General features: G+C 41.0%; 1 protein-coding gene across 2 annotated transcripts; it reads right to left on the reverse strand.

Moving 5' to 3' along the window:
* Positions 1-727: 727 nt before the first annotated feature.
* Positions 728-116,926, reverse strand: Prkcq (protein kinase C theta). Of its 2 annotated transcripts, none has more exons than XM_076872817.1 (18): positions 116,881-116,926; positions 72,181-72,307; positions 68,417-68,616; positions 64,903-64,963; positions 59,768-59,930; positions 58,633-58,664; positions 58,451-58,536; positions 55,215-55,344; positions 51,451-51,560; positions 50,426-50,543; positions 49,041-49,201; positions 45,589-45,762; positions 28,017-28,108; positions 26,268-26,330; positions 18,841-18,979; positions 12,122-12,310; positions 4,339-4,467; positions 728-1,937 (listed from the first exon to the last, which is right to left on the reverse strand). In XM_076872817.1, the coding sequence occupies exons 2-18, from the start codon at positions 72,296-72,298 to the stop codon at positions 1,782-1,784; spliced, it is 2,121 nt and encodes a 706-aa protein (XP_076728932.1). In that variant the 5' UTR covers positions 72,299-72,307; positions 116,881-116,926; the 3' UTR covers positions 728-1,781. The 2 variants fall into 2 exon arrangements, with proteins under 2 accessions (XP_076728932.1, XP_076728931.1); XM_076872816.1 differs by lacking the exon at positions 116,881-116,926 and adding an exon at positions 72,495-72,672.
* Between the last annotated feature and the right edge of the window lie 27,253 nt (positions 116,927-144,179).

Here is a 144,179-nt window from a genome sequence, read left to right on the forward strand (position 1 = left end):
AAACTTAGGAGGTGAGAGGGGGAGAAGGGATGGCTGGTAATGATTCGGTTCTGAGCCCAGTCGCTGGGGCCCTGGTGGCGTCATCAACAGATACAGGAACTAAAAGAGAGAACAAGGTCACAAGAATGTGGGATGGGCTCACTGCGCTCGTGGAGTCAGCTTGGAGCCCGGCAGAGAGGTCAGAGCTGGAGATGGGGATCTGAGATGGTCTGCCTGGCATGGAGTGGTCACTGAAGACCGGAAGTGGGAGAAAAACACCGAGGGGGAAACACAGGAAAGAGGAGAAGAAGCTATAGAGGGGCAAGCAAATATGGAAGAGGGGCCACAGGAAAATGCTGTGTCAGGGAGCCCGCGCAGGCCAGGTCAGAGACAGCATCCTTCCTGTAGAAAAACCAGCAGGAATAAGAACCACAGGCCTGGAAAGAGGACAGCTTTGGAGGAAGGGAGGCAGTCGAGGTGTGAGGCCAGAGCCTCGGGTGGGTGGTGGTGATGGAGAGGTGATATGGCAGAATGCTGCTTCAGGGAATCTCACGGGAAGCGGAAGAGAGAGACGGTGATGGTAATTTTTGACTTATCTGGATCTCTTAGCACTGCGTGTGTTTTGATTTCTGAATTTTTAAACATCGAGTCAATGCTAGCTACATTTTGAAGATCAACATGACAGAAACAAGTTCTTGGGGGGGGTGGCAAATAGGGAATTAAACTATTAAAGAAGCATCTTTCTTTATTTATTCCATTTTTACACATCTACCTCTTTGTCATCAAGTCACAACAGTTTATCAAAATATACAAACAGCACAAATACTTTAAAATGTATAGTTAGGATTCTAATAAAATGATATCGACTACTGCAAATCGCATGCATGGGTTGTTTATCTTGAATGAGGCCTAAAGAGAGGCTTGTCCTCAAATCACCAGTGATGGCATAGGAGGGACTGGTGACCTTTTCTTTTAGAAAAATCATGCACTTCATTTCTTTTCTTGTCGTGGTGTGAGGATGGTGATGAATGACAGCACTGGTCCTGCAATCACCCGAGAATGACAGACAGGAGTAAAATGATACTATCTTTGTTGGACTCTGAACTTAATTTCTACGTTGACAAGACAACCAGCGTAGGTGTTCTAATTAGTGAGCCTTCCCTATCCGGTCACACAAGCTCTTTCCATTTTCCTCTTTCCTGTGAATTTTATGGCTAATCAGAATGAATGGATTTGTGAATCTCAAGTTCAAGCTACGTTTATTGTGAAGAATCCCATGAGAACCTATGCAGGGTTCCCCCACCAAACCATTTACCGTTCCGCAGGTACGCGTAGCATGAAATGGGTTAGTGGTTACTAGTCTGCGGCTAAGTGAGATCCACAACTAGGCTAGGTGATGGCTGTTTTGGTCTTTGTACTACTTTGCTCCTTAATTCGTGGAACATTTCATTGATCAGCAGTTGACGCCCAAGGGAAGAACCGTAATTTAGAGAAGTATTAGGTTTCAAATCTTTCACAGTGTAGAGAGCCATTTTTCAAGTAAATAGCTAGGGTTAGTAATGACCTAACTTCCAGGGCAGCTGTGAAAGATGCCAGGAGATAGAACAGGACTTTGTCATTAGTGAAGTAGAGTTGGTTTCTGCTACAGATAAAATGTCACGTGAGGTGCTAAAAGGGCTCACTCAGCCTTTATTGTCGAGTGTTTCTTTCCTTTTCCTTCTTGAAGAAGGGGCCCAAGAGGTGTTGCTGGAACCGGGGACAGGAAGAAGATGAATTCCCTCGAGGCTCTGCAGAGGCGGGGTTCATGAGATGAGCCCCTCCATCCCTGGGTTAACGAAGGAAAAGTTCCTAAACATATTCTGGTCCATGCTGTTGATCAGGGCTCTATCAGCAAACGACAGGTGGGGTTTCTCATTCAAGAATTCTTTGTCGAAATTGCTACAGTCGTAGGGTGATTTCTGGGTCAGCGTTGGAGGGGGAGAAAAAGGGAAAAGGAAAATCAGTGGCTACATTCATGATCTCATCTTTGGTCGTCAAGGCTATCACCTGTGTCTGACAAAGCTGGCATCTGCGGAAATGCTAAACCCAAAGGAAACTTGCGGGTTATCATGCAGGGCTGGCAATGAACGGCACTGTGATGCTGAGTCATCAGTTTTTTAGTAATATCATGAAATCCACATAGCGTGGCTCCACGGTGTTCATTCAATAGGATCTAATGCTCCTCCTTCAGAATCTCTGTGAAGGAAGACCGGCCACCTTTGAAAAAGTGGTGAGCCCACATTTGATCTCTGTCCTTTATCTGGGACAGAGGTGAGGTGGTGGCCGGGGAGGGGGCAAGGGAAGGAGGAAGGAAGGAACCTGGTAGGTTATATATTCCTGTTCTTTTATCCGAATCCTTTGCTATTGTTGGTTCCTCTGCCTGTGTTAATTTTATTGTCTTCTAGAGACTTCTACAGACTGGGATAAGCGCCTTTGGGATCATTATTGGTTCTCATGACTGGAAAAAGAGGTGGGGCCAGTACTGCCTATTGATGAATACTGATCGACCTGCAGTACATTTCAGCTTTCAAAGATGAGATTAGCCATTCTCAAAAGAAGGTCACATGAGCAAAATCAAGGTCAGGCCTCCCACCCTCAAGGGGCTGTGGGATGGTGAGGTCCAGAGCTTGCTGCCCTTGTCTACAAATAGCTGCTCAGACCCTAGGCCAGGGAAGTGCCTTCCTACCAGCAGAACTGAGAATTGTCCTATGGATCAAGCCCAGATCAAACATCTGATTTTTATATGGCAAATATCAAGTTAATGCTAATCTGCAGTAGAAGGTCAGGCAGGAAGTCAGCTGTTCCCGTGGCCAAAATCAGGCAAAAACTCACCTTATCATAAGTAAATGGTCAACTGTGTATTGGATGTGATATACTAGTCAGAGGGTGAGAGGTCCGGCTGGTGGGCATCCCCAGTGCCTGAGACATATGCTAAGAACAACTCTTCTGACCCTGGGGATGAGGCACATGGCTTCCTCCAGCCATTCACTGTCATGGTAACAGCTATGACTGTTTCCTGGGTGAAACCCACAAGCCTGTGCTATTTCAGCAGCCATGGCAGAGATAGTCCATGCCCAGTCAAGTAATTATGATCCTGTTCCCAGCAATCACCAGCAATAGTTAAAGCTTTAAAGCTGGCAAACTCACCACTTACTACTTACTTTAAAAAATTACTTAAAAATTACTAAAACTGTGATAAAATATATATAAGATGAAATTTGCCTTTTAACCTTTTTTTTTGTGTGTGTGTGTGCAGTGCTGGGTATTGAACTCAGGGCCTCCCACATGATAGAAAAGCGCTCTACACTTAGCTGTAGCCCCGGCCTTTTATCTTTATTTTTTTTAATTTTGAGACAGGGTCTTGCTAAATTGTTGAGGGGCTCGCTAAGTTGCAGAGGCTGGCCTCAAACTTGTGATCCTTCTGCCTCAGCCTCCTGAGTAGCTGGAATTAAAGGTATACTCCACCACTTCTGGTCCATTACTTCAGAGTACAGTTGAGTGGCAGTAAGCACATTCGCATCATTGTGTAACCATTACCCTCCATCTCCAGAACTTTTTCACCTTGACTGTGGTTCATTTTTATTTCTACTTTATGGTGCTCATCTTATTGTAAGCCAGGTTGCTCTGCCTTTTCTGAGGTAGGTAAGTGACTTTCACTAGTGCAAAAGCACACGGGAAGTCAGAGATCTATTTTTTTCTAAACACTGATTTACTTTTTCTTTCTTCAGCTGAAGAACATCTAATGATTGCCACTAGATACTGTAGCTCTGTGAGCACATTACAGATGGTAGCTAAACTTGAATGGAAAAATGGCTCCAACATTCCTCACGTAGAATGCAGATTTAGGGACAAGTTTGGACCACTCAGCCTGTGACCACTAAGTATGTACACAGCACCTGCCAGAAGCCCCTCTCATCTGACAGCCACCCCTCAAAATACATATCCCATCCAGACACACTCTGAAGTTCATTCTTCATGCAGGGACATTTTGACTATAGAGGTTAAATTTTGCAAGCCAGATCAGTGCCATGGTGCACATCTATAATCCCAGCTACCTGGAGGCTGGGACAGGAGGGTTGCAAGTTGGAGGCCAGCCTAGAAATTTTGTGAAACTCTGTCTCAAACATAAACATAAAAAGGGCCGGGGTATAGCTCAGTGACAAATACCCCTGGATTCAGCTCCCAGGGAGTTAGCCTGTCTGGAAGCAGAAAATTCTTCCCCAGAGGGTGGGCTGGGGAGGTGTAAGGACTGGGCAGAACTTGAAGCAGCCTGTGAGGATGGGAGAGTGGTGGACAATCGTCCCACAGCTGAGTCCTCACCACTTTGGGCCTGAAAGGTGGGTCAATCTTCTTTCTCTCAAGTTCCTCCCAGTTGATCTCCCGAAACATAGGATGCTGGCGGATGTCGCCCTTGACTCCCAGCCTCTTTTCCGGTTCTCTCACAAAGAGCTGAAAAGGAGCAGAGAACAGGCAGCTTACTTACTGCTCAAGAGATGAACCACTTCGCACCAGGTGGAGCTGGACCTGTTAGTGGACAGCCTCCTGCCTGTCTAGCCTTCTTTACCCTATGACTCAGGTCCAACTGGCCCTGACACTCTCCCTGGATGAGACTTCCTGAACACTCTGGAGTTCCGACACTCAAAGCCTTTACTCTGTGACCCCCGTTCTAGTCTCAGGTCAGCTTCACCAGGTGTTATTGATGGGATCTTCGGCAAATCACAGAATTCAATAAATTGAGCCAAGTGCTCAACTCACAGGGCTATTCTGAGGATTAAATAAAATAACCATTTGCATATACACAGAGGCACGCACACATACATACAAACACATGTGAACACACACATGAACACATATGCACAACCATACATACATGCACACACACACATGCACATGCATGCTCACACATACATTTGTGCGCTCAAACTCCTGACCTGTAAGACCCAACAGCAAAGAGTAAGTGATTATTTGTTGTTTGATTGGCTCTCAGTGGAGTATGATTTCTTACAAAGCTGCCTTCTTAGGGTCCCCGCACTGTGGGCCTTGGGGGTCATATGAACTAGTCCCACATGGTCAGCCTGAAACTCTGCAAGGCACCTGAGTGTAGAGAACCACCCTGACTCCTCCAGCCTGCTGGGGCAGTGACATCTCATTCAACGTTCTCCTATAGTCACCTAAGAGATGCTTATGTGTCTTCTTGCACTGTCCTTTCTCCATTGCTGGGCGTTTGGAGTAGTCCCTTTTCCAAGTTTTATTTTCCACTGTGCTGGGTATTATACCCAGGGCTCTGCACATGCCAGTCAAGTGCTGTGCTACTGAGCCACACCCCCAGCCCTCCTGTACTCTTGGATCAGCTTTTGTTTCTCAGGTGACCCCTGGTCATAGACATCCCAAGGAAACTTTGGATCTTTCAACCAGGCCCATGGTGGAACACAGTGACTTTCCTGGGTGTTTGACAAAGACTTGCCTCCCTCTTTTGCTTTTGTGGCTTACAAGAACAGCATTTGTATGTTCTAAAATGCTGTTTCACCTTTGTTATCTACTGCTCGAAAGTCTTCAGAGGATCTGTTCTACCAAAACCATAAAGATCAAACAACATCCTGTAGCAAGTGAGGTTTTTTTTTCTTTTTTTCTTTTTTTTTTTTAAAAGCAGGAGAATCTCTTGTAAATTTCCCAGCATGGTGTGCATGCAGCCATCTAGCACATCCACCTGGTAAAGTCCTCCTTGGCCCCTCTGCCTCTTGCCTCTTGCCTCTTTGTTGTGGGGGGACCACTGAGGATTCTGTGGAAACCTGGATTTCTACAGCAGCTAAGGAGAAAACATCTGTGCCATGCAAAGAACACTGGGCTGTTTACCCAAGAGATTTACTACCCACGTGGCACTGGGTGCATGTTTTGAGTCTCAGTGTCCTTGTGTGAGTCAGCTTTTTATTTCTGTAACAAAATAGTTGAGAGAACCAACTTAAAAAGAGAAAAGGTTTGCTTTGGTGCATGGTGCATTGAAACCTTCAGAGGTTTCACTGTGTGCATGATCGGCCCTGATGCTTTTGGGCCTGTTTTCAGGCAGCATGTCCTGGTGGGAAACCATGGTGGGGCAGAGCTGGTCACTTTGTGGCACCCAGGAAACAGAGAGGAAGAGGAAGGGCTGGAGTCCCATAGTCCCCTTCAAGGACATATGCTGATGACCTAAGCCCTCTCACTAGGCTCTACCTTTTTAAGGTTTTCACCATCTCTCAACAGCTGTAAGCCAGGGACTAAGCCATTGGTACATGGGCCTTTTGCAAGACATTTAAGATACAAACCTTAGTGGTCCTCATCTGTAAACAAGGACTAATCAAGGTCATTTCTAGAGTTCGAACATCCACGAGGCCCAGGCAACATTTGGGGCTTATGATGGATAATGTCACTCATCCCCATGGCTGTCCTTGAGAGTCAGGCTCTGTGCTAGATGCCTCAGCTACATCATCCTGACTTGATTTATTTGTTTTAATTGTACGTAATTATGGGGTACAATGTGATATGTTGATATACATCATGGAATGACTGAACCAAACTAACAAACATATCCATCACCTCACAGACTTAAACCTTCGTGTGTGATAAGAACATTAAACTCCGTGCTCTTCAAATTTCCATTACACTGAACACTACTGTTAACTCCAGTCACAGTGCTGTCCAATAGATCTTCAGTATTTATTTCTCCTGTTTAAATGGAATTTCATGCCCTTGTCCTGATTTTAAAAACAAGTTCAACAAGCAGATACTGCATTGTTATCCCAGTTGTCATTTGAGGAAACTGAGGCTCAGAGTAGCTAAGTCACTGGCTCAAGATGACACATCTAGTCAGTGGCAGGCTCTCAATGATCGGCAGCCTCTTTCCTATATTTAGTGTTAGGTGGTCTCTCTGCTGAATGCCCCAGACCATCTCCCACTACAGAAATTCTCACCTGCATCTCCCCCCAACGTTCCAAGACTGTTTTCTATTGGTCTGTAACATCTGGAAAGCAGACTATTCTATTTCTTTCAAAGTCTAGCTGAGTGCCATGCACAAAGTAGATGTTCAGCAAATGTTGGCTGCCTAAATGAATATCCTGTCTTTCCATGTAGTCTAGCTGCTGTTCTTCTGTTAACCCCCTGCTTTCTCTTTTTAGCCTCCTTTACAGAAAAGGCACCAAGTTCACAGTGGCGTATATTTTCCTGTGGACTCCAAAGCTAAACTCAACAGATGGTGATATTTTCAGAAACAGAGGGAATAAGTGACATGCCCTGTTTCTCCTTCCTGGAAATGATCCTAGTAAATGACCTCCACCACTTAAGGATATTTTGATGAAACAGGAGTAGATAGAAGGTTTAAGTGCGTCAAGAATGGGCCCCCAACTAGCTGATGTTATAATAAAATGCTTTCAAAATCAAGTTAGAAGTAGCTCCCCTGGGCCAGGTGTGTACCACACTAGGTTTTCCATTCGATTTCCTTTTTTTGGCAAACATGTGGCATTTGTACTAAGAAAACTGTGACAAAGAGATTTCTGAGCTTGGTTTATGTACCTGTGAACTGTCCAAAGTGTACTTCAAAAAGTAAAATGGATAATGAGAAGATCATGTGATCTACAGCTTCAAAGTCCAATATTTTTTCTAGTTTTGCACAGAATAGTGAATTATCATTTTTTTTTCTGCCTGAAGCAAATTGACCTGCCTACAGTCTTGAGGATGACCATTCCTGAGGAGGTCAAGGTTACTGGCTCCAGGGAAATAAAGTTCGTGAAGAAAGATTTGTCATTGCCCTTAAAAGCTGTCAGAAGGGTGGTTTACATTGATAGGAAACAGCACACTCTAGCATGAATGGTCAGGATGTAGCTGGAGCTTGTTTAAATCTGTTTGACAGCCTGGGCAAGGAAGCAAGCAGTTCCTAGCTGCTGAGGAGGGCCACCATCGGCTGGGACAGGTCGTACCTGGAATCCACCCTCTGTTCAGTCCCTCCTTAGATACGTCTATTGAAAGGGAAACATTTCTGTTCAAGATCATTAGTTTTTCATCATTTTCAAACAAATGGACAGGACATCCTGCATGAATAAATGGGGAGGAAAAGATTTTTCTTTGGCAGTAATCAGCTGGACCGCAGTGTCCCCCACCCCCGGGAATTCTTGATGGATCACAGCTGCTCTTGACATGAAATTTGTTCAGTGCTCTACATGCCCCCATGTGTTCAGAGGGGTAAGGGATACAGCCTGACGCCGATGCTTATAACGGAAGTCACAGAAGGCTGATTTGTTCAGCTTTTCCAGAGGACCCATGACTTCTAGGTTTTACAACATCACGCAGAAGTTCTTGGAGGAAATTTCTGAGAAATGGTGTTACCTTTGACTTTTGCAGACAAAGGGCCTGAGAATGTGGGGGTTGTTAGGTCAAAGCAGCTGAGAGGTAGAGACAGAACGGGAAGCCAGTCACTGGCAGCAAATTGCATGACGGAAACTAAGTTTTAATCAGCCCAACTTCTGGAATATGGGCATGAGAAAGGACATGGGATTTTTACTAACTCATGTGGGAAATAGTAAGCTTAGACTCTTTCATATGGCTTTAAACCTCTTGTGCCTACTAGTCTATCTTCTTTATTCTCACTTGTCTTGGCTTCTGTTCAATTCATCAAATTTATTTCTTACTCTCATTGCAAATCTTTTTTTTGCCACTGACACTACTCTGTACATGTTGAATTTGTGTGTGTGTGTGTGTGTGTGTGTGTGTGTGTGTTTGCATGGCATTTACCCTTATGTTTACTTTTGCTTTTAAGCTTTTAATTTTGAAATAATTACAGATTCATGGCACATTGGAAAGCTTGTACAGAGATGTCTCGTGTGTCTTTGGCCAGTCTTCTGCAATGGCTATGTTTCACATAATGGTAACATAATAACAAAGCCAGGAGCTGGCGTTGGAATGATGTGTGTGTCTAGGACATTTTGTCACATGTGTGGATCTGGGCCACCACCTTGACATAATGTCAATGATGTTATGTAATTGGACTCATAGAATACATGACTTTTGAGATTGACTTCTTGCCCTTGAGATCCATTTAGGTCATTTGAGGTATCGATATTTTCTCCTTGTATTGCTCAGTGGGTTTCTGGGCACATGAATATTCCCCTTTTCTCCCCAACAGGAAGCAATCTTTTCCTTCTTCCTAGTCTTTCTCACTTGGGAAATTGCCACTCCTAGCTTCCTCCCGCAGTTACCTCTGGTTGTCTCCACCTGGCAGGGGTCCCACCTCCACTCTCCATCTTTGCCTGAAGCTATCTCAGATCCTGAGGTCCCTGGGTTTGGGAGGCATAGTGGGAAAGCTGGCTTTCTGGGGGCATCGGCAGGTGTTAGGGGGTTGCAACAGGCTCCAGGCATCCATTCCTTGACTTGCCTGAAGACAGCCTCTGTGTCTGAAGGTGCCCTTGGCCCTCAGAACAGGCCTGGTCTTCATCCAGGGACTTTATTGGTCCAGGCTTCTCAGTGCAGCTTCATGCCAGCAACTGAGTTATGTCCCCTCAAAATTCACACATTGATGCCCTAACTCCCAATAGGTTGTAGATGGGGACTTTAGGTTAGTGATTAGGGTTAAATGAGGTCATGAGGGTGAAGCCCTGATCAAAGAGGATTAATGTCCTTATGAGAAAAAGACAGCAGAGTGCTCATACTTGCTGTCTCTTCCTCACCATGTGAAGACCCAGCAAGAAGAGAGCCATCACCAGGAAGAACCCACCAGGTGGGACCTTCATCTTGGACCTGGACTTCAGTCCCCAGAATTGTGAGAAATAAAGGTGTGTGGTTTAAGCCACTTAGTTTGTCTTGTTATAGCAGCTGGGGCTGACACATACACTTTACACTGCGTTTTTCACAGAACCAAGTGTAAAGAAAAAGCAGAAATTACAGCTGGCTTTAAATGTGCCTTTAAGCAAAACTGAGTCCTTTAAAGTATTGAAGTCCTTCATAAGAACAAGAATAAACTCACTGTAGGAATTGTAATAATATTTAAACTAGCTTTACATAAAGTGAAACTGTTTATGTTCAAATCCCACTAGCTTATTTTTACCTTTGTCATCTTTTTTTTTTATTGGATAATTTTGAAATTAGCTTTCATTTACACGTGTTTTGTTTAGTTATTAAAAGTGAATTTAATTGGCTGTTCAGGGAGTTTCCTTTATTTATTGCTTGCTTGGCTCACAGAAAGTGAAAGTGGAATGGAACAGCCCTTGGTTTTTAAATACCTCGTTCCATTAACCTGGGGCTGAGGATCCTGTGAGAGCTTTGTCTCTCAGAGTCAAGATCTCCATTCCCAGGTAGAGCCCTGGAGTACCCTCAAAGTTTCTACTACCTTAGGCAAGTTGTCTCTTGTGTTAAGAGGTGGAAGTGTAATCCCTTGACATTTAATTCCAATTCTTCAAGAGAAGAAAGGAGACTAGTGAAAAAAGATGGGAATATTCTTCAAAATTGTGATTTAATACCCAGTGATAGCTTCCAATGTTGAAGGATCTTGTTCCTTTCCCCATTTTTACTATAACCAGAACAAGGTTAAAAATTATTTGTCTAAATGATCTTTTTTAACCAGCTGACACAGGAGAGTCTAGAAAGCAAACAATGTTTTTTTTTTTCCAAATACCTATATTCTGGGTCCACTTCTTTTAGATTTGCTGGCCTCTTGGCCACATGGATGGGTCTCTGATCCAAACATTTGCAGGAAGAGCACAGTAAATGTAGGCTTATCGTATTCATGTGTGTTGGCATGTTGTATTGCCGTATTCATTTTCATATTTTACCACTTGTTAAAACTCACATGTTATGGATGGTGTTTTATATCCTCAAAAAAGGAAAACTGGCATTATATCCAGTATTCTACCTATATGACCCTTAATGATGGCTCCCAGGTGTTCTTAGTTCCTTCGTTGGTTTGCCTTGGGGCTCCTCAGTCATGGCTGTGGTTCTCAGAGTGCAGTGTCCATCTATACTACTTTACACAGATTTCTAATGTATCTTGGGTTATCATGGATGGGGTTCTGATTTCTGCTTGGATGGTAGCTTCTGGATTTGCTGCTAGGATGGCGGTAGCCTGGCCTCCCAGAGCTTGTTAGAGTGAGGGATACATGGATGTTTCCAGTGCACAACGGGTAGGGCATGTGAGGGGTGAGCTGGTCTGCATGCATTTTAGACACTTCTTGAGACCACTGCTGGGTGGATGACAGATAGAGAGGAAGCATATTGCCTAATAGTTTTGATGTAATACCTAGTCCAGGGTCTGGAACTGAACAGCCTGTATTTCAAAGGTTTTAGCCAAAAATGTCCCCAAGCATTAGTATTTCCATAGAATCTACTAGAAGGCCTCACAAAGTCTCAGCTTGAACCATCGGTGGGTTTGGAGTGTGAAGCTGGCGGCCATGTGAGAACTGTCTCTTCTCCTTGCCCTTCCGTCCTCACTTGGTTTCTACCTGGTGTGGTCTGAAGCACACTCAGTGGGAGAGGAAGAGAACAAGGACACAGTCAACCACACACAACTATCAGCCATCTCCAAAGGTGAGCAGCGCCGGCCGTGAACTCCAACCAGTGGAAAGGGAGCAGAAGTCTGAGCTTTCGTGTTAAGATGGACATGATCACTAAGGTCTTGATCAGGATAGTTTCAGTTTCTCATCTGAAACAGTGTTTCATGACCTATGAGTGACAATAGGTTCATCTTTTACCTGAGCGCGAGCAGAAGTGTCATGTCAAGGTTTAAACCAGGGTCAGGGAAGATAAATTGGACTCAAGACTTTGCATATGAGAAACAAAAGATTAAGTTTTAAGCTGCAAAGGGTGATCATTAAATGAACCAACTATATCCAAGTAATAGCATTCAAGAGTCATGGAACAGTTTTGGAGGCATTTTTTTTTTCATAAATGATGCACAAGAGGGTTTGTCTCAAACTCCTTTTTGGAGCCTCAGCTGAAACAGATAATGGTGGGTATACCATTTAAATCTAGTTCAATACAGTTGGTATTTGCTCTGTCACATGAAGATCGGAATCTAGAAAGGAGTGGGAATATTGAGCAGAGAATCTACCACTAATCTTATGAAAACCTTCTTGACCACATTTCTTACCTTCACTAAAAGGTCCTTGGCCTCCTTCTCGAGCCATCGTGGGTAAAAGGGATTGTCCATGCGGATGGAGTGGAACAGCTCTTCCTCATCTTGCCCATGGAAAGGGGACTGGCCAATCAACATTTCATATAGGAGAACCCCAAAGGACCACCAGTCCACCGAATGGTTGTACCTCTGACCCAGCAAGATCTGTGTGGCCAAAAGGCAGAGACATAATTAATAGATGACGCTGGTGACTGATGATACTTCCAACTCCTCCAGGGCACTCAGTAAATGGTGGTTGGTGAAGATAATATGTGGTCTCAACACAGCCCACTCTGAACACTATCTCTAGATAGCTGATGATGGAGAGAAATGAATGCACAATGCCAAGATTTTTGAGTAAACACTGTAGAGTTTCAACTTCTGTTTTCCCTCTGGCTTTAAGAGAAAATGCTGAACCATGTTCTTAGCTTTCATAGTCCCATGTGTGACATGAAGACCTGGGTGGCAGACAGTGGACCCTATAAAGCTAGCACGCATCTAAGTGCTCCAGTGCCTCCGGCATGAATATTGGAACCAAGTCCATGTGCTTCACTGGCCTGCATCCCTGCACAAAGTCTTTGTGGTAATTAAGCATCCAGAGACATGAGCTGACCAACTCTTTGTCCCCAAAGCCTAGCTAATCATGACTGGTCAACTCAGGAGTCATGGTATAGTCATTATGAGGCAGAATTGAATTGTGTGGCTGTCATGGGAGAATAACCAAGGATGACAACTGTTCATATGGAGAAATCAGACATTCGGATTTCTCAGATCTACATATGGCTTGATGGCAGGCTCGGTCTATCTGCTAGGGAAGAAGTTTCAAGTCTGGAATCCCAACTAAATTTTGTCTTTTAAAATTCTATTTTATCACTGATTCATTTTCCAGGAAAAAAAGACGTTGAGTGTTGACCTTTAAACAACTTCCTTGTTTACTGTCGGAAGGTATGGAGTATGCAAGCCACACACTGAACATGCATCCTCAGTTCAAATTTGCCCTAAATCAGAGACCAAGTTCACATGCAATTTCCAAGACTCACCACAAGAGGGAGCCAAATCAATCAGAAACTGCTCGGAGCAACGCATTGTAAACAACTTCATTTTGGCCATTCTAATGAAAAGAAATTTGGAGGACAGGAGATGGCTGTGGTGGAAAGCAAACCTACTAGACTTGGATGTTTGCAAAAAAAAAAAAAAAAAAAAAAATAATAATAATAATAAGTCTTATGTTAGGAGGAAGAAGCAAAATGCAAAGCCACATAGGGAATGGAATGTCAGCTGAAGGAACACACGGCAGATGTTTCATACATTGTGTCCCTGGAAGGACGAGATGTCATCCCCAGAGGAAACAGCTTGGGGAAGTGTTGTTTCTTGTTTGAGATCGCTCAGTTAGTTGAAAGCTCTCTTCTGAGTTCTGGTCTTGGGGAATTCACTGCCTGATTCTCTTTTCATATTTGATGTGGTCTCTGGTGTCTGCTCTGCCCAGCCTGGTAGTGCTCACGCTTCTCCACTGGTGAAGAGACTGTGGTCAAGCAGCACCTGCTAGAGAGGCTTATTTCCTAGCTCTGTCTTACTGTAGTCTCTTCTTTTGTCCTTCTCCTTTCCCTTCCTTCTCTTTACTCCAAGAATTCAGCCTTAAAGGCATAACTCTAAGCCTGAGAAACCAGAACAATACCATAATGCCTTCCATGTCATGACAGGGTCTCTCTTTCTCCCCTCTGGTGAGCCATTCCTACAGTTCCTTCAGCCACGGAGCTGGTGACCAAGGTCTGCATAGATGTGCCTATTGGGGCAAGTGCTATTCTGATGCTAAGTGACCTCCCAGGGACCATGTTGTTTAGTTTCCAAGCCATCTCTCCTTTCTCCTAGGAGCTGCTTCTGTGTGCTAAAAATCCCACATGGCTGACAAGCTAGTGTGTAGTAGAAAATAGGATGTTTCCCTGCTTTACTGCATCCCTATTTTTGTCAAAATGAGCTGGGGGTCTCCAATTATAAACATTAGACCCTCCTGCAGTGGGATGTCAGGAGGAACAGTGGAGATTTGGAGAGGAGCACTGGGTCTCAAGAGACACAGGCTGCAGGAAGCACCGTTTACTTTTTAGATATTGTTCTTGACACTGCTCTGAAATGCACGTATTTCTGTGATCCAAATTCTCCTGAAAGGAGAGATCAGTGTCTGCTAGATGGCTCCATGGCCTTTGTCTCACCTCTCGTCTGGTTGGCTTTCTGAGAACTATAGAGCCATCTCTACTTCAATCGGGGAGGAAATCCGAGACTCAAAGACCCAGCACAAGGCAGCATGTACTTAGAACTGCAATAGGTGGTGGGTGAGATGAGGAAGAACCACCTGCCTTGATTTGTTTAGCTTTGGAAGGGAAGAGGGCAATGGGTGAATGAGCGAGACAGAGAAAAACTTCACAAAGTAGATGGCATGCCAGTGGGGTCCCCCCAAATGGGAGGACTTTGCTGGGTACAGGAAAGGAGACTGTAAAGGTGGGAATCCAATGCAATTTAGACCTGGGCATTTGGTGTGACCTTGGTGTGGCCACTTATTCAGAAAACAGCTGATGGGTGCCTGCTTGAGATGCAGGGAGGTGACTTGGGACACAGTGGGTACATCATGGTCCCTGATGGGGAAATACTCAGTGCAATATTGGTCAACTGAAGACTTCTATGCCCTGGCAACACCAAGAAGGAGACAACAGACTATTCCAGAAGGCAGCGCTGTGTTTAGGGAGAACACAGCCAGAGGTGGGGGATGACCATGACCAAGGAGAAGGATATAATAACAGAGGTGGAGTAGGTGGCCAAGTCAGGGAAGGTGCACATATCCATGGGACTGAACATTTCATCAGGATTTGGGGTTGTACTCAGCTGATAGTGGGGATTTCTTGAAGATTGTAAAGCACTGGGGTAGCAGGTTTGCACATGACATGGGCAACTCTGGACTTGGTCGAGCAGTGGCTTCAAAGTGGTACATGCCTTCAGAGTGACCAGGTCATATCATGAGACATGGGAAGAAAGTTAGAACTTGTATTTATTTTAGAATAATTTTTAAAATCTAAAATGAGAAAGGAGTTAGGCTTTAAGAAGATTTACTTTGCAGAGTGACCTAGCACCCTCACTTCATTGGAACAGTGATCTGGTATCCTGAGGGGAGGGTGGGAGACCTCATCTCAGCAGCAGCCTGGCAGTCGCTTGGCTCATTCATTGACTTTCCATGAATCCTAGAGTGTTACCATTTTGGCTTCTGTTGTTAACTTAACTAATTTTCACAACATGACACGTCTTTAAAAAGTTATCTGCAAAGAGGCTTGGATTGAAGGTAATACAGTAATAATAAGGCAAACATAACATTTGAGTTTAAAAAAATACTGAAATAAATAATGCAATCATTAGCAGAAAGTAAGAAAATGGCAGCACTGATGTCTCTCTTACTCCCTGTATGAGATCTTTGTCAGCTACACGTGAGGAAGCTAGAAACAAGGAGGACCTCATTAGTTATGTTTTAGCCTACAAGAGGTGGGCTTAAAAAATTGTGAATGTATCAAAAGCATTGCTTTGAATTATGGACTTGTATCCACTATTGTCAGCAATGATCCTTGCCTTAAGTACATATTATAAAGTCTGTTTCATATTGTACCTCTGTGAAGTATCTTTTCAGTTATTGTAGACATGAAAACCAAGAACTGGAATAAATGAATCAGAACTTTCAATCCTAGAGTTCTGAGGTGTCAAACCAAGATTTAAAAAGTTATTTAATCTAATATTAATGAAGCATACACGATTTTGTGCTAGTAATAAGTAGAATAAAAGCTAGTTGTTTAATACTATTTTTAGCTCATCTTCAATGTGATTATAGGCCTTTTGAGGCACGTGTTACAACATACAATCTGTATTAGTGGGAATGTGACTCATATAGATACATACACAGATTTTGGGGGTGCTCTTTTAACTGCTGAGAGAATATCATCAAAAAATTTAAAGATATTTAAGGAGGATATATGGGTATTGGTGGGAATGAGTGGATGGAGGGATGGATGGGATGGGTGTGGATGGAGGAAAGTCACATGAGAGGGCTTTGCTGGGATCCAGGGCAAGAGATGCTGATGTCCTAGACTGGGGGAGCCCCAGTAAAAATGGGGGGGTAGACTAAAGGACTTTGGGGACTAAATTAAAGGACTTCCTTTTGAAGATAGAGAAGAAATCAAGGGAGAATGTTAATTCAGTCAGAATGTTGAGGTAGTGGACAGCCAGGGGAGGTTCAATTTTAGGAGGTCTTGAAGTTTGCTTGGACCTGGAGGTTAAGGAAGAAGGAGAAAACTTGGGGAATTCTAGTTCTCTATCTAGGCAACCAGATGGATGACATGTGGTTCACCAAGAATGGAGAAAAAAGGGAAAGGGAACAGGTGGAGGAGGGGAGGAAGAAGCAGAAGAGACAAGTGAGTTTGGGAACTGTATATCTGAAGGTAGTCGGAGAACTCAGGCAGGAACGTGGACATGTGGGTCTGAGCAAGAAGTTGGGGCTGGACATATTGATTCTGGAGCCAAAAGCATAGTCATGGAGAATTTATAGTAGGTAGAGCTGAGAACTGAGCATGGGGCCATGGGGAGGGGAGCATGCTTGAAAATTAGAGAGGGGCTGCGGATGTAGTTCAGTCATTATTATCCAAAGTACATGTATGAAGACACAAATTGGTGTGAATATACTGTGTATACAACCAGAGATATGAAAAATTGTGCTCTATAAATGTAATAAGAATTGTGATGCATTCCACTGTCATATGTAAATAAAAAAATAATTAAAAAAAAAAAGAAAATTAGAGAGAGTGAAGTTGGGGGGAGAGAGAGAGAAAGAAAGAGGAAGAGAAAGAGAGGGAGAGAGAGGGAGGAAGGGGAGGGGGTGGGGGAGGGAGGGAGGAAGAGAGAGAGAAGCGGCTAAATTCTAAAAGAGGCAGGCAGAAACAGAATCAGGAAGGAAGGGTTGCCAAGGAAAGGAAATAGCGCGGGGCATTTGTGGACAGGAATGAGTAAGAGCAAGGTAAACGTAATGTGACATCCTAAGTGGAGAGGAAGGAAACAGAGTCAGCTCACATGAGGTTGAGAGGGTGACAATGACGTGGTCTGAGCCCAGCGAATGTTGTACGATTCTTGCTAAGGGAATTCTGTAGTGGAACCGAACCTCCGCTCTGAGGTCTGCTTCCCTTGTGCCTTAATTAGCTTTGGCTTCACTTCAAGCTAGAAATGGTTTACTGCATCGATACCTGCATTTGTGCTAACCTGAAAGCAGCCCAGGTTTCTAATATCAGAAAGTTATTAAATCAATGAGCCGAGCTCTGTGAGCTCGACAATTCCTTGACAGTTGAAAGCCGTAATTTCTTGTGGAACAGAGGCCAACATTGCCTTTAAACAAGGTTAAGTTAAAATTAAATACCACATAAGCACAGTGCAAAACCACCCAGTTCTCAGACACTAGCTGCTACAGTTACTTTGGTAAAGATCAGGATTTGTCACTGAATTTGTTTCATCTGAGAAATCAAAGTGCTGACTGTCACTGACTTATTAGACGACCCTCCTGAATACCTGTCAATTAGGCCACTTACTTGTCTTCTTAAGGCTAGTGATTAGCAAGCCCTGCACGGGATCCTTGGGTATATAAAAGGGGAGATTGCCCAATCTGCCCAGGTGAGAAAATGGCACAGAACCACCTGTGCCTTCTACCAATGTCAACCTCCTGGTTTTGATGTTGTACCCTAACTGTGTGAAATGCACCCTTTGGGGGAAGCTGGGTGAAGGGTACCACTTTTGCAACCTCCTGTATACATTTAATTACTTTAAAATAATAAAAAAATAAATTTTAGAAAGTGAATAAGAAATAGCATCAGGTTTTCAAGCAAACATTCAGTGAGATGGAGAGAGAGTCAAAGATCTATAAAAGAGAGCAAAGAGGACAAGAACTGTGCTCTGGGAAGGATGGAATGGCAAGGCAGGTTCTAACCACCCTGGAGTGAAGAGCTGGGGTGATTCCATACAAAGAGGGAGAGAGATGGGGTTCAGTCGGATGGTAAGATGCCTTTTGAGCAAATACTGTTCCCGAGGGTGCTCAGATTATGATAGCAACTGTTGTTATTGCTTACTATAATTATTTTGGGGAGTGGGTGGGAGGAGGTTTAACTTTATCTCATTTAATGTCTACAATAGCATTGTGTCAGTGTTATACCCATTTTACATAAGAGAAAGTGGGATCTTGAGAATTCTAGCAATCTCTCTATTCTTACACAGTACCAGCATGGAAAATGCTATTTGGGTCTAGCAATTAAGCCCGTTTCCACCTGATTCTTGCCAGTGGCTCCTCTGACCAGTCTGAACAGAATGAACTTATTTTAAGGCTGGTGTGGGGTCAGAGCCATGACTGAAAGGGAGTGCTGGAGTCTTCAAGCCCTGGAGATGTCCTCATGAATGTAAGTTGCAGCCTTGGTAAGATCATAGGAGCAAACTATGTATGGCTACGTTTTAGCCAATAGTTTAAAAAAAAAAAAAAAATATATATATATATATATATATATATATATAAATAAAATCTTGAACCCAAATATGGGAAACCTTCTGATTTGAAGGGAGGAGGAAGCACTTGTCCTAGGTGTGCTGAGCTGGGGATAGGCAGGCGCAGGGCCTTCCAGGAGGCATGACCCTACCTCCGGGGCGATGTAGTCAGGGGTCCCGCAGAAAGTGTTGGTCTTTGCATCTCCCAGCATGTTCTCCTTGCACATCCCAAAATCTGCTATTTTGATATGCCCATCTTTGTCTAGCAGGATATTATCTAGCTTCAAGTCCCTGGAAAACAAAAGCAAAGCGAAACCACACTTGAATAGATAACAATTTTCTTAAAATAAAATGGTTGGTCCTGGGGGTTAGGTAGCTCATCTTGGCACAGCCAGAGAGGGGGCCAAAGAGGGGGTACAGGGGGAGCTTGGCTGATCCTCCCTCCCCTGGCTCACTGCTGGCTGCTCCTTGGTCCTCGGTTTTCTACTTGTGGCTTATGCTCAGGGCTTTCCCCACAGCCCCTGCTGTCCTGTCCAGCTGGCTTGGTACTGACCCTCCCTCTGACTTTTGTGTCCCCCATGCCCTGCTCAGCTCTGGTTCATCTCCAGAGCTCAATCCATGTTTCTTGTCTGCGGACTCCACAGGTGGTCGGTAAGTGTCCTGGCTTATCTCCCCAGTGCAGCACCCTTGACTTTTAAGAGGGCTTTCTAAATCAATGGACATGAAGAGACAGCTAAGAATGAAATGCCCTGGTGGGTGGTGGCTGAGGTGCTTGGAGTAGGGTGCTCTGCGACACGGTACACCATAAACTCGCCTTCACTTGTACACACTTGTATACACAGCGGGGCAGACAGGCCAGTTCCTCAAGGGAACAGTCATTGCTGCTGCTGTTTTTCCTTCTGGTTTACCAAGGAGTAGTGCTTCATGAAAGGGGACAGAACCCCCACCAGAGACTTTTGACGCCAGTGCCTTTTCGGTGGTGGTGGTGGTGGGGACAAAGCGGGAAAAGCCTTACAAAATGCTGTTTTTATGCCATTTTATACTATGGTTCTGTCTTTTTTTTTTTTTTTCTAATTATGTTATACTGCACCTAATTCCAAGTCCAGTTGAGGAAGGTTATTTCTTTTTTTTTTTTTTTTTTTTAAAGAGAGAGTGAGAGAGGGAGAGAGAGAGAATTTTAATATTTATTTTTTAGTTATCAGCGGACACAACATCTTTGCTTTGTACGTGGTGCTGAGGACCGAACCCGGGCCGCACGCATGCCAGGCGAGCGCGCTACCACTTGAGCCACATCCCCAGCCCCAAGGAAGGTTATTTCTAATGAAAAATTTTCTAGAACGAGAATCCCTCCAAACTAGAGTGTCATGTCCATAAATTTCTCTCTCGATAGAGTACTGGTATTCTCTAAAAATAGCCAATTCTGTTCTTCAATAAATGCAACAGATAATTTTTTTTTAAAATTAATGAACCAATGTACACCTCTTTGTGAATTTTACTCATTGGCGTCTCTAGCATTATCACACAGGTACCCAAGTATTTGAGAAGTGACATCAAGTTCTCTCTTGTCTTTCCTTCAACAAGTTCAGGGACCTTGTTCCTCACATGATGAGATTTTCAGACCCTTCCACCTCCAGATGTCTTGAATTTGTTTTATTCTTGAGAGGTGATGCTTGGACTGGAAACACCGTCCTGGTGGCTGATGTCACTGGTGCAGATTCTAAGGCACCACTGCCTCATGTCAGGACCCTCATGCTTTTTGCCTCAGTGGCCTAAGACGTTGTTCTGGTTGTTTCTGCAGCTTCCTCACACTAACAATTAATGTTTAGTTTATTATAAACTAAAACCTCCAGTACTTTTTTTCATGACATTATCCCAGTTACTTCCCATCCTCTACCTGCAAAATTGACCCTTTAAAGATGGTTCAGGTGTTACATTGACTTGCCATCAGTTGCTTTCAAGTTTTATCTTTTTTTTTTATCTTATCTAAGATTTTAGTTAATAGAATTTCATAAATTCTCGTTTGTCATATAACATCTAACTTCATTTCCGGTTTTGTTATTGTCTGGGAATTTCTGTACTTTCCGAGATCCACTGTCGTTAAGGTGAGGGGACGTGGCTGCGGGAGACTACAGCTGCTCTCAGTGGTTAGCTGACGTGACTTGGGAGAGAGCAGGAGTAGGTGCTCTTCTCATCTCTTAGGGGACCTCCTCTTGGAGGACTTGCCCAGCCTCCCTTATCAGAGATTTTGCTCCCAATTAAGTAACCCTGTCCCCTCTACCTCAGTGGATCAACTCGACTATTCATTTCCTGTTTCTGGATGTTGGAATTGCACTGATCTGTCTTGGTGAAGTGCCAGAAGAGAGAAAGAAGATACCCAGGGTTGCTTGTGGCACTTGCCCTTGCATGCCCTTGCCCTTGGAAAATGAGACTACTTTGTAAAAGAAGAGGAAAATGAAGTAGGTAGGCCAAGAGCAGTGATAGAAGCCACACAAATCCAAAGAGAAACCGAGAGAAGGGAGAATCTGCCTGGTGTCTGCTGAGTTTGCCTCCTCTGTTATGGTTTCCTAATGAGGCCTAGCTTTTGCTTAAGCAGAAGTCCCAGTGTTATTGCTTGTCCTAAATATTTATGTTTTCTGAAAGTTCCCTTCAATGTTTGTTTTGTCTGTTACCCTTGTAAAATGGGAAGCTTCTTTAGGATGGAAACATATTGCTTCTTTTGTAATTGAACCGGGCTCTGCTAACAGTACCGCATGCACCGGGCCCTCAATAATATTTGTGGAAAGAATTAATCCCCAAACAGTGATTATCAGTTGCAGTGAATGGCTCACTAAATGCTCCCCTTAATTGTTTCCCCCACCTTCTGTAAGAGCGAGTTAGCTAGAGAAACAGAGTGGATTGTGTCTGTTTTGGTAGAGTGGAGACTAGCAGGTATCCCCAGGGTTGATGTCTTCTACTGGGCCAGTTGGGTCATCTCCATTACCAGGGCATCTCCCACATTTTCTGTCTGACCGTGAGGCCTGAAGTCCATCTCACAGTAATGTCATTTCTGGTGTTCTGTCTCCTGAGCTCAAATGCTGTAACATTCTCATAATCAGGACTGAAGATGACTCAGTAAGTCCAGATCTTCTCATTAGAGAGTATTGGTGTTCTACCTCCTCAACTTACATTAGATTGAAATACACAATTTCACTGTGATTTGTGGATTATATTCCACTAATCCCAATTATGGGTTAGGCTTATTTTATGCTAAGAATTTCAGGTTTGTTATTTAATCCACATGCTCTGCCATATTGATACCATTTTGAGTTTCTGCTATATGAAACATGCACACCATTTGTAGCCAAGCACACATGTTCCCAGAAATTGGGCTGAAGGATGATTTGGGGTCATCTCTAGATATCCAGTTCTGGTGCTATCCATAGATCATAAGAATAATGATCTAAAATATTAGATATATCTAAAATTTGCATTGGATTTTCTTGTTTGCACATGCATCTTATCAGTTGATTTTCACAACACTCCATTTCTAATTATCATGATTTTTTTTTCACATTTTCCCTGATGAAAAAAACAAAGGTTCTTAGAGGTGGCGTGATGTATCCCAGACGGCATGGCCCTTCAGTGGGCTAGGACACAAATGCCTTCCCCGTCTTTTCTCACATCCAATTATCCCAAACTCACCTGGTTTTTCTCATCAAACTGGTTTAGCTAAAATATACAAGGATGTATTTTTAACTGGTCCTAAAAATAAATGTTCTCTGGGCCTCAGGCAAGGAAGAATAAGCTTCATGTCCAATTTTTAATGCATTCTCTAAAGTGGGACAGATGTTTTGGGGATTGTGTGAGAGAAGTTCATAGAAGCTTTGAGAGATTGCAAGTCAGAATGGAAAGGTCTAGAAAGGCTCCCTTGGAAAGCCGGGCCTCCATGGGGATGAGGAATGAGAGAGGAGAAGGCCAGCCAGACCCCCTGGGACCACTGGAGATGCCACAGAACTCAAAGGCCTAGAATGTTCTGAGGCATGTCAGGCTGCTGGCTCCTCACATTCACCCCACAGGACATCAGGACCTGGGATAGAACTGCAGAGCCCAAGGCCCTGGTTTGTCCCTGTGAGCATTTTTCTGCTCATGGAGCTGCCCCTCAGTGCATCAAGTGTAATAGAAACAAGTAAAAGCCTTTCATTCGGTTGTGCAGTGAGTACAAGCAGAGCTCTTCCACTCAGAGAGGTGGAGGGGGTCAACAGCGGCTTCCCAGTTTCAGCTTTATATGGCTAGTTCAGTCACTCTACTTTTGCTCCCTGAGTCTCTGATTTATCACATATAAAAAGGGGCTAACGATGCTCACTTGCTTGTCTCCTGTGACATCCGATGAGATAATCCATGAGAAAGCATTTGGAAGCGTCTTCAGGTGTATGGTTTGGATCCAGTTTTGTCAACAACAAAACATAACCTTAGATTTCCTCTCTGTTCTAACAACATTCTAAGGGTTGAGGCTCTGGAGTCTTCTCTTTCCATGTCTATGAATTTTTCAGGTCCTTGTTTTTACATTAACCCACTTCAGGGCCTGTGACTGACGGTTTGTAAGAGGCTTTCAGTTCCCAGCAGGTGGTGAAAGATGGCATCGCCACCTGGTTCTCTGCAGCTCATGCTCTCAATTCTTGCTTCTGCCCAATGTCGTTGCCTTTTGTTAAAGTTGGACAAATTTGTTTATTTTTCTTCTATTTGACCTTCTTATTTCTATTTCTGTGCCTTTTCTGCAGTCACTTTTTCCATGTGCAAAGCTTGTTCTCCTTTACAAAATCCTTTTTTCTCAGGTAGGGATTTTGGTTGGCAGACTCCACTGAGATCTAGAGAGGGCTTTCCTTCCCTTGGCACTTGCACTTTTAATTGGAATCAGATTCCCTTGCACTTTTAAAGAATGCACTTCTTGTTTTTTTTTTTTTTTTCATGCAATTCTACTTTTAGAAAATTGCAGGAAGTGGCTTCATTAGGTGTTTGGGGTTGGGACTTCTATACATTTTGTGTCACTACAATGCTTGACAAAGGGATTCGGTGGACCCTCAGTGACACCAGTTGTAGAGGTTGAATTCTGGGTCACACATACATGTCCTCACTTCCAAAACCCTGTGAATGTGACCTTGCTTAGGAAAAAAAAAAAAGGTCTTTGCAGTTATACTTAACGATCTTAAGATGATTTCATCCTGGATTGTCATGGGGTGGGGACTAATTCTGTCAAGTGTGGTTCTAAGAGACACACAGCGGAGAGATATACACAGAGAGAAGGCCATATGGAGAGGAAGGCAGAGATTGGAATGATGAGGCAATAAGCCAAGGAGTGCCTGCAGCCACCAGAGGCTGGAGGAGCAAGGAAGGGTCCTCCTCTAGACCTTTGGTAGGAACATGGTTCTGCCAACACCTTGATTTTGGACTTCTGGACTCTAGAACCTGAAAATAAGTCTCCATTTTCTTAAGCTACCAAATTTGTGGTAGTTTCTTAAGACAGTCTTTCAAGACCAATAGATCGGTTTTGTGAACAAGCTCATAAAAATCTTCACTGTTTGGTCAAATAAAGGAAGTTAATAGAATCCCCTCTTTTAATTCAGTTGCCAAATTAAAAGTTTAGATCAGCAAAATCACATACAAGCTGAAAGATTCCTTGAAGCAGGTTGATCTCAGTGTTAGTAGCATCAAAACTTCACTATGAACCATCTCTACATCCAGCTTGCTGCCTTCAACAATGGGGGTGGAACATGCAACCGATGGGCTAGCCTCATTAAATAGTCTTAACTATTTCATGATGCCTTTTCCAGGGACCTCCTACAACTTCATGTGCATACTAAATGAACACAATATTCTTATTCATGCCTGAGAAGACTCTCATGTGTGGACACAGCAAGGGCTCTGCATGTCAATTGTGACATTAGAGCTTAACTTAGACCCTGACTGGTCTTTTTGTTCATTAATTTACAAGATGGTGTGACCAGAAAAATACTATGATGAAGAGGAATAGATGCATAGGGGCACATGGGTTTTGAGTTTCATGAGGTGTTTTCTGGCTCTAAGATCTTTGGCTCTCTCTCCCTTCTAATTTTTCTAAATTTTCATCTATCCATCCATCCATCCATCCATCCATGATCTACTCAATACCTAGGTACAAGTATTACATTTTAGGTATATGGCAGGCATTATAAACACAAATTCAAAACACCCATTGGCAGGGCACAGTGGTGCATGCCTCCAATTCCAGAAGCTTGAGAGGCTGAGATAGGAGGATTGCAAGTTCAAGGCCAGACTCAGCAACTTAGTGAGACCCTGTCTCAAAATAAAAAATTAAAAAGGGCTAGGGATGTGCTCAGTGGTTAAGCATCCCTGGGTTCAATCCCCAGTATCAATCAATAAATAATAAACAAGCCAGCCTGTCAGCCATGGATCATAATCAAGGTTGTCAAATAATGTTCTTCTATTTCTCAATTTATTGAGCATTAAAAATGAAAGGATATAAATCAGCTTCTTAATTTGATCATTTTGAAGACAGATTAAAAAAATAGGTTCAAAGAGCGTGTTTAAGAAGTCTGACTTCCCAAACCTCCTCTAGGTCTTTAATTCTGTGATACTAAATACAGCAGCCCTCATGTGGGCATCCCCTGGAAAAGTGTGTGTGTGTGTGTGTGTGTGTGTGTGTGTGTGTGTGTATTTGTGGTGTTCCTCCTTCCTAACTACATTTTCCAGACAATGACAGCATGCTCAGTGAGCACCAAAGCCTCAATATCAACCATCTCTCTGTGAAGCCTGCTGTTCTCCACAATCCCAGTGGAGCACAATGGAGCATTTATTGGTGATTTCAGGTCATTATTGTGAGTCTGTCACAGAAGAGGTCCCTGTGCTGGTTTCCAGTAGCTCAGTCAGATCCTCATCAGTTTCTTCCCCCCGCCCCCTGCCCAATCTAGAGCGAGTTGGAAATTGGACAACTGTGCTTTTGAAGATATGTATGTTAAGTAAGTGTCAGCTATGTTTTGAGAAAAGAAGTGAGAAGATTGAAGTACAATAGCTTTCATCTAAGGACTTTGGCAGCAGCGGAGTATGAAATGGTTTTGCACAATGGAGGAATTTTGGATTCAGGAAAGAGGACAGGGAAGTGTTCTGCACAATTCTCCGGGGTGTAGGATGGCAGGTTCTGTGTGAGAGTTCTGGAAAGAATGTCCTTCCCTGATCTCATAAGCATTGGTAGGTGACACAAAAGCAAATGTGAACCAGAACAGGTGGTGACAAGAAAACCAGTGAGGGAGAAGATAAGATACTGGAGAGAAATCAGAGTAGTAGAAGGAAATCAGAGAGGGGGGTGAAAGGGAGGAGAAGAGTAAGGGCCACAATAAAGGACAGAATAAGGCTAGGACCTTCTTGTGTGGAGCCTGGAATTTCTCATTAGCTGGTTGTTGGCAGATCATCCATGTGTTCTGGGTGGAGAATTTCTAATACAAAGGCACACTCCCCAGCCACGGCATAGCACCCAAGGGCAAAGATTAAATGAACGGGGCCAGGAAATTGGATAGCTTAGTATTTGTTTCCATAAAGCACAATTTACCTATAGACGATTCCTTTGGAATGAAGGAACTGCAGACCAAGGATGATTTCAGCAGCATAAAACCTGAGGGAAAGAGAGCATAGGTTAAATGTCAATGTACTGACAGAACACAGCCAGCCCCCAACCTAGTCTGGTACCTATGTGCAGACAGTCCTTGACTAAATGGTAGACGCCCATAATATTGCTTAATCCTAACAAGGAAGATGTCATCCATTCTACACTTTGGAAATCCAGGACTCATGATCTGTTAGCAGCATCAGCCTGAGGAGTATGAACCAGAGCTGGTGTCTTAAATTTGCCTGGCTTCCATCTGCAACTTGTTCTTTTATTTTAAACTGCAATGATCATGCCGCCATTTTTTTGCTAATAGAACATATACAAACACTCAGTGTCATAGTGTATGATAATACAAAAATAATTTTCTCCTTAATTTTAAAACTGGGCTTGGAGCCCAATGGCTGGCTGTCTACAGGGCCTTTCCCAACAGACCTGGCTGGTTTGCTTTCATATTGACAATGTTGAGCCTGGGCAAGAAACATAGCCTGAGAGGTGGAAAGAGGATATTAGAAGATGCAAGTTGATAAGTTACTCTGTATCTAACTGGTGGCAGACTTAAAGGAAATGAGTTTACACTTCTCTAGTGAGATTAAGCACAGATATGAGGAAGAGCTTCAGGAAGTGAGACTTTCTGGGTCTTGTGGAGCAAAAGTGTCCCTCCTGGAAGACATTTAGGGCAAAACAGATCAGCAGTATGTGCCCCGGCCAGTTTCGTGCATTACAGAGCTGGAGAGGACGGTGGACTGAGTGGATTGATTCTAACACACAAAAAATGCCCAGTGATGTTACTGCTGCAGAGATCTGATAAAACTATCTGTGGGGACTCTGCGGAGGGTTCCTGGAGGCAACAAGAGTGGCAAAGTGCTTCCTGCTAGATTTGACAAAACAGCCATCACTCCTGCCAGGAGTTTTGCAGGAACTGGTGCATCAAGCCTCTCTTTCAGCCCAGTTCACCCTAAACCACTCTGAGTGTTCAGGTGGAGGTGGGTGATAGATAATTGGGTATCAAGCAAAGAACGTCAGCAAAGAAAGCTGACACATATCTATTATTTAGAAATGAGCCCAACGGCACAGTTTACTTTTGCTTGAATGTCATAGTGTGTTTACCATGCAGGAAGTAGGACCCATGGGGGCTTGGTGCAGGCAGGTGCTGTGGAACTTAGTCCCACCAGGTAAACACACCTGCTCCATCTTACTTGCATCTAGAGCTGTTTAACGCCAAAGAAGGGGAGAGTTTATTCTCAGGTAGAGTTAAATGCTTCTTCTAGTTTCTTCCTTCTCATGCCCTGGGAACCAACTGCCTTACCCCTTTCCACTAAGCCTCAGCTCAAAGTTTCATCCCTGGGGCCACCTTGCAGACTTGTGTTCCATTTGATCACCTTCTTCCTAAAGGACAAATATTTGCTTCTGCGATCCAGTATTTAGAAGCCTGATGAACTGGGGTGGCTACTTAAGAAACCAAGCAGTTCTTTTTATAACAGGGAGATATGTAATAAATTATCATGAATCTCAAGTTTGCAAACTGGGAAAATTGTTACCTGGTTTGATAATACTCCCAAAGGTTTACCTGGCTCCTGGATTCAGGTGTGCCAAGTGAGGAAGCAGGAAAGATACCATGGGAAAAGCGTTCTGTGGGCACTTAGTACACATGAACAAGGACTCCCCCCTCCAAACCCTTTATGGGGCTCTTACGTGGCTCTGGAAAGATCAAATTTGTGGCAACTTTGGATGTGGTACATTAAGTCTCCTCCGTTGAGATACTCCATCACAAAAAAGAGGTTTTCCTAGGTGAAAAAAACACAATCCCAACTTAGTTTCCGAAAAAAATCAAGAAAATCAAGATGACTTTTTAAAATGGATTAGATAATTTCAGAGGAATTAATTGCATCTTGAAATCACTTATGAAAAGACTGTCAAGATGACTCAGCTGATCCATAGTTTCCAACCCTAGGGAGCCTGGGGAATCTGGTGGGATGTTGGGTAACATTTTCCGGAGGCTTATGTGCTCTGATCTCGCGGATGGAATGTGGTCAGCTGGACAACGAAACAGTGCTGAGCACTTAGTGGGTACTGACCACATACCTGCTAAAATGGACAACGCATGGTATGGTCAAATCTCTGCCTCCAGGTGCAGGGCAGGAAAACATCCATTCATGTTAGGGTAGTCACTGGGTGTGTTCTATGGGGGAGTAAGCATGGAAGGCTCATTCCTGCCTCATCCATCAAACATGAACGAGACCTCCAGGAGCTCCAAATTGAGTTCCACCTATTCCTCTCCAGTCCAGACTTTGCTTGTTGCAGAGCAAGCTGGTTCCTGGGCCTGTTACTCCTGGCAGAGGACCCCATGCATGATATTAGGACTTCCATTCTAGAGGGACAGCAAGTCGGAGCTATCAGAGGTCACCAGGATTCCAACCAGTCTCTGCTCCTTCGACTACATAACACATTATTTCTTCAACAAAAATAGTCCTAGCTCTTTGAACATGCTGAACTTTCAAGTGTTCTTAAGAAACCCAGGACTAGCAACCAATGAAGTGTGGAGGCGTTTGGTATATTCGTGCATGAATTTGCATCTAAAAACCTTACATGGGTGATCTTTAAACACAATTAACCTTTACAACTGGATGAGAGACTCATGGAGGCCATGGGGTCTATGTGAGGTCACAATGCAAATGGTATCCTGGTTGTAGAGTGATATGAGCTGTTTGTCACTTGTTCTGAGGCTAGGTTTCCCCTCAATGGGAAAAATTAAATATCGTGGCAATTATCTCAGGCAAGGCTAAGTGTCTGCATGCTTTTTCCAAAGCTGACCTTGGATCTACTTTCCTGGTTCCAGTAGGCTTTAACTGTAACCCACTCTTGTCTTTTGTGGGGAGGCCAAAATCATGAGAAGATATAAATCATAACATCGATATTTCAGACATGATGAGTATAATCATTTGCCTCATCTACATGAAGCTGGTGTCCTTTTCCCGTAGCTCTTGACCCTCTAAGTACTTTGTAAATGGCTTCTAATCTATATCTTTTTAAAGCAAAAACATACCCTGCCCTTGGACAAGCCACAGGTGGCATCTTTATTTACATGCTCAGGAGAACAAGGGGTTAAAACATTCAGGGAGAACATTTGTAACAGCGCTCAGGTGAATGGTTTCTTCTCAGTGTTAGGATGCTTACAAATCCCAACAGAAGTTGAATTGCCACAATTTATTCACTGTTGATCAGGACCTGGAGAAAGTGGGGGGCAGGGTAGTAAAGGGAAAAGCTCCACCCCATCCCACACACTCTGCACAGCATCCTGACCTGGTCTCATGTCTACATTAGACTCTGCACCCAGAGGTGAGTCCTGGGGAGTTGAAGCTGCTATTAAAGAGAGTCGAAGATACCCTAGGGCTTGGCCAATCTTTACTACCATGGGCTTGCGAGGAAGACTACACCGATGTAGTGATTATTAATTGAACAGTAATGTAGGTTGTTGGCATGTTGGATGCCACATTTAATTTTACCAAGAGATTTGATGGTTCCCCAACAAACCTTTCAAAGAAGACTGGTTCAGTTCTCATCTTGATATTAAGCCAAGGACAGTGCAAACTTCCATTGCTTATCTTCTCTCATTTGTGATATCATTTGGTGTCAGTTTGACCCTTTTGACTGGGTGAGTGACTGTCAAGTAAAACTTGGGTTTCTTAAAGTGGAGCAGGACTCCAGTTCCCACCTGGAGTCTAGCTTGGGGGCAGGATGGGGAGACCCTGCAATTGTGTTTGGAAAGCTTGAGGATCTGCTCATCCAAGAACTCTTGGGCCTACTCTGAGCCCAGTACAATGTGCTCTATGATGAAATTAGCAAAAAATGCAGACACATAAGACCAGATGGTCCTGTGGTCTGGATTTTGAGAAATCACACTTTGAGGAATGCATAACTGTTTTAAAAGTCAAATCGAAAATCCCAGTCCTGAAAAGTAAATATAAATGTAATAGGATCAAAATTCTGTTAATGGCTGGGGAAGAAGTACACAGAGATGAAGGTAACTTGTAGCTAACCTGAACCCTGCAGAACTCCTGGGAAAAGATCTGCCTGCTGGAAAACCTCTGGACTGACCTAGGAAGAACCAAACCAAGGAGAGTGAGACTCAGAGTGATTGGTGGGAACGTGGGCTTTGTCCTTAACTCAGAGCTGAGTTCAAATCCCATCTACTTGTGACTTTGGACAAATCACTTTTCCTGAGCCTCATCTCATTTGTGAAATGGGGAAAATAATATTTCAACCTTCAAAGGGTTGTGTGAGTATTAAATAAAATAATATATAATAGAAAATGGGTTTATAGCATTCACTGGATAACTGGTAGCTGTTGTAATTAGAGGAAAATAAATGAAAAGCAGGTAACACAAACAAATAAAAACCCAGCAGCTATTTCCTGGAGGAAGGACATAAACAGTCCTTTGGCTCTTGAAATAAAGATGAAAACAGAGAATTCTATTTCTTTTTCCTTTGCTGTCTTTTGGGTTCTATTCACCAGATGAGGGAAAATGCAAAGGAGGCTGGTGAAAGGGAACTGGACTTGGTTCTGGGCAATTTTACGTGGCTACTCATTGGGTGGCGTGTTAGCTGATGCAAAGGATTCTTCCAGGTGGGTCAAACTGAAGTTGGGATGGAGGGGTGGGGGATGGGACCTACATACCTGCCCCAGACTTTACTTTGCCAATAATTCCTGGTGCAGAGTGGAAATCCAAGTCTTGGAACTAGGATGTCACTAACTGGCTGTGTGATCAGCTAAACCAGCCCACCCCAGGGCCTCAGTTCCATCCTCTGGAAAATGACACATATCGGTGGGACCCTTGACTAAATTCTTCGTTAGTAACTGAAAGGCTAAAGAATATTTTATGGTTCTCTCATTTTCTTCTGGAAAAGATGGAATTAATAAACTGTGACTGTTAAGCACATCACGCCAAGGTAATAAAGAAGATATTGGTGAGAGAATTCTATGTTTGCAAAGTTCTAGGAGAGATGATTCAGAAAAAAAATCCCACATATTTGAAATATAATTAATCTGTTAAATCTCATTGTTCCAGGTGTGAGATACCTCTAAAAATTTAAATTGCACAATAAATATATCACTTTTGAAATACATATTATGTTTTTAGAATTCTATTGTTTTGAGAAAAGTAATAAATGAATGATTAGAGCATCTGAAAAAAGCAATGTATTTTTTCTCTCTACATACACACACACACACACACACAAATATGTATAGAGAGGTTATGTAAGTCATAGATTATTATTTACCACCTATTTTAATGCAACCATGTTGATTTTGTTGAAACATTGCAGAATTGAACACTTAATGGGTTAAGGACTACATATGAACCTTTTCTGAACCTTCCTCAAAGGAGGTAAGAATTACGGCTGGTTTCATTATACCCACCTTCACCATCCCATGGAAGGTCATAAAACAAAGGTCAGAAGCCTTCCTCAGTTTGAACAGTCCCCTGTGCACGCTCATAGAGCTTGGATGTTGGTTGGGTGAAAAATATCTCTGTGTCTACACAGGTATTTATGGTCCCAAGGATCCTGGACTGCTTGACATTTTAATCTGTGAGTAAAGGGTGCAGGAGCAGAGTGGATCAGGAGGGAAGGTGGCTTCAAGCTGGTGGCCACGGGGGTGGCAGGAGAACTTTTTGATTGGCGAACTTAGAGAATGTGTCTCATTCTCTAAGAAAGAACTCAAGCAAGCCTGAAGGGTATTTGAAAGAATAGGCACAAAGGAGTAGAACTTGATGAGCTCTAAGATCTTTGCCTCAGTCTAAGCATTCTGAGTCTTGGTTTATTTCAGTGGTAAAACATAGCATTTTGTTGAGTGGTTCCTGGGACAAAGGAATTTTGCATTATGGAGATTTCCTTGCTCAACCAGGACCCTATGGGACCAAACACACTTGGGTTCTTGTCAAGTCAAACACATCAATTTGTAAAGTGAGTGTTCCTGCCAGGTGTGGTGGTGCACTCCTGTAATCCCAGTGACTCTGGAGGTTAAGGCAGGAGAATTGCAAGTTCAAGGCTTGCCTCAGCAACTTAGCAGGACCCTGTCACAAAATAAAAAAATAAAACGAGCTGGGAGTGTAGCTCAGTGGTACATCACCCCTAGGCTCAATCTCCAGTAACAACCAAGTCATGGAAAGTAAGCCTACGAGACTTAATATCATTCATGGTCTTTGGAGCAGATTCTCCAAATGTCCTTCCTTCATCTGCTGCTTTTATTAATCAAACAGTAAAGCTGAGCTAGTGCCCTGTAGGTAAAGTTAAATCGGAGCTGGGATGTGACAGTATAGTTACACGAGGCCTCATGGAAGCAGGGATTCATTGAAGATGCTGATGTGCTGTGGTTGGCAGGAGAGCTTCCGATGCACTATTCAATAGCATGAACCCACATATCAACTTTCCATCGTACATTTTTTGCAAATGTACCTGGGGCATATGTGCTGCTCCATCAGGGAGGCCACAAAACTGAGAGAGTCACAGGTACCCCTTGCTGTGCTGTCATCTTCTGACAACTGACTGAAGGCAATTATCAATGTGGATATTTTGTTGATAGATGGGTACTCAGACCTTTATGTTTTTTTTTTTAATTTCTTGTTGCTTTAAAAAAGTATTTATTATATCCATGCAAAATCATTTAAATAAAACATTCTGTACCGTCAAAAATTCAAAACAACTTACTGTTTTTGCATAGAATTAAGTGTAAAGAGTACTGTATTTCCCAGACCTTCAACAAATATTGTTCAGGCCCTGGCTGATGGAGCTCTGTGTTCCTCATGTATTTATAAAAATATAAGATATCACTTTGCAGGGATGTGCAATTCTAAAATTCAATTTCTTTTGTATTCATTTTCTTTGTTAGATATTTATATAAAATTTAGCAGCACCTCAGAAAACTTGGAATGGAATCATCATTTGACCCAGCTATCCCACTCCTTGGTTTATTCCCAAAGGACTTAAAAATCAGCATTCCACAGTGATGCAGCCACATCAATGTTTATAGCAGCTCAATTCACAATAGCTAAACTATGGGACCAAACTAGATGCCCTTCAACTGATGAATGGATAAAGAAAATGTGTTATATATACAAGATGGAGTATTACTCAGCCTTAAAGAAGAATGAAATTAGACATTGGTAAATGGATGGAACTGGAGAACATTATGCTAAGTGAAACAAGCCAATCCCAAAAGAACAAAGTCCAAATGTTTTCTCTGATATTCAGATGCTAATTCACAATAAGGGGATGGAAAGAATAGATGTACTTTAGACTAGGCACAGGGGAGTGAAGGAAGGGAAAGGAGTATGTGGGTAGAAAGATAGTAGAATGAATTGGACATTATCACCCTGTAAGTATATATGATTACATGATGGTATAATTCTAAATCATGTACAACCAGACAAATGAGCCATTATACTCCATTTATGTATAAAATGTTAAAATGCATTCTACTGTCATGTATAATTAATTAGAATAACAACAAAAAAACTGTGATAAATCAACTTTTAAAAAATTACCAGTAAAAGTGATTTATTCAGCTAAAAAATGAAGAAAGGAGGTAAAAATTGTATATAAGAATTTAAAAACATTAAAATGGTTAGGGAATTCAGGAATTGGGAAAAAAATTCCAAACTATTTTCAAATAACATATTAGGTAGTCATGTCAGTTGTTTTCAGTACCAACTCCTTTAAAGCACTTTGAGCTAATTTTAACCCATGCTCTTGGTGACTGTCTTTGTGATTCCATCCTTCCTATGACCCTGTGAGGATACGGAGGGTAGGCTGTTTTTGGTAGCTGAGGTGGGGATTCCCTGGGGTGCAGAGCCATGGTGAAGGGTAACATTAGGTTCCTACCTCTACTTACTAAAGAGAAAGGTGCATGCATAATCTCATAGGCATGTCCCCCAAAGAAAGGTTTTAGTTGAGGATTACAAACTGTTGGGGCTGCTTTTCTGACATTTGCACCTTTGTGGTTGTAAGAAAAGGAAGGGTTTTGTTGGGGCTGCCCAATCCCAGGTTAGACGGGAACGTGCTCTGGCAGGGGCAGAGCTTGCAGTGCCGGGGTAAGGCATGCACCGTAAGGCATGCACTGTGGTCTGTGGGGCACACTGCAGGGAGTCCAGGGCAGCTCACCTCAATGAGCCGCTGATGCTTTCATGCCCTGTGTTACCGTGGCCACACCAACACTTAATTTTGGTATCCTGGAAATTTAGGAGGCTGGAGCAATCTTGAATCTGGAGTGCTGTATTCTTTTCTTTCAATCTTTATTTATTGAGCTATGAATTAAAACATCCTAGGAGAACAGGTTTATTTCCTTTTCATAAGGATATATTATTTTAAAAATCCCTGATAATAATTTGTGTACTTTTTCTATCTAAATGTAGAATATGTGTGTGTGTGCGCCCGTACTTGAGGGAAAGGGAGAGAGAGGGCTCTCTTCAAGCCAGAAAACACATTCATTAGAACCTGTTTATATTTCTACTGTAAACTCTAATTAGTAAAATTTACTACCTTGTATAGATTCATTAGTGTGTGTCAGAAGTGACGTGCCTGAATTTCTAGAAGTCTGTGCCTTGCCATAGGGACTTGGGCTCAGATGATATTTACTGGCTTAATTGTCCCATAGGATCTTCTTGCATTAACTAACAAATTAATTTCCTTTGCAAAGAAAGTACAGAAGAATTCTATTTCATGAATTTTAAAATTGCTTTCCTTGATGTGGTCAAGTTAGTGGGGAGGCAGTATAGCAACACCCTGACTCCCCAAATTTGTAGCTCTTGGACCTTCAGCTGTTCATTTATTCCCTTGAGCCTACCCCTTGTTTCTTTTCTATAAATGGACACAATAACAATGTCGACTTTATAGGTTGCCATTAAGATTGAATGAATTAAAATATGCAACGTACCCAGAACATGGTGTAGCACAATGGTAATTGCTCTATAAACCTCAGATATTAATTGCGTTTCTTATTATGGTTATTACATATAATATTCACACAGATACATAGTGAGAAATGTGGAAAGTTCCAGGAACAGACTGAGTTTTAATGAAAAAGACGAGTTTTCAGGAATATGGGTTTGTGAAAATGAACTTCTCTGTTTAATGTTTGAAACTTATTAAAATATCACTGCTTATGAATTGTCAATAAAAAAAGATGAAAGGAGATACTCAAAATCCTACCTCTGGGTGCCTTTGAATACTATCAGATTTTAGAATACTTTCTGTACTTTTCAATATTTCAGTATGTTTTGATGCTGTTTTAGAATTAGGGAAAATTTCAATGAATTGAAAATTTTCTAAAAATCTTAATGAATTTTAATAAATTCAATTTTAATGGAATATTTTTTTACTTTGACTTTTAAAAAATTATAAGCGAATACTTACCCCCCCTCCACCATGAGGTCTATGTTTAAATTATTCTATGTCTAAATGGCATAGATTATCAACATTTGCAAACAGGGACTGGGATTCTTGTTCAGATTAAGGTTACTGATCAGCAAATTCACAAAAATAGGACAAGCTAGCTCTTTATATCTGTCAATGTCAATGTCAAAGAAAGTTCAGAGGAGACTTTGGTTCATGGATAGGTAGACATCGGTGTTGCCATAGGTGGGAAAACTTAGATCCGGGATTTTAAGTCAAGGAGGATGCTATCCTTTTTAGCTCACCTAGGTTGAAACATCACACTTAGACACTGTGCGGAAAACATGACCACGTATAGAGTAGCAAAGTCACTTAATCAGATGTGAAACCAGAGTTTAACATGTTTGGATTTAAAAATAATTTAAAAATTTCTATTAATCAAATGAATTTTGCAAAAAAGATAAGCCTTCCAAATATAATCAAAATAACAGAAAGATCTTTAAAGGGAAGATTAATTAAAATAAAAATCTATGTTCACAGTCTGAAGAACAGATGATGAAAGACAAGACAGAAATGATAGATTTAACAAATTTAGTCCTATCATTCTCATGGGGACAGTACTGCATACACAAGTATCAGTTAGAGAAGGTAAAGGTCCTGGAGCTGTCAAAACACATCAATATTTAAAAGTAAGACTGTGTTTTAGAGGAGACATAGCACATGTTGTGAATATTCTAGAATTAATAAAAGTGGAATTTAAAAGATGGACTTAAAAGTTAATTTAGCTTTACAGTGTTGCCCTTATAATAATTACGTTTTTCAAATAAGAGAATGAGTGAAAGACCAGGAAAATATAGCTAGTCACACGTCAAATAACTAAGAGAGCAGTTTCCAAATGTACCCAGGATAAATGAGAACTTTATAGCATTAAAGGAATTAGCTAGTGATTTCATCAAACCAGCAACAATTAATTTTGAAAACACATGGAGGAGTTGGAAACTATGATACAAATGAGGTCAGGAAATATGATACAAATGAGGTCACCTACCTCTCCAGAAACATAAGTTGGGTAAAGAATAATTGCAGTCATTTCTTTTTAGGTATCTTTTTTCTTCAAAGTTAGTGAACTAATATATAAATAAATAAATAAATAAATAAATAAATAATTTTTTTCACAAAAGAAGATTTTCAACCTCTGAAGAATAATATTCTTTATATTCATTACAAAGCATCTAAGTAGAGTGTCATCTGTCAAATGTATGTAACATAGGCGGCAATGCCTAGGATTACAGAATGACTGTATGGAAGCTGGAGAAGAGATTTCAACTCTAGTTTGGGATGTGTTCTATGATTGTCAGTGGAAAGAGCTGGGAATTCCACCCGAAGAACAAAAGGGAGCTGTTGTGCATATATAAAATTAAGTAAAGTAATCCATATCAAATATTTAGCTCTGTGACTGGCATGTAGCAAGAATTCCTTTCCTGTTACCCTTTCTTACATGCATTGTTATTATCTTATCACAGAAGGAAGAAAAGCATTAAGTGCATCATAGTTGAAATAGGAACAGTCCCATCATTTTCAAGGTCAGGACAGAGTTCCAAGGGACCCTGCACTACAGATCCAAGTGACACAAATCAAGCTAGCCAACTATTCAATTGTGTATGTTCCATGTTCCTATGTTTGTGCTCTTTCTTTCTCCCCTCTCCTTTTCCCCCCATCTCTCTCTGTTGAGAAATGTTCATTCCTAATAATAAAGGAAGTCATCGACAGATTTAGGATTTCTCTAAGTTCAGAACCAGTTGAATGGCCACCTGGGGAGAACTCCCTCCTGCTCATCTCCAGGACAGAACCTAGGAAAACTTCCACATAGGCCTGGGGCCATTTGGATGTGGAGTTCCAGGGTCCTGGAGTGTGGTTTAGGAATGGAGATAGGGTTAAGGGGGGATGACCCCTTGGCTACATAGGGAGGCATGTGGCTGGAGAAAGGCCAAAGAGGATTCTACAGCGAGGGCCTTGGCAGTCTCCTCTTGCTGGGATCTGAGATATAAGACACCCAAAGGAGAATTATTCAAATTAAACCAGTTTTGAGTTGGGTTTGGTGTCTAAGTCTCTTGAAATCTCAACTTTACTAATAATTTTGGATTGACTGTAGAAAAAAGCACAGGCCTATGAGCAGCCAGGCTTCTCGTCTTTTGGATCACAGTTTCCTTAGCTGTGAAATGAGGGAATCTGACCTACTAACCTCTACAACCCCTTTCTCCCCTAAAATTCTTTATCCATGAAGTCTGTCATAAAGAGAGCAAATGAGTACGCCAAATTCAATTAGTTGTTATAAGAAAGATGTTATAAGCAACAATAAGATGCACCTCAATAGGTGAATGAGTAAACAAACTGGCACATACACACCATGGAAGGTATGGAACCGTGAGAAGACAGGAGATACCTTCCCTGTGTTCCTAAGTGAAAGACGCCAATCTGGAAAGCCAACATGGCCATGTTTTGGTCTGGTTCCTTCCTATCTGTGTTAAGCATTTCCCATGATTCATCGCTTCAACCTGTGGTCATCATCATCTGGAAGACAATCTGTATAACCACTGACTCTGCCTGCCCACCTCTCACTCCTTAACACTTTACCATCTGACACCCTCTGCTCCTCCCAAATTGCATGTTCAACGCTTTGGATGGTCAACTTCTTCAATCGATATATAGTGTTCTCTCTTTTGAAATTCTTTCCTCTCCTGGTTTCAATCATCCTTACTCTTGGGGTGTACCTCTTAGCTCCCTAAGCGATCCTCACTGACACTATCCCCCCTGTTCTTCCTGTTTCCCAAGGGTGGGATTTTTTTCTTTGGTTTATACTTGAACATTTTCAGCAGGTTTCTTCTCTCATATATTCCCAGTTTCAACTGAAGAAATGTACTTGTTACTTCTTTGGGATGTGTACTGTAATCACCTCAAATAAAATGTGATCTTAGATTTAATAAGGAACTGCATCTCTTACTGCCTATTTTATCTTATTATGATTAGTTTGTGTGTGGTACTAGAAATTGGACCCAGGGCCTCATGCATGCTAGGCAAACACTCTACCATTAAGCTATATCCTTGGCCTTAAGTGCCCTATTTTAAGAATAAATTATTGATGGGAGCAGCACATGTTAAACTGCTCTATGTTATTTATCATATGATAATTCCCCTGTCATGTATGATTTTGCTTTCTTTGGGTTTCAGTTACCCTTGGTCAATTGTGTTCCAAAAATATTAAATGAAAAATTCCAGAAATAAACATTTAGTAAGTTTTAGATTGTGCATTGCTCTGAGAAGCCTGAAAAAATCTTGTGCTTTCCTATTCCATCCCACTTGGAATATGAATCATCCCTTTGTCCAGAGTGTGCAAGTAGTATATACTTATCCATTAGTTGCTTAGTAGCTTAGTTTTTTTTTTTTCTTTTTCATTTGTGTTGTGCTGGGGATCAAACACAGGCATTTGAGGAAAGCACTCTACCAACTGAGCTATATCTCTATCCCCACTTAGTAGCTTAGAAAGCAATTATGGAGGAGACAGTTTTTGAGTAAGCTTTCAAAAGAGGATATAGGGTTAAGGGGGGAATGACCCCTTGGTTACGTAGAGAGACATGTGGCTCAAAGAGGGTTCTACAGTGAGGGCCTTGGCAGAGGGAGAGTAGATTCAGATGAGAGGCACTTTCCTGCAAGACTCTCTGGAAGGATGTTACAAAATGTGCATGTCTTGTAGGAAACTGGTGAAAATACTTATGGGGCTTTGGGAGGAAAACAGTTGACAAAGAAGTAGATTGATAATAGGGGCCCATAAGTCATGAAGAAGCATTACAGAGTCACAGAAAGGTGAGAAGGTATCTATGAGTCTGAAAACCAGGTGTGTAGGAAACATGTGGCATGTCAGATGCACTGTTTTTTTTCTTATTAGCTAAAGAATTCTTAAATATTTGTTAATGCCCCATCATCTCCTATAACTTTGGACACAATACCTTAAGCAAACTTTGTAGGTTCAACATCAATTTACCATAAATTTTCTCTAATAATTTTAATGAATTTACTGTCAATTTCTCTGCTGAACCAGTTTCATTGTGCAGGAAGGGCATCTGACCCCCATTTAAGTGATTCACCATTTGTGAAATAACAATTTGTGGGGGCACCTTAAGGAAAAGAAGCGTATTAGTTGCTGCAAACAGGGACAGCCAAAGAGTTCACTCATCTTAGCACAAGGGACAAGTCTTCTCAAGAATGTGGTTTGTATAGTTTTTTCTTTTCCTTCCTAAAGTTGTGATAATTGCCAGGGCTTCTAACTCAATTGGAAGATTTATGGATGGAAGCATCTTTATAATCTTCAGAAGAGGCAGTCTTCTGAATCAATGCTTGAAATTAAACACCTGCTGGGAATCTTAGATGGATTTCGCTTTCAAATCATGGAAATACCAGAATGACATACTTTAAAAAACAAAAAACAAACAAAACCCCCTATCAAATCGAGGGAGTTTTTCTTTATTTTAAATAATAGTATCTTAACAGCTAGTGTGGCACTTTCTCCTCAAAAGATTCAAACAGCTCTGCAAGTACTATTTTTTTTTTATTCTTGCAACCTACCTTTATTTTAGTATTTTTCCAAATTATATAATTTGTGTAAATTCAGTCAAAAATCATTACATACCACATACATTTTTTTTTAACACTGTCCTTTAGGAGGCAATAAATAAATAAACAAATTAATAATTAAATAAGAGAGGGGGGAGGGAGGGAGAGAGAGGGGTGGGAGATGCTAACTAGCAGCCTTGTTCAAAGGGCCTTAACCTGAAGCCATAAACGGAAGTGAGGCCTTGTGAGTCCTATAAATAGAAAGTGAAACTCAAGTTTTCATTCTCATAAAAAAGAAGTTTCAAAGTACTATTGATGATGTTCAGCTGGCTCAGGTCAGCTGTGTGGGAGCCAGGGCAGTGGTGTCATTCAGTGGACATGAGAGTTCTGCCACCCATAATGGACATCTGCAAAACCCACAGTGGCTGTCACTCAAATTCATCCCAGGGAGGGACCCAGAGCTGTTCTCCTAGGACTGAAATCTCTTTTAGGTGTGAAATTCTAACACCTCTTAAATTACAGTTCAGATTTGAAAACAGGCCTTTTGAAATTCAAAGGAGACACAAGAGAAGGCAGATCTCAGTTTACTTTTAACATGTAAGAAGAAATTATTTCCTTCAGATAAACAAACAACAAACAAACAAAAAACCCAAAACAACAACAACAACAACAAACAACTCCTCACAGTGTTAGGGGCCTTCTTTTCTTTCCAAACTAGTTTTTGGAACGAAGCCTTCTTATTTGAAATGTTTTATCAGGGACAGATCAGAGATCTTTGGTTACGTGAATTATTGATCTTTCTTTTACTCTAGAATAATTAAAAAGAGGGAGGAAATTATCTTTCTTTGTATTTCCTCTTCCTTGTAGGTGAACATTTAGTTACTACAAAGGTGACGTGTCACTGAGATACTCACAGTGTGTGAATATCTGGACCAATATTTGGACACGGACAAATGATAAGATTGAGCGCTCTTCCCAGTGACTGCCAAGTGATCTTAGGCAAGTTTATTATTCTAAAGAGCTTCAGTTTTCTCATGGGTAAGATGGGGATACTAATATCTACTTTGTGGTGTGGGATTATCAGAATTAAATGAGATGATATATTCAAAGTTCCTAGGAAACTATCTGGCACAAAATAGGGCCTCCATGAAAGGAGTCTTTGTAAATTGTATTTTCTTTGTTTTAAAATATATGTTGGGCCAGGTGCGGTGGTGCATGTCTGTAATCCCATCGATTTGGAAAGCTGAGGCAGGAGTATCATAAGTTCAGGGCCAGCCTCAACCACTTAGTGAGGCCCTAAGCAACTGAGCCAGACCCTGTCTCAAAGTAAAAAGTTATAAGGGGTGGGGATGTCAGTGGCAAAGCATTCCTGGTCTCAATCTCTGGTACTGCAAAAAAATAATAAACAAACAAATAAAAATGTATGTTGGCACAGAGATAGCTGGTTGTCTACCTTTCTTAGAAAAAATATTCTAAATGGTAATGTGTTCAGCTAAAAAATTTCGTTTTCAACTTTCCTTGTAGCTGCAGAGGAGTCAAAGAGATGAAGCAGAAGTTTTTTGTAGGCTTTTTATAAGACAGAGAGAGAAAGAAAGAGACACTTCCATCTTATTTAAGACATTGTTACTAAAAGACAAATAAAATTTCTAATGGACACATATATTATTTCACATTTAGATGATTCTGAAATTAAGAAATGGCTTATTTACAGTTTAAAAATAATTTTGTTTACCGAGAAAACTAATAATGCATCTAATTATTAATGATATCTTAAAATCAAGAAAACAGAATATTATTTTTCCAAGTTAGGTAGATTTTTCCCCCTGCTTAGTAATTAGAATTAGGTAGGAAAAGTAAATAGCTTTATAATTTGACTTCCATATTGGTTTAGAGTTTTACATTTTGGGGTGAAAATTACAGTAAGTCCCCATAAAGAATTTGTTAAGTTAATTTAATGGTGACTTTTGAAAGAAATTTGTGAAATGGAGTTTCAAACTTTCATGTTCAATTTTTTTCTAGGTGGTTTTAGTTCATCCATGATTGAATTCATTTGAAAGATTTATGACGATTGCTCTTTTAGATAATTTTATTGTGAATTTTTTTCTGTTTAAAATATAAATAAATATAAATAATAAGAACAAGTACTGAACATACAGGCCCAAGGTCCTGTAGTGTACAGATTGGGGGCATACATACTGAAGACGATACTAAGAAGGGATCATGCAATTTTAAACCTTATGAACTTTCATGTGAGTCATAGAAAATAAAAATGTTAAGAAATAATACAGAATTGTTAGTAAAAAGTGAAGAATAAAAAGTTGTTCTTTCCTCTTGCTAAGGCAATAATAACCCCTCCTTACGCTGATCTCATTAGACCGTGTTGCCAATAGTTTCTGTCAGAGTTTGAATAATGTACAAGGTCATTTTGATTTATCACTGAGGCAATTGATTTGCAAGATTCTTTTGAGCACCAGTCAGGTTCAGGGTCGAATTTCTGGACTGTTTCTGTGTCACCAATGCTGTGCTTTTCCACAGGGTGGCTGGTCTACACCCACCGGCCCCCTGCATTTTGATTCCTCTTATGTATCCTGAGCAGGAAAGAGGAGGGGCCCAGAGCTGGGAATGAGCAGAGCTGGGAATGAGCTTTGGCTTCCAAGTCCACAGCTCTTTCAATCTTTATAGCATCCTAAACTCCTTCCCCATATTTTCCTCCTTCCATGGGTCATAATCCCTCATCTATGAACTTTAAAAATGAATGATTTAATCCATGTGCCCTGATAAATAATAAATAACTTCCCTCAGATCATCCTGAATACTCTGATATTCAACAGGTGGGCTCTTTGGAGGCAGAAAGTGGGCAAGATGTTTTCTCTGAAAGGTGACAAGTCCCTAGAGAAGTAAAGGGTTATCTTATCTACTGTCTTTTGCTAGAGTGCAAAAGCGACTGTCCTCTTAAGAATATTGCTGCTTTTTACATTCACTCGGAGTATTTCATCAGTTATTCTGTCTGACATGCAATGCCTGAATAATGAATCAGGACACCTCCAAAGCAATGACTCAGGGTCCTTGGCAAAGTGTAATACAGGCTTTTTTTTTTCCCCCTTTGCTTTCATCTCTTTCTAAAGGATTCAATTCCTAGAAATCTAAGTGCTGAGACAGTCACAGTTACATTTGATATACACATTCTCAACCACTTTTTTTTTTCATGGCATGTACTCTGGTGATGTATTTACTTCTCTGGTCTTGTTAAAGATTCACAGCTTTATGGAATTGTAGGAACATCCCCCTTAAGAGGGTAATAAACACACCCAGGCTCTGGTAGATAAGCAGGAGAAGGGAATATAACTCTTTTTACAAAGTGGGGTTCCTAACAGCTTTCTCCACAAGATAGGAAAACAACCATACATTCAAAACACACATACACACATGCCCACACCCACACACACACACACACCCCCACACACCTCTATCATGGATCTATCATCTATCTATCTATAGATATAAATACAGGGAAAAGATGTCAATTTAAACTCGATTAGAAGCCTGGTCTGAAAGTTTATTTAGCCATTTGCTACAAGCCTCACAAAATTCCAAGAGGAAAAATGAGATCATAAGTGACTCCCTGGGTGCACAGTGAACCTCGGATACAGCCCAGGAAAGGTGGCAGGTTTATCAATCTGACTTCAGGTAGCATACCTCCACCACTTAGACCAACAGGTATCTATATCACCAGGAGGGAGTTTCTACTAGGAACTCTCTAACCCTCATTACCAGAAGTTCTGCCTCCTCCTAGCTGTAAGAAAGGAGGCTACTTTCTCTTACACAGCTTCTCACTACCCCTTTATTACTTCATGCTTTCCCTCCTGACCTCCCCTCACCTCCAATCCACTGCCCAACATCCTTTTTGCCTATTCAAGTTCTGATTTCTTGTTTCTCTTGGCGCCGGTACTTGCAGTCTGCGCTCTGATTTAATATTACTCACACTCTCAGAAGTATTGGTCCTGCCTCTTATTGGAGTACGACATTCTCGTGGTCAGGAACTATACTCTGTATTTCAGTATCTTTCACAGAGCTCAGGAAGCACTTGGTCATGGTCTGGTTTCTCCTTATTCTATGATGTATGCATCATACATTGATTTGTTAATTAGTCATGTGTTGAAAATTTCCTGGGAGTGGGGAAGTGGTGATGGAATCTAGATCCATCTACTTCTCAGGACTGAATTCCCACTAATTCTTTTTTCTGTGGCTGAAGACACTTCAGAGGCTCCAGTTTCATGACTTGAAATAGAAAAAGGGAAACAATTCCCACCCTTTGTGCTCTCAGACCTTAGCTACCGGGTCCCACATGGGTCTGCTTATTATTCCAGGGTCTGTAGAACAGGGATAAGGCAAGGAAGAGTAGAAAACTTAGGAGATATAAAATCATGCCTGTGTATGAAGGCACATCCTTGAGGATGTTCCTTTCAGTGTTATTTATATCAGTGTAAAAACAGAACAAAAAGTTAAGAAGTGTTCTAATTAGATCAACTGTGTTGCAGAAGATATTCACAGATGTGAGGAAATGAATATAATGAAAGTGTTGAAAACTCAAGTTATTAAATGATAGGTATTTATGGTGGGTTGCCATTTTTATTTGAAGAAATCCATGGGAAAGAGGGAGAAACGTAGAAAGATAAACTTTGAAGTATTAAGGGTGATTATATCCAAGTGGTGATTTTTATCAATAATTTTCTTTGAGTTTATAAACATTTTCCAAATTCTCTACAATGATCTTGAAGTCAAGAAAAAAAAAATCTTTTAAAGTTATTTCGTAAGGAAGAAGGAGACCAGGAGGAGAGTCCCATGGCCACTTTCTCTGCCAGGCTTTAAGAGAAAATTCTCAAGAACATATGCACTTCGATCTCTTTTTCAACTTTTGTCTCTTTAAATATACACACGGTAGATAAACCAAGTGTCACATGACCCCCTTCAGGTTACTGACTGTTTAGATGCCTGGTTGTTATGTTAGAGCAAATTCTAGAAAAATGAGTGAACCAACAAACAGATCCAGAAGGAAAGGCCTTTCCCAACAGACTACGTTAAAAAATCAGGAGTAATATTTCCCCAGTGTTTAGAAGAGATGAGACTTTTCTGGATGGATGCGTGAGAGGCTGACTGAAAGATAAATACGAACCAACTCCCCCATGTCTCCAAGTGACAGGGCCACCAAGGCATCACCCTTGGGACAGGCTGGAGGAGGAAGAAGGTGTCTGAGCAGAAACCATACCTTGGTCTGGAATGTACAGAACATGTGAGTTAGAAACGGATGCTCCCAGGCCAAGGATAGGACTCTCTTTTCTACCATGGTACACTCAACATCGTCGTCCATCAAAACCACATCCTTCTTTAAGGCTTTTATTGCAAAAAATTGATTGGTTTTCTTGAACTCCGCTAGGAAGACCTAGAAGGAAGGGGAAGAAGGAACTTTACTTTAGAATTTGGATTTCCACTCATTGAAGAAGAGACAAAGTGCTAAGAGAGGCCTGTCTAGACAGTAAAGGACAATTTCCATCCATCCCAATAGGGTGTTACTGAGACACAATGGACTACCTCACTAGTTTAGGGATACTGCATCATGGTTTTATTTTTGTCTTCGTGTCTTTCCAAAGGTTTTACAAAATTATTAGACAATTAAATGGGCAATTCCCAGTGCCTGAAAAATTCTATTTAAAAAAGAATGCCTGACTATCCAGGAACCCAAATGTGGGTACTGAGAGACCAAATACACATTGAAGGAAGAAAAGTGGAATACTGGAGAGAATGGCTGAACTTGAAGCATCACTGAGAATCCACACAAATAAACTATTCCCCTCAGCCACCTCTGAAAGGCAAAAACAAAACAAAACAAAACAAAACAAAACAAAAACAAAAAACTTGTGGGATACAGTCTATATGTACATCAGAAGCAAATACCCTGTCATCTGGTCACACAGAAACCTCAGGACCTACTATGTGTAAGACAGTCTGCTCTATGTTTTACGTGTGCTATCTAATTTTCTTATCCAATTTAATTTTTAGCTTTTAACATTGCAAGACAGGTATTGATAATTGAAAAACACTGAGTTCAAAGAATCGCTTAAACTTGCTCAAATTCGTGGAACTACTCAGAGAAAGATATAACTCCAGAGTCTGCTTTTTCCACCTGATTTCACATGTTTTATGTCAATGGACACCAGATGGCATGCAATGGAGAGTTGCGACAACTTTAGATTTACACACGAATAAGCAAAGAATTATTGGCAGTCGTAAGAACACGGCATTTGGGTTAAAAAACCTCCGGCTCTGGTTTTGTTTCACAGACATTTGCTGGTTGTGGAAATATGGGCAAAGCAATTCACCTCTCTGGGGCTTCAGTATTCTAACCTGTGAAAGACATAACAAATGTGGCATTCCCCATTGTACAGGACTACCGTGGAATACAAATAAGATACCACACAGGAAAGTAATTTGTGAACTACAAAAACACTCTCTCTAAATGAGAGTTATTAATAGCACTTGTCATTTGTCTCTTTTGCTGACTTTTATGGAATGCTGAAGTCAATGATGCTAAGCCAGAACTGATAAAACGAGTGTCTGGAATATTAAAATAACATGGTGCAGACCCATGACTTTGTGGTAGCAGGCTTGATAGAGGGGGTGGGCTTAGCTGAGAATTCAGGAAAATGAATGATGTTTACAGCCCCAGAACACCAGCTGTTTGTTCTCCAGGGCTTAAAGAAAATAAGAACATGAATATGGAGGTCAGAGATTGACTTTTTGGTGAGGAACCATACTTTCCATACAGAAACAAAATCAGAGGAAACACAAGTTTCGGAGTAGTCTCAGGGTTGCAAGAAAGGGAAAGATGGCTGTCTTATTTTGCATAAGTGTTTCCTCTTTCTGTCCTCTTAGGGTGCAGAGCCCCAGGGTCCCACTGGAAAATCAGGCACCCAGCTTTGGAGGTAGAGAAAGGATACCCAGATTTGCAGGGTATCCCTTGGGATACTTTCTAAGACGTGCATTTTAACTTAATGTCTTTCTTATTAACCTTGTTCAAATGTACCAATCCACAAGGGAACAAAGAAAGATAAACATTTCATTAACAATTTCAAGTACTCTTTTGGTAATTGCTTCTTTTAGTAAAACATCCTAAAACCAACCATAAACTAGGAAGCTGAAAAGGTAATTTTCATCTATACAATGTGCTTTCAATTTTTGGTAACAGGATATAATTGCACATTAATTGCTGCTAAATTATAATAAAGACTGGCTGTAAAATTGCCTATTATACCCAGATTAACACCAAATGAGTCTGTTGTGGTTCATATGACTTCAGAAATGAACTAAAAGAACTCATGGATACCAGCTACAGTTTGCAGAACAGAGTAGATTTTGTTGAAAGACAATGCATTTTATGTTTAAACCCAAACCTAGCAGAGTACAATATTATTCAGCTATGGTGAATGCTCCCATGCATTTTAGTTTGTTTATTTTTAAATAAACTGGGTACATTTTCCTGCCAAAGTCTGGTGAGCAGGTGCTGACTTTGGCTACACAAATTCACGAAACACTAGTCCTTGGTTAAAATTTTCCTAGGAGTTGCATCCAAGAATATTAAGCAACCAGGAGTCTTATTAATACATGACATATCCTGAATATCTAAAATTACCCAAAATTCTGTGTCCTGTGACCATCCCTCCTTACAATTGCTAGCTTGAAAATTCTTAATTGTTACTGATAGTCAAATTAAAAGTTTCAAATTACGTCTTGTTCCTCCTCCTCCTCTTCCATTTTTCCTCCTTCTCTTTTCCTCCTCCTCCTCTACTTATGCTCTGTGAGAGATAATCCATAACCCTAGGAAGGACATGAAGAGGGACTTCAGCCTAGTTATGGGCTCAATGGTTCCTTTCTCTTCTTCCCATTCCTGTTACAAATTCTTGACCCCTACTAGATATCAGAATTTAATCTTATTTTGAGATAGGACAGTTAAGGAGGAAATTAAGGTTAAATGAGGTCATTAGGTAAACTGTACTCCGATATAACTGACTTTCATTTGAGAAGAGGAAACGTGGACACCAAAGGCACAGAGGGAAAATGATGTGAAGACTCAGGGAAAAAAAACAGTCACTACAAGTCAAAGGGAGGTCTTGGAAGAAACAACCCTGCCAATACCTTGATCTTAGATTATCAGCCTCCAGAACTCTGAGAGAATACGTTTCTATTGTTTAAGTTGCCTGGTCTGTGCTATTTTATTACATCAACTTGAGTAAAATAATACAAGCCCTGAAGACATTTGGGAGAGAGAAAAAAATCACATACTAAGCAAAGCAACACTCCAGGCTGGAAGAAGCAGCAACAGAGAAAAAAACAAAACAAATAAAAAAGCCACATAACACAAGAAGTGGTCAAAGAGCCTTTGTATTTCTTTGGTGCTCAAAGACCTCAAACTCACAAGCATCTGGGGTGTGCAACCTCAAAGCAAAGTGGTCTTTGGGACACAGACCCCTGGGAAGCAGTTGTCATTGCCCTAGTGCTCCCAGGTCCCCACTGACTCACAGATTTCCTCTCACAACATACTGGAACGTTCTCTCCACACATCCACACACTGCTGGGTCCTAAGAGTTTAGTTCCACCCACCAGGAACACTGTCCCTTGGTCCCTGGAATCTGTTGTATGGAATTCCACAGTAGGGTAGCATACCTTGCCAAAACTTCCTTTCCCCAACATTTTGTGCAAGATAAAATCCTCAATTTTTAGTTTTATATGCAGAGATGGTCTTTCTGTGTTCAGTTCAGGTTCTGGATGATGGCATATTTTCTCCGTCCCATCCAATGGAGACTCCCAGGAGATTCCCTGAGGCTCTGAAAATGGCAAGCCAGTGGATAGGGTGAACACGGAGTCATGGGGGGTCCCTGCAGTTTATTTAGGGCACCTGCTTTCTCTTCCACTCCCCATTCTGAGGCTCCGTCCACAATTACTGGGTGGGGAGCAGAAGGGGGGCTTCTACAATTCAGGCAGTTTTAGTAACTCTCTGTGTGACAGTGAGGCTGGCAATTGGGACTTGGACTGTCTCTTTACCCAGACAATGGACCGGAAAATGGTTCGACTTAAATATTCCAGCAGAATACCACATATGCAAAATTAGCAAGCTGTTAATAGTGTCAAATCATGGACAAATAGGGATTTTAATGGAATTTGAGGAACAATGATTCTTAATTGTTTAGGTGGCGCCCAGGCACAGTGGCATCAAGTTCTGTATATCAAAGTGAAGGAAGAGAGAATGGAATTTAGCAGATTAGTGAAGACCTGATCTGCACCATTTCTCGCAGTCTTCAAGTCAAGATGGTGCTTACATTGATCATCCCTGGGATATGGTCTAGTTGACTGCTTGTAGATCCTTCCTAAATCAAATTCAAACTTTTCTTTAATTTTTTTTGATATCTATTTAGTCCCTACTCCATAACAGAAGAAGTGTAGAAGAACTCCTTTGGAAACTTTCCCCCATAACATTACTTTAAAGTATTCTTTCATATTATCCCTCAAGTCCAAGGAAAATCTTTTATAATGTATGCTGAAACTATTTAGGTCATGTGGTGGTATCCTCCCATGAGCTACCTTTGAAGGCAGGTTGCATAAACTTTCAAAATAACATAAATGTTAAGGGCTTTGGGCCTGGACTTCTTTTCTTTTCTACCCTTACACATCACAGAAGAATCTTCTGGACACAAAATAAAAACATCTGTGATATTTTCACCATTATGCTTCACTGTCTATTTTATTTCTGTACAACCACTTGACACTGACTGAAAGGAACATTCTAGAATCCTAAGGAAATATTTATAGTTGTTTCTTCTAGATCTATCCCATTTTTTCCCCCTAACTCTCACCTCCTCACAAAGGTATCCTGGTGAGGTGAATTTTGGTTTCATTTCTAAGAAGCAGGAACATTCGTGGATAGGTCTGTAATCTTTACAAAGAAAGGGATCCCCTATCAGACCTGGTAAACTGAAAACTTCAATCCGAGAGTGCAGGTTAAGGTTAAGATAAGTTATCAATGTGGGATAGAAGATCACCAGAACAACTACCTCTTTTTCCTGGTGTTGGTAAATATGGAGGCTTTGCTTCATTTTTGATGGAAGATGGGAGACCAATTTCAACTGGACCTTCTCTGAAGATGTGTTCTGAATCTCTTAAGCAGCGAGCCTAGATTACAAACAGAGTCAGGCCACCCACTCACCCACAGTTGATGGGACGCTGTCTATGAAGACCAAAGTCTCGTGAGATTTCTTAATGCACAGGACAGCCAAAAGTCTTCCTCCCTTCAGTGGTCTTTTAGGATTGCTTATTGTGTGAGAGCTTATTTAACACACCAGCAGAATGTACATAGCTTCTTCACTCTGGGATCTAACTGGAATCACCCATGCTCTCTACATCACTCCATGACACATAAGAAGAGGTCAATGGAAAAAGAGCATACAGAGTCAATGCTTTGCTTTGCAGAGTTTGTTCTAAGACAAGGAAATTCAGTGAAGCCAAGGAGTAGGTGACAAGGCAGAAATTGTCCTGGACTCGGTGCTCTGAGAGAATTCTACAGATGATTCTAGGAAATAAGTATTTTCTTTCAGGCTATTACATAATCCTAATATGTAGGTATAAAGCTGATGATCAATGCTCAATAATTTTAATGAATTTGTTTCTGTTCCTGCTTTTTTGTAGAAAAAAAATTAAGATCTTATAAAGATCCACACAATATAAATGCATGAAGTATCTAAAGGGGGCGATATGGTCATGGAGATGGAAGTTAGGGGTAAAGCAATTTTCAGAAATACATTTCACAAAAGACAGTAGAATGAATTGGACATAACTTTCTTATGTTCATGTATGAATACATGACTAATGGAACTCCACAACAGGTACAACCATGAGAATGGGAAATTAGACTCCATGTATGTAGATAATGTCAAAATACATTATATGGTCATGAATATCTAAAAAGAACAAATAATAATAATAATAATAAAGAAATACATTCCACAAAGTCCTGCAGAGTGGCTATAGGTCAGAAAGCAGAGGATGGGAGCTGATGTGGGGGAGATTATCAACTCCACACCTGTTGGGTGCTCTCAATCATTGCCAGTGCTTCAGCCATTAGCTTCTGATTGATACCACAGAGGTTGGCGACCTTTGTCTGGCATCGGTGATGGACATTCATGCCACATGCTGAAAGGAAGAAAGTGGACAGTGAGCAGGAGGGAAAGAACTGACCGGGGAATGTGTCAGTCACTGGGGAACAAGGTGAGTGGTCAGGAACACAGCTCCAGGTGCAAACTGACATTGGTTCTCCCTGACATTCATTTGAAATGCTGAAGGAGAACTGTCTGCCCTGCACCAGGTCCAGTCTGAGCTGGTGCAACCCTTTTCCTAGTGGACTGTGTGGAGTTTCTCTGGCCTCTAGGCAGCCTCAGCCTGTACAATGGAAACTGAGAGAAGGGGTGTGTGTGGATTAACGGTGGGAGTGGGAAGAGGAAAAATGCCGGAGACCATGTGCTCCCATCAGGGAGAGGTGTGGTTAATGAACTATGAAACTTGGTGACAAGGAGCTGATGGGTCAGGGACACAGCTCTGAGTCCTGGCTGGTGGGGCACAGCCAGGATGACTGCATCTCCTGTAAACAGAACTGAGGGCATGGTTGGGCAGGGGCCCAATGGACTTCAGGTCCCTCACAGGAAAACATGGGCATTTTATTTCTCTCTAAAATTCACTTGAGGCTACTAAAGTGAAGTCCTTTCCTTGAAACAAAGAATAACCAAAAAGGTTGGAACATTTAAGTCTTAAGGTCCTTTTACTTGTCATCTTATTCCCTGGGGATACTAGAAAGCAGTTTTCTATAGAAACACAGGGACTCCAGGAAGCCACACTGTTTGACATCCCTAGAGCCTGGCAAAAGGACTTAAGTCAAAGTGCCTCTTCCCATCTCCTGTTCATGTCCCCTGTCCACCTCTGCCAGGCCCTGCACAGTATTCTCCTTATGATCCTGTCCTCAGGATGTCATTTTTCTAGGGTCCAGGAGCTTCTAAACTTTGATCAAAAGCCCTTCTGAAAGCTCAGAAAATTCCACCCTATGGCCAGAGCCAAGGTGAAGAAAGGCTGAGTTTTAAGGATGTCCAAAGCTAACCCGACCTGGTTAGAAGAAATCAACCCACAGACGAGGTCTCCAGTGCTATGGGGATATCAACTGTAATATCTAGGTGTTAGAGGCCATTACCTGGTTTTCAGGTTCCTATGTACATGAATCCCCAAGTCTTGTGCCATGACAGGAAGGGCATAGGACCCCAATAATTATTGAGTCCCACTTAAGTGGATTTCAAGGTCAATGTTGTATTTCTTACACACATGAGTTAATGGCTTATATTTAAGTCTATGATAGTTACCGGAGGTAGCTCAGAGAAGAGGGACCAGTGTTTTGCTTCATCTTTGTAAGTCCCATAGAAAAGGAAAGAAGTGGGAAATATATGATTTCTGGTGGGGAGGACAGCATGTGTTGGTTGCAGCTGCAGGAGTGGACACTGTGTGACCTGACTCTACACAAATCACCTGCTCTGCAAAGGCTTCTAGTAGGTACAAGGCACAGACCTAAGGTTCTATATAGATGTCCAGCTCTGAGACCTCACGAGTATTCTGAATCATGAGTCCTAAAAGCAGTACCATAAAGGACCAACTTCCACTTTCTGACCATGCGATCCTTCTTGGAGTGTGTGTGTGTATGTGTGTGTGTGAGTGTGTGCCTGCATGCCTGTGTGTGCCTGCACAGGAGCACTTTTGAGTATGTGTAAAGATAAATATTGCATGATGTTATTGGTTTTAGAAAACTCAGATTTTGCTTTTGAAAAAATCACATATATATGTATATTTATTTATTTACAAACTCCAGCTGATAGAACTCTAGTCTCACATACTATTTGGTTTTGCAAAAGTGTCTAAGTAGGAGGTTTTTACAACAGAATTAGGCAATGGGACCTATAAAATCATGCAAATGTTAATCATATCTGCTTTTTGGAACATTCTCACGCCAAAAGCTTAGCACAGTGATTGCTATCGAGTGGGTGTTCAACAAATACAACTTCTCTTTCATCTTTACTATTATTCCATTCCATGGATATCTACTCTAAAAATGTAGGTAACATTGTGACCTTCCTCACCTTGAGTTTTAACTAGCTCACACTTCCTCTGATAGTGTACCATAAAACAAATAAAACATTTAAAAAAAACTACAAACTATTATTAGTCCCAGGGCATATGCATAGATATAGCCACAGAAATCCATCTGAAGCAAAATCTTTTATAAAAATATTAAAATCTTTAATTTGATTAAGATAGCTTTTATGGTGGTGCTCCAAATTCTGCATTGTGAGCGTGTCTGCATTGGACCTCTTTTGGAGGTGTCAGGGTTTGACTTGGGTGGCCCCAGCCACCATCTTCTTACTCATCAATGCAATGCAAGGTGAGATGGTAAAACTGAGATTGGTACTTGGCTCCTTAAAATTGTAGCTTAGGTCCGTGCTTGTCCCAGATGGGCACGGCCATGAAGAAAGGCCATTGCTCCCTCTGTAACGTCATAAATCTTTGTTACTAACCTAGCAGGTGGTTACTGGATCTCTGTGGACGCAAATAGTTCCTTTTGATGACTATTTTCATGGGAGTTAATGTGGAGGGGGAGAAGACAGGATAAAGGCTAAAGGGAGTCCTGCTTAAGAAGATGTACTCTAAAGAAGCAAGAGAAGGATGAGGTAAAGGAGGAGGAACAAAGAACTGGAGAAGGAACAGGGTAAAGGGATGAAGATGAGGGCCTGTGGAGGTGAACAGAGAGGAAGAAACAGTTCAGGGGCCACTAAAAGCAAGAATGGAAAAGAAATGGGGAAGGAAAGGGGAGGGGAGGAAAGGGGAGAGGAGAGGGGGTATAAGAAATGAGGGAGGGGAGCTACTTGAAATGAAGGTGGGAGGAGAGAGTGGGGAAGGAATAGAATGGAAAGGAAAGAATGTAAGAGAAAAAGAACAGAACAGAGCAGAGGGTGTCAGTGTGAAATAATGCCAAGGAATCTCTGGGGAGGTTCTAAACTCTGTGGTCAGCGTGCCAGACCAGCTGTGCCCCAGCAAGTGGGCGCTCAAGTTCCCTCGAGATGAAACCTGACCTTGAGATGGGCCAGTAAGCATGAGATAATTCAGGTTTCTGTTTAAACAGTTGGGATAATGGGACATTGCTTTTCACCTATGGACTCTTCCATGATTTACTATATAATATTTTGCATATCCATGTAGTCTTGAAAATCTGTATAGAGAAAAGCACCTAAGTTGCATTTTGGAGCTATGAAGGGGTTTGACTACCTGTGACTACCTCTGGCTGGGCATTTGGAGTTCACAGAAGTGGCTTAGGGGTAACTCAAGAGGAGTTCCTCTGTGCAGGACCATGCATTAGCCAAATGGATGCCTGGGTTTGTGCCTTGGTGGCATGACAGATGGACTCTCACTAGACCTGCTGGAATTAGCCTGGCTCAGTCCCGGACCCACAAGGAGACAGCAGGGGATCAGTTGGGGTGAAGTAGAGTTTTTGGTAGAAGGATCAGTCAGAGGAGAAATGCCATCTTCATTTTCCCCCAGGGCTGTGGTATAAAATAAATCCATAGGGCCAGAAGCCTTGACCTTGAACCTGAGCTGTTGTGTGTGTTTCTTGGAATGTAAAGATGAGAGTGTGGCAAGGTGGAATGAAAAGAGCAGCAGGGGCCTGTTGTTCCAGGAAGATGGCGCTCAGATCACAGCCCTGGCAGGCCCTGTGCGGAAGTCAGTCATTGGCCTCAGCTCCCTCCTGCTGGGACTCACCATCACACTTGAGGCCTTGCCTTGCAAGTCCCCAGAGCAGAGTCCCACAGTGCTCACAGAAGGTAGGGCTCTTGTAGTTGTAGACTTTAAATCTGTGTGGCATGTCAATCTTGAATCTCTCCTTGTGAAACTGAAAGAAAGGCAGAAGGTGAGACCACACATGTGTCCTTGGGCCCTTTAGCATAACTAACAGTGACTGTAAAGATACCACAGGCCCCATGTGCCTTTTAGCCACCAAGTCAAACCTTCCAGTCCTGTTGGAAGAAGGCAGAGAGCGGTGGCTTTTTCAGGCCAGGGGCAAGCTTGCATCTGCTCTTGTGGGTACCCACAGATGACATCTGAAGCATCAGCACAGACGGGATCATTTCAGTAAGAGGGGAGGGAGGTTATTTATCTGAATGGAAGTAAGGAAATGATGCTTCCATTTAAACAAAGGAACCTGCCCTTCCTGTTTTAATATAAATATTGACTTTGCTTTTTCAGTCCAGAACTAGTGCTTCCCTTGGAGGGTTGTTACAAACGCTCCTCTGGCGGTAGTAGGGGCTGACAGCGTGAGGGCCTGCTGGGCACAGCGTTTTCACACCTGTTCTTCATATGCTGAATAGTTTATGTTGCCCCAGGGATTCGTGAGTCATTGGGGTTAACAGTGATGCTCATGATTTGAGACTTTCTAGAGAAACCGAAGACATGAAGTAAAGGGAATTGGGGTGTTGGGGGGGGCGGGGGAGAGGGGGCGGGTAGTAGCAAACTGATTGGATCACACAAAAACACATTCTGGGAGATTGAGATGTAAATTTTAGTCCCTGCTCTGCCACTTACAGATGAACATGGACCAATGAATCTTTTGAGCCTTAGCAGAATTATTTGCTCATATGGGATCATTCCTTTCTAGCTCTAAATTTTAGAGGAAATTCTTTCTGGAAAAATTCAATTTGTCTTCTCTGTGCTTGCTGCTCTGCTGGAGAAAATGAGACATCAGGGAAGGTTGACCCTGTCAAACTCGTCGACTCTCAGCTCTGCTCTCCAACCCTGCTTTGGTCTAATCGTCTTGCTTTCTCGCCTCTGGGATGATTAGTTTCTTTAAATCCACATGTTGCCTCCTCCTCTTCCTCCCTCCACCCTCAGACTCCACTGAGGACACAAGGGGCTTATGGGGGGCTCCCTGTCTATCCACCAACTACTCTGCAAATCTACCCTCATTGGCAGAAACCTTGTCCAACTCCCTTTCTGTTCAAATTGGTGACGTTTCCCTCTGTCCATCAGAGACCCGTCTCCACATGGGCTGGGACCCCTTTTCTTCTCTCAAGCAGACTTGTCCATCTCTCTCCAGCTTCATCCATCTCTCCCTAGCCATGGAGTTATCTTCCGTCTCACTTCCTCTCAGCTACTGGATGGTTAGCAATCTTGATAATGATAATATTCTAGCGTGATTGTTTCCACGTCATCATCTTCCAGTCACCCCCAACACAGACAGTTGGGTGAATACCTCCACAACACCTCGACATTTCTCTGATCCACGTGACCAGATGTGGATTACCACATGACCCTTAATTTTTTCAACATCTTAACTGCATACAACACAGCTGCCCCCTTTTCTTTTGGGCTCTGTAATTTCATACACTCGGAAGGTAAGAGAAATTCTCTCTGAACCTGGGTTCGTTCTCTCTCTCTCTCTCTCTCTCTCTCTCTCTCTCTCTGTCTATCTAAATATCTCTATCAATACCTAAATTCCTTTGCAGAGCCCTCTTCTCTCTATTCCCTCACTAGGTGATCTCTTAGGCAGCTTTACATCCTGCTGATGTGATAGTCACTCACAGACTTAGGGAGTTGGACTCATGTGAATCCCAAGATAATAAAAAAAGCCCATCTGATATTTCCACCTAGATGTCCACAGGAACCTCTGATGCACTGTGTCCAAAATGGAAATATTCATTACTCTTCTCTATTGCTCCTTTGGTTCTTATCCACACGGCCATGGTTCTATTGCTCCACCTCAAGGCAGAAGCCAGACCTCGGGCACCATGCTTGTATCCTTCACCCACTCCTTGGGCAAATACAGCATTTCTATTATCTCCATATAATCACCTAATACTCTTCTCACTTTTCCTCTATCTTTGTGGTCACCATGCTGGTGCAACTTCCCACCTCCACACAGTGTGACTCATCCAATCTCCTCTGGTCTGACCTTCATATCCCAACACATATCTCTCCTGTGCTTCACAACATGGACTCCTAGGGCATGTCACATGACAGTCAATCACTTGTCCAGAGTCCAAAGAAGCCCCACATGCTAGGTCCTTCCAAGTCCCCCAACTTTGTATTCCATTCTCTCTGCAACTCTAGCCGTACTGACTGATTTCATTTCAGTTTCTAGAATATGCTGGACCCTTCCTCTGCAGGATCAACCAGTCTGTCTGGAGCTTTCCTCCTGCTGTTCATACAGTGGGCTCCTATCAGCTCTCAGTTTAGATATTCCCTCTCTGGGGGAGTTTACTGAGCACTCAGTCCAAGCGGGCCTCCTAGTTGCTTTCCATCCATGTATCTTGTTTGCTATCTCCATAGCACTTAACATAAATGGAAACTAGGATAGCTCATTTATTATTTGTTTCTCCAATTTTGCAGGAAGTCCCTAAGGGCAGCACCATGGCTATGCTGTACATCATACATAGCGTAATACCTTCCACATATGAGATATTCAATAAGCAATGAATGAAGAAGAATGGAGTAGATGAAGAAAGTCAGCATATTTCATAAAAATAGGCTATTTAACTTTCTAACTCAGGTTTCCTTCTCCATGATATAAATATCTAACTTGTCTTCAGACCATACCTCAAAGTTTATTCTGAAAGAAATATTTATTTCTCATCATAACTGTCCTTCTCTTACTATCTCTTGCTAAGCATATGTCTATATTTTATAATCATTTGTCTTTATTTAAACTGTCACTTCTAGCTATAGATGCCAGAAGGGTTGTTTTTTCATAATTAAAACTATGCTTTGGGGCACACATTTTATTAATTTTTTTTCTGGAAATTAAAATTCTTATTATGTTTTTCCTGTTCTTTCCTAGTTTTGGTAACTCCGTAAAAAATCTCATTATTGAAGAGGAAAATGTTTTAGAGAGATTGATGTTCATTGCTAGGCTTAAGGATTCAAGTTTAGGAATTATCAAAAAGAATTAGCAGGCTGTAAAATTTAGTGTCAGGATAAAATCATGATGTGTCAGACGTACATACCATGGTTTCTCGGCTATTGATAGCTGATCCTGTGCACTTAGCTATTACTTTATCGATGCACTTCTTGTGAATTGCTGCATTACATTCTGAAAATAAATAATCACAGCATAATATTTTCAAATGTTAAAGAGCAATTCAATAAAATGAACAGCGACAATACAAGAGAAATCTTTCTTACTTACGTCGACACTGGTAGCCCTGTTTGTTCAGACCCCTGTAATAAAGCACACGACTGACTTATTTGGATGTTCTCATCAATATCAGCATCAGAAACATTTCAGAGGCCAATGAGAGTACATGGTTTCCCAAGGTCATAGAGCATTTTCTCTGATTTGTAGCCCTGGTGAACCATTTGCCAAGAGTGATTTTTTTTTTTTTTTTAATTTTAAGTTGCTTTGTTAAAAGTTTGATAATTCAATGAAAAAAAAGGAACAGGTAATTTCCTTCATTTTTGTATCTTACAAGCAAATGTGGAGATTACTATGCTTGATCAAAATGCATCACAGGATCCTAGTAGCCAATTTCTATGTCTTATACTTAAAGTCATTATCTCACCTTACTTATTGCTTCACTCATCTGCTGTTTTTGTTTGTATGTAGATGAACAAAGACAGCTGTAACACATTTTATTTCCTCTTTCTGAGTGTCTGAGAATATAGGCAGCTAACAAAACTTGACATTAAGGCTGGTTCCTGAGTAGCACTCATTATCAGCAAGGAAGGAAGTTCAAGTGATTAGAGGAAAACAGGCTCCTGAAAATCTGCCCCAATCTGTTTGACCTTTGGGTGCCCCAGTTAAGCAGGACTTGTGCATTAACAGATTCTGCAGTAGCCCGAAGGGAAGAGCATCCCTTAATAGGCACAGATGCTGAGAACACAGATAGGAGTCAAGTTTCCACTCTACCGTAGCCTTTCCCATGTGGTTACTGGGGCTTAAACTGTTCTCTGAGGCTGTTAAGACACCCAAGAGCCACATAAGCAGTCACGGCATTCGTTGCCATGGGAAAGAACTGCCTGTTGCAGACAGCACCAGTGGCTCTGGGCTGTTGAAGTAGCAGAGGTTTGTCAAGCTGGAAAACTGCTCACAACAAAGATACCACCCTCTTCGGTTCCTTCTTTCTTTCCCCCAGAAGCCTCCCATTCAGTCAGAAACTAGGGACTTTTGCCCGAGTGGCCCTTGCTCGGCAGGATCCCCAGCGGCTCTCATTCAGGACTTGCTCCCACTCATGCCCCTATAGCAAAGCAGGCACAACAAGCCTGGTGGATTCAGAGGATGCAACAGAATGTAAAGCTTGGAATTAAATGTGGGGTTACGCTACCAGACAAATTCGTGGCAGACAGAGCAAAACGTGGGTTGTGGGAAAAAGGTGGCAATGAATTCGTGGCACTTGACATGGTGGACTTTGGCCTGTTTGATGGCTCCTCGGCGGTGATGCAGAGCAAAGAAGCCTTCGGCCTCAAATTCACTCATGTCTTTTGTGTCTGTAGAGAGAGAAGAGGGGACAAAGTGAAATTTTTGCTCTATGAAGGGCATAGGTAGGTGGGGAGGGCGGGAACTGGGTGAGGAACAGAAGTGGACAAACATGGACACCTTTACTAATAAAACCCCAGGTACTTATTAAGGCAGGTTAGATACTAGGCTTTCTTCCCGCTTTCTATAATACAGAAACATCACCCCGTGAGTTATTGGAGGATCACAGTGAAGTTGGAAAGCAGGCTCTGTCCTTCACTGCTCTTTGATTGTGTTGAGCTATCTTTCATTTTTTAAAACAAGAAACTGGAACTTTCAAGTCTGTCTATAATTCTGAAGAACTATGGGGTTACTGACAGAACTTGGGGGCAGCATTTCTGAAAGGCCAGGATACATCACACCTGTTTATAGACAAGGTGTTATGCTTTGGATATTAATTGTCCCCTGAAAAGCTCATGTATTAGTGAGGGAATGTTCAGAGGTGAAAGGATTAGATTATAAAAATTGGAACCTAATCGGTGGATTAATCCATTTGAATGGACTAGGCAGGCGCAGAGTGGCTGGAGGAGGTATGTCACTGAGGTATGTCCTCAAACTATATCTTGTCCTTGGCTCTTCATTCTCTCTCTCTCTCTCTCTCTCTCTCTCTCTCTCTCTCTCTCCTGTCCCCACTTGCTGGCTGCCACTAGTTGAACAGCTTTCCTCTACCACACCCTTCCGCCATGATGTTTTGCCTTCCTTTGGGCCCAAAGCTAGGGAGCTGTTCAGCCATGAACTGAGCCCCTGAAATTGAGAGCCCAAATACACTTTTCTTTCCCTAAGTTGTTCTTGCCACATATTCTGGTCACAGAGATTGACAAATATCGGACAAATACCAAGGTTACAATAGACCAAAGGGAGCTGTTCAGCCTTTTGTGTGAGGACAAAATAACTTTTGGAGGGTGTTTATGTTCTAGTTCCTAATGGCCACTCTGATCTGATAAGCTAGTTATGTCTACAGTGGTCAATGTGGCAAAGGCCAGAAAATTAATGAATGTGATTTTTTAAAAATGTTTTGGTGATCCTGTGTATTAGCTGGTTATCTACAGCAAGCCATCAAATTCTTATATATTCAGTTCATCCTGAGCTCATGGATATTGGTGAAGTTGCTTTGTGTAGTCACTGTCTACAGTGTCCCTTGCCAGGTGACATCTTCCCAAAGGCTGAAGTGCTCTAAAATGGTAGGATTCTGAGAATACAGTATGTCCCTGCTGAAAGCTCAGGAGACCAAAGAACACCAAATGGCAGTGGTGGTTAAAGAGCACAGGGAACACTCCAGCAGGTGAGAGAGAATGACAGGGTTAGCAGTAAAGAAATAGCAAAAACATACCATCACTAAAATAAGCATCACAAAATGAATGATTATAATGCCTAGAATCATAATTTTATAATAGCTTGAGGATTTGGGATCATTTACTTTATTTATTCTATTTGTATATGTGCACAAATTGAAAATTAGTGAGAATAAGGGGTTCATAATATTTCAAAAGTATACAGAGTTAACAATGTGGAAACTAAAGTACTTCCATTCTGGCTCAGCAGTGACAGAGACCTGACAATGCACTTCAATATCCCTGCCAAGTCCCATTCTAACAGTGTTTGGGCCAGAAAACTCTTGGTAGACGGAGGGCTATGTAGGTGGAGGCCTTCTCCAGGAATCCAGCCAAGTCTCAAAACACATTTTAGGACTCACATCTTCCCTACAGTGGTTCACAGGTCTGTTTTATGGCAACCCTCAATTCCTAGACACAGAGAATTCCAGATGCTCCTCTAAATAGTTCTGCAGATGGGTCATAATATTTTGCCTAATACTTTAAGGCTAGGTAATGTGGGTTATTTTATTTGAAACTAGGATGAGAATAAGTTAGGCTTAGTGAATGAGAGATTAAACTAAGGGTCACTGAGTTAAAGTAGAGAAAAAGTGATTCTAGTTTAGAAATTAAAAAAAGAGAGATTTTTAAAACGCAAGACTGGAATGGTCTGTGTGGAGAGATGAAGCATTATCTTAAATGTCTAAGTTCTTTATCCCCAACTTGTTTGCCTTTTCCTCCTGTACCCCAGTCTTCACCAGTCCTATCATCATTTTCCCAGTCTAGCTACTTTAAGAAATATCTTCAACATTTTCTCTTCATTCAACTTTCATTTTAAAATAATTATCAAGCAACAAAATTCTGTGCCTACAATAGTCCCTTTCATCGACACTGCCATGAAATCTTGCTGCTATCTTTTATTCTTTTCGACTTTTTTATTTTCTATCTATAGCCAAACCCCTAGACTGGATGCTTACCACTTTTCCAAAGCATGAGGAAAATTTTATAGGCCCCAAATGTTTAATTCTTTAAAAAAGAGAAAGTATACTCTTCCCATTGAGCATGGCTCAATCTATGCACTGCTCTCTCAAACCCACCAACCTCAGGGCTGAGACTTCCTGCTGATTTTGGAAAGGCCAACTTGTCTACCAAGGCTGGTTTCTTCCAACCTCCCTATCCATGTCATATTTTGCTCAAATCTTCACTTTTTTTTCCCTCATAGAAGGATTTCTTCCTTCTTTGAAAAATCTCAATTCTGCTTCTTCCTAATTCTTCAGAACTTTCCGGAAAGAAGGCAACCATACTGATCTCTTGGTTAATCTGTACTTAAACAATTTGGGATATAATTATATAATGGCTTAATCTGCACCACTTTTCTAATCTGGGTTTACATTTCCTGAGTGTAACATCTGAATTCTTTAGAAAACTCTTTCTTTATACTTATTTTATCTTAGTTTTGGTACTGGGGATTGAACCTAGGGCTTGCTCATGCTAGGCAAGCCCACTCCTCCGAGCTACATCCCAATGCAGGAAACTATTTCTTAGACATAAAAACAAACATTCTTAAAAGAGAATGACATCGTATATGTTTTATCTTGTTATTAACAAGGGATTATCTAATTAGTAATTCTATAATATTGGTTGTTAAAAATTATACTTTTCTGGTAAACAAAAAATTTGGAGATAGTGTATCAATTTGAGCCTAGATACAAAAAAATTTAAATATTATCAAATCTTATTCTTAAAAAAATGTTCCTGGGTTTGTGTGATTATTGTTCATAAAATATTTTGTTGTTTTTGCCCCACCTGAATTTGCTTCTTTCATTCTAATAGAACACTGAAGTTCTGTAATAACAGGAGGAATGTTCATGCAATTGCATCTCCAAGCAGGAATCTGTAAATTATTTACCAAAATTACTTTCAGTCCAATGGAAGACTTTTTTCCACTTTACACTGGGCTCTTTTTTTGAGGGGGAAGTGTAGACTTTCTTCTATTCAAGGAATTAAATGTTATTGGTATTTATTTCTGTACTTTCACTTATTATGCAAATAGTCATTCAGGTACACCATGATCACTCTATCTCATTTAGCCAACTCAAAAACAGTGTCATTACATTCACTCTATATCTTTAGAGTCCGAGGGGCTGGGGTGGGTGGTGGGGAGAAAAGTTTTTCCTCCTCAGTAGTTTTTAAATTTCTTTTTAAAAGAAACTTTATTGTAGAGAATTTCATATTATGCACAATAACTTCTATAGGTGGTTTTCAATTCTCCAGCTTCAACAGTGATCAATTCAGGGCCACTCTCTTTCAACAGATCCCTGTCCATCTCCCTACCTGTGCAATGGGTTATTTTGAAATAAATCTATAGCATTTCAGCATGTAACTATAAAAAAGGAAGATAAAACCATAATAACCATGTCTCGATATCATCAAATACCCAGTGGCTATTCAAATTTACCCCGATTGACTTGTAGTATTGTTCTTTCCAATGTATTTTTTTTTTGAGTCTGGACATATAAAGAATTGTATGTATTAGGAAAAGGTACTATAAATCTTTGAACTAAAACTTATTTTTTATTGGTACAGGCTGAGAATTTCTAATCCAAAAATATAAAATCCAAAATATTTCAAAACCTGAAACTTTTTGATCGTTGATAAGATGGACCATGTGGAAAATTCCACTCTATGAAACTGTATCATGCACAATATTATTAAAAAGATTATATAAAATAACCTCCAGGCTATGTGTGTAAATTTTATATGAGGCATAAAAGAATTTCCTGTTTAGACTTGTGTTTCCATCCTTGAGATATCTCATTTCAGATATGCAAATATCTCAAAATCCATAATAATCCCAAACTTGAAACACTTCTGGTCTCAATCATTTTGGATAAGGAATACTCAATCTGTAGTTAAGACTAATTAATGAAATATACAAAATCAGTTTATCATCAGTAAGTTCCCAGTTCATTCCAAGGTTTGGGATTTCATGAAGAATAGCATTTGATTCATTTAAGTAGCACAGACAGGCTGTTACTGGTACCTAGCAGTCTGTGCTTGTATATTTAACCTCTGTGATCAAAGACTGTGTGTGACATGAAACTGAAACTCTTTTGCAATGCATTATTTTCCCTTTTTACCCTTCCTTGTTCCTAAAAGAATGCGAGGTGACTAACTTTAAGCATTAGCATTTTACCACTAGTTTTATGGAAAATATTATTGGTTTCTTATTTTGTATTCTACTGTAATAGCTTTTTGTAGAACACTATCATATACAAACATTATATCCACCCATAGCAACACATAAAGACAGCCATTTATACTTACATTAAATCTCTAAACTTAAATAAAGATAGATTATGAAAGCACTAGGCATATGAATTCATATAATGTAAAAATGCTGTAAATGTTTTATATTCATATGATACTTATTTTTGTATTTATTCTATGTTTATCTGGTCTGGATAGTTGTTTTCAGTTCATGCCTGAGCACCACTGGAAATTTTACTAAAATTCCTTATGCTTCCTTTTCCTCCTCATTCTTTTCTATGATCATTGCAAAAGTAAAATAAGTTATACTTGAAGAAAGCCATGCCCTCCTCACCCCCACACAGGAAGAAGAAATGTCACTTGCCACTCATTTCCAGAAAGTATCTTGCATTCATTAGCATTCGTCCTTGAGGTTTCAGCTCTAACTGGTTGAGAGAAGGAGAGAAACATCAGTCAGAAATGTGAAGCCAGCCCTGAGCTCAATGACATCATAACTGGCTACTTGGGTGATGGCAGGAGATTCCCAGTGTAGAAGCAAACATGGTTTTTCTCACATTACTCCTTCTTGATATCATCAGAAGAGGGGATAGCTCTTGCCTTTATCCTAACACCTCCCCTTGGAGATGCATTACTTACTAGATATCATTGCTCATTAGAGAGAGAAATTTACATAAAAAAGAAACAAAATTCTAAAACAGATTCTATTTGGTTTTCTTGCCTTGTGATGTTGTTCATTGAAAGAACTGCAAGAGGGCACATGTGGGTCTTAATCATGACAAAAGCGCCTCAGATACTAGTTCTAGCTCTCTTGGGGGGAAGTAGGTCTTTTGGGGGAAAGTTAATTCCTGTAAACCCCCTTCCCTTTACCTGGGATGCACATCTAGGTTAACCAGTGTATTCAGTGGCAGCAGCTTTCCTCTTTGACAGAGTAGAAACTGCTTCCTTGGATTCTGCACTAAAGGAAATTTTAATCAGATTATTATGGGAAGGGATTATAATATATTATATATATATACATAGATATGTATTTCCTTTAGTACAGAATCAAGTATTGCATAGTGGATATATGTATTATACTGGATATGTACATATATGATGTATATATATTTTAAACTGAATTATATATAGTATATGTATAATATATGTATATAATAATATAATGATCATTTCCTATACCAATCTAGTTAAAATATTTCTTATATATTACATGTAGATATAATTTATACACATAAGTACATACCAATATAATTAATGTATGCAATATATGCAACATGTACACATATAATATATATGTACCATTTTATAAAGGATCTTATGTAATGTGGGCACATACAGGAGGAAAAAAGGGATGAATCTGACAACATAAGTACTATTACAAACATATTAAACCATCATACTATGCCATTAGTAGACTAAAAAGAATAAGAAAGATGATGAATCAGAGGTTGTTATTGATCATCACATCCATGGATTAACTAGAATAAGTGAGAAATAGCAAGAAACGTCCTGTTGAAACTAGGGTCAAATCTGAATCTTTGCTAAATAATTTCTGGGCCGCATGACCTTGTATAAGTCACTATGCCTTAAAGATCTCTGGAAAATGGACATAACAACAATTTCTGTATCACAGCATTACTACTATTAGAGTTTTATGATAAGACAAAGCTTGCACTACTCAGCTAACTATAAATTCTCATGCAAGCTTAAACAGATTAATAAAGAGAGAGGTATTTTGGACATCAAGTAGACACACCATTGCTCTGTGGTTTGTGGAATAAGAAGTTAAATGGAGAAGAGCAAGGAATGAGAAGCCCACCCAAAGGAAGTGGTGAAAGTCAGAATGAGGTGACCACAGCATTATCAACATTCAGGAAGTAGTATTGATGGAGGAAATCCAGTCAGGCAGCTACTGGAAAAGCAATACATATAGAAAGCCATATTTTATCATGTCTTGGGGAGGGAATGGGAAGTGACCTTGCACAGGGTTGCAGCCTTGGGAAAGTAGAAGGCAACTGTCATTGTGCTTTTAGAAACACAATAGCATCTAGGGAGATGAAGGCTAAATTTGAAAAAAAAAAATGTTTTTCAGTAGAGAAATTTTAAGAAAGCAGCTCACAAGAGAAACAAGGGAAAATGTAAGTTCAAAACAATCTGTTGGCCCTTAAAAATAAAAGAAGACTAAGAAATAATGGGGAGGGGGGAGGGACGGAGGGGGCAAAGCTTAAAAAAGGAAAAGGTTTGCAAGTTGGTTAAATGAGGACCTTAATGACACCATATGCTTGTGTCCAATAGTCCTTGACTATAAGGGAAATAAATAAGAAGAAAATCAGCAAAAAAAAAAAAAAAAAAAAAAAAAAAACCAAAACAACAACAACAAAAAATATAACTTGGAGAGAAATAGAAAGGCAAACTTCATATAAGTGCAGCCTAATTAATAAAAGGGGGAAGGAAACCCCTCTTTATCCTTCCATTCATTGAGAAAGATTCTGGAATAGAATGTTTAAGAATTTGAAAGTTGGCAATTCTTACCTTGAAAGATAATTAGGTAGAAAGTAGAAAATGGAAGGGGACTACGGGAGGGTTTGGTAGCTTCTCTCTTCTTTCTCCTGGTCATGTCAAAGTTCCTGTGTTTCAGATCAAACTGGAGACCCACATCTCACTTACCTGGTTTGGGTAAACTCCTTAACACTAGGACAAACATCTGAATTCAACCTTTTCTTGCTTGCCTAAGCAGGTACCCCAGGATGCTTTTTGTTCCATGATCCCTTTCTCCAAGCTGAATGCAGAAACACTCAATAGATGCTGCTGAACTACATTACCTAAATATGTCTAAGCATCGGGACCTTTAAAGAAAGTCTTGGCATAAACTTGATTACTTTAGTGGCAAAAGCACAGATTTATATGCTTTCCTTAAAAGTTATGTTTTTGTTTGTTTGTTCGAGATTAAAAAAAAAAAGAAAATACAGAACTGATACAAAAATGTAGTTTTAGGCTTGTATCATTCCCATTTGAAACCTGTGACCTGAAAACCTTTTGGGTGGGTTTCTAAAATCTTAGAAATAGCAAGAAGCAGAAAAGCAAGAGTCTCTCCTTTGGCATAAATAAAAAAAATATGTTTGAAAACATTTTCTGGGGTTTTGGATCACCCAAAAGCAGTTTTTAAATGATATATTTTATTTCATTTTGTGCTCCAGAAATTTTCATTAGAAATGTTTATGCATTAGGTTTGTTTATTTATTTATTCATTAGTTCTAATCAGTTATACATGACAGTAGAAAGCTCTTTGATTCATTGTACACGATGGAGAATTTTTCAGTTCACTGCTTGTGCATATTTTTTTATACTTTTACATATTTTACTTTTACTTTTTAACAATTCTAAAAATTTGCTAGCCAGTTATAACCTAGGTTTTCCAAAACTTGGTGTGTTGATATGAATTGTGTATAATGCACTTCTTTGTACAAAGTAAGTTTAAGTGACTTCATGATGGCTGAAAAAATTTTACAAGATCTGCAAAACATGGATAGAGGAGACCAAACACTTTGTTCTATCTACTCAAATTCAGATATCTTGACAAGCAACAGTTAGATTTCCAAATTAAGGGGACTTTGTGATATTCCCATGCTTGCCCTAACAGTTACAAATCCATAAGAGTTTTTCATAGCTTAAGAGACCATCTTCATCTTATGCAAAGATTTGAATACATCAATATGTTCTATAGTCTGTCATGAATTATCACCAATGAGTAAGTGGTAGGGAATCTGTTTACCTAAGACCAGTGTAATCCTACCTTTAGGATGACGGAGAAATTTTGAGTTAGTCATCAGCTAACATGATGGGTGTATACTTTAAATGAAGCTCATGGCTCCGACATTTACCCATATTTCCGTCTTCCCATTGTTCTTCCTGCATCTCTCGGCCAGGGAGTATAGCTCTACGGTGGTTTCAGATATAAGGTCCACATTTTTGCCTTTTACAATGATCTGCATTACTCTTCCCTTGTTGATGTGAGCATCAAAAGTGCTGTCCCACGGGGGGTACATGGTTGGCTTTTTCTGGATGTACATCTGCCCATTTTCTAGGGGAAAAAAAAGATATGTTCTTATTGTTCCTTTGAACAGCTTAGGAGAATAATTCAAGTCCACAGTGACATCCTTCCCTCTACTCCCTGGGATATGTGATTCTGTTGTGAAGACAAAAACATCACATAATCAGAACAATCTAGGGCAGAATGAGACAAGTTCCATAGTCTAGATGCAAGGTTATACCAACACATTAGTCTTCAAAGTCCAATGTAGTTCATGCCTTGGACTGGAAATGTTCCTTTCAGCAGTTTGTTGCTTCACTTTGTGAGTGAAAATCTGAGAAAATAAGTATTCAAAAAGTTGTATCCCTTTTGAGACCCTCCTTTGTTAACCCATGAAGACTTCATCATATGATTGATTAATTTCTCTGACTTCTTATAAAAAATAGTCAATACAAATTTGCTATGTCCATCTGAGAGAGACAGTGCCATAATTTAAGTTTCTAATGAGCACTCCTTGGAAAGAATATTTAAAATTTTCCATTTGATATAAATGCACCAAGACAATAGCCCTAGAGACATAATGAGACATTATTTCCTTCTCTAATTCTTTTTATGTTTTTTTTTTTTTTTTTGGTACCAGGGATTGAACCCAGGGGTATTTAACCACTGAATCACATCCCTAGTCCTTTTTATTTTTTATTTAGAGACAGGGTCTTGCTAAACTGTTTAGGGCCTTGTTAAGTTGCTGAGGCCAGTTTTGAACTTGAGATCCTCCTGTCTCAGCCTCTGAAGCCACTGGGATTACAGGCATGAGCCACTGTTCCTGGCGGCCCCTTCTCTAATTCTTGAATGAAAGTGCATTTTTCATTCACTATATACCCTAAGTAAAACCTGACAGGCACCCCAGAGAGGTGGTAGACTTGGTCCATGGAGTCTGCAAGGAAGACTGTGGATGTGTGAGTGAGGAAGGTAGATGGGAGGATGTCCTCGTCACGGTAAGGAGCAAGAGCCACAGTCCAGACGACCCCTTTCCAGGAAACTTCCCCTGAAGCCGTTTTGACATAGCTTTCATTCACAGAAGATCTCCTCTAATATTTACTCCTTAATCATTTTCAAAGCAGAAAACTGAAGCCGAATTAGAGTGTTAGTTTCTTGTGATAATAAATACATTAAGTGGCATATTTAGCAATTCAGAGATATTGATAAAGTGAAAAAAAAATTTCTACAAGGACACAAAGCAGATTTAACTCCTAATGGCCTCTTCTCTACCAGGCACAAGGCTAAACAGAACAGACACTTAGCATTTGTTAAATTAATATTTATTTTTGAGAGTATTCTAGGAGCTGAATAAGCTGAAACTTCAAATTTCAGATAAACTTGATTAGTAGAGATATAAACTATGACACTGCTAAAGAAGGAATAGGAAGGGAAGACATTTATGACTTAGTTAAAAAAAATTAACTGTAGGTTGGGTTGTTTAGAAATGAGCAGAGATATTAATGACCATAGTAGCAATTGACTTCCACAGATTTACAACCTTCCCATCAAAGAATTCTTTTCAATTATAATCATTATCCATTCCAAAAGAAGGGCAAACGTCGGGCTGGGGATGTGGCTCAAGCGGTAGCGCGCTCGCCTGGCATGCGTGCGGCCCAGGTTCGGTCCTCAGCACCACATACAAAGATGTTGTGTCCGCCGATAACTAAAAAATAAATATTAAAAAAAAAAAAACTCTCTCTCTCCCCCTCTCTCACTCTCTCTTTAAAAAAAAAAAGAAGAAGGGCAAACGTCCCCAAGGCAAGCCATTTTTAAAAATGTGTTCATTTACTGGGTTTGTGATGTCCTACAAAGAGGACTAGAACCAGGATTGTGCCTATGCAAAGCGAGTGTTGCCATTTTCATTTTCAGAGTCTCATTGTGTGGTGGACTGTTTGTCCCTATTCCATGGACTCATCACAAAAACCCAGGCTCAGGCCCCAAAGATTGGAACGTGTTTAAATTCTATGGGAGAAATACTTTAATAACATTCAGAGCAGTTTCTCTTCAAAACACAACCAAAACCCAAACCAAAAATCTCCAAAGTTCTCCAAACTCCACAGGCTAATCTTTTGGGGTTGGGGGCGGGAAGACAACTGTATATTCTTTTTCTGACAAGGTCTTTTGATCCACATGGTTGATTAGACCAAGTTCAAAGGCAAAGCCAAAAGAAGGAGGGGGGAAGAATTCAGCTCCCAGGAGGCAAATGTCAGTGAGACCTGAGGTTGTAAAGAGAACTGGATCTAGGAGACCCATTAAGTCAAAAGCGCCTTTGAAAAACTCAGACATTTTACACTTCAAAGATGTCTGTGACATTTGAAAGGTTTTAGGTTGGGAGCAAGTGGCATTCTCGCTTTTAACTAAACAGGAGAGAACTCTGGGCAGCAGGGAAAGCGAGATGATTCAGACCATCTCTGCAGCTTTGATGTACTCAGAGTGGCTGGAGGGACCAAGTGAGCTGGATAGGGGAAAGCCTGTGGTGGGGGAGGGGAGCCAGCATGGTCAGATATGGAGCCCCAGAATTCTGAGCTGTGGCGTCCAGCTGCAGGTGCCCAAAGTCTGGGTCAGGTTGACCTTGCACCTGCAGATGCCATCCAAACAGGCCTTTTTAGGATGTTGTTACATAAAATAACACACCTCTCTCTGTCCCCTTCCCTCTCTCTCCCCTTGACCCTGCTTAATTTTCTTCAGAGCACCTATCATTAATACTCCATGTTATATTTTTGTTTCTTGTCTACCTTCCATCGTTACTGCAAATCTGCGTGCTTTCTTTTCAAAGTCTAGATACAGGGAGACAGGATAAAGTAGAGGTCCTGGAATGCTCTTGAGATATATAAACTTCCTCCCTTCTTTCCTTTGTAAAGACCATAGGAAGCCTAAAATGCAGAGGCAGGGATTGATACACAATAAATACAGTTCACAATATACAACACTGGGGTCCCTACACAACAGGATCGTTTGAGCAAAGGTCTAATCACAAAGAAGGAATCTTGGGTGGCTGGCACGCTTTGCACCCTCACCATGAACTGATTGTAAACATTCACCTTTGACAAAACATGACTATTCTTCAATTCACATAAAGAACTAATTAAGTACAAAATACCATAATGTGGATTCTAAGCACTAATGATTCTCCTAACCTTCCTCTAAGCTTAGGCAAAAAAGCAGCAAACAGTCTTTAGAGTTGATTGCAAGATCAACTTAGATTAGGGAGTTTTAATCTATTTTAAATCATTTAAGGCATTATCATCAAAGCTGATCAATATAGGTTATACATATCTATTCCAGCTCTCACTAGATTCTCACTAGATTCTTTCCCAAGAGTCTCCTCAACCCAACTTTCTCCTTAACCATGTTTATGTGGAAAAAAAAATAGTATGGTGAAATAGAGCCACCAGTAGGTCACCAGTTCTGGCTCAGAGTCCATCTCTAAGCATGTGTCCTTGTGAAAGCATTTGGCTTCTCTGGGCAATAACATCCTGAGATGTACAATTCAGTTGACTGAAGGTGCTGGACAGCCTTGCTTCATACCCGGTTCCCCACCAGAGTCACCTCCACCCTCCACCCTGTCCCTCTTACCTGATTCAACGTACTCCTTGACCAGCACCGCACAGTAAGGGTTCACAGCCTCGCCCTGGCAAGACTGGCAGGACCCACAGTCGAAGTTGGACAAACCGATTCGAAGAAATGGTGACATGGTTGCTCCCTAGGAAGTGACAAAAAAACAAAAACAAAAAACAATGCTGTTCAGGGGCTGTACAATGTATTTATTTTTGGTGTCTCCTTTCCACTTAAGCAGTTTATCACAGACAGCCAGAGCCTCAAATGGGTCCACTATCCATCTGAGCAATGGCTTTTATTTACCTTTCTGCAAAGTATGTTGCTGGACTCACCTCAAACCACAGCCTGCCTCGCCATAGGAAGCCATAGGAAGAGGCTTTCTGGACATCTGCTTCCAACCCCTCTACTGAGAACAACCAGAGAGTGAATGCCAGTCAATCTAGCGAGTCATGCTTAGTGGCTGTGGACTGAAGTCAAGGCTCTCCCACATTTTATTTCTTCCGTTATTCAAGTCAGTGCCCAAGAAACAACACACAGTAATCAGAAAATGAGTATATAAAGAGGGAGTCTATTTTAGTCACACTAAATATGACACCGCAAAATTCTCACAGGGTCTATTTCTGTGTGTAATGGAATTGGCTCAAGGCAGTTAGCAGCTGATCTTTATTTACTCTGTTTTCAAAAAGGTCTGCTTTCTTCACTTACACACACACACACACACACACACACACACACACAGAGGAAATAAGCCTTTGAACATTACAAACTGCTTAAACCCTGAGCCATTGACCGCTGTGAAATAGTTGTCTTATTGTCTAAGGATAAACAAAGTGCTTCATAAAATAAACAAAAACAAAACAAAACCAAAAACCCTCATAGAGATTCTGGTGAAAACCATCATTGCCCTGCTGGCTACAGATTCCAGGAATCTCATTTGCCTCTTCATCTGCTTTTCCGACCATAGGCTTCAACTCATCACTTTTCTTTTCACCCTGCTTTTCCACAAGGTCCCATTAGCCTGAAACTGTCACCTGCTATTCAGTGAAAAAGTTGGTCCCTCGCTTCCTCTCTCTTCTTGAACCATCCCAGCCTCATGAATTTTCCCAAGTGAGTCAAAGTGAGCATGGCATGCTGGCTACCTCTTCTGCCTTTGTATGGAGGAAAAGACTATATGGAGTGATCAGAACCTAAAAGTGAGAGTCAGTGGCAGAACTGGAAGCTGAGCCTCTGATAGCTCATCTAGCAAGACCACGAACCATGTCCAGCGCTCTGGAGCATTGATGTTTGGATAATTTTTGAGTTCATAGACAAATCTAGGGGCTCTAGACAGGCACTGTTAATTTCAGGGGTATTAATGCAGCCTTAATTTCCTGCAGAGTTTTCTTAGGATCCTGGAGAACTGCCAAAGGAGGTGTTTGTGCAAACATCATTGTTGGATGTTCTTAACCTCAGAAACATTTTCTGTTAGACCATGCTGCTGAATTGCAGCTAGACATCTTCTGGCCTTGTCCTTAGGGGGCCTTATGCCCTTTGGAACTAGGCTTTCAGCTGAAAGTTCAATGAGATGACTTCTTTGAGATTCTCATTTTCCCTGGGCCACATGGGTCTTCCAGATCAATCTCTGTTTCTTTACTAATCAGAAAAAAAAAACAAACAAAAAACCCCACAAAACCCTGAGAACTCTCCTCAGTTATGGGAGTACAAACCACGCACGGACTTCCAAAGATTTCTTAGTACAAGTAAAGGTTAGTAATTAATTCTGATTTGAGTCTGCAGGGACTGTTGATTCAGCCTGAATTGCAACCAGTCTGACCTCTGGTGACCTGTTACTCATCTATTTCCAGGTTGGATTCCTAATCAGGCAATAGCAGCTCAACACTCTCTGTCTCAGGAATAGATGGAACTAAACAACTAGAAACTTGTTTCTAAACAAGAAGGGGCCAGGTCCCCAGTCCCTGTCTCAGTTCTCCAGGATTCTAAGAAACCTCTACAGGAAATTAAGGCTGCATTAATACCCCTGAAATTAACAGTGCCTGTTTAGAACCCCTATATTTTTTCTCTCAGGTTTCCAGGGTTTTTGTTATAGTATGGAATGGAGTTGTAGTGAGACTCTCTCCTCCCAAAGGTCTTGCTTAGATAGCAATGATTTCTTATTTAAGCAGCAATGCGGAATCACTTGTGTTTCACCTAATCTACCTGAACTATTTCCTCACCATAAGCATTTTGACAATTTACCAAATGCATGCTTCTATTTGATAGCCAAGTGGAGTCTCTTTCTAAAAGTCTGTTCACAGTGACAGTCTGACATGAGTTTTGACGTCTAGTAGACAGATTGACATTTGTGTAGATATATATGCCAAGAGCCAGGAAGATGTATCATAAACATACAAGTTTGAAATTAGCATGAAAGAATTTTGTGGGTTGCTTCTCCAGACTCAGAACTGATGGTAGAGGACAGGGGGGATTTCCCTGGGTGTTAAAATAGAAAGGAAACTTCCTCATATACATAAATATAAGTGCTGAAATAGCCTGCTTCAGGAATTAGGCTGTGAACCTGTCCTTTATGGACTGCAAACTTCATTAATCTCATCTTTGCCTTCTATCTGTGGTAGTCTCCTGCTTCACAAAAAAATGTGTGCCTAAGATGATGAATTGACCAGGCTGTTTCTATCCAAGCAGGGGCTGGGTCCCCAGTCCCTCTGTGTACCTCTCATCTGAGCAATAAAAGTACACTACACATTCAGTTCTTTCCTGGACATGGCCAATTTTCTCCTGTTGTCTCCACGTATATCTGCATATATATCTATCTGGCCCTATGTGGAACCCATTATCTTCCCTTTCAACCTCCTCCTTTTTTTACTTTGCCAGCTCAATGACTGGTGTCATGACTCAGGCCAGCCCTCTGTTTTGACTTCACCCTTTCCTTCCTGCTCCACAACCAACTACTTGATCTCCCAACTCTGCATCAACTTGTGATTGATGTATCGCAGCAGCTGACCTGCCCTCCACCCCACCTCTCTCTGTGTTCAGTTTTGGTCTTCCGTAGCTCTAGACCTTTAGTACAACTGCACCCACACCCCCGCCGCCGGAATGTCTTCCCATTTCACTCCATCCTTCATCCCCTGGCCCCACCTTCCTCTTTCTTCAAGTTCCTGCTCAGTCTTGATCTCTCTTTGAACCCCTTCTTCCCTTCTCCTCCTCCATCTCCTTCCCATTAACATATCTTGGGAGATTTACTTGGTGCTCCAGGCTCCCATGGCTAGACAACATCTACCATATTTATTGGCCTTGCCGTTGCCATTTCTAAAGTCTGAATGGGATAAATCCTGTGACTCCTACTCTGACCCTGTGACTCCTGCTCTCAGCTGTCCCATGTGAGGACTTGGTAAAAACCTGTTCTCATCTACAATGTACATGGAAACCGCCCCCCCCCCTGAGTGAGTGCGAGTGGGTGCCTTACTTATTCTGTTGTTTGTGGGATGGGGAAAGAGAGTATGCCAATGGCTAAACTATCAAATCTCCCTAGAACGCCTTCTTAGATTTACTGGTTCCCAAGTCTATGGATTCCAAGAACAGGGACTATGAATTAATCATCTATGTGCCTATGGAGCTGGTTCCTCTGTCTGATTACATGGTAGACATTCAATGTATTTTTGTTAAGGGAGTTCATTTTCAAAAGCAATCATCTTTTGATCTCATGCATTTGTTTTTCTTGCAAGGATATGCAATGGTCAAATTAAGCCACAGATAGTTGTAGAGAAAGTCAACAGCAAAGGAAAGATCCCAGTGCTTGTTAAAAGCCGAAGATCGATGCTCTCATGAACTCAACTGCTGGAGTTATTTAACCTCACCAAGGCTGTTTTCTCATTTGGAAAGTGCTTCTATTACTACTGCTGGCCTCAGAGGGCTCTGAGGATTAAATGGGCAAACATATATAAGATGTTTAGAATGGGGCTTCACATAGTAAACTCTCAATAAATGTTAGTTATTAGTATTATAACTCTGATCTATTTTCTAATGGGCTCTCTTTTTATTGACATGTAACAAATAGGGCAGGAGGAGAGGAGAGATAGTCTTTTAGGGGCATATCTGGGCTGAATTATGTGACTCTCCTCTGTGCTTTGCTACCAAGGTCCCATAAACCCCTGCATATATCTCCTGTGGAGTGCTCACTACCCTCGAATATAGCCATCTCAATGCAGCACTTATCATGATGGATATCAGGTCTGTCCATCCACTCATCCAAGCTTTTGCTGCAAAATAACATCATAACATGAACTTGCAATTTACAAAAGATCTTTACTCTTATGAGCTCAATGTTTTCACCTTTAAGTGTGGCCTCATTTGTCTTTGCTTTGATGCAAGCACATGATTGAGCATAACTGCCTGGCAGCACGCCTCAGGCCACACGGATTGAACTGAACCGAGGATTTGGGTCTGTGTCTCATTCTGCACTGATCTGCCTACTTACCTAGGCTGACTCACCCTACACTCGTCAAATGCCCAGATACTTTCAGAGTGACGTTATAGTTGTCCACATACCTAAACCTGATGGGGACAAATTCCATAGAACTAGAGAGAAACAGAAGTGCTACATACTCTCATCAGCTGAAACAATCTAGAATTTTCTTCATCTGCAGCAAACAAAACATGAGTTCAGAAAAAAACTTGTCAAATTAAGCTACACTCATAGCTGTGCATTTCTTGATGAGATAGAAAGGCATCTTAGGCAAAAGTGGGTGCTGTATAAAAGATCGAATGTTGTTAGAAGTGACATATGCAAAAAATAACTGTCCTCACAATATGCACATAAGGAAGATGGTACATAGTGGAAAACCACATAATTGGGAAGTGTTTCATCCTGTGGCTAAGACTTTTATGAAGCAGTATAATTAAGAGTCAGGTTAAACATAAGCCTCTTATCACAAATAAGTGAATTAAAATAATGTATAGGAATTTCAGATAATATTTTTAAAAAACCCTTCTAGTCAGTCCACAATGACAAGAGAAACCCAAGCCTAACATTCCCTCATCTATTAGAATGAGGTGTGAAGGGGACTCAGTGACAGAACTGGCACTGCCCTCCTGCCTGCAATCATGAACAAGAGCCCTTAAAAATAGTGTCAAAGTAAAATAAATCTCAAAATATAGAAAATATGTTTAGAATGGGGCTTCACATAGTAAACTCTCAATAAATGTTAGGCACCTTGCTGCCTGCTGTCTGGATTTAGGATTCTCAAGAATATTCTGAGTGGGGGCTGGGGATGTGGCTCAAGCGGTAGCGCGCTCGCCTGGCATGCGTGCGGCCCGGGTTCGAGCCTCAGCACCACATACAAACAAAGATGTTGTGTCCGCCGAAAACTAAAAAATAAATATTAAAATTCTCTCTCTCTCTCTCTCTCTCTCTCTTTAAAAAAAAAAGAATATTCTGAGTGTCTGCAATGCCCTTTTCTTACCTAGTATTCACTTTACTTGTTTCCTTTCAAAGTTTATAATGATCATTTGGGGAAGGTAAGGACAGACCTCCTGTACATGTGAAGGGTCTCCTCTTTGGGGGCAGGGATCTCAGCAAAACCATATAGGAATAATATGTCTTTTTATCTCAGGTGTTACCTTTTGTCCCCTTCCATTGGGAATGGTACCACTACTACTGATGTGGAGAAGAAGGAAGAGGGGCAGTGGGTGAGGGGTGGGTGGAGGGTCTGAGAGTCTCACAGAGAGACCAGACCCCAAGGCCCTGCATCTCATATGCCCACCTGCCCCCTCCTCTTCCTGTGAGGGGCCTGCCAGCTACAGTGGGCAGACTCTTGAAGCATACATGATACAGCCTCATCATATATACCACACAGTTCATAAATTCAAAGAATCAGAGTTTGTTTTTTCTTATTTTTATTTTTGCAATAGAGGGAGTTGAAGCCGGGGGCTTTCTACCACTGAGCTATGGATCTCTAGTCCTTTTTATTTTGAGACAGAGTCTTGTAAAGTTACCTTAGGCTGACTGTGAACTTGAGATCCTTCTGCCTCAACTTCCTGAGTAACTGGGATTGCAGGCGTGTGCCACTGCGCCTGGCAGAAACAGCATTTAAAAGAGGGCTAAGCTGTCCTTTAAGTTTTACCTCTACATTACAGCTGATTTGCCACACACATGCTAGGTGATTGCTGCCTGCTTTGGAAGCCCATCATGTCTAACAATATTTCCATACTATTGACTTTAAAATGATTCAAGAAACTTGAGAGCTGACTGTGTGTGTGTGTGTGTGTGTGTGTGTGTGTGTGTGTGTGTGTGTGTTTGCAGTAAAGAGTGGAGATTGTCCAAACATGGCAAAAGCAGTAACAATAATAACTATTATAATAAAACTCATGAAAACCTCTAACCCAATAGAGCCATTCATCCCTCCGCGTTGATGTTGCCTTTGTGCCCTGGGTGAGTTGTAAGGTAATGGAACCTCTAATGGTCAAGGTGACTATGTCGCAACTCAGTTTCATCTTGAAATGAGTCACTCAGCAGGTTCCCTGATCATCTGAGAAGAGTCAGAAGTGAAAATGGATAAAGTAGAGCTGGAGGCTCCAGATACACTTGCTTTAACTCCAGGAGCAGGAAGAAGAAAATGCTCACTGGCTTCTTTTCCCCTGGATTTGCAGGCAGAAGATCATTTCTCAGTTTGGTATCCTCGAGGCAGCCCTAATGTTGCCCCCATGGGGCAGAGGTTTGGACCTTCTGCTCCCCCAACTCTTCAACACCTAGGCTCTTCCACAGCAGCTTCCCTGGGATGGAATCCTTGTGAAATTTTAAGTACCTACACACCTGCTTCTTAGGACCACAGGCATGTCACTCAACATCACTGATCTTAAATTTATGCATCTATAGTATAAAGACAATAATGTTTACTTACTGGTATTATATTGAGGATTTAAGGAGATGAAGTATGAGAAAACGTTGTAAGCTAGAAAAATCTGTACATCACACTATAAATACTCTCAGAAGTATTATTGAACTCACCTCTGCCACTTCTTAACCAGCTCTGAGCTAAGTCTCCATTAGCTGCAAGACACATTGTTATTTCACAGACAAAAATGAGGTGCTGTCAATTAAACTGAAACCCAATGCATCTCTCGCACCTAGAAATTTTATTTTTTGCTTATTGAAAGAATTATTTTAGACTGAATTAGGGAAGATGAAGGAGTGAGCAAATTGTTGCTATAGAAAACGACGCTATGCTGAGATTCATGTCTAAGGGCTGATTTGGTATTGTGGTGAGGGTGTCAGTGGCAGATGGAAAATGGATTCGCCAGGGGATAAAAACACCCTTCAAATTTCAAGAAATCTCAGGGAAGACTTGGATCTCCACAGTCAGTGGACTAGTGGTTACAAAGATGCTGCCTTGTACAAGAAGCTAGTTAAATTTGTGGCTCTCTGTGTCAAAATTTCCTTTGAAAAGACACTCTTCTCTGTGATCCCACTGTTTTATCAAACCAGGAGCTCTAAAAACGACATGGGTGCTTTGTTGTCTTCCTGCTGCACTAGGGAAACTCTGCTTCCTGCCCCGTGGGGACCCATGAGGAAAAGCACTCCCCTGAACCAGGAATGTCAAATTCAGACCTGGGCTAGGGCATTCTGGTCAAAGGTCACCTTGACTGGGAAGCTAAAGCCAATGTCCCTGACCTTTGTTTGGCAGTGTGAGAAAGGGCATAGGAACCCAGGAATGAGTTAAGGAGACACTCCAGTTTATAAATGAGACTGCCAAGGTATAAGAGCCAACTCTATCATTTACCAACCAAAAAGTCTCAGACAAACTACTTAATCTCTTTGTGTCTATATTCCCATATCTGTAAAATGAAGAATATGATACATCCACTTCAGAGGGGACCCTGAAGAATTGGGTCTTTGTCTATATTGTGAAGATTCAGTGAATTAATCCATGGAAAATGCTTATAACAGTGTTTGGTGAGAAAGGTAGCCACTATGATCACATAGGACTTTCCCATAATATCCTTAGAAGTTTTTCCCTAATAAAAATATAAGGGTACCTTTCTCCCTGGATAATCAGACATGGCTCAGAATAAACCACAACTACTGGTCAAATAGATTAAGTCACATACACATTTACTTCTTGCCATGAGTCAATAAGCATTTGCTAAACCCACCAACCACATTGGATACGTAGGTGAGACGTGGTTCCTACTCCACCCAAGCCACAGGACCTCAGGATGGAGAAGCAATCTACTGCTAGAGGGGGTCAGGGAAAGAGGTTTTAAGACCCTGGGCTCCACTTTCTTGCCCTTTTATCCTACAAACAAAGTGATATGGCCAGTTAATAAAGTTTACTGTGTCAGAAACAGGACAAGAAATGACCAAATGAGCTGTCCCTGCTGGTTACACCAGTAGCACAACACTCCCGTCCTCACTGGGCTGCCTTAATACCACACCCACTTCCTCCTGAGGGTGTGTGACTTTTCAAAGAAAATACAGTATTTAGTAGTGTCATCACAGAAAGCGGATATTACAGCCTTTAGTCCTCTGATGAAACGAAAATTTTGTACAGAGTACTAGACGAGGAATCCTCCATAAAGCTAGCCAGAAAGGGCAAAGGTGGTCTGTGACATTGCCGTCACATGAAAGATGATGCAGAGACAGGGACAGGGTGACCAAGGGAAGGGGACCTGAATGGAAAGAAAGTGGAGCTGGAGTCCATCTGTGCAGATGTGCAACCTTGAGATCTCTGTGAGTCACCCACCTCGTCTTCTTTTACACAGAAATGTCCCTGTTATAAGTAAGTAGGTTGTGAAAGTTTGTTTGTAATGATTTGGAGCTTAGAATCCATGGAGACTGTAAAAATGAAGTAATGCTTAGATTCCTAGATTATTCACTATTAGTCTGCTAATTCAGAAGGAAGCCAAAGTTAATTTATAAAGCCAAGCATCTGTAGGCATTCTTCTCACTCATGGAATTTTTCGCTTATTTATCTTCCTATGACTTCTCATGTTGTCTGTAGGCTGAGTGGCACATTTAGGACCTAATTTCTAAATCTAAAACTGATGAGTTTTACCATATCTCCAGCAGGGGCTGTAACAGGCACCACCTCCCTATAAGATGGAGTCATAGCTCAGTGGTTCTCAAAGTGTGGTCCTGGGGGATGACACATCAGCAAAACCCCAGAACTCAGAGGTGCAAGCAAGCCCTCCAGGGCTCCCAGACCCGCTGAATGAGAAGCTGTGAGGAGGGCTCAAGAACTGAGCCTCAGCCAGGCCTGCAGTGACTCTGTCGCAGACTCTAGTTAGAGAAGCCTCACTAAACTCCGCAAGGCCAGGCCTGCATCTTTCTCCTCTTTGTTTGCTCAGATATCATGCACAGTCCTGGCTCTTTGGTGATTCTAAGTGAGGGCTTCTCAACCAAAGTGAGATTGTCCCCACAGGATGTTTGGCCAAGTCTGGAAATGTTTTCGATTATCACAAGTGATTGGGAGAAGATACTGTTGGCACTTAGTTCGTTATGGGCAGAGAGAGTGCTAAACAACTTAACAGTGTTCCGGCCAGCTCCCCACAATGAGCACAACCAATACTGCTGAGGCTGAGAACCTAGTTCTAAATAAATATATTAAGTGTGGCAATGCCAGCCTGCCCCGTCCACTCCTCCATGTCTTCTGTGACTTCCTCAAGTTTCCTGAATTCTAGACCCACAGTGAGAAGGGAACATGGTGGATAGGAAGAGCCTGTTTTTTCTCATTTCCCTTCTTATTTAGAGACCATGAGTAGTATGAGGATCGACTTATGCTTCCAAGTGTCTTTTAAATAAGTAAATAGATGAATCAACCATCATACAGCACTGAGTTCATCAGATAGGGGGATCCCTTCTGTCTGTCTGTCTCTCTGTCTCTTTCTTTTTCTATTTTGACATCTGGAAGGGCCCTTTGTGATCAAATGGTCAGGCCTCTCCGGTAACAGATGAGAGAACGGAGGCTCAGACAAATTACTGTCACCGATCCAAGTTCCTTGTTTAATTTGCGGCAGAAGAGGTCTCAGGAACTAAGTGCCAGCCATGTTCCCACTGTGGCTGTGTGGTGGTGCTCTGGAGGTCACTCAGCCAGTAGTCGGATTTGAATGACTGATTAGATTTGCTACACACACAGTATTCATGCTACTTATGCTGAAAGATGGTTTAATCAGTCACGTGGCCCACTCACACTGGATACTGTGACTTGTACTAGTTAATTTTGAACAGTGTATCAGCCTCAAATGCTGTAGCCAGGCATTTAGTGAGTGAGTGGGACTAGCTAACTGCTCATCATTCATATTCCACAGAGGGCTTTCTCTGTTCATTATACTCAAGAAATTTGAAAAAACTTTTTTTTTTAAATTTTCTTCTTTGAAGACAACAGTGGTTAAAAAAAGTGTGTGGTTATGGGATATAGCTCTTATAAATGTCATGCTTCTACTCTGCATGGTGGATTTGTAGGGAGCTATTAAGATTATTTTGTGATCAGAGACATTGTTTGAAATATGCTTCTGTCTATTCTTATAGAACAACAATCTCTTAAGAGAGTACTGCAGCATTTTATAATGGCAATTGCATTATTCTCCAGAGTATAAGGTAGGTCGAATGAATAACTATCTTCATTTTAACAAAGAATCCATTACAAATCAGTGGCAAATAATGACTAACACACACACAGAATACTTTACAAATAGCTTTTCAAAGATGAGGATAATAAAGAGGTTGGGAGATCTAATAGTGGATTTTTTTAAAAAAATTGGTCCTTCAGCAGAGTTTGAGAAACACTGTTCTGATACCTTGTAATATTTGTAGCACAATACTTGTTAAATTGCAATCTATTCTAATTTTCTATTTGTCTTTATATTTCCCCTTGAATGAAAACTCTGTTATTTTAGGAAGCATTGTCAAGTTTTTCTTTTGTGTAATAGATTTTACTTTTTAGAGAAATTATAGGTTCATAGCAAAATTGAGTAGAGACACAGAGGGCTCCCATATGCCCTGTCCCCCTACCCCCATGTAGCTTCCCCCTTTGTCTCCAACAGAGCAGTGCATTTGCTACCTTGGATGAATCTACAATGACACATGATTATCACTAGGAGACTGTAGTTTGCAGGAAGTTCATTCTTAGCGTTGTCCATCCTATGAATTTGGACAAATGTATAATAACATGTATCTCCCATAATAGTGTCATATGGAATATTTCACTGCCCTGAATATCCATGGTGCTCCACCTATTAAACATAAAGATGAAGCAATGTTGTGGTATTGGCAGCAGAAGAAATGGACAGATCACCAGAACAAAATGTTTGAAACAGATCTAAACATATATAAAAATTTTGTGTCTAATGCAGATGGTATTTAAACTCAGTAAGAAAAGGAAGGGTTGGTTAACAAATGGGACAGTGACCAGTGACACCTACATTAAAGCTAACATCAAAATAAAATTCAGAGAGATGAAAGATAATGCAGAAATAAAACCGCTAAGCCACCCAAAGTACTGGGTAATGTAAATTAATGGAAGTTGGAAGGGTGTTTTAGTTATGATACCATAAACAAGCTTTACAAAAAAAAGATTTCCACACTATTTTACCCAAAAACTTAGGTGATAAACATTAACAAGGTATTAAAAATAACAAACTGAGATATATAATTTTCAAATAGGTGGCAAAATACTTGGCAAACATGTGAAAAGCTCTTAAACATCAATAAAATAGCACAAAGACCCTAATCAAAAAGGATAAAAAAGGTAGAAGCAGGCTATTCATAAAGGAAAAGTTATTATCTTTATAAAATATGAATTCAGAAGCAGATCTGGCCATAAGGGACTGGCACAATATTTATAAGAGGAAATACACATTAACTGAACTTAAAATAATAAGGCAAGGATATGAAGATATCCACATAAGATTAACTATTGCAACATTATTTAATAACATTACAACTGGAAACAGCCTTGATCTCCAAATATAAGACATTGCTTTAATATATTATGACCCTATCACTATAATGGAATATTTTATTATGAGCAGACTATGATTTGTTGAAATAAAGATATTTACCTAATAGTTAAATAAACAGAGACATACTAATTGTAATATGTACTAGAGGAACTCATTTTAAAAGGTGAAAATTCCCATGTTTAGTTTTAGTGGGAGAACATTTGGACCAAAATGTTACCTTGGAGTTTAGGTGATTTTTTTTTTTTTTTTTTTAGTTATTTTTGGAGTTTATAATTCTAATTTCAAAAATAAGTCTGTATCACAAAAAGGGAACACATTTTCATCTATTTACTCCTTTTTCATTCCCAACAATTTTGTGAAGTGTGACCGGTGGTTCCCATTACAAAGAAGGGATAACCGGAGAAGTGCAGAGGGTAAGAGGTCTCTGAGCCTATACAACATGTGAGCTACGTGGCCAAGTCCTCTGACCCCAAAACTTCACTCAGGGTTTACTGAGTGCCAGGTGCCAAGCCTCTTCAGCTTAAATGACACTGGGCAGTTTAGCAAGCTACCATTCCACCTAACACCAATGGATTAGGAGTTTTGTGTGTGGAAAGCACTTTGGGCAGTGCTTGGACATCTGAGTCAGGGCTTGTGACTCCACAAATTCTCCAATGCTCACAATGGGAAATTCCCAGTTTAGAAAACTATAACCATTCACAGCTTTATTAAAAGCGGTTGGCTCTGAGAGCAAATGTGTGCTTTTCCCATAGTAAATTTACCTTTGCTGATGAAGCCACACATGTACGATTCTTGATGTTACTAAATGGAACTATGAAACCAACTATATTGGATTTACAATTGATTTACTAGGAAATGCCTCCTAATATCCCATTTGGGGTTTGGCAACAATACCCTGGGGCAGCCTCAGCAGTAGATCTGATTCCTTCTTCCCTTCCCCCAGCTCCAGGCCACCTGCGGAGCTTCAGTAGTCCAACGGGAGTGAGAAATGAGGCCTGGGGAAGTCTGGGGGAAATCAGCAGGAGCTGAGAGGAGGGCAACTGTGCCTGGAAATGAGCCTGGAGGGGGCACTTGCCTTGCTGCTTACCTGTCTTCCCTACCTGGGATATAGTCAGCAGAGAAGTAGGAGATGATGGACAGCCAGTGGAGGTTCCAGGAGGGGGAATAAAAAACAGAGGGATATTAGGAAGGTAAGCCAGGAAGAGGAGGAAAAGGAGAATGAGGAGAAGGGAAGGATTACGTGCAGCTGGTGGTCACCCACAAAGGGCATCTGAGGTCAGGTGGCACACCTCCCTCACCACGCTGCGCCAACAGAGTGATCCCTGGATGCCAATTCCCTTCAAATTCCTCCCAGCTGGCCAATGTGGTGCCCACCTAGCTGAGGTGCAGCCTGCAGGTTGAACCTTGCCATTTGTCACGGGCTGGAATACAGAAGTGGTTGTCTTGACAATGACCTTGGCAATGTACCCTTGACTGCCTCAGCCTGGACCCTGATGGGGGGAAAAAGTCAGCTATCTGTGATGGTTACTATCCTGTGACAGACTCCAAACTCTCAGGCAAATGAGAATTCCACAGTGGTAAGAAACAAACAAGACAGTTTTATTATTATTATTAACCTCTACAAAGCCTTTCTTCCCTCTCCTTCCTCCAGCCAGCTGTCTGGTGGGACCAGGGAAATGATGAATAATGATAGACAAAAGTCAGGCTCCTGTCCTCTCCCAGCCCCACAGATGATAGCATGGAATAATCCAGAACCATCATTCTGGTACAAATGTTTTCCTGAGGATTAAAATTCCAAAATTGAAATTTGTTTTCCCAGAAAAGAACCCTGGGAGAGAAGGCGGAAGGAAGTGGCGACTGCATCCTTGTGCCCTTGGGCTGTGGGAAAGAAAAGGGCTGATCCCTGAAGGCATAGCCTTTCCACCTTGCAAGAGCAAAACCCAGGACGTCTTGGAACTACCCTGTCCCTGTCCCAGTCTTCAAAGTCTCCAACCCAGGGGCGCAGATGCTCTGGATGTGCTGAGGCTGGAACACGTGTGACATGCTCCAGGGACAGAAAGATGGGTGTGCGCGGGGGGGGGGGGGGGGGGGGGGGGACGCTAAAGCACAGCAGGAGGAAGGGGGCACACTGGCGGGGAGTGGAAGAGAAGGCAGGACTACTGCTCTCCCCTCTTCACCATGGGTATGGGTTTTCTACTTCTAAAAAATATTTTAAGTAAAATTTCATCTTGTTCTACAAGAATTGAAACCCAATAAGTAATTTTATCCATTGGAACCTCCGTTTACCTATTTGGAAAATGAATAAGAACCAGGACCAATAAAGTCGGACATATATTCAAAGTGCTTTCACGTGTTTCTCCCATTTTAAGGTCTTGATCTTGGGGATATCCAAGGTGATACGTCATCTTATTCCACAGTGGGGAACAGGCTCGGTGAGGTGAAGCTATTAGCCCAATGCTGCACAGTTAGTCACAGTTGCTGAGAACCGGTCCTCGAGAACCAAGGAAGTTCTCCTGAGAACACGGTGATGCAGATGTTGCTTCCTCTGAATCTGTTCTGAAAGTGCATTCATTTTTTTTTTTTTTTTTTGATCTCCTGTCAGCTAAATGCTGGGCTGTAAGTTATTGTTTTAAACTACAGCTGACTGAGCTGTATTGAGATCTTTGTCAAGAAACTTTTGAGTTGGCACTGCGACCTCTGTAGCTGGTCCTTATGATTAAAAAGCCATTTCGATCTTTCGTGGTGATTATTTGTCTCATGTTTGTCCAGGGCTCTCACAAGACACTTTCACCTCAGTTGCTCCCAGTTATGAAGCCATGCCCCTTGCCTTCTGGTAATTGGGCACTGGGGAGTCTCCAAGGGAGAGCAGGACACACCCTGCTTTCCCCAGTTCCTCTTCTGCCCTTCCCACACTTCCTCCTTGGAGGCCTCTGCATGCACTTGAGGGCTTCCTTGCTGGGGAAACCCGGGGAATAAAAAGCCAGTGGCATGAACAGAACATCTGGCCTCAGGCAAAACAGGGAGAGGGGGTAGAAAAGAGGAAAGAAGAGGACATGCAGGAGGGATGTGCTCACTGCCTCCAGGAGGAGGAGAATGGGCCCCTGGCTCTGGCTTCACCAAGATTTGCCTCCAGGCCCCGGTTAGCTGCCCTGATCTTGTGTGGCTGCTTGGGTTCTGAAGCAGAGAAAGCTGCCCCAAGTGGAGGTCCACTGAGTAGTGCTCTGGCCATCCAACCAGGGGCAGGGGCTGCAGGAAGCGGGCAGGAGTGGTTGAGTGTGGAGGGCAATGCAGGAAGGAAGCAGCTCAAAAACTGGGCCAAAACTGTGTAACCAAGCTGCTGTTTCCTCGATGGTTTGGGATTGGGTTCTGCCCAGGAATGAGCTCTTAGCCGAGGGAGAGGAAACATGGTGGACACTGATGTCTGCCATTCAAATCCATGGTTGGCCCAGCTCGCGGTTTGAAGGGCTAGAGAATGGTTTTTTAAAGCAAGACACCTCCCTTCTGGTTCCTTCCACTGTCAGAACATAGAATCAAACAACATAGACTCTCCTTTCTTCGGTGTGGTGTCCTGTTGATGTCACCAGGGAGTCACAGGTCTGACAGAGCACTTCTCTAATCCTCTAGTCATGGACTTGGTGGAAAGTTGGGGTTGGAATAAGACTAAACCTCCTAGATTCAGATTCTAGGCTATCTAAGCATTTGTTTTTCAGTATTCTCTTTTGTAATCATTGTCGTCAAGAGAATTAATCCACATTTAATAAGTTTTTATTTTGGTAGAATTCACATAAAGCCCATCACACTTATTATTTGCAAGTGCATAATTCAGTGCCATCGGGCCATTTCCACCACCATCCATCTCCAGAACTTTCACATCATCCTGCACTGAAACTCTACTCACTGAACACGAACACACCCCATCCCCCTTTCACCTCCCCTGGTCACCCCTACTCCAATTTCTCACTCTGAATTTGATGACTCTAGGTACCTCAGAGAAGTGGCGTCCTACAAGATTTATCCTTTTTTGGTCTGGTTTATTTCACTTAACAATCTTTTTAAGCTTTATCCCCACTGTAGCATGTATCAGAATTTAATTTCATTTTCAGGCTGAATAATATTCCATGGTAAAGATAACACCACATTTTGTTCATCTGTTCACCTGTTGACGGGCTGGCTGTTTCTACTTTGTGGTTATGAATGATGGTGCACAGGTTTCTGAGTCCTCGCTTCAATTCTTTTGAGTATACTTCAGGAGTGGAATTTCTGGATCAAATGGAAATTCTGTTTAACTTTTTGAAGAACTACCATACCGTTTTTCATAGTGACTGTACCATTTTGCATTTCCATTGGAAGTGTGTGAAGTTTCCATTCTCTCTACTACATCAAATGCATTTATTTTCTGTTTTTTTGGTAATAGTCATCCCCATGGGTGGGAAGTGTAGCTTCTTGTTATCTTTATTTACATATCCCTAATGACTGATGTTATTGGGCATCTTTGTGTCAGTATACTTATTTTAAAAATCCAGAATAATCAGTATTCTTCAGACATTATTTGAGCAAGAGGGGTTAGAGTTTGATGAGCCACTGAAGGCTTGTCCATGCAGAATGTGAATGAATTGACTTTTGTAGAAGCGACATTGTGCTGTTAACTCATCTAGAAATATTAGAAGCATTAGTTCACTAAAACTCTGGAATCCTGCTCATCATAATGTTTTAAAGTCACACTTAAAGTGATATTTCCCCACCTTAACCAAAGTTAGATCTCATTTGGTCTTTGCCTAATTTTCTAGGCTCTATCACCATCTTGACTCTGCATTTTATTGGTCCCTCCTTTTGTAGAGCCAGCTGTAACTTTGACCTGACTTCTGAGTTTTCATTAAAGACATTTAGGTGTGCAAATGCTGATGACTAGGGCAGACTCAGTACAGAACACTGTGAGCTGCCATCACAGACCCTTCTTTCCTGGATCTGAAATGAGCTGTTGCTCCCTGGATACTACTTAGGTATTTCTATGTTTCCAACAGAGTGTTTTGAGGTACTCTGGTAAATATCTAAATGAAATCAAGATACTTTCTCCTAAGTCTAATGGTTTGCTAGTCTAATGATTCTATAAAGATGGAAATTAGGTGAGGTTGGGATGAATGATAGTGAATCTAGATTAAGTGCTGCTGATTACTACTTTTTATCATTTTTTGAAGAACTAAACAAAAATTCTCCTGCCATAATCCAAGCCTATTCCTCTTTTTGAGTGAGAATTTTAAAATTGCTAGCTAGCATTCTCTTTTCAATTATTCTTTTATATCAGTGCTATGTAGTAAAACCACCTCTGAATCTTCTATTTTCCATACCAAGTAATATTTACTTTTTGCTCTTTCTACCAAATATATTCATATTCAAATTTCAAATGATTTTTTTCCTACTCTCTGAATAGTATCTGGCTTTGACATGAACTTATTAAAATGCTGAGCCCAAAGCAATTCTGTACCCTTACATTTAAGGTCAAGGGAGGCAACCACACACTTTTCCCAACATGTTACTGACTGTCAGAGGCAGGAACCTGGGCTGAAGAGAGAGTGTACAGTTCTAACTGTGGCCAGTTCTAGTATGTTCTCTAACATCGAGGAAGTCCATACAAAGCCCCATGAGAAACTGGGTGAGCCTGTGAAAAATCACTTGACCTCTGGGAGTGTCAGCTTCTTGCCATAGGATGAAGGAGTGGAGATGAATCTTTCCGGTCTGTCCCAGTCCTAGCACCCTGTGGAGCCTGAGGACTCACCACACAGCTTGGTCCACTACTTTGCTGAGGCGAATGCATTTACAGACAGAAAATGATCATCGTGGAGAAATCTCCTGGAGTCCTCATACTGAGGAGCAATTTACAAGTGATCTATTCAGTGACAACAATCATACCAGAAATATTCATCATGAGCAACAACTCATGGATTATAGATATATGCTGGTGGGAAATACGAATTTCATCCTCAAAATATTTGTATTTCAGTGGGGAATGGTGGTGCACACCTGTAATCCCAGTGGTTTTGGGAGGTGGAGGCAGGAGGATTTTGAGTTCAAAGCCAGCCTTGGCAACTCAGTGAGGCCCTAAGCAACTCAGTGAGTAACTTGTTTCTAAATAAAATAAAAAATAAAAGGGCTGGGGATGTGGCTCAGAGTTTAAGTGCCCCTGGGTTCAATCCCCAGTACCCAAAGTAAACAAACAAACAAACAAAATCCCTTGCATTTCAAAATAACAAAACAGAAATATACAGTATTGATAAAAAATTGATAGAAACTCCTGGGATCACAAATTCCTAGAGTTGGGAGGTTTCCCTCTGAGACAAGAGCAGAATTTGAGCATAATACAGTGCCTACTTTGCCACCTGCATTTCACCATTTCTTTGCCAAAGTTAGCTTCTAGTACGGGGGCAGGGGCACACTAGGATGTCAGATCATCAGCGGAACACTGAATCAGATGTCACAAAATCACTCGCCTGTCCTGTTCTTCAAAAATCCTTATTTAAAATGTATAGAGGTCATGCTGCTCTCTCCATCTTCCTTAGGGATTCCTAGGAATGTGCTGGAGAAATATATAATCTGTAAGGCGTAAGATAACACAAAGTCCAGGTTACATTCTGGACTGTTTCTGCCAAATAAAATGAAACATATAATAATTTCTGTTTCTACTTGAGTTCCAAAGTCCCCAAAGCTAGAAGGAAGCCTCACTGTCATGAAGTCCTTTATGTACACTGAGTACCTTCTCCAAGACTCAAATGAGGGCCTGGAGGGCCCTGCCTCCAGGGAGCCCTCCCGTTAGTGGCCCCCCCAGGGAGAGCATAGTCCTTAAATGTCTAGTGGCAGGCAGGGCTCCTCTCTGCTGTCCTTTGAAGTCTTGTTTGTTAGTTGGCCCATCAGTTCCTGTCTGCTCCGTAGCTGGTGAGCTCACATCCTGCTGAGCTTACTTTTAAAAAGAAAGGAAGAAAAAGTCACACAGGTGGAGCAGAGGCATCTGAAAAGACCATCCCTGGCAGCAGTGACATAGGCTTCACCTTCTGTCACTGCGGCTCAGCCCCGTCTGGTTGCTTTCTGTCTCCAAACGTAGGAAACACATAGACTGACAATGGAAAGGTGAGGAGTGAAGTTGGAAAAAAGGTGAGAGAGGATAAAGAAAGTTATGACTAAACTCGCCAGGGACGTAACCAGAATGAGCACCCAGACCTCACATTCAGCCAACACCAGCAGCTGTCACTCTCATCTATTAGAAACTAACCACTACTTTGTGGTTACCTAAGAAAAGCACTCACACACACACACACCTCCAGGCACTCAAAACATGATCACTGATGATCAAATAAATTCGCTCTTAATTGTAGCTTCTCTGACAAGGCCACATACACCAAGGAGTGTCTGCCAGAGACACCCAGCCAGCCAGGCTGAGTCACCGGGGCTGGAGGAGAACTGGGAGTCCCCTCACTCTTCTCCACTGTTGTCCTGTCACTCATTCTTAGTACCAGGAAGTGAATCCAGAGGTGCTTACTCATTTTAAAAAATATTTTGTTTAGAGTCAGGGTCTCACTGAGTTTTGAAGGGCCTTGCTAAATTGCTGAGGCTGGCTTTGATCTTTCGACCCTCCTGCCTCAGCCTCCCAAGAGGCTGGGATTATAGGCATGCATCATCGTACCCAGCTCCTGTCACTCATTCTTAAAGAGCATCTTTTCTGGTGGAGATGACAGTGGACTTATTTTAGGCAGGCTCTGTGTGGGCAGTGGTTAGGACTGAACAGAGGGTGCATGCCACCGTCCCCGTGGTGGGAGGGAGGTGAGTGGTCTCTAACCCATAATGTTAGGAAAATGTAGATTTTTCAGAACTGGCTACAGCTGCCGTCGTCCTCTCAGGTATGTCGGAGTGGTTGTGTTATTGATCATAGTACAGTAAAATTCCCATCTTTGGGGGAGCTCTCAGGAGATAGATTTGGGGAAAAAACACTGTTTAATCAAAAGATGATGTGCAGTACATTTTTCCCTGGATATGTTACCGATGGGGAAAATCAATCTGGGAGAAGTTGTGCTGTTGGTCACAGAGCTCCCATTCTGAGTTCAACTCCTGCCACTTGATGTTCATTGTGGAAAACTCATGGATGGCCTTGTTTCCATCAAATTCAACTCAAGGGTTTTCATGGGACCAATTTGCCTCTTAAACAACTTAGCCACCCTGTCAATCAAAGTCACGATTTGTCCTTTCTAATGAGCAATGAATACAGAATATGTGGGTGACAGTACAGGATGATACTATAATTAACTTCATGAGGATGAACTCTGACTGACTCAGACCAAGCCTAGTAGCAAATTAAGATCATGGAAAATGGGTCTTTACTTGTTGATTTGATCCATTCAGCTTGGCCTCAATATTAGAATTTATCTGGTGAGTGCCCGACCTTCTCTTTCACTTCACAGGAGGGATCTGACTCCCATCTTCCAATGTCACTTCTCCTGAGTGACAGGGCCTACTATGGTTTGCCTTGTTATTGATCCACAGGGGAGGGAGTGGCAGAGAAGTGTGAAAAAAGTGGTCATTTATTTTGATAACACTGGCACTCTGGGAACCGCTCCATAATTTACTAATGAATATTCATGACGGAGCACTGGCTACTGAGTTATTTTAGAAGCAGGGACCTGAGAAACGAGACGGGAGGAAGTGAGTTGGTATCCGCCATACTGGGTGTGCCATACTAAACTCACTGTTCATGATCTCACTAATGGGCTCAGATCCTATTTTATAGAAGAGGCAACTGAGTCTTAAAGGAAGGTCAGCAGGTCTAAGAAGGAAGGATATTCTAACCAGGTTCCCACATGGATGAACCTGAGGATACCATGTTAAGTGAAATGAGCCAGTCACAAAAGGACATATATCCTATGATTTCACATAAATGAGTCCCTAGAGGATTCATAGAGACAGGGAGCAAAGTGGGGGCTACCAAGGGCTTGGAAAGGGGGGAAATCAGGAGCTGCTGTTCAGTGGGTGCAGATTTCTGCTCAGGACAATGAAACAGTTCTGGAGGTGGTTGGAGGTGTGGGGTACATAGCAACGGAAATGTTCCTGTCGCTCAACTGTGCCCTTAAAAATGGCAGACATGGTCAGCTTCATGTTATGTATATTTTACCACAACAGAAAAATGGTTAAAATTGATTGTCCAAGGACTCCAAGCTACTGAGTGGCTAACGTCTAATGCCAGCCATTACGCACATTGTTGTGCAGGCCCTGGGGTTTATTATTTTTGTTACCTGCTGTCTGTCTTTGTGTATCAATTAATAGCAAACTCCTGCCCCTTCAAAAAAAAAAAACAATAAAAATGGGGTGGCCGTGGGATAACGGAAAGAGGAGGGACTGCCTCACCCCACTCTCCATACAGGCTCAGGGAGAAAGAAGTGTCTTGCGGGGTAGAGCAAGCTCAGGCTGCTGACCAAAAGAAGTTTTTGTGTGGTGCAAGGAATGTAAGTACAGTCTAGGGGAGCCGGAATTAAGGGGCTCAGAGAAGATGCCACACTTAATTCTTGGTGCATTCAGTTCAGCTATTGATCCCACTGCCCATCCACCCATTCACCCACTTCATCCACCAGTCCTACTGTGCCAGCTACGTGCAAAGCACTGGAACAACCATGTATAAACAGCAATATGTTATTATAGTCTCTATCTTCCAATGACTTTGATTCTAATGAGACTGATTATAGGTCTTTGACAAAAGCAATACGTGAGTCCTGGATGATAAATGAGTCACACAAGAAGTTGTACAACAGTCAGTTCACTAGGTTCTCAAAGCAGAGGGCGTCCAAGTGGCCTAGGTGGGTTCCTGATGCCTAGTGGAGAAAGCAGTATGTGGTTGTGCATCCCACAGTGGGATTCACTGGAGTCCCTCTCTACAGGACTTATGAGGGGGAAAGGAAGGGTTGACATCCTGGGAGGGTAGAATGCTCACCATGAGCCAATGTTCAGGACTGGACTGAGGCAAGGGCTCTGGGCAAGGTATTCAAGATTAATTCAGAAATGGAATGACAATAAGGAATCTGGAAATGTCTAGATCCTACAAAATTCTTGTTATAGCTACTCTCTTTTTTTATTGTGGTTAAAAAACACCTAATATAACATTCACCATCTTAATCATCTCAAGTGTATAGTTCAGCAGTGTTACTGACGTCATGTTGTTATGAACTCATCTCCAAAATGTTTTCATCTTGCAAATCTGAAACTCTGCACCCATTAAAAAGGAACTTCCCATTCTCCCCTTTTTCAGACCCTGGTAACTTGGTGTTTCTATGAATTTGATTACCTTCCATATATTAAATAAGTAGAATCATATAGTATATGTGCTTTTGTGACTGGTTTATTTCACATAGCATCATGTTCCCAAGGTTCATCTATGTCACAGCACGTGGAAGGATTTCCTACCTTTTCAAGACTGAGTAATATTTCATTGCATGTATAGACTTCATTCATTCATTCACCTGTCAATAGATATTTGGATTGTTTGCACCTCTTGGCTATTTGAATATTGCTGTTAATGAAGATGGGTGTGCAAATACCTGGTCAAGGCCCTGCTTTCAATTCCTTTGAATATATTACCAGAAGTAGAGTTGCTGGATCATACAGTGGTTCTATTTTTAATTTTTTGAGGAACTGCCATACTGCTTAGCATAGCAGCTATATCAATTTACACTTTCCCAAAGAGTCCCCAAAAGTCTCCAATTTCCCCACATCTTTGCCAATGCTTGTTATTTCCTGGTTTTGGGATAGTAAGCATCTGAATGGGTGGGAGGCAAGGTCTTACCGTGGTTACAATTTGCATTTTTCTAATGATTAGTGATGCTCAGAATTTTTTCATATGTGTGTGTGTGTGTGTGTGTGTGTGTGCATGTGTGTGTGTGTGTGCATATGTGTGTGTGTGTGTGTGTGTTTTGGTTACTTTTTCATTTTCTTTGAAGAAATGTCTCTTCTAGTCCCTTGCCCATATTTTAATCAAGTGTTTTTTCTCTCGTCAAGTTGCATGTAGCTGTTAGTTTTACCATCATATAGTAAATCATTTTAGGCATACAAAAATATATAAAAAAACTTAATGAACATTCTTACACCTATAATTCAACTTTTATAAAAACCCCAAATGAATATATTTGAAGTCTCTGATGTCTACCACCTGGTTGTATCCCTTTGCATCCATACTAATCACCAATTACTACACAGAATTTGGAGTTTATTTTCCCTGCCATTTTATATGTAATACATAGATAACCCATATCTATGTATTCCTAAAATATATATTCTGCAAGTAGCATGCTTTATGGCTTTAAAACTCAATATGAATCACTATGTATATTCTTCTGCAACTCCATTTATCATGTTTGCAAGATACATTGTGCTGGAACACATAGTCTCATTTTATTCACTTTAAGCTCAAGATTTTTGGTCTTAGGATTCCTTTATTCTCTTAAAAATTATTGAGGATGCCAAAGAGCTTTGGTGTATGTAGAATATGTCTATTGATATTTGTCATATTGGAAAATAAAACGGAGCGAAAGTTAGAATAATTTTTAATAAAAACCATTACATAACACATTAAGAATAAACAACACATATGCTATGTAATCATTTTCCAAAGCATTAGAAATGTTGATAAAAGTGGTGGTGTTGAATATTTTTTGCAACTCTCTTGAAAGTCTGGCTTAACAGAAGACAGTTGTCTTCTTATAGTGGACTCTGTATTCTTGTCAGTATGAGAACACGCAGCCTCTGGAGTACTTCACTGAACGAGGTAAGACTGAGAAGTGGGGGGCAGACCTTGGTAGCACAGTGAAGTCAGTTAACTTTGAAAACTCCCTGAAAGGGTCTCAGGGACCTCCAGGGTTCCCCAGGCCACACTTTGGGAACCACTGTTTCACAGTAATCCTTGAAAACAAACGTATTGCAAACTATCTGTTCTACTAATGCTCAAACCTCCTCATTTTATAGACCCTACTGCCATGAGCATTCTTGCAGCTGTTTCCTTAATCACATGTTTGCAAGTTCCCATACAATGCAAAGTACTAGAACTCAAAACTCTGATGTGCTCACATCATTGGCTTTGTTATTGTAAATAGCTCTCTGAAGTTGAAAATCTAAAAATGTCTCACTAAATGGTTTCCATGCACCTACAGATTATCTCTGGCAGGCAGGGCCTGAAATGTGTTTACAATTTTAAAAATTAAAATATAACTAATAGTGTCTGGTAGGGAGAAGGGTCCCTAAAACAAAGATGTGCTGATTAACAATGAAACAGCAAAGGGCAGAGAACACAAAGACAAACTCCTGAAAAGTCCATTCAGGTAGCTCTAGGGAAGAAAGACTAATTCAACCATTGGTTAAATTCAGCTCTGTGACCTTTGGCAAGTTACTTTACCTCTCTGAGTCCAATTTCCTCATCTTCAAAATGGTACTATTTCATGAGGTCAATGAATTAAAACACACTATTTAAGAAGATTATAGTCTCTTTGGGAGACTCAGTCACAAACAAGGAGTCACACACAGAGCAACAAGGCCCAGTCAGTACCAAAGCTCACACAGATCACTGAAGGAATTGTAGTCCTCTAGTTTTAGGAGAGAAAGGGAGGTCAAAGGTGGCCATTAAAGGCAATTGGATTGGAGGTGGTAAGTTAGGGAAGTGAGATAGCATGAAAGCAGTTCCCCTTTTGATAGCTTGGTTCAGCATATTTAGAGGGTGGCAGCTAGTGCCAGGCCTGGTTAATGCTGTGGCTGCAGACTTTCTTCTCTACAGCTCAGTTCAGAGTCTCTGGTAAGCCACGCCCCCTGCCCCCAGCTACAGGAAGATGCACAACTCACTCTTGCCCAGGAATTCTGTCCATTCTTGCTGGGGTTTCACAGAAAGTAAAAATGGAAGTTGGGTTGGGAAGACAATTGCAATATTGGACATTTCTTCCAGTGAGTCTCTTACTAGAATCTACTTTCACTGGGAAGAAAAACTATTTCCATTAAAAATAAACGAGTTTAATGCTACAGAGACTCATCGGATCACCCCCTGGGATCTGTTCACATCACCTACCACTGACATAAAGCAGAGTGGTTATTTGTTTATATCTTCATAGCAAAACCTCTCGTCTTTCTAAGTGATACAGGTACTAACTATTGTTAGGAACTTCTATTTCAGACAGCATAGATTCAGATGAATAACATCATCGAAAACAGATCACTAAAAGAAAAATATTTACTCAACTAAAAATCTGTGTGATCATTTGGGTGGGGAAAAAAGACATTCACTTCTGCATACATGTGCATGATAAATAAAATGCTAAGTTCTGAGTAGAGTTTAGAGGAGTTCAATAGCTGATCTGAATCACCTTGAGGCTAATGCATTATTACTAATTTTGTAACGTTGCAGAAAGGTTTTGGAAGTGGATGCCCCATGATGGATTAAAGAAGAGAGCTCGGCTTAGGAATGACCATTTCATCCATAGAACATCTTTACAAGACTGATTACCTTCTCCATATCCCTCCATTCTTCTCACTCTGTGAATCATGCTTTATAAGTCGTAAATAATACCAGCTATATAGACCAGACGAATTCATAGAGACAGAAAATAGAATGGGATTACCAGAGGGTGGCAGCTGGCTACGGGGGAGCTTCTGCTTAGTGCTTGGAGCTCCAGCTTGGGGTGAGGAAGCAGTTGAGAAATCGACACTAGTGAATCCAATTAATGCCACTGAATTGCACACTTAAAATGGAAAATTTCATTATTTTACTACAATATGCCAATTTTAATATAAAATAGAATTCTAATATAATTATAATTTTGTATTTTATAAAATATTCACATTTATAATTTTATATTTTATGTAATTTATGTCTAAAATATAAATAAAATAGTTTTAATATATATATAACCTCATGTGACTATGAATATTTATAATATAAAATATAATTTTGATATAAAATATAATAATATTTTACCAATACATAATGTAAGTATTTGATTCATTACTGGAGTTGCCCACTGTCTTCACTTTACTTTTAATCTAAGTCCTGGCCTATTTCCTTCCCTGTTTCCTAATCAGGCTGTTCCACACTTGTTTTCCTTCAGTCTCCAAAGTCATAACTCTGTCTTCGCCACCCCAGGTAGATGAGCATATCTTTTTTGGAAAAAAAAAGAAAAAAAGATGTGAACAGATTCCATCCCATTTATGTCACAAGACATAAATTAGCTCGGTGTCCTTCTCTGTGCTTCATCTTCTCTGAGTCTTCCTGCTTCTGCTCTGACCCCTGTTCACACTCTGGAAATCCTTCTTTCCTTTGATCCCTGGCCATTTTCCTGGTAGCTCAGCCTCTTCTGCTCCCATTTACCAGCCTCTCAGCTTCTGGTGCTGGTTCCCTATAGATATGGCCTTGCCTCCCCTTCTTCACCAGCAAGCTTCCTGGGCCATCTCTACTCCTTCACCTTCCGCTCGCTCCTCTGCCTTGCCATTTGGCTTCCACTGCCACCACTGCTGATCCTGCTCTTTGGAAGGACACACTTGCTAACCCCCAGTGCCATTGGCTCCTTCTTGGTCGTCTTTCTCACTGTCACATGAAACAGTCCTGGTTCTGGGTTCCCTTCTTCTCTCCTGCTCTCCTTCTGTGTGTTGGATGACTCTTCTGTTTTCTCGGTCGCTTCTGTTTCCTTCATTGAAACGTTATGGGAAATCACCCAGGTCCTGACTTGATTCCCTTCTTCTTGTCAATTCCGGCCGCTCTCATCCCTTTTGATGTCTTCAGGGATACCCTACCTCGTGGTGACCTGGAGAAGTACACTTTATCTTCATCTTTACCTTCAACTACACATTGGAATTTTCCCAATGCTCCACCAGCCCCTCATACACAGTGTGGCCTCTCCTCTCCCTCCTGTCTCCATCAGTGGAATTACTATCTACTGCATCTTCCAAGATGGAAATATTGGAACCAACTGTGAGTCAGTCCTCCTTTGTCCTCATCTACAACATCCATTTATGAATGAGTTCTGTGGATTTTATGAGGTTATTTCTGTTGTATTCAATTACTTCTCTTTGGCCTTTGAGCTTGAGAACTTTAGATATTTTCTCCAGATTATCACAATAGAGTTTTAGCTGGTTCCCACCCATTGCCTTTCCAAACTGCCGGTTCCTCCCCCACATCAGCCATACAAGCTGTCTTTCTTAAGAATCATTTCCTTGTTTAAAAACATGAAACAGATCCCCTTTGCCTGAAGTATAAAGTCCAGACCCATGAATCACATGATCTCTTCATTATGCACCAACATCAAAACTCTGAATCTTTAAAGGGGATTCAATTGTGGCTAAAGATATACTTTAAACAAGGCCTTTAAAAAATGTTTTGGTTTCTTAAACTGTGTCCTTCCAAACAGACTTGGATTTGTTTAAAAGAACCTTAAGCATAACAAATCTTCCCTCGCACAACTGTAAAGATAAAAACAGACATACAATATTTAAAAAAAAAAAAAAGCTTAGTAAACACACAGAGTTGACATATGCAGAAACCCACAAATGATTTAATTTGCAAAACCACAGCCTTAGCTCAACTAAAGTAAAGATGACTTAGATAAAATACAACCAGAAAACTGAGATAAAAGATATAGGGTAAATAACTTCAGCTGATGGTTTAGCAAGCAAACATCATGGGTATAATACAGAGGTCTGAGAAACTACCTCAGTCTAGGAAGCCGCATATTGACTTCACAGGCCTCGGGAGCACCAGGCATGGAGGGAAACCACTGCTGGAATGTTATCTGCTAGGCTATGTTCCTTATACTTGGGAGAGGGTGGCTACCTTGACACAGGAAAAGAAAGAAGATTTTAAAGTTGAAGTTGAAGGGTCTAATCCCATATTTTCCTGTTTTTATTTCTATGTCTGAGGATTTCAGAAAAACTCTCAGAGATGGTTTTTATCCTGAGGGTATCCGAAAAGGGGTCATGAAAAACTTCCTCTTGGAAATTAACTGGGGCTATTGCTTTTCCAGGGAAACGTTGAGAGAGCAGAGGAGGAAGAGAATGACCATGCACAGTGAGGCGTGTCCCTCCAGAGGTGACACATGCAGAAGGTCGAAGGAGGGCAGGAAGTGAAAGCTTTCTGCCTGTCCTGGTCTGCAGGCAGCTCTTGAGCTTCCTTCTGCTCATTTGTCTAGCTCCTAAAACTTCAGCCACAGGCAATGCAAGATGAAGGACTAAACGTAAAAATGATGGATCCTCTTGGTGAGTAAGGATCACAACACTCAGGTTCCTTTCAGAAATATTCACTTGGGGGCAAACATTCACTGACCACCTACTACATGCCAGGCATATGCTAGCGAAGGAAAAGAGCCAGGTAATGGCCCCAGCCCTCCTGGAGGAAGGAAGACAAGCAATCTGTGTCATCTGGGTCCAGTGCTAGAAGAAGGTGCCTTTCTGTATCAGTGACTCGTCTATACCCTCTTTTAAAAATTCTTAATCATTATTTTGTTGCAATGGGCACCTACCTGATATTTTTCTCTCTCTCACTCTCCATAAAAAGAAAGCGTAATCTAAAAGTAGGGAGGGCTCCAGAAATTCTCCAGACCTCTTCACCCTCTTTCTTTTTATTCCATAGCACGTGTGTGTCCTCACCTAATATTATCTTACTCATGTGCTATTTATTCTGTCATTGTCTTTCTCCCCTAAAAGAAAGTAGGCTTCATGAGGGCTAGTACCTTGTTCTTCTTTTTGCCCTTGTGATTTGCCACACACTGAACAATGCCTGATGTGTTAGGTGCTTGATTAATTTATAGATTGAATAAAACCCAGCCTTCCCCCTCTCTATAAAAATTCCCCTTGCTGAGTCCAATTAGCCACTCCAGCATGCAAAGGTAATCTTAGCAGCACTTGTATTATTAAGAGGATTCACTTCCCATAAAATCCTAGTTGGCAAAAGTTCAGGTCCTGGAATGAAGTGTAGCAAGAACTTTCTAGAAGATTGTGAGGTCAGGTGGGGAGCAGCATTCTAAAGCCCCCCTCCCCCGCCATCTGTTGGGAAATCTACTTCTTTCTTTTCTGTTGTTTTTACAGTTTCTTCCCTTCCTCTATGACTGAGTATACAAATCCTCTAAAACTGCTGGCAGTAGAGAGACTCACACCATAGAACAAGGTCAACATGGAAGATATATTAAACGGGGAGAATTTGTTTCTGGTCCTGAGATAGGAGTCTTGTATTTTGGTGGTTATTCTAATTTTTACATGTATTCACATTCAGGGCTAATATTTAATTTTAGTTGGTCAAGTCTCTTAAAAATTATGTATTTGCTAAAATATGTAGGATCTGTTGTATTTCTGATTATATTTTAGAAATCAACCAAAAATCAGCATAGATTTCTTGAGATTTTAAAAATTAGGAATAGGAAAAATGTTTTCTTGAATTAGGGCATCTTGTAGGAAATTTTGGTACCCAGTGATTCAAGAATAATAAATAGTTAAATAATAAACCATCAGCATAAAAAGGATCAGAAACCTGATGTGAACTTATTGATTTATTTATATGGAAACATACTGACTAAAAAACATTAAAAGGTTACATTGAACATATGCTAAAAGTAATTTAAGTATATCTCATAATATAGCACAATATATTATTTTTCTAATTCTCAGAATAACTCCATAAAGTGGAGGTTTAAACTTCAAAGTTATTACTGAAGAATGTTAATCTGGCAGCATTTCTCCTCATTTTAAAATTAAACCTTCTTCTCAATAGCTGTTTGCAAGTTATAGCAGTCTCTGTGTGTGTTCTGATAGAATTTTACTTGTGTGTGCAAGTGTGTGAGTGTGTATGTGTGTGTGTGTGTGTGTATGAGTGTGTGGTGCTGGGGGTTGAACCACAGCCTTGTGTGTGCTCATTCCGTGCTCTGCCACTGAGCTGTACCTCTAGGCAGAATCTGCCACCTTAATCTGTTTAGTGTATTATTAATATGGCATTAAAGACAGGAGAGAGTGGGAAGAAAGAAGATGAAAGGAAAAGGAGGAAAGTTCAAGGAGTGAGTAATGAGAGTTTGAGAATTTAGATGAATGAAAGTCCAGAAGAATGGATTAAGGATTCTAAAAAGTATTTTCAGGTTTACTGAAAAAACATCTTTTAAATTTACAACATTGTGGCTTTGAAAGAAAACATGTGGAACAATAAACCCGATATTGGAATATACTGGAAAGGAAAAAGGCAGGGCAGGAAAGAAATGGGATAGATGTTCAAGAAAGAAAGAAGGAAAAAGAAGCAAGCTCTCCCTTGTCTAGGGGCCACAACTGTGTGATTCCACCTCCATGGAAACTTCTAGATGATCTGGTCAGTGAAGAAACCCAAAGCAAACCACTGTGGCAATCTCCTCTCTCCCTCACAAGTTTTCTTGGATGAGAAAAAACTTGGGGAGTTCTGTGCATTTTTTCAGCCTTTTATGAGCCTCTCTGAATACCTGAAGGCATTTTCTGCTGTTTGAGTTTTGGTGGAAAGTGCTAGAGAAAGACCCAGAAAATTAGTCTAGGTCTAAGCAGAGCTCCTGGCTGGCTGGATGCTTCACTAGATTGAGTGTTTTCTCTGCTACTAAAATGAGTAACATCGAGTAGCAAAACAAGGAACTCTGCCCCAAACAGTGACTGAGATTTACAGAGGAAAGGAAGTCTCAAAGTTCACTTCTTAGAATTAATACCAAAGTGAGGCAGTATATTTTAAAAGGGAATTTGTAGATACAGCATATCACCAAATTCAGGCTTAGCTCAGTGGAGTGATAAGAACACAGACTATGACATCAAACTGCCTGTGTTTAAACCCTATAACTTTGAACAAGCCCTTTAACCTCAGTCACACTGTGTCTTGTCACTCACAATCAAGCATGTGCATGCACGCACACACATGGACACACACGCACACACATGCACACACAGTTTCTGGAATGGCATAAGTGACAGATTGGACTGTGAAGTGGGAGCCCCCCGTTCTTCCCAGATCAGCAGCAACTTCCCTTTGCCCACCTTCTCCCTGCTCCACTGGGTCCTGGGGAGGCCACCCATGGAGCACGGCCTGGTGACTGAGGTGAGGCTGTGTTTGTTTGGATGCTAGGAATCCCTCCTTTTGATTCCAGGTCAGAAGTGCCCTACTGGGTGCTGCCTCCCACACGTCCGCAGATGCCCATGGCTGATGATGGGCCACCCTCTCTTGTCACTGCTTCTCTACACCTTCAACCATGACAGAAGCCTTGTCGTCTTACACTGAATTGGATTTTCTGTTTTACTTCCTATCTTTGATTCATGTCTTTCATTTTTCTGGAGCATCCTCCTTTGCCACCCGGCCGTCCTGAGCCCAGCTTTGGTTTCAGCCCGCTACAGCTAGCCCCCCGTGGCCCTGACTCTGCTGTGTCACTCCGCCTTCTTCCTGTTTGGGGTTTCCTGGCCTTTCCCCTAGGCACTCTGCCATGCTGTCATTTGTCTACTGACATGTAATACACATTTGCTCAGGACTTTCCTTGCGTGTGAGACTCTCTGCTAAGGGCAGAGACTAGGACTGGAGAGACGCAGAGACTGTCCCCAGGAACCACGGTTGTGTAAGAGAGCCATCATTGCTGCCGTCTCTGTACCCAGGATGCCTTGGCATGTAGAGGGGGACACATCGGCATAGCTTGTGAGAAGCCTTCACAGAGGAGGTGACATCTCAGTGGCTAGCCAAGTGACTGTGAGAATGGGGGCAGTAAAGTCTGTGATCAGGGGGTAGCTATACTGACACGGAGGATGTCTGGAGAGCTACAGGGTGCTGGCCACAGGAATGAAGATCCAGCAGGCAGAGGAAAGATCACAAAGGACTTGGCAATCCTTGTGAAAGGTCTGGATTCTATTTTGCAGGTGACACAGGGCAAGCAAATAATTTTAAAGTAGAGAGTGGTGATCAGATTTTTTTTTTTTTTTTAAGTAGGATCCTGCTGTCAGTTACCCGAAGAGTAAAACCAGTCTCAATGTCAGAAAATAAGTGACATCATCTTTATGAAGACTAAATATTTATAGACTAAATATTTGTGCCACATGTTTCCAAACAGGGCTGCCACAGCCTGTCCTATGCCCCCAACTCTCCTGCAGTGCCACTCTGCATCCCCCTTCCCTGGATCCTTCTGACCTGTTTTCCCAAGTGACCTCAGCAAAAGTGATGCTGCGGCGAAACTGCCTAGTTTGGGCCCTAAGAGGCTTGAGCTTTTGCGTTTGTGTGCTTGTAACCCTCAGGAGTGGGGTGATGCCTGCCTTCCAGCAGTGCCCACCAAGGGGCCAGCTATGAGAGTGGTCCAATCTCAGATATGGCTGCAACCTCAGGAAGACCCCCAGGGATGCCAGGGGGAGCAGAACCACCCAGGCAAAGCTGGCCCAATTCCTGACCCAGGGAATCACGAACAAATAAAATGGTGTTGTCTTAGGCCACTAAATTTGGGCACAGTTTGTTCCACGGTGATTGATATCCAAAGCAATACTCTGGGGTCAAATACATACATGTCAAATAAATAACAAACTGCACCCTTGACAATTCCAGGCCAACCACCCCATTCACTGTTAGTATATCAACTTTTACTTCATTCTTAATTACTTGATACCAAATCCCATTTCAAGCCGATGTCACACTTAACTGATTAGGGTTTAAGCTTTTTAAAAATGGGTTCTTAGAAAATGTAATCCTCTGATTGTGTCTTGCAAAAAAACTAAGAAAATGTGCACGGCGTGTGGATTAAAATCTTCTGGAATTTGGATTGGATTTTCCTACTGGTAATTTTAAGACAAGTATCCAAACAAGTGTATTTCACTCTTTGAATCTGTAGAATGTTTGAATTTCTCTCTAGGTCTATAGATTTCGACTGAGACATCTATGCTATTTTTCTGCAAGGAGATATCTACAATCTTTTTCCAGGGGAAAATTGATTTTATTCATTTTCATAAACACATAATCTCTCTGTTCTGAATTTTTCCAGTTTGTTCTCCAATGAGAAAGTTTGTGTCTGCCTTTCATTTCTATCGAGCTAACAGAATTCACATACGATGCTCTGTGCCCACATTTCTCTTTGCCAGCTCCAACTATGAGCCATTGTTAATGAATGAGTTGCATTTCACTAATTTCTAAAATGACCACTAATTTATGCTTAGTGATACTTGCCTTTTTGGGTCAATGAAGTCCATTTATTTCATTTAAATAAGTAAGAAGCTTTTTTCTCCTGTTGAGATGCTGTACTTTCCTGAAGCACCTTTACTCACAGAACTCAAGTGTACTATAAATATTAACAAACTTCAACGCCCAGAAACCAGGACAGACACTCAGCAGTGAGATCCTTGCTTCCTACTAGAGCAGAGGCAAGAAGGCCAAGAGTCTTGTGCTGTGCCTGCTGCAAATACCTCAGCTGACTCTACTGAGGATTGCACAAGTTATTTCCCAATGAATAATTTTCATCAACATTAAAAAGGTTTTTAATAAAGTTGCACATGAGTAATTCAATTGTATTTAAAGGGGTTGAGAAACTCAAGTTCTTCTTATGAAGGAGATTCTTTTTTGTTGTTGTTGTTGTTGTTGTTACTAGGGATTGAACCCAGGGGTGTTTAACACTGAGCTACATCCCCAGCCCTTTTTATATTTTATCTTGATACAGGGTCTTACTAAGTCACTGGGGCTGGCTTTGAACTTGTGATTCTTCTGCCTTAGCCTCTCCAGCTGCTAGGATTATAGGCCTATGCCATCATTCTCAGTTTAAAGGAGATTTTTTTATGGCTACTGTTACTATTACCCTTCTGTAAAGCCTATTTCCAAATAAAATATATACTAGCATTTTTTGAATGACTAATGCAGAAGAATTTAAAGAGTTCCCATTCATAGAGACGATTCCATCATCATTCCATTCATCATTACCGTCACCACCAGATGGTAGTGTTCACGTTTCTTTGTTTGTTTGTTTGTTTCAGTATTAAATTTTAATTTCTAAAATCAAAATAAGTTGCAATTAAATGATATCCATGTCTGGATGAATGGATTTCAGTTTCTTAGGGAAGGGATACACCTGTCATTAATGGTCACATTCTCTAATTTACACCTACCTATTGAGAGTTACAAGGTGACAGATTAACTACTTCTCCACCATCCCAGCTGCCCAGGTGAAATCCTGGCCTGATTGGACTGGGTGAACACCAAATGGACACCCGAAACCCAGCTACAGAATATGAGGGAGAATCCTATAGACCCCTAATGCACTCATTCACTCTATGGTCAATATGGTGAAATTGGAAGCAACATTGTCTTCTCCTACTTCTGTGATTTCCTATCTGCCTTTGCTGTTGGCTGGCTCTGAAAAGACTGGCGTGATCACGGTGGAGCAGGACCAGTGATGCGACAGCAGCCTCAAGTCCTCTCTTGGGACTCTTCTAAAAGAGACAATCTAATTTGCATTCATAATACCCTCATGTGCCAAATGTCCCAGATCACTGCAAGGAAACTGAAGAGCAGCGAGGAGGGGAGATCTGGAGAGAAAGAGAGCAGACCCTGGGCAAACAGAAATCCACACACCCAGGGCTGCCTCGGACCTGGCTCCAAAAACCACTTTGCAGGCAGATTTCCCTAAAATTCACCTTGAGAATCTGGACAGAAGTCAACAGTGCATTCCGTTTATTGGTCCAATTCTTAATGATTAGGCTCTGAAAACATGATGTTCATGCTTGGAAACCTCCGCATTGGTGACTAGAGGAAAACAAAATATCTTCCCTGGCTGAGGACTTCACAAGCTTCCTCAGCAAACACTGTAGCCTGAACTCTGTGCCAAGAAGTAAAGTGAGAAAAAGAATTAGGAGACTTGGTATGTGCCTTAGGCAAGCATACTCAGGAGGCAATAATTGAATTAAAATACCATTATCCAGCTCCAGTAATAAGCTAGATAGAAACTACAAGTCTCCAGAGACATAGGAAGCAGAAGAGGGAGAGTAAAATGAATTACAGGGGACTCAGGAAAGATGTAACAGGTAAAGATAATTTAAAAAGAATTGCCATAAGAATTGCAAGTAGCTTTCTCTTTTGAAAAGAGGATATCAACACACTTGACACTTAGGGGCTACCATAGGTCACTATTTCCAAAAGAAAGGATACTTTCCATGGTGATGTCATAGGGACCAGAATGCATAGGATGCTTAGTCTTACCTGGTAGGAAGTGTCACTCCTGCTCTGCAGGCAAAGATGAGTGTAACTTTTGCTTGCTCTCACTTGACCCTGTGCCCACAATTCCAGAAGGAAAATGTCACAGTGGAGACACAGTGTGTTTGAGCACTGTGGCTGCAGCATCCCGCAGAGGTCCCCATGGTCTTTTGTGGCAGGAGACAGAAACCTACGTACAGGTTTCTACATTGCTTAAGTTCTAGCTTAGTTGTTAGGAACCCATACTAAGGATCATTTCATTTTATTATTATTTTTACTTTTTAATTTTTTTCAGCATAACCCTTTTGTGTTTTTTCTAAAGATCTGATGAGATATGATTGACATATAATAAGATGTACAAACCTCAAGTATATAATTTGCTAAGTTTTGACACAGGTATATCCTGAAACTGCTATCATAGTCAACATAGTGACGACTTTATTTTACTATTATCAGGATTTGTTTTTAATCTTTTTTTAACAAAGATTTTTTTTCCTTTGGTTTTATTTTATTTTTTAATTTTTATTTATTTATTATTTTCTGCCTTTAAGGGAGTCCTCTAAATAGTTTATTGCTCTTACCTTTAGTTTTCTTTGTCTTTGTGAATCCTCTTACTTATTTTATCTTTGCCATGTGTCTATCATCCCAATTCTGGAATTTATTCTTTTACTTTTTGACTTCCTTACGCTTCACTGCTTTAATGAATTTTAAAAATAATTGTGATTTTACTCTAAAGAATCCCTAAGATATTTTATTATTTAATTAAAAAACTGTTTCTTCCTTTTGATCCTTTAATATTTTCTCTTTATTTAATTGACTCATTCTTTTGCTTGTAGCAGATTTTGGAATATTTTAATATGAGCTTTTATTTCATTCTTCATCCTTTTTTCCTCTAATAATTGACATTAGAAAAGGCGAAGTGAGATGCCATGAGGAGGACAGAGGAAGAAAATCACACCAGAGACAGGAGGGGATGGTCTTTTTCTTGAAAAAGTCAACTCCCGGGAGATATGAACTGCAGTAGAGGGGGTAGAGAGAGAAGAGGGGAGGGGAGGGGAGGGGAGGGGGATAGTAAAGGATAGGAAAGGCAGCAGAATACAACAGACACTAGTATGGCAATATATAAATCAATGGAAGTGTAAATGATGTGATTCTGCAATTTGTATATGGGGTAAAAATGGGAGTTCATAACCCACTTGAATCAAAGTGTGAAATATGATATATCAAGAACTATGTAATGTTTTGAACAACCAACAATAAAAAAAATAAGCAAAAAGAAAAAAAAATAAAAAGGTAATTTGTGCAAAAAAAAAAAAAAAAAAAAAGAAAAAGTCAACTCCCCCAATTTTTTAGCTGGTGAAAAGGGAACTGAATTCCGGGGCATTCAACTACTAAGCCACATCCCCAACCCTATTTTATACATTATTTAGAGACAGGGTCTCAGTGAGTTGTGTAGTGCCTTGCCATTGCTGAGACTGGCTTTAAACTTGAGATCCTCCTGCCTCAGCCTCCTGAGCCACTGGGATTACAGGTGAGTGCCACTTCCCCAATTTTTGAAAGTATAAATCCACAGTAGCTGAGATTAGTGCAGTTGGGGGCAGCAAATGTCTCCCATCACCTTCACTTCACTTCACTTCACTTCACGATTTCTAGTAGAATTTATCTAGATAATTTTAGATGGCCATAGATGAAAGTTTCTGGGGCCATAATGATTGTGCTGTGCAGATACCGAATCTTTCTCATGTTGGATTAGGCCCCTACTTCCTTAATAAGATCCCTAAAGCACAAGAAATAAAATCAAGAATCAATAAATGGGATGGATTCAAACTGAAAAGCTTCTTCTCAGCAAAAGAAACAATCAGTGAGGTGAACAGAGAGCCTACAGAATGGGAGAAAATTTTTACCATACCCACATTAGATAGAGAACTAATCTCTAGGGTATATAAAGAAGTCAAAAAACTTAACACTAAAAAACCAAATAACCCAACTAATAAATGGGCTCAGGAACTGAACACACACTTCTTAGAAGAAGATATACAATTGATCAGCAAATATATAAAAAAGGTTCAAAATCTCTAGCAATTAGAGAAATGCAAATCAAAACTACACTAAGATTTCATCTCACTTCAGTCAGAATGGCAGTTATTAAGAATACAAGCAACAATATGTGTTGGCGAGGATGTGGGGGAAAAGGCACACTCGTACATTGCTGATTGGACTGCAAATTGGTGCAACCGATCTGGAAAGCAGTATGGAGATTCCTTAGAAAACTTGGACTGGAACCACCATTTGACCCAGCTGTCCCATTCCTTGGTTTATATCCAAAGGATTTAAAAACAGCATACTACAGTGACGCAGCCACATTAATGTTTATAGCAGCACAATTCACAATAGCTAAACTGTGGAACCAACCTAGATGCCCTTCAGTAGATGAATGGACTAAAAAATGTGGCATATATATGCAATGGACTATTATTCAGCAATAAAAAAGAATAAAATCATGGCATTTGCAGGTAAATGGATGGAGTTGGAGAATATCATGCTAAGTGAAGTAAGCCAATCCCCAAAAAACCAAAGGCTGAATGTTTTCTCTGATAAGTGGATGCTGATCCATAATAGGGGTACATGAAGGGGGAAGCATGTGAGGAATAGAGGAACTTTGAATAGGGCAAAGGGGAGGGAAGGGAAAGGAGAGGGCGTGGGGGTAGGAAAGACGGTGGAATGAGATGAACATCATTACCCTAAGTACATGTATGAAGACACGAATGGTGTGACTTACTTTGTGTACAACTAGAGACATGAAAAACTGTGCTCCCTTTGTGTACTATGAACTGAAATGCCTTCTTTTGTCATGTATAAAAAAATAGAACAAATAAATAAATAAATTTTAAAAAATCACTAGGTTGGGATTCCTTTCTTCTAACACAGCATGCAGTTCCACAGACATTGCAGATGCTGAGATTTACGGCACATTTTATTTATTCCACTAATACTTACTGAACACCTACTCTGTGTCAGGGGCAGTGCTGGGGGTGCCCCAAGGAATAACAGAGGTGTGACCCTGGTGTGCCCTCTGTAAGGAAATCTAAAAGTAAACAATGGTACCTGCCACAGCTATTCTAAGTGTCCTGTGGCTAATGTTTATTGATGGTTACTGTGCTAAGCACTTTAAATGGATGATTTGACATCTCTGAGGAACATATTGAAGTTATATTTGGAGAAATATGACATATGGGGCAGGACAGGAGAGGCTTGAGAAGAAGAGAATTAGGACCTTCTGATCCCTGCGAAGGAGTCTGGGCTTCACCCCAAGAACATGGGGCAGCCATGGAGAACTTAAAGCAAGAGAGCAATACACTCAAATTGGGGTTCCAAAAGGGTCCTTCCAGCAGAAGCATGGGGAACCATCCTGAGTAAGCATGACTAGTGAGGAGCTTCAGGCATTAACCCCGAGAGAAATGGAGTGCCCTGTAAACAGAGAGGTAGTAGGGGTGGAAAGTATGGAGGCAACAGGCAAAACAGGGGGAACGAACAGAATGTGCATGGTTTTGGCTAAGCTGTGGAGGAGGAAAAAGAGCAAGAGAGGTGGCCAGGGGAACATCTGAGGGCTGAGGAAGCCAAAGATTCTGGCCCCAGGTGGAAATCATGGACTTAAGGAATCATGAACAGGAAGAACACCCTGATCTCAGATTTCCAACAGGTGATGGTAGAGCCAGCCACTGCAGGAAGCAGGAGGGGAAAACTTGGAGCAGAAAAGGGAAAATGGTGCTTTTGGTTTGAGATACATGGCATTAGATGAGCCCATCACTACCTAGCGGGAGGATCAGTAGGAATTTGGGTCAGCAGTGATTAGGTCCTGGTCAGCAGGGAGACAGCTGTTGGGGTGAGTGAGTGAGGCAACTGAAGAGCATCAGAGATTCCAGGAGGAGAGGAGAGGAGAGGAGGAGCTTGCAAAGAAAGGGACCTGAAGGCAGAGGAATGGAGGGGAGCATGGGAGTCAAAGGAAGAGAATGTTCCAGGGACACAGGAGTGCTCAGTAGCATGGATGCAGAAAGCCCATTCAGGCAGCAATGAGGAATGGGAGCATGATAGTCTCTGAAGGGTGGCAGAGGCAAGGCCAGGTGTTTGGGGGCCCAGATATGGGGCCCGAGAGAACAGAGGAAGCGATGCAGAGAACAATTTGAGGAATTCTGAAGAGGAGGAGAGGAGGAAGCAGCTGGAGGAAGGCAGAAAAGGATGGCCTTTTAAGCACAGAAGGAAGGGGCTGAAGCATGTCTAATGCAGGGAGAATGTGGCCTGTCAGGAGCCGGGGAGGAAGATGCAGGGAGAGAGGAGAGAGTCCCAAGATTGAGATCCCCAAGAATCAGGAAGCAGGGGTCTCTGGGCATAGTGGAGGTGAACATGGGACACCTCTGGAAGGGAGGCCTATCCTTTGCTGTTGTTGTGAGGGGAGGAAGGGATGAGAGGGTGGATCCAGAGGCAGTTAGGTGTGCAGTCCTGTGGTCACAGGGTTGGGGAGTCCTTGTGGGGAAAATATTTTCCATGTGAAGCAGGAAGCAAGGCAGCCTGATGATGGTGAGGGGAAGAACGGTAGTGACCAAGGGAAGTCTGCAATAGCTGGTACAGAGAGCAAGATGGGTGGCCCAGGGAAGGCCTGAGGGCTGAGGAAGCTAAAGAGTCTAGCCCAAGTTGGGAATCATGGACTCATAGAATCATGAATTTGCATAGTTATATAATTTTTTTCCAGTACACCTATCAGCCTATGTCTAGGTGCTGGAAAAAATAGACAATTGGGTGCAATAGTGACCTCAGATTAGGAAAGGAAAGCACATCACGTCACAGCCCTGTGAGGTCCCGCCACTGGACTTGTCTTTCCCATTAGTATTGGGGACGCTTCCACGGAGGGACAAGCTGCTACATTTTGTCTTTGTCAATCTCACATTGAAAGATCTCTGGTCTGTAGAAGAGATATTATTTCTTCCTAATTGGCCTAGTTCTTTATGAAGCTGAAGGGATATACCTCAAAGTTTATATTGTTTCTAACAAACAAGAAACATGGTTATGATGCTCCCTAAGAAAATATCTTCTTCTCCAAACAGTCCAGTCCAGTCCAGTAATGAACAGACTTCAGGAATACAACCCAAGAATAAATAGAATAATAAATGAGGATCCAAGAACTTGGGGTTCAATGCTACCAATTTGTTGTGTGACCCTTGATCAAGTTTCTTAGTCTCTACCAACTTCATGTGTCTTTTGTAAACCATCAGGGAGGGACCTGTGAGTAATTGATTCCCTGTGTGCAGGCCTGTGTCACTGAGCACAGTCAACAAATGCCACTTTCTTTTCCATTTTGCCTTCTTCTCCTAACCCCAAATTTGAATGTTTCTATAACTTAAAGGAACAGTATAGAAAACTAAATGTTTTATGTCCATAATGTTCGAACTTTTAGGTAAGAAACAGGTTTATTATGCTTCAAACCAAACAATACAAAAACACCATGAAATAATGACACTTATTACATGGAATGAATTCAAGTATTTTCTTTCGTATGCCATTTCATTTTTAAAAGACATGCTTGCCACCATCCAGTAAATGAATGTCAGAAGCCACCAATGGCCTGAATCTTACAGGTTAAAGTAATGTTTGTAAGAAGGCTGTTTTTGTACAGTTGAAAGCATCTAAATGGGTGTACAATGGAAAACGCTGAAGACTACTACCTTGAAAAATGCTGAACACATAGTTAGAGGAACCTCTCCCCAAACAGCAAGGGAGACGATATTTCAGTTTACTTTCATGGGAGACTCAACATCTTGCACAGCTGGGCTGTATGGAGTAGTTTTTCCTGGCCAAGAACTCACAGCTCTCAGTTTGCATTGGAAACCACCCTACTTGGGCTGCAGGCTACTTTCTCAGCACTCCCTGCAGCATCCACTCAGTGGAAGCAACTCAGAAGGCTGAGGGTGGAAAAGGGCAAGGCAGACGAGGGTCTGCTCTTCGAACTTTCAAATAAAGAGTGCTGGTTAAAGCCACAATACACTTAACAACAACAACAACAATAACAACAACAATGCAACTCACCAAAGTAATCTGGGAAGTAGCTGTGACACAGAGTCACTTCATTTGGAAAAGGCACACAGAGGACTGATATGGTGAGTTACGTCCCCCCTTCACTTATTTTTTTTTTTTAATTTTTAAACATTTTTCTCTTACTGAAAAATTTAAAGGAAGGTCAGACCTTCAGAGGGAGAAGCACCTAATATTTCTGTTGTATGGAATGCCTGCACACTTAAAATGTAGACAGCGAATTTGATGTTAAGCACATTTTATCACAATTTATAAGAAGTGAATTGGCAGGTCATTTACCACTGTGGTTGACAGCAGGTCAGTGGTGGACACTCAAGCTTGAAACTACCTCCTACAAATTACAAAGCCCCAGCAAGTGACTTAATACCCACCCCACCCTGTTTCTTCATTTGAAAAATAAAAGTAAAAATATGTAATTTGTAAAGGCTTTATGAAGATAAAATACGGTGGTAATGTTTGTCAAATATCAACAAAATTCTGAGCATAATTGCTATCATGTAGATAGTAAATAATAATGACTTAATAAAACCACACTTTACGCCTTCAATTTGCTCTGCTTCTTATCATCCATATTATGAGCTTAATTCAAAAGCTAATATCAACCTACAGCAACTCATAGAAAGACATGCTGCCAAAGTGAAGAAATTTAAATATCTGCTAATTTTCCAGGGCAGAAGTGTATGCTTCTAGGCTTAGGAAGCTATTCCTAATTTCTGAAATGTCAGATTCTCATTTTCCCTTGAGAATATAGTTAGATGACTAAATAGAGTAACTGGAGTTTTTGTGTAAATGACAAGTTACAATAAGGTAGAAGACATTTTTATCATTGCCAGGGAAAACCTTTTAATTCACTTTTCTGCCAAACATCATGCTTTTCTGTAAGTTTCTGGTTTAACAGCTAGGATAATGGAAATAATAAGTGGGATGCTTAAAGTTTGAAAGACTAATGCCTCTACTTTCATTATAGAGTTAATTGTGAGAATATGTATACATATACACACACACACACACATATATATATATATATATATATATATATATATATATATAAAATTCTCATACTCATCTGTGTCATTGGGATTTTTCATTATATAACAATGTTATTTTCAACAGTTTTGGGGGAAATTACTTTGAAAATTGAAATCTCCTGAAATCAAATACAAACTTGTTAACAAACTGTCATATGACATTAATATATCAGCAATATCTTCAGGGGAAAACAACATAGTCACTAACTCTAAAACATTAAACACATTAAAAACAGGAAGCACTCATTCAAATTCCTACTTTAAAGAAAGGCAACTATACTATAATTAAATATTGCATTAGAGGGAAAGATTTGTCTGTGGAGGTTTACTCTGGAATCCCTGAAGTTATAGACTTATACCATAAACCCACATTCTTGAAAGAAAATCCTGGACTCAGGGAATTCATTATATAGGGAATTTGATCTTTGCCACAGACAAGGAGAGAGAATGTGTTACAACAGAATGAGGGGCCCTTATAGAAATTTCAGGGGATTCCAATACCTGCTGCAGACAAGAGAAAATTGAACATCAGTGTTGGAAAGGATCATGAAATTACAGGAGGAGCCCAGATGTGAACAACTGAAAGTCCCTGTTATCCCTGAAGGAGAAGTGAGACAGCAGGAGGAATCCAAGTGTCAGTAGTGGTAGTGTCTGCCATGTACTGACTCAGAGCAAAGTCTCTGTTGTAGGAGGTGGAGCTGGTGGGAGAGCAGGTGTAGAAGTCTGCTTAAGAGTCATCTTGAGCCACCATAACACAAGACAAGACAGTAGCGGAAGTGAACATGAAGAAGCGGATAGTAACAGAAACCTTCCCTGGAAGTTGACACTTTAAAAGTGTAGAAGACAATCATGAGACACTAACAAAAGCCAGTGATGCCAAACAGGTTACACTTGAAACGAAAAATAAAAGCTGCTAAGAGAAAAGAAAACAAAAATCTTAATTTAGATTGAATTGCTAACTTGTGGGACTCTGTGGGTTTCAGATCTTCCTATACCCTCTCTTTAAATATATGTTCATTCAATCAGCAAAAGAAAGGGACTAACGAGATCTTTCTGTGGTAGACACCTGCATCAGACAATGGCCCTGATCTCTGAAAGATTTTAAACAGCTGTGCATAAACTTCAAAAGTAATTTGCAACCAAATTAGTAAATGTCACCCTTCTTCCCACTAGACACAGCACTTTCAAGAGATGAAGCATCCGCAGTAAGTCTGCCATTTTACCAGTTACCAAAGATCGGTAAGGGGGGAAAAAAGAATGAAGATGTTCATTCACAGGTTGGGATGTGGAAAGGGTCAAAGGATCCAGGTCCCTGTTCATAGGACTTCTCTATAAAGCAGCTCCAGTCAGGAAAGGACCAGAGGTGACCATCCCTTCTAGAGAAACAAAGCAGGGGCCAGAACAACTGATGAAGCCTCCCGGAGCTTTCTGAATCTTGCTGCTTTAAACTTCTCTTTACCAAATGAAAGGGGCAATGAAGAGGAAGCAGACAGAGTATGCAGGCAGACTCCCCGGGTCTTGCAGGCACTTCATTAAATAATTTTGCAAACTGGTCTGTGCTCTCAAAGGGCACCTATGACTTGAAGGACCATTTTGTATTGGGCACAGATGGGCCATTTTCCCCACTGACAGGCACAGCCCATAGAGTAGCATTCTCTCCACCTCACTGGCCGCTCCTCAGCTTTTGCCATTGCTGAATAATCTCTTATTAGCACCACTTCCAGCCCACATAGTGTCAGGACAACCGGAGGACAAGGCAGCTCTGTGGCAGTCTCCTTGCAGAAATGACCAGAATCTCCTTTCACTCTGGTGGCAAGTGCTCAGGCCTTAGCATTAAAGTCACTCTCACATTGATAACTGCTGGCTCTTAAAAATTCAGTAAAATAAAGATTTAATCTCACAAACTACACCTTGATAACCTGTGGCCCCCAAAGCTGGAAAACAATGTAGCTCAAGGTCACAGGCTTCAGCACCCAGACTTCCCCCCACCCTTTAACAAAGCTGCTTCTCACCCACCCCAGGCCCTTGGAAAGAAACTTGGGTTTGTTTAGAAAAGTGAATGTCCGCAGCCCCGTTTGCTGCTCCAGCAATTTCCCAGAAAACCAGGTGGTCAACCCCAGAAAACACCCTTTCTTACACATTTTTTGCGATCAGCATTAAAAACTTTCACCTCTCTCCCTGGGCTTCAGCCCGGTTAGTTCAGGTGAAAAGAGAGTAGGAAGGAGGCGCCCAGCACCGGCCACAGCCACTGTCACGGTCACCAGCACACAAGATGGGGTGGGGGAGCCCCAAAGTTGGCTTTCGCTCTATAGTTTTTTTTTTCTCGTTCTCAGCCCTGCTTCCCGCGGCAGCCTTAGCCCCCTTCCTGGAGTAGTTCCGAGGGACACCCGGGTGGCCCTTCCCTCCCGGGTCCTGGCACCTGGCACCCTCCCTCCCCGCCCGCATCGCGGGGCGCAGGGGTCCTACCTGGTGGCGCAGCCCGGGTCTGAACGCCGCGTCGCTGCTGCTGGGGTGGCGCGGGCACTGGCACGGGTTTGGCGCACGGCGGGTGCGCCCCGCGGGTGGCGCCGGCCAGGGGGCGCTCGTCGTCCTCTCTCCCGCGCCGCCCGGCAGCCCGAGTGGGACTCGGCACCCTGCTCAGGGACGCGCGCTCAGCCGCGCACTATCCTCGCCAGCCCAGCGCCTTCTGCCTTTCCCCTGCTCATCCTGTCCCCACCCTCCATCCTCACTCCTCACTGGCCACTTGTCGCTCTGCTGCGACCTGGACCAGAAGACCGTGGTAGGCTAGGGTGGGACAACCCCCGCGGGTGACGATGCTAAAGCAGCGCTGAGCTGGGGCGGCTCAGCCTTGGTCACATTGAATGCTGGGGAAGGGGCGCGGGACACCCAGCTGAAAATCGAAAAAGAACCTCCAGAGGGAAGGGTCATAGGTGTCTGTCAGTCGTGTTTTACACCAGAAAGGACTTGTAAACGTTGTTCTTTTAAAAATAACCTACCGGGGATAGTGGGTTTCTGATTGCTCCTTATCTGTTATCTTGCACATGGTCGTTTTACACACAAGTTCCAAAGTTGAACTGCTTTAAACTTTACAGTCTTTGAAGCTGCAGCATCCTCAGTACAACGCACTTGTCACTTCAGGACTTTTTGTGCTTGGTTGGTAATATAATGATTAGCATAATAAGGATAATTGGGGCAGTTTTCCCTATATTTCATAGAATTAACTTTTCATTTAGGTTAGAAAATTATGTCTTGTTTCCAAAACGATTACAGAGCAGTTTTCTTTCAATGACAACACAAAATGATTAAGTATACTTTGTTAAGTCTTTTGTTGTTACAATACACGAAAACCAGATTAGTCTGATAAATTAAGAGGCATTTTTTTCTTTTCTTTTTCTCCCCCTTTCCTTCCTCTTTCCCTCCCTCCCTCAGTTTCTTTTATTCTTTCTTGCTACTGGGAATTGAACCCTGAGCCACTTGAATGCAAGGCAACTAATTAACTAATTTATTTTCTTTCTTTCTTTGCTTCCTGCTTTCCTTTCTTTCTTTTTCTTTTTTTCTTTCCTTCTTTCCTCTCATTCCCTCCCTCTCTTCCTTCCTTCTGCTCTCCTTCACTCCCTTCTTCTTTTCCTTCTTTTCCCTCCTTCTTTTTAAGAGATTAAAAATGTACAAAAGAGCCAAACCAATGGATTAGCAGGCTTTTGATGATGGAAATATAGAATGTCATCTTAAAAGGACCTCGGAGTACTTTCAGTTCCAGACTTTTAATTTACAAATGAAAACCTGAGGTCCAGAAGTGTTCTGTGACTTGATTAAATCACTCAAGGCTGCACTGGTGACTCTTTGCTCTAATCTATGTGAACTCAGCAAAGCCAACACATACCTTTTAAGTACAAAAACGTATTCCATTAAAATTAGCCATCCCTCCCATTTGTTAATGTCTAGCAGCTTTAAACTGACCCAAAGGACAGGATCTCACAACACAGAAGTTATACTTCTTGAAAGATTCTAGCCTAGAGGTAGGAAGGTGCTGGCTCATCATGACTTCACCAGAGTTTGGCATATAATAGGTCCCCATTATATATTGGCTATTCAAAAATTGCTAATAGAAAAATGTATCTGTCTGGAAACAAGGTGACAACATTGAGGAATGATCCCTGGCTCCTTCTCCAGCCCTCTTTCAATGGAGCCCGTCACAAAAAGTGGCAAGAAGCCCAAGGTCCTTGTGCCTAGGAAGATTCCTCATCCTTCTCAGAGCCACCTGAACCTGCTTGTTGGGAATTCTCTGGGTTTCCTTCAAGCACACTCTGACAGCAGGCCCTTTGCAGTTCTCTTCTGTCCTCTAGTCTGGATGGGATGTGTGGTCCTATGCTAATGCCTCCAGTGGGTACACTGATTGCACTTGCTTACTCTGTGCTCTTTTTATACCTTAAGGCAGTTATCTTTTGTGAGAGTTAAGATTTACCTTGGGAACTGAAACTGAGTTTTCCACTGACAATTTCAAAAGGAGGCTAAATACAGACAGGGGTGTAAGGAAAAATTTTAATGCCCTGCTACTTTAATCAGTTGCCATTAGTTTAAAAATCAAATTTTAGATGATGATGCTGTTGGCCATAAAGTAAGTACCTACCTACCAGGTATTGTGACAGGCACGTTTGATGCACCGTTCATCTGATCTTTATAACAATCTTTTAAAGTAGGTATTGTTGACATGGAGCCATTGTCATCATCTCTTTTTAACAGATAAAATTAATGAGGTTTCAAAGATTATGTTTTGTGTCCAGAATCTCACAATTATCAAAGTTCCAGGATTAGGATCCAAACTCTGAGCCTCAAGGCCCCCTCTCAGGTGCTGTGGAATAATGCCTCCATCCTAACATTGCTCTCAGTTTTCTGCTTCACTTCTTTTTGGACATATGGTCTCAAGACTCATGATGCTCTACTATTCTCTGACCATATAGTCCTACAATTGGAAACTCTTTAATATGAAGATTGGATCTTATATAATAATCATCATATGTCCTAGAAAAAAAATGTTTTTTGTTTTTTTTTTTTTTGGTCTTAGAATGTTATCTAAAACAAACAAAAATCCAAATCTTTTTCTGGGACACATTGGTGGAATGGGAACCCTGGACTTTTGGACCCCAGCATCCTGCAGGACCATCCTTCCTCTCTCCAGGTTGCAAGGCTTTTCAGCTTTTTCTCACTGTTTCACACACAGCAGATAATCAGAAGTTCACACCTTGGTTTCCTGGAAGAGGAAATGGCATTTCCGGGAGGGGATGATGCGTGGGTGCTAAGGTTCCACTCCCTGCCTTAAACACACCCCAACTTTCAGTTGTGCACTTCTTTTCCTCCTTAGGTCTTTGCCCTAAAGTTTCCTGGAATCATGCTGAGTGCAGCTGCTTCATTAGGTTCTCTTCAGCTGAGAAAGATGCGATTCCTGCTTTGGATTCAGTGGCTCAAGATTCCCAGGCGTCTTGTCCCTGCAGCTGTCACAAACCACTTTCCTCCAACTTGGAATCTGGAAGAGAGCCTTAGACATCACTTGATGTACTTTTGGATCTAGTGGGTGACTATGCTGTGATTTCCATGGAAACCACTTCTTATACCCTTCTGTGGGATTAACCTTTCATAAGGGACTTAGGATAGAAATTGCAAAGGAGTTGTTCTTGTTTGAGCCTCAATGTGGAGAAGGATGGTATTTGGGGAGAAGTAGGATATGACTGACAAATGGAAGACAGTGCTATTTAACAAGAACTTCTCTGCCTCTGCACAAGTCACCATTTGGAGGAAGCCAATTTGGACATTTTATGAGGAATTTGATCACCCAGCTATCCATTTCCCCAAAGCCTGCCAGAAATTGTTTTAAAAATGTCACACCCGAGTCCCCTGAAGAATCCACATGGAATTCAAGGATGGTGATCTGCTGTAACCAAAGATTTCAGTAACATCTGAAGTTTGGCATACATTTATTTGGAAAATGTAAAAATTATTTTAGAAGATATTGATTCAAATGAGCAACAGAGATGCAAACAAAAACAGGTATTTTAAACTCATAGCTTGGACAGGGAAAGGGAGGTTTATTTTTTCTTCTTCAGCCCAACTTTAGAGTTTTAAGTGGGCAAAAAAAGATAATTGAAATTTAAAACATGTTATTTTTCAGAGGATAGCTCTAAACCCCAAAGCAAAAATTACCCCTCCCATAGGGGAATAAATAAACCACAGTTACGGTTGATAATAATGCTAATATCAACTCTTGCAAATCATGGAATGAACAGTGAAAGATAAATGCAAAACTCACCCCAAGGTACCAAAGTGAATATGGTCATGGTGTACTTCTGAAAATCTTCCTGAAAGTATTTATTAGACATGGTTAGTAATGTTAAGATACTTTATACCTTTAGACCATGTAGGGGTGGTAGTTAAATTTCTTCATTTAACATAGTGATTAGGGGATGCTAAAATATTTATTAATGCTTGTTGTGCATTTACTCTGTGTGTCAGGGCATGGAGTTGAATTTATTTTAATTATTTTATTTGATTATTATGCCAAATTCTATGATATGGGCAATATAACTCTTCATTTTACAGATAAGACAGTTGAGTTTGGGAGGCTAAACAAACAACTCCCCAGCTTTATCTAGCCAATAAGTGGTAAGCCTGGTTCAACTGATCCTCAAATCCATGAATTTTAAATTATAGACAGAAAATAAGGCAAGAATTGAAATTGTAGCTTGACTCTTAAAATAGTAAAAGAATCATGTATTATTTAATTTCAATTAATAAAATATTCAGAGGGAAAAAGAGTTCTCACATGTATAGATGTTCACACATGTATAGATAACCTTTGTATACATTATAATGTATTGCAATATTAATAATAAAATCACAGAAAATGAAGCCAAGTGTAATTCTTAATGATGAAAAATAGAGCAAAAAAAAGTTTTTACTGAGCATCAATTTTATTATATTATGAGAGGATGAAATTAAGAATGAAAGTTTTCCCTTTTTTAAATGTTTTTAAGATGGAGTAATTCTAAAAACCTAATATTTGTGCCTTATTTCAGTCTTTGTTTCACTATTCTATGGGCATTGACTTTGTAGTCACTACTGTAATAAAGAAACTAATTGTAGCAAAAGTTCTGATTCAAACAGTGAATGATTACATTTTCAATATTTTTAGCATTGATACAAGTTAACATAATAAACTCCAGGTGTATTTCTAAGTTCTAAGGGCAGAATCAGCAAATGGCTAGTCCAGTATTTCTAAGGCCAAACAGATATGGTTCTCTTGGTTTCTGGAAGTCTAGGGACACATACCAGCCATAGTAAGTATGGCCCAAATAGTCATAAAATTTTGTCTGAAATTAAAGAGATTTACAGAGACCACTTTTTAGTGATTCTCCTCTACCAGGAGAAAAATGCCTTTGGAAAGACAATACTCCTGATGAGAAACCTTCCCCAGGGAGGGTGTATATATCTGAGAATTAATCTGTGAATCTAGGAGGATGAAAGTCAGGATGAAATCTTCTGTCGTGTTTATAAATTTGATAATTGCAATTCTACAATTTGACCTAGTGCGATTGCTCTAGGATTTGAAAAGGCTAATGTGTTACTTTAGAATAAATCTTAATCTTTTTGAAAACAAAAAGGCAGTCCTCTCCTTACTCCATTTTATTCCATCCATACTAACACATTTAGTAGATGATTTTATTCTGCCATCAATACCCCCTTTACACACATGCATGCATACACAAACACTGTCTGGAAAGAATTTTTCATTTTATGAAAAGTATATTGGACTACATAGGATATTCCATCAGGTTTCTTCCAACTCCCAAATTCTGAAAATAAGTGTCAAATTGAAGAAAGCACTAACTCTCAGCAAGGGGGGTTGTACAGCAATATACTTCTAATGGACTCACTGTTGATTTAGTATAATATACTCACTGGTATAAAAAAATTCCAAATGCCCTTGAAGAAGTCCTATAATTATGGCATCAGGAAAGCAATGAAAATCATTAGTCTCTTCTTTGTGTACAGCCTTCTTGGTAATACCCTACCTTCAACCATTCACTTCAAAGGAAAAAGTTGTAGAACAAAAATATACAACATTTTTTTCTCCCCTCAGTGGTTGGGACAATGACCTAAGGAGACTAAATGGACCATAGTTCATTTGGGGGCAACTGAGTTAGATGTGCTCTGAGTATGGTCATGGTTTATTCCTCCACTGCAAGCATCTCACCCTGAAAATGTTTGTTTTGGGGCCTCAAATGGCAACCCAGGACTGGTTATTTCTTTCAGTGTGAATTGGCTGATACGTTGTAAATAGGTCTGTGATGGTATTTCTATTTCTTCTCCTTCTCCTCCTTCTCCTTCTCCTTCTCCTCCTCCTCTTCCCCCTCCTCCTCCTCCTCCTCCTTCTTCTCTCTCTTTTTCTTTCTTTCTTTCTTTCTTTCTTTCTTTCTTTCTTTCTTTCTTTCTTTCTTTCTTTCTTTCTCTCTTTCTTTCTCTTTCTCTCTTTCTCTCCCTCCCTCTTTCTTTCTTTCTTTCTCTCTTTCTTTCTCTTTCTCTCTTTCTCTCCCTCCCTCTTTCTTTCTTTCTTTCTCTCTTTCTTTCTTTCTCTCTCTTTCTCTCTCTCTCTTTCTTTCTCTCTCTCTTTCTTTCTTTCTCTCTTTCTCTCTCTCTCTCTCTTTCTTTCTTTCTTTCCTTACCCCTGCCTCTCACTAGACAGGAATAGCCCATAAAAGTGGGAAATTTCTGTGTTTTGAGATTCAGGCTCTAATTCAGAAAGAACAATAACTTATGTTTGTACGTCTGTGCAACATTAAAATAATGGGAAATGAATGAGCTAATCTTTTTATATATCATACAAGAACTTAATGGAGATATGAGTCTTGAAGATTAAAGGTATTTGAAATCAGAAGATATGTTTATTTTTAAAACTAGACTGCAAATGGCATGTGTTATTTTACAATCCCTTTCTCCCACATAATTGTTTTAAAGTTAATAAAAGGGGGAGGTTCATAATACATACTGCCAATTTCATAAGGAAGACTGAGTAGATAAAAACCTCTAAAATGCTTTGATCCCCTATAAACCTCAAAAAGAAAATGCAGACTTTGGAATGAATATCTACTCTTTATAGGCATTTGCAACCTACTATTTTACAGATATAAGCTTATTTAACACTCATATCAATCCTATAATTTGGGTGACATTTACACTTTAGAGATGAGAACATTGAGGCTCAGAGAAGCTGAATAACTGGACTCAAGGTCACAAAACAAGGTTTTGGCAGAGCCAACATCAGAACCTGGGGCGGCTCTATTCAGAGCCTATCCTGAGCATTGTCTAGAGAATTCTGGCCACCAGCTACAAAGGCCACAAATTGGGGATGTATTCCACATGCTGATTTTGAAAGACAATGTTTATTATTTTTCCTATGATAAAGTAATGCATTTGGGCACGCCAGTGTGCGCTCACGCACACACACACACACACACACAAACACAAATTAAAATTAGAAAAAAAGTAAAAGAAGAAAAAAAGGTTAACCATAATTTCACAACCCAAAGACAGTTAATCTTCTGGTTTATTACTTTATATTCTTATATCCATGCATAGTATTTGGAATTGTATTATTTTAAAAATAACTCCTATTGGCTGCCTGATTATAAGGTAATGAATATTCACCATAGAAATTTTGAAAAATACAACAATGTATATAAGAAAAAAATTAAATCACTCATAATCTCAAAATGTAAAAATAACTGTTAAAACTTTGGCCTTTTATTCTTTTCATGACTGAAACCAACGGCACATATCTTGAAACTTTATTTACTTATTAGTGATTTAAAATGATCTGCATCATACAGTTTATAGTTTAGTTTACAACATCATTTTTTTAGGTTGTTTGGTTTTTACTTGATTTGTTGTTTTATTTTTCCTGAAATTACAAATTTGATTTTCAGACAGATGGTTAGAATGACGTGGTTGCTCTAAATAGAACTCTCTACTTTTCACTGAAGAACAAAAATTACTCCCACATACAAAAGAAAAAAGAAAAAACACCTCAAAGAAGGAATTATGATACTGTTTCAATCTGCCCTGATAACACCACAGAAACACTTCGACTTTTATGCTTTTTTTCAACTGCAACTGGTTTTAAGCAACTTTTCATCAAGACTAAAACAATTGACACTGAACTGCCAGATCAAGTAAATAAATCTGGGGTTACATGACTTAGGGAGGGCTGCAGAAATGTGAATTAAATTTTAATCACACTAAGAAAGTTTTTTACGGCTCCCAAAGCCAGAATGCTATTCTTTGAGAATCTTTACATCCTGTGATTTGACCTGCCAAGGGCACTTAAAGAACTTAAGAACTCAAAAAGTGTCCAGGCTAAGGCTCAGCAAGGTGCACCAAGTCTGGCTGCCACAACTGTGCTAAGAAGACTTGTCTTTTCCCAGGGATATAGTAGGAACCTGAGCTAAGGAAACGAAATGATAAATAAACTGAAAGTTTTAAAACTTACATTCTCAAGTTTATGATCTTTTGTCTGCTCAACAGAGTAGCAAAGCACTAAAAGAGTTTTCAGAAAATTCTTGTACATGAATATTTCTCCAAAACTTCTATGTATTTTTTTTTTTTTTTTTGCAGAATCATACTTTTTCTTTTCCTTGCAATTGTATTTTGATAGAATGCAGATCTCTTCCATGGTTCTCAACTTAAATTCTTCCTTTTATTTCCCAGCTATGAGAGAAAATTCCAAAAATTCCAAGCCGTACTTTGTAATTCCTTGAACATAGTGGATCCATTATGTACATTATACAGAGGGTGTGGAGAAAGTGGAATTCTCATGCAAATTAGTACAACTTTGGAAAATTGTCTCACAATATCTGCTACAGCTGAACATAGCACCACCAGTGACCCAGGCAGATCATATGTCCACAAGCTACAGAAATGTGTCCAGATACACTAAAAGACATGTACAGTTCATCCATCCTAGTATTGTTCATAATCACCTCAAACTGGAAGCAACCCAAGTGCATCATGCAATTGTGGTTCTTCAATCAATTGAATCCATGCACAGAAGAATTAACACATGATTGCCATATGCCACTCTCTGAGCACATCTTGCCAACATAATGTTGAGTGAAAGAAGCCAGTTTCCCCCAACGGGACTTACTGTATGTTTTCATTTACATAAAGTTAAAAAGTCAGTAGAATTAATTGGTGTGATGTGGAGTTAGGACGGTAGTTATTCCAGCAGGGAGGTGGGTGGTGGCGTGTCTGACATCCGGCTGCCTGTGGTGACTTTTATTACTGGATATGGAGGATGGTCACATAGGTATGCCCTCTTTGTAAGAGTTCATCTAGCTGTCCACCACTGGTGAGTTGTTTACTTTTCTGAATGTGTCAATTCCAATAAAAAAGGATTATTTGAAAATGGTCTCTAATAGTATTGTATTTATAAAGCCCTTTCTGTGTAGCCAGAAACAGGATTGGTTTCCCAGGTGATGTGGAGTTCACCAGGGGTTCAGTGAGTAGGGATTAGGTGGCAAGTGTGCTAATTTCTCCTTTCTGTTATTTACGAGGCCAACAATCTGAGCTTAATGACAGTGTGGCCTCAAAGAAGTCATTGATATTTTCTGGGTCTTTTCCTTCATTTGAGAAGTGCAGAAGCTAGATAACGCACGGTCTCCAGTCTTTCTGACCCTCACTGCTATGGTTCTGTACCCTTCTTCTTCTTCAAGGTTTCCCCCACCTCTTCCTGTCCCCTCTCCCTTCCCTCCTCTCCTCCCAGGTGTGTGCCTGTGTCCTTCTCTTTGTCTTCTCTTTCTGTGGCTCCCCTGGCTTCCCAGTACTGTGTCTTATACATACTTAGCAAATAATAATTCATCTGTTCCATAGAGGCAAAAGTTCAGTAAAGTTTGAATTCTGTGATATTTAAATGCCTCAAAAAATTCAAAAATAGAATTTATCCTAACTTGGGCAAGAGGAAGTTCATGCCAATTTTTAAACAGAATCCAATAACAAACATGCCCCCAAACCCAATGGTAGCAGTGATGGCTCCCTCAATATGGTTATTTGGAGGTGGCACATTCATATGAGTAAATAGCATCAAGTCTAAATAAAGTTACAAGAAAGCTTATTCAGAGAATATTAATTTGGGGCAATTAAAGATAAGGTTTTAATGATTGAGGTCTTGGGGACTGATAAAAGCTATTTAAAAAAATTGGATGATAAAGATTTGCCAGCTTGTCCTCAGAATTGCTGAATTGCACTTAATCATACTTCTTTAGTTAAGGAGATAAAACTGTTGCTAAACTGCAGGAGAGGAAGTCTCTTTAGCTTGATATAAATATCATTTGGATCATATGCAAGATTATTTGCAAATGGACTATAATATTAATGTACTTTGTTTCATTTTTTTAAATTTTTTTTTTTTTGAGTCATCAAGAACTGTTTCAATCTGTGGTTGAGTTTTCTGGCCATCTGTGATGGGACAGATTAGATCAGCACATGTTTTTCATCACATACTGACCACCCAGATGAAAATGAATTTCTAAAACTGCCAAACCCAGGATCAGGGACTGTAATAAGAAGTTTTCAAGAAGCAGCCACACCCAAAGGACTCATCCCACAATAACCATTAGTGCCCAGAGCAGAGGGGAGCCCAGCACGGGACAGTTGCCAGCTCATCATGGACCCCAAGCCCCTGGCTGATGTCTTCGTCTGGCTGTGCCTCAGCCTTCTCACTCCCGTCTGCCTGTGAGTGCCCACATCTCGGCTGCAGCCTACACCAGGGAACGGGTGTGGAGTGAGCAGGAAGTCAGAGACCCAAGAAGAAGGCCGTGCTTCTAGGGAAGCGTAAATGTGAATCTGTTTGGCTTCTGATTCAGCCCGGAAGAAACACTAGTACCTTCTTCACCACCTTCCACAGCAGCAGGTCTTATAATCAATGTCTCCCACTGACATTTACAGTGCCTGCTCACCTGTTGGGCTCCCCACATTATACAACACTTCTTTGCCACCATTTGCCTACCTAGGGATGAGAATTAGTTTCAATAAAATAGGTAAATGTTTCCAAATAAGTACTCAATGTTACGCTCCCCTCCCCCATTTCTGATGCAACCTGTTATGCTTTGGTTAGCTAAAGAGCTTTAGCTAAAGAGCTTCAGGGTCCCAGAACCCCCAAACATAACTACCGACATACCTGGGCTCTACCAGAGGCAGCTGTGGATTTCGGGAGTCACATCACCTCTATGGGTCTCAGTTTCCTCAGCTATAAAACAAAGTGATAGACTAGATCATGTTTCTTTCCATTGGAAAAATCCATAAAGTCCAAAATAACTGAACTCTGACAAATGTTTTTTCCTTTTTTTTTTTTCTTACTCTGAATAATGAAATTTGTATTCAGCTGAGATTGACTGGCCAAACATCATACGTTCACTTCACTAGCACTTAGTGCTGCAGAAGAAGCAGTAAGACACTTCCACGCCAGCGACAGGCACCTTATATTTTAAAGTCTTCCATTTCATTATTCACCTTTATGTTTTCACTAAAACACATGTGGTTTTCAAACACAGGAAAGAAAACATGGTAACCTGTGGTTATAATTTCCACTAGAAAATAGAAAACGAGTAGCTCAGAAAGAGTGCTGGTGGGGAGTTCCTTTCTGCTTTAAACACGAAAACCCATGTGAGAAAACCTTTCTCTTGAGAAGAAGGCTGTTAGGTGGTGCGATTTTCAAAGGTTGTTGGAGAACGAGGCCTTATGGCATCTGAGGTCGCAGCTGCAGTCGAGTTGTGGCTGAACAACTGGGAAGACCACAGGGCTGTGGCTTGTTTTTTGGTTCTCTACTATGTCTTCAGATGGCTACTCTTTGCTCTTGCATTTCAAATTCTGGGAAATCGGAAGACTAGACGATAACTCTGGTGACCCTTGCCACTTCTTACCTAGTGCGTCTTTTTAGGTCCCCATCTTGAGGCAAGCTGGCATGTAGAAATAGCTTTTCCGGGGAAGCATCTAACCTCCATAACTATTTTCAACAACTGGTTCTGCCTCCCCTGTGATCAGTTGAGTTCACTCTGTGTCTAAATTTAGTTAATTCTTCAATACATATTTATGGAGCATCCACTAAGTTTGTGATAGGGCTGCATGTCTAAATTCACGATTAATCAGAAAAGAAACTCAAGACATAAATAAAAAAGTATCACAAAAGTATTTAGTTGTTTACCATAAATTTATTTATATAAACATACAACTTCAGTAATATAATTTCTCTTAACCACCTGTCCACTTACATTTTGTTCTAAATTGGTCTTTGTAAGTAGAAAGGAGAGATTTCAGTTTCTTAATTATATTACTACAGTGATCATTTTTAAAAGGTAAATAAAATATTTTCTGATGATTAAAAAAAAAAGTATCTTTTGAATGTTCTAAAGTGTAGTCATCAAAAATTATTAGTGAGTGGAGCGTGGTTGTGCACTCCTGAAATCCCAACCATGAGGGAACCTGAGGCAGTAGGATCCTGAGTTCAAGGCCAGTCTCAGCAATTTAGCGGGGGCTTTAAGCAACTTAGTGAGACTCTGTCTTAATATTAAAAATAAAAAGGATGGGGATGTGGCTCAGTGATTAAGCATCCCGGGGTTCAACCCCTGTACCAAAGCCCAAACCAAACAAAACCCAAAAAACTATTAATGATATGGATTATGTTTCATGTAAATTTCTTTTCACAAGACCCTGTCATTATAACTTTGGAAATGGGTTGTTGGGGTACCTAACAGTGAGGGCAAAACACTCTTGACTAAATCGCATGCACTGGCTTACGCCATCTGCTCAACCTGGAGGAAGAGAACGTGTGGATGGGATCATGAATACTGGGGTTGTAAGTTTTTTCTTTCAGTTGCCTTCCTGATCACAATGAGATAAGAATGGAGTGTAGCAGGAGGAGCAGCTGTCAGTGAATTTCATGTGTGAGTTCAGTTTCTGAGGGATCTGGTTGCAGCATGCATAGAAGGAGAAAGCTGGAGTGAGCAGCTTGCTGCTGCTTCTCTCAAGTTCTTATCTGCATCGAGGAAGATCTTATCAGCGTGGATGTGTTTATACACAAGCACAAATGTGGATGGTAAAAAAATGTGTTTCTATCCAAACAACAGCACGGGGAGGACTCTGACCCATGCCATTTCTTCTGCTCTTGTTCTGCTGCTGCTGTCCTCAGCACACCAAGGAGAACTATCTCATGAAAGCATGAGTCAGTTGGGCCACTCCCTTATCCCTCTGCAACCTGCCCAGCTCCTGATCCCCAGATCTGACACCAACTCATCTTCCAAACCTGTCACTCCTCTTCCGCACTCAGCCACATGGGCTTCCTCACCACTCCCTTCCATGCCAGGCAAGCTTCAGCTCAGGGCATTTGCACAAGATCTCCTTAAGGTCATGGCCTGAACACCAGCTTCTCAGCAATGACTTTCCTACTAACCTGGGGCTTCACTTTGGTTCTGCCCAGCCCACAAGAGCCTCTTGCAAATAACTGGTCAAAGAAAGAACCACTTCAATATGATGCCGAGTGAAAGGAGCTTGACACAGAAAAGAAGGCGCACCGCTGCTTGAGGCAAAACCATGCATGGTGGTGGAAATCAGATTAACGCTTTCCTGGGCAGGGGCTAGGGGTGGAGGTAGACTACATAGAGACACAGGTAACCTTTTGGGTGAGATGAAAATGTTCTGTACCTTTAAAAGGCAGTTTGCATTTATTATTTATTTTAACTGACAAATAAAAATTGCATATGTTTATGGTGTACAAGGCGATGCTTCAAAATATATATATGCCTTGTGAAATGGTCAAACCAAGCCAATTTACATATGTATTATCTCACATACTCATTTATACCTGAGGAGATCAATGAAAATCTACTTTCTCAGCAATTTTCAAGTATATATTGTTACTGAGTCCCCATGCTGTGTAATAGATCTCTTGAATTTATTCCTCCTGACAGAAGTTTTGCCTCCTTTGCTGACATCACCCCCACTCCCCAATAACCTACCTTTTGATCGGGGTAGAGGTTGCATGGTATGCACTCGAGGCAGGAAGTTTTAAAATAATCTTTGAAAGAGAAAGACATTCCTTGAGACAAAGGCTCTCTCTCTCTCTAAGACACAATTTTTCACTACTCCTCAGTTCTATCTTTCCCCCTGAAACTCCTCCATACTCTTTTTTGGAATCAAGACTACTCACTATTTTTTTTTAAAGAGAGAGTGAGAGAGGAGAGAGAGAGAGAGAGAGAGAGAGAGAGAGAGAGAGAGAGAGAGAGAGAGAATTTTTTAATATTGATTTTTCAGTTATCGGCGGACACAACATCTTTGTTTGTTTGTACGTGGTGCTGAGAATCGAACCCGGGCCACACACATGCCAGGCGAGCGCGCTACCACTTGAGCCACATCCCCAGCCCACTACTCACTATTTACCTGTTCTAGCCACCAGCTATTCTCCTCCTGGGTCTCTACCTGGCTTAGCAAGGTCACCATCCACCCTGGCATCTGGCTTCCAAAATGGAGCCCTCAGGTGCTTTTCAGTTCCTTTTCTCTCTTCTCCTCCTATTCAAGGGGTCAATAGTGTAGATCAGGGGATGGCGCCTCTTTTTAAACACATGCCCCGTTTTCATTCCTCTTGCGCTGCACTCTGGTTCCAGCTGTCTTTACTTCTTGATCGAGTTATTGCAGAAGCCTCCTAACTCTCCCCATGCTGGCCTTTGCACTTAAGTAACTTATTGATCTAAAATAAAAATCCAGTTATGTCTCAGCTAAAGAAAGCCTCCTGTGATTCCTTTAGCAATGAATGGTGTTTACAGTGCAGCCTGGCTCCTCTTCCAGCTACATCACCTGTCTCTTTGTCTATCACGAACTTTGCACTAAAATTACCAGGGCTTTACAAAAAGGTACCTGCATTTTCATGACTTTGGCTTATGCCTTTTCTTCTGTTGGCAATGCTCTTTATCACAACCCCTTCCATCTGTTCTTCCACAGCATCCTTCTTCCTTCAGCGTCCACATAGAGAAGGAACATTCTAGAGAGGAAGGCACATGAGCAAGCATATCTCAAATGTCATCTTTCCCGTCCAATATGCCCACTGACCTCATGGAGACAGAAGCAGTTGCTCTTTCTTCTCTATTTTGTAAATATCATACTTTTGCTGTAACAAAACACATTTTATTGGTTGCATTCCGTCTTTGCACTTACACAAGAAATCCTGTGCAATTGCCTCTACGATAGTGAACAGCTATGATCCAGATCCACAAGTGATGGCTTTTAAAAAACCCCTTTCAACAAAATCAGCTTTCAAAATGATTCCTTTACTACCTGCACAAAGAAGTCAGTTTAAGGACTAAAGATGGGCAATGACTCATGGCTGAGACAGGATCTGCTTTTCTCTCGAGGTAGTGAGTTCTATTCACCTGTGACTGGGAAAGCCATGGGCAACTAAGGACTTGGAAAGCCACATACAGATTTATTATCCCTAAAATATATATGAGACAAAATCATTTCATTTAACCAATACATACATGGTTCTTACCACATGCCTGTTGTATTCTAAGAACCAAGGTACTTATTAGTGATTTTCCCCCAATACTTCTGGTTACTCCTCTTATAGGTACTTGCAGGATCTTGTGATTTCTAGAATTCTGCCATGGGGATAATCAATTATCACCAATCAGCACATAAGTCAAGATTTTGTGAAGTCAGAATAATCTTATAAAGGATGTAGAGGAGTTAGGCATTTCAGTTAGGGTTTCCTTAAAACAACCAGAGGACTAGCATTTTCAGAGTGTAAGATGGAAATATTTAAAAATATACATAAAATTAATTACAATACACCTTTTAGTCTGGCAAGACTGCTTGCTGAAATCTGTCACTCTGTGCCCATGGATCTCTTCTTTGGTCTGTACCCTGAATATTGAAGAGCAGAACGAGGGCAACCATGCTGGTAGCCATCTCTTTTCTTGTTTTGAAATCCTTGCATTAAAAAAATAAGGTTTGTAATTAATAAAAGTATGTGACTCTTTCTTTTTTTTTTTTTTAAGAGAGAGAGAGAGAATTTTTAATATTTATTTTTCAGTTTTTGGTGGGCACAACATCTTTATTTTATTTTTATGTGGTGACTCTTTCTAAGCTTTTTTGATTAAGATAAAGGCCAACATTTTTGTCAGTGCTTTTTAACATCTGTGCCACTTTCTTAACTCTATTTCCCTGTTCTTCCTTCAGCTTCTACCTTACTCATTGGACAAGGAATTAGTGGGTACATACCATGAAACGGATGATGGCCCTTGACCTTAGGGGTCTCAATAGTAAGATGGTGCATCAGCCAGCTCGACTGCCAAAATGAAGCAAAGCAGACCCAGTGGCTGTGACTTAAACAACCCAAACCACCTTTCTCCCTATTCTGGAGGCTAGACTCCCACAATCAAGGTGGCAGCAGAACAGCTTTCCTCTGAGGACCCTCTCCTTGGCTTGTAGATGGCAGTCCTCTCTCCATGTCTTCAGGATGTCTTCCCGCTATGCCTGTGTCCAAGAAGGACAGCAGTCATATTAGATAAAGACCTATTCAATGACCTAATTGAACCCTAATTACCTCTTTAAAGACTCTATCTCCAAATGCAATCATAGTCTGAGGGATTGGGCATTAAGACTTCAATGCAGGATTTTTTTTGGTACATACTTTAGCACATAACCAAAGGAAAGAGACTAATTATATGCTGTTCTGTGCCTCTGGGAGGCAGGGTGGGTGTCTAGAAAGCCTTTGGAGGGAGGTAATGTTGCAAACAGGATCTGAAAGAATAAGGAGCCTTTCTCCAAGGGGAGAAATAGGAGCAAGTCATTTCAGGAAGAGGTAACAGCATGAGCAAAAATGAGAAGCTGTGAAAGTTCATAATGTATTTGGGAATTGCAGAGGCCTCCTCTTTGAGAGGAGTAGCAGATGGGTGGCGGGAGACCTGGGTGGTTACAGCAGCAGTGGTGAGAGTTGGAAGCATATTTGGAGAAGAAAACTGCAACCTCCATGGGATAGCCTGAATAATTTGATTGTTATCAACCCTCTCCCTTCTTATCCAAAGGAGTTCTCTGTAGAGTCATTTACTTTGCTTATTTGGTTGTTAAATTACCGCCTGTTCCCGCTGATGGGTTTGCAGAGAAATTCACAGATGTTGCTGATATTTTCACCCTAGCCATGTTGGTTTTGAACAGTGACTGGTTTTTGCCTTTTGTGAGGAAAACACTTGCTTGCACAGCAGCCTTTGAAGGAGACACTGTAAGGTCAAAGTATTTTTGTTAGATGCCTCAAGCTACTGTTTGGAATTGCATCTCACCACCTACCTGTGCCCTCCTTTCCAACTGATAAAGGTGTGTCAACTATGGAGAAATATGTTCGATTTTCTTCTATCTTCAGACAAAAACATTTCTTAAAACTAGGGCTATTACATTTCTGATGTGCTTTCTTTGTGGTTGTTTTTCAACAAAAAAGGCATCTGATAATGTCATTCTTAAATATTTTTTCAACTGGCACAAAGCTCTTCATTCATTAGAAATGTCACCACAATACTATCGAAAGTAACAGGCTTATTAATGGGTATTAGGAATTTTGCTGATTTGGGGAATTTTTATCAATTTATATCTTCCCAAGAAACCCTAATTGAGTATTTAGATTTTTTTCCAATTTAGATTTTTTTCAATGATTCATTGTAGAAAATCTATAAATTTGTGTGTTCATCATTTATTTTTGTCTCAGTAATGTGATCCTGGAGCTGGTGACAAAATGGAATCATAATGGAATCATTTACCAAAAGCTTAAATCACTGGGTCTTAAAGAATTAAACTCCAAGCAGAATGGAAAATCAAGATAAAGGATACTGTGTGTTTCAAGATTGCTTGAGAGAACTTTTAAATTACTGAGAAGATAGAAAGCAGATACTCTAAGCGATTTGAGTGGAATCATGTAAAACAAATAACTTTTGCCATTTTCTTTGCATGTCAGAGGGAGAACAGTGTGAAACCCAGTCCTTAGGAATTGAACAGACTAACTCTAAATGATAAGTCAGAATTTGAGTTTTCTAAAGAACTTTAAAGAATGAATGGAGACATTTAAATTCTAGCCATTTTTTTTTCCCTACAGTTGGAGCCTACCAGATAATTGCTGAGATTATTGCTAGGCAATTAGCTAATGGCCTATCAAATGGTAGATGATTTATCACTAGTTTTTATTGATATGGAAAATGAAACCTTTTAACTTTTAAGCTTCCTTTAATTGGCCATTTATTATAGAAATTTCATAAGCAGGATCCTTTTTTGTTTGTTTTTTGTGGTACTGAGGAGTGAGCCCAAGGCCTTTCACATGCTAGGCATGCGCTCTGCCTCTGAGCCATACTCCCAGTCCTAGGTGTGATTCTTACAATAGGCCATTAGAGGGGTATTATTTCTCTCATTTTATGATGGAAATTGAGGGCAAGAAACTATACAAAATTACATGGCCAGTAAGTGATAGTGTGGATTCAGATAGATGCACTTTTGATTTCAAGCCTGTGCTTCTGGTAACCACCTCATGGTGCATTGTCAAGATTCAGAGAATATGTCGAGTAAATAAAATTGTATGCATGATTAAAGATGTATGATAACAAGAAAGAAGTGTGAAGAAGCAAATCTACTGCTCTCCAAGCCAGAGTTTTTAGGCTCAAACTAAAGTCTTGTCTTCCTCTTTTTTTAAAAGGTTTGAACCCAGGGGTGCTTGACCACGAAGCAACATTCCCAGCCACTTTTTAAGAAAATATTTTATTTGGAGACAGAGTCTTGCTGAGTTGCTTAGGGCATCACTAAGTAGCTGGGGCTGTCTTTGAACCTTCTGCCTTGGCCTCCTGAGCTGCTGGGATTATAGGTGAACATCACCACACCTGGAAATCTTGTCTTTAGTTTTTTCTTTCTTTTCCTTTAAAGGATGTTTTCTCTGATATGTGGAAGCTCATCTAAAATAAGGGGAAGAGACAGAGAGACAGAGAGAAAAGGAGATAGAGGGAATATTTGGGGGGCACATTTCATCAAAATAAAGTAGAATAGATGGAGGGAGAAGGTGGAGGAATGGGATAAATGGAATGAATCTGCACTAATTTTCTAATGCGCACATATGAATGTACTACAGTGAATTTCACCACTATGTGTAGCCACATGACACTGATACAAAAAAAATGTAAATAAATAGAGAGATTAGTAGAGGAATGGGAACAGGGGTGGAGGTGGGTGGGGGGAGAGGAAGGGTTAGTATGGTGGACTGAATTGGAGTGGATTATATTCCATGCATTTATAGTTATGCCAAAAGTGAATCTTAATGTTATGCATAACTATTATGAACCCCACAAAAGAAGATGAAAAGAAAAGTTGTGTATGTTTATCTTGTACACTGTGATAAATATAGAAATCTGTGCATCATGGGATGGCTACATCAAGTTAATTACTATACGCATTACCTCATATTCTCATCATTTATTTGTGGGAAGACCACATAAAGTCTACTCTCCGAGCAATTTTCAAATATACAACACATGGTTATTAAGTGGAGTCACCATGCTATGTGATGGTTCTCTTGAACTTACTCTTCCAGCCTCATTGAAATTCAATGTCCTTTGACTAATACCTTCCCACCATCCCAGCAGCCTCAAGACAGTGCCATTCTACCCTGTGTCTTTATGAGTTCCGCTTTTAACATTCTGCATGCATGGGAGATCTCGTGGCCTTTGTCCCTCTGGGCGTGGTTGTTGTACTTGGCACAACGTCCTTCATGCTGTCACCAAGCATCCCCTTCTCTTGCAAGGTTGCTCTGTACTCCATCTGTAAGGGTAAAATTTCTAAGCTGCTTCTAAACTGCAAAGCCTGAGTTAAAGTGTAAAAGACCGGGCATTGTAAAGCTTCAAGGCCTGGGTTAAAGAGTAAAAGACCAAGTATTGTTAAATTCCTCTGCTACCCCCAAAACTTGAAATCCCTGTCGCTGTTAGGACAATACCCGAATTGCCCAGTAAATATTTCCACTGACTCCCGGGTTGCCTAATAACTTGGGACTCTGTGTAGTATGTCACGTAGGCATTGCAGGACCTAAACCAATCAGTTTGAATGTGTACCCCGCTTAGGGGTGACCAATCACCCCTGCCCAATCTGTTCCCGCCAATGAATGTACTAATCATGTCTCAGAGTTGTTGTTCAATTCTCCCGCTCCTCATGATGATTTGTTCTGATGTATGCAAAGCCCCCACCCTCCCCAAAAAGTGTACTTAAGCACTGCTTGACCTCTGCTTGGGGCTCTGGGCTGCTCTCCCTTTTTGAGCAAGCCTGCCTGGAGCCTCAGCGCGCTGAATTGGATCCTCAATAAACTCCCTCTTGCTTATTGCATAAAGTCAGTCTCTTGTTGGTCTCTTCCTCCGACGCTTCGCTGGACCCTTACACATCATGTATATATGGAAGCTCCTCAACCTTGGATAAGGTTACATCTGCTAAACCCAGCCCAAGTTGAACTGAAATATATTCAATGCATGTCACCCACCAAATGTCATAGCTCAGTAGCATGGCACACAGTTGACTGTGTGACCATGGAGCTGAGAAGTGCCACTGCCCAGAATCATGAGAAAAATCATATGCCTATCACTAGATCAGGAAATGACCTAAATCTAAAACCCAAGGTACAGTTTCTACAGAATGTCACTTTCACAAGATCATGAAGTAGAAACATTGTAAGTCAAGACATGGTTAGTCGGAGCCCTTCGTATTCCAGGCTTTCTTTATCCATGCTTCAGTGGATGGATCCTTAGGCTGATTCCGTCCATGGTCATCGTGAATAATGCTATAAAGAACATGGCATGTAGATATTGCTTTGACATACTCATTTTATTTAATTCCCCCTCCTTTCAAGCATTTAAGTCCCCACATTTAAAAAATTCTTCCTAATATATTTTGGCAGTAGTTTTGTGGCTCAAGAGCAGCCTGTGGTCTCTTTCTTAATGTTCGCTTATATTGTCTGAGATAGTTTCTTACTCCTCTTTGTCCACAAGGTTCAAAACGACAACTGTTTGAGTCAACGCATAGCCAATAAGACCCCAGGGCTTGCAGAAGAAATATTCAGACTTCTTAGTCTGATTTTTCTTCTCTCACAGTTTAGCCTCAGTCTCTTTCTACAAGTCTCTCCCTCCATCTCCATACATGTTCTCTCTCTTGAACTGATTGCCTAGTTTTGACCTTGCCACGGGCAGTTCTATAGTATATTTTTGCTCAATCCCATTCTCAGTCCCTTTCTACTCCTCCACCAATCCTTTTTTAAACACCCAAAGCAAGTTTCACCTTTTCCCTGAAGAGTTAAAGATAATAATCTTTTCTTTGTAATATTTATTCAGTTTTTAGAATATGCCATTTCTTCTTTTTATTTGTGACTTTGGATCTCTTATTTGTCATCTATATTTTAGGGTTGCAGGCAGGTTTTAATTTTTTTTCTGCTTGGTCCTATCTAATATTTAAATGGTATTTTGAAAAAAATATGTACTCAGAAAATATACCCAGATAAGGTGGTGGATGTTGATGAGGACAGGATGAAAACATTGCCTTAATTTTTGAAGATAATGAACCAAAGATGAAACTTGTTGCTAAAACAAATACATTGTTGGTTCTAAGCTTTGCTTGGTGATAAGAGCTTTCAGCCACCCCACTGACTCAGTGGGACTGGTATATTACCACTCTGTTATGATTGGTGTTTAAACTATTGTCAAGGATGAAAGAAACTAGGAGGGGTAACTATGTGGTTTAATGGGTGTGACTTCCTATGAAACCTTCACTCACGGATAACCCCCAAAATTCACAACAACATTTTTCTTAGCTTGGATCCACCACTCTCCCCAGAAAAATAACTTGGATGAGACTTATAGAGATCATTTATCAAGCAGGTACAGTTGTGCTCACCTGTAATCCCAGTGACTTGGAGGCTGAGGCAGGATGACCACAAGATCAAGGGGTTGGCAACTTGAGTCATGTCTCAAAATAAAGAAACAAAAAAGGACTGGGAATGTAGTTCAGAAGTAGGGTGCCTTGGGTTTCATCCTCAGTATAGAAAAAGGAAAGAAAGAATGAAAGAAAGAAAGAGAGAGAGAGAGAAAGAAAGAAAGAGGAAGGGGAAAGGGAGGAAGGGAGAGAAAGAGGGAGGGAGGGGAATGGAAAGAGAGAGGAGAAAAAGAATAAAAAGAAAAAATTTACTATGACATGATCCCAGAATACAGAAATGGAAAGGTGAGAACAATGAGGAATAAATTCTTACATGCATTATTGAGTTGGTAACTGCTATGGGGATCATCTGAGAAATAGTGTAAATGTTTCTCAGAGTTGTCAAATCATAAAACATAAATACAGTGTTGATTTATTGACACTCAGACCATTGGTCAAGGGTCACCCTAACAATTTGCCCACTGGAAGGATAACTAAGTTGGTACCCAGTCTGCATCAACTGGACAAAAGGAGGAACAAATACACAGTGTAGCTACAATGAAGTGCTGTCAGGCTCACCTGAGCACAGGCAGATGCTAGATCAACAGCCACATCAAAAGATGGGAGCTGAAACAAAAATAATATCCAACACAATGTTCTTTCTCCTTGAGCTCACAAAGGATCTCAGAATCCTTTTCACTGCAGTGCCCCCAGGGAGATATCATTAGTTCATCCAAGCTGGTATATGAAGTAAACTGATTTGCCATCTCCAGAACAAGATTATCAAAAACAGCGTTGGAGCAGGTTCTTTCATGTGCCTATATGCAAAAATTACCAAAAATGATTGATTAATCTAAAACTTGGAAACTTGTAGTTTTCCTATTTGGGTTTGTATGCAAATCAGCATTTATTCTGGAAAGGCAGAGAAACTTTTTGACCCTTTAAAAGATCAAGTAAGGAAGACAAGGTAGGGAAGGCACTCTTGCTGTGGAGATGGATGCTATTTGCCATGGAAGCTACTGGAACCTCAGGAGTCCCTTTACATTTTCAAGCAGGCACTAGATGATAACCCTCTGAGAATGTAAAGCAGTGAATGAGTTTGAATAGTTTATGAGAACTGATAAAATATTTAATCTGTTTATCTAGTCAAGTATAATTAATATCAACTCTTCTTATTCTTGGGAATTTTTTTTCCTAGTTAACAAACATAACAGGCATATGCTTATAGTTTCTCCATTATTCAGAAAAATTGTTCAGGTGATAAACATTATCTGCCAGTAATATAAAAAAGCAGAAGAATATAGGACTGATTATCCAAATAACTTTTGTTCTCAAGAAATAGTTAAAGACGTATTGATTGTACTTTAAATGATCATCGATGACATAGTTTACAAAGAATTCATCTCTGGAACTGTGTACCAATATAAAGCATAAGAAGATCTACTAATAGATCACAAATTAATAGCACAGCAGTGAAGAGGGGAGACAATGACATATTTAGCCACTAATGCTGATCTTATAACTCTAGGGAAAGGCCTGTACAATCTCCCAGGGTTTAAGATCCAGAGGAATGATGTGATTTGTGCCTAGATCTGTATAACTGAGAGAAAAGTTGGATATTTGTCATTTGTTGAATTATCCATTTTGGATTTCCACAAATTCCCAAGTTTATTCTGGAGAGCATTTGGCTTCTGGACCATGTAATTAGAGAAAAAGGGGTATTTTGTTTTCAAACCACAGTTTAGGTTTTGGAGCTTAGAGATGCCTTCTCTTTTAAAGATACACAAACTTCTAAGATACAGCCACATCAATGAGACCAAACCAGACTTTCTCAATGTGAGCAGAGAAAAAACTCAAGGATAGAGGGAAGGAGTGAATGAATGGTTCTGGCTGCACGGGCTGGGGAGATGTCCAAACAGCTCAGGTACCTGCTTATTGTTGTGAGTGAAGAATGGCTTTTCTCCGCTTTATTTTAAAATTCAGAGGCAATTTGATGATAAGAATGTAGAAAAACAGTACATCATTTCAAAATGCTTATGGGAAAGTGGAAAATGGTATAAACAAACAGGAACAGGCTTAGTCATGGGAGGATGTGTGCCAACATGCAGTGCTTGGGGCTTCCCGGAGATCACCGCTCTCACACCAATCAAGTCTCCATATGCTCAATTTGTCAGAAGCTCTCTCATACCCAAACTTATTCACGTATGGGCATCCAGGTTTAAATGTTTCATTATTATTTGGCTTAATATTAAATTATTATTTTTCACAAGTTCTCTTAGGGATTGATCATACAATCTTAGGTGTTAAAGGTGGACATAAATAAAAGTCAAATCTCTCAATCGGTACATGCTAATTAATTTTGCATAACAAAGCATTATCATGTGAAGATTGATGGAAATTTCATAAACTAGACATCTTTTTTTTCATGCAGCTGTGATCAGTGAGTTCCCAGTAGCTGAAACAAACACGATTTGCATATGCAACCCCTACAGCTTGAACAATGTCTTAATTGTTGTTATTTAAATGAGGAGTAAATAATTAGCATTCATGCTAGCTTTCACTTAGTTAATTGTATACACTCAAATTCCAAAATAAAAACAATGCATATGTAGCTCCCATTTCTCAGACTCAGCAGAAGCTGAGACTTCTTAAATTGAGAAGCTTGTCATGGGAATTCCCCTCTGGCAGGAAGCATTTCTCTCCCTTTAGTGCTTACACTGTATATCTTCAGCATAGCCTACAAGTCTTTCTGCCCCCCGCCCCTGAAATACTAGTGGAGAACTTCAAAAACTAAAAGTAACTATGAAGACATTCCAAATACAAAAAGATAGCAATGGAACACAAATTGTTCTTCAAAAATAATTTTTTTTTGAAATTTTTCCTTGTGCATGCTAAGCACATGCTCTACTGATAAGTTGCACCCCCTGCCCCTCTAATTTCTGATCCGAATGATGTTTGCAGTGAGCTGAGTTGCTTTCTGGCACTGCGTTCCTCCCAGGGCTCTGGCTCATTTACCAAGAAGAGATTCCTGGCATGACCCGAGCTTGCCAATGCAGCTGTTTGGCTCTGACTCCTCTCGCTGCATAGTTTTCCAGATGGTTCCTTGATGGCATTTCATTTAGGAATGCTCAGGGGAGGTGAGCCAACACCGTGGGCTGTTTTCTTCTTGTGCAGAGACTGGGACGCTAAAAAATGGCATCTCCTAAACTTCCTTACAGATATTTGGATGTGATGTAGGTTCTGCTGAGCAGAAATGTGTGCCTGGGATATGAATTTCAGGTGAACAAGGAACCTCCTTTCTGTCTGTTCCAGTGAATCCTAGCGGAGCCAGTGAGGTTCTGGAACCAGAGGGCGTAGTTTGTCCCTCCATCAACAGCTCCCTGATGTCCTCCTGCAGCAGAAGGTATTGTTCTCTTAGCTTCCAGTACTGCAGTGCAATTTGAAAGTTCCTAGAAGTTCAGCCCCTCATTTGTTTCTGCAGACTTCTTAATTCTAGAAGGTGTTTAATAGCCTGTGATAAGAATCCTCCTGTGCTTAAATGAGCTAGAGTGGAGTTCTTTCTGTACGACTGGACTTTTATCCTAATAGTGATGATAAAGATTAATCCCTAGAAAATGAGCAATCCAGGAATAGGATTTTATCTGATTGGGTTTGAAAACAACAAGGCACCTTACCTTTATAACTCGGCTTACCCATTTTTAGCTCTACCAGAAAATTTAATGGGGGAAAAAATGATAATCTTTCTCTTACAAAACCATCAGAGGACCAAGAAATTTCTGTGGATTCCCTGAAAAACATCTCTGTGTCTTGTAAACACAGGATTGAGGCAACTCAAACTCAGATGTGGTCTGCACTTGTAGGTTGAAGAATTATAGCAGATTGTGCATTTCCAGCCTCATGCTCTCTTTTGTGATAAAATAGGACAATTCAGAGATAGAAGAACTGGGAAGAGGATGTTAGGTATATGCAAGTGCCACCGAAGCTACCTCAGCAGGGGAAGCAGACCCTCCTGCCCTGTGGCTTGGTGTAAAGATCTCATCTGGGCGATAACTGATAGGGGTCAGAGTTGTCCTCAGAGGACCATTCTTTTATGGTCTCCAGACTCCTGGTTTCTTGATTCCTGCTTACTCCAGAGTCATACCCTGGCAAGGCTCAGGGGGTAAATAGAAAACTGCATCAGAGAGGGGAAGGCCCATGAGTTCAATGAATTACAAGGTTTTGCCTCTAAGTACCAGCAGAGATGGGGGAAGTATGGGTAAGAGTGGATTCAAAAGGTCACAGACCAGGTAGAAAGGAACATAACTTTAGGTTAGGCTAAACTGATCAAAATTGGAGCACTTTCCCAAGATTTGGGATTCAATGCATTAGCTGGAATCATGGAGAATGGTTTTAAACATTTGCTCAAAGGGTCAACTGGAACTTGGACTTGGGAAGTTGACCAGTCCACACTACAGAAACTTGAGAGACCAAAAGTGCCATGGCTTAAGATAGAAAAATCTAAAGACCTCAGAAGAGTCAAATGCTGGAGTGGGTTCATCATGTCAGACTTACTCAGCTTTGTACTGGGGTCGTACTGCCTCTCTAATAAGTCACCACAAACTTAGGGGCTTAAAACACATCATTATGTTATAGTTCCAGGAGCCAACAGTCCTTAAGTAGAGTTACTAGCAGGACAGCACTCCTTCTGTATGCTCGGGGGAGAATCCACTTCTGGCCTTTCCTAGAGGCCACCTGCTATCTTTGACTCCTGTCCCCTCCCTCCATCTTCAAAGCCAGCAGCATAGCATCTTCAAATCGCTCTCTTCCCTCTCTGCTCACCTATTCACATCTTCTCCACCACTGACCCTGGGTACGGTGGACCCACCCCAGTGATCCAGGATAACCCCCAGTTCAAGATTATCATCGTAACCGTATCTTCAAAACCTCTTTAGGCATACAAATGTCCACGGGTTCCCAGTCTTCACCACAGGAAGGGACACCCTGAAAAGTGTGTCCTGTAGCCTCCTCTGACATCTGTACGGTTTGTGAAAACTAAGTTACTCTCGATATGTAAACCGAGGTTTGCCAAGTGAGATCTCTTACCAGAGGTCACGTGGGTTCTAACACAGAACCAGGATGAGAAGTTAGGTTCCTGACTTCTAGCCCAGTGTTCATAGGAGACATACTGTCTGATTAAAGAATCACCCAAGAGGGGAACAAAACTCAGGGAATGAGATGTCCATGTCATAAAACAGACCACAGATCTGTACCCCTAGAGGGACATTTCCTTACGTGGGCAGAAGCTAAGAGCTATGTGGAACGTGCCCCTTCTGCCCAGCAGTGCACACAGAGCACACCTCTAAGCAGTGTCTGACACCTGCCCATTTATGTGCCACTCAGTACGTGAGTGAAGCCGAGCTACAGATAACCCATGTGGACCAATTCCACGATATAGTGTTGAGAAGATGCATGTAAGTTAAAAATGAGTGCGTATAAACTTCCATGAAGTTTAAAAAGGTAAAACAGAGCTATACAGTTTTAGGACTCTATGTATATACAGTTTAAGGGTCAAGAAACGAGTTGGCATGTTAACCCTCAAGTTGAGGGGAGTGACTTTGTGGGGTGGAAGGTGAAGCAGTGGAACCCTAAAGGATGAGAAGCCTACAATAAGGACACTTTGGTTCCCTGGCTGAAAATCCAATTAAGCAAGCATCTGGCTCTTTCCAGTCTGTTTCATTCAATGCTCTAAGAGCCATTTTCCATATTGGGACCAGTAACGATGG

This window comes from Callospermophilus lateralis, chromosome 13, assembly GCF_048772815.1.
Source record: "Callospermophilus lateralis isolate mCalLat2 chromosome 13, mCalLat2.hap1, whole genome shotgun sequence".
Taxonomy (NCBI): Eukaryota; Metazoa; Chordata; class Mammalia; order Rodentia; family Sciuridae; genus Callospermophilus; species Callospermophilus lateralis.

Excerpts from the sequence above, each read along its gene's own strand:
- Prkcq (XM_076872817.1), bottom strand. The coding sequence starts at position 72,298 with ATGTCACCATTTCTTCGAATCGGTTTGTCCAACTTCGACTGTGGGTCC. Across the intron at positions 68,617-72,180 it reads CAAGGAGTACGTTGAATCAG|AAAATGGGCAGATGTACATC; the intron begins GTAAGAGGGACA and ends TTTTTCCCCTAG. Across the intron at positions 18,980-26,267 it reads TCCAAAGGAATCGTCTATAG|GGACTTGAAGCTAGATAATA; the intron begins GTAAATTGTGCT and ends TTTGTTTTCCAG.